Genomic DNA, 144,179 nt, shown 5'->3' on the forward strand with positions numbered 1-144,179 from the left:
TTGAAGTACATGTATACCACGAGTACAGTGGCGATTTGCATGACTGATAGTAGCCGCATTCTGCCTTCCCATCGAAGTTTTTCAGTTATTGTTGGAGATTACGCGGAGTCATACGGAGGGCGTGACTATTTTCTGACGTGGATGGATGGACGACTAGATGACACCCAAACCGACCATCAGATTCGCAACAACATTCAGGCCTTGATCCCGAATATGAGACGGACCAAAACTCAGGTAGGCCTCCATGAATGTACAGTCAGCAAGCGTGCTAGCCTTGCAAATGTGTGGGAAATCATATAGTGATAAAATAAGTCCGAGTGTCCCTTCTCAGATAAACGGCCAAGATTGAATTATCCTATGATGACAAGAAGCTAGAGATTGGATGATGCATCAGCCGCCTGACTTTGGTTTGAAGGTAGCAGATTCAATGTAGATTACTTAATATTGCATATTTGCATTGAATACGCATCTTTGAGCAATTAGTTTTGAGGTGAATCATTTTGTACTCGCTAATTTGGCACACGTGTGCGAGATCCAAGCCAATCATTAAGTTGATCATGGCAGGACCTGTATATAAGGCCTAACCCACTCCTCAGGTGGGCCACACTTGTATCAAGAAAATTTAGAAGCTCGACCGTCTGTATTAAAAGTACAGGTGTGGCCCACCTAAAAAGTGGACCATATGGGCTTAGGGGCAGGACAGGTGCAAAGCCCGGATCATGCACACATGTGCCACTTTGGCACGCGGGGGTGGGGGTGGGGGAGGCGGCGTATTTTGGATGGAAGGATATGTTCATTGAATGGACGTTGCATAAGATAAAAGCCACATATTCTGGACGCGGGTTTAGCTACTGGCAGAGTGAGTAGCGGCTACTGGAGTGACGTCACCAATTTCTGTAGGACCCAACATGATATATGTATTGTATCCACACCGTCCATACATTTGGAGGGATCATTTTAGGGCATGAGCTAAATAATGAGGCGGATCCAAAGGTGGAGTAGACCCCACCACAGACAACAGTGGGGAGAGCAACTACGTTGAGACCTTCCTAAGGTTTAGCATAATGTTTATTTGAGATCCAACATGTTCTTAAGTTAACACTGACACGAGGGAAAACACAAATATCAACTTGATTGAAAATTTTTGTGGCGCTTAGAAGTTTTTAATTGTGGGCGTCATTCTCCCCACTGTTTTCAAAGGTGGGACCCACTCCAGCAACCACGTTGAAACCTTCCTAAGGTCCAGCATAATGTTTATTTGAGATCCAACATGTTCTTAAGTTAAAACTAGCATGAGGGAAAACACAAATATCAACTTGATTGAAAATTTTTGTGGCCCTTAGAAGTTTTTAATGGTGGGCATCACTCTCCCCACTGATTTCAAAGGAGGGGTCTACTCTAGCTTTGGATCTAACTCATTCTTTGGCTCATGTCATGACATGAATTCTCCGAATGAATGTACGGTGTGAATACAAAATATACATCATGGTGGGGCCCATGGAACTCAGTGACATCACTTCACTCGCGAGTCTCGCTACTCAACGTGTCAGTAGCTAATCCGCGTCCACATATTCTTTGGACAAAGGGACGGTGATATGCCGGACAACCAATATAGTTTTTTTTTTTTTTTACACACACTCACGCTAGTGTAATTTCACCGTTATGATTACTTGAACCCTTGACCGGTTGTTGAAACTCCCAAGAGTCTACCACCCGAGCAAGAATAAGGATCCACCTAATTAGTTAGTTCACCGATATACTGGGACGGCATCGATGGTAGGAAAGGTGAATTTGAGCCCTGGAGACTATGTTATCAGGTAGTTTAACGGACCACCAAACTCAGGCCTTTTATATATTTTTTTTGGCTCAATGTCTAAAGGTTATTTTTATGAGTGAGCTTAACGACTGTCCAACCATCCTACCATGTGAAACTGATCAAGAGTGGACCCCACCAAACCTAGAAGGGGTGATTTGAGCATCAAATAACCGCAGACGGAGTTATGGGACTGACGCATGAGTAAGCGTAAGACTCGCAGCATTCCGTCCACGTGAGGTCCATGGTTTGGTTATCCATACCGTTGATTTGATAGGCCCACATGGATTGATGGTTTCCCTCAAATCTCCCGGAAAGGAAGATCCCAATCGTTCAACTAATTTTTATAAATAGACGGTTAACGGGAAAATATAGCAAATTGATAAGCCTGGGTCTTCGTCTATCGCCAGTGGATTGCTGGACCTTGAAAGAACAATCACACTGTCTTGGTAAACTCGCACACGTGTATCGGATCTGGCCTATTCATCTGGATTACCGTGGAAGGGCCATGCGCCCAATGCACACTGTTGGATGCCCCTAGATGCTGCCATTTAAATGCTGACCATTGGTTGTTGGACGCTTTCTTTCTAGCCATCTAACCTTAATTCTCGAAAGTCCTCTATCAGTGGTTCAGATTAGGCAACCAGTGTGGTTTCTGGAGTATGAGAGGATCAACGGATGAACGGACAGGATCTCTTAGATATTTGAGATATGTATGGAGGATGAGAGCCAGATAATTTACTTAACAGAGTTGCATTTTCCTCTCGAGTTCGTTTTACCTCTGTCGCGACTTAGAATCTAGTTTCTGTCGCCGCCTCTAGGGGCCACACGTTGAGAGATTCCTATGATTTGAACCGTCCATATTCTATTTACTACCATATCTAAAAAAACAAACTCATAAGCACGCTTCATAGATGATCAAAGCCTTTGATTTACAGAGTTAAACTTTAACCGTTCAAAAACCTTCCTTTCATGGTTCTGAATTCATCTACATATAGTAATATTTGCAGTCATAATTCTGATTCACTTTTTTTTTGTATCTTATATCACAAATTCCACAATATAGACGGTCCTGATCATCTAAATACTCAGTATGTGGACCCCGCGTGCCGCGACATACGTTGGATCTTCGTCGCAATGGAGGCAAAACGAACTCTTTTGTCGTGTACTCCACTCGGTGGACTTTTCATATTTACCGTGTAGAATGCGGCGGATATCTGCAAAGCCACACACGTCTGGAGCCTCACCCATCTACAAGCAAGCATGCCAATACGAGACACGTGTGCCATATCCGAGCTTTCCATCGGCTGGGCCACAGACCTTCACTCTTCTGGTAAAAAAAAAAAAATAACTTTTATGTATGGTTTAACAATAACATAAAATTCATGGGATCTTTACTTGATGCATTTCACAGAATGAAGACGAAGAGTTGTACAAATTAGAGAGTGTACCTTGCACCATTAAATTAGACGATAAAGAAGCTTGATGTTGAAGAGCCATCACTTTCAATGGTTTAGGTCTTCTCAACTTTGCAAAACGACTAATAATAACTAACTCTGATCTTCTCTCTCCTCAACTCTTTTTGATGCGTAAATGAAGATGGGAGATCAAATGCAAATGTTGAGTTAGAGAGAGGAACCAGGATCCTTGAATTTATAAATGATTTGGTTCCAACCCATCAAAGGAATCAAGTAATTACTTGACTCTTTATCTTCTCCAATTAACCAGAATATTCAATGTCATTACATAATTCTAAGAGATGGAATGAGAATAGTCACTCCTAAGAATATGAAAAGTCATTCTTGAAATGTGGAGAGACACCCCTTAAAAAATGAAAAGGTGTAGAATATGAAAAGTTATTTTTAATACAAAGGCTGTGGTCATAAGTGGGCCACTCTCTTTATTCATTCCAACATTCTCCCACTTGGCCTATATGACCATATCATGAGGACTTTTTCTTAGATTCAAATTTTATATATATATGATTTTATAAAAATTGACTTCTCTTGAATTTAGACATTTGAAAAGATACTTCCAATAACACTACACTAGAAAGGACATAATACCTTAATTAAATGAAACTACTAATATGAATCATGGCGGTCATACATCATTTAGCAACATACTCCCTTCCATGTATTATACTACTAGCAATTCACATCTGATCTGGTGCTAAATGAAAAGATTAACAGGCTAAGCATGAGGCTGATTAAACATAATGGTCTAACGTTTATATCTTACTTACATCCACCATAAATGTATATACGTAAGGATAAATAAGAATGCATGAAAATGTGATTTCATATAGATAGTGTCTATTACATTAAGTTAATGACCAAGGTACATCATATCCTAATTAGGCCCATTTCAATTACATGACCCTTATAGCTTTTTTGTTGTAATCCTTTGGTCATTGGATCTACAATCATCTGGTTTGTCCTTACATGTTTAATAGACACTAAATGATTTTGAACATTTTTTTTAACAAAATTATATTTAACTCCAATATGCTTTGCTCGACTAAAATGCTTATCATTTTTGGAGTAACAAACTGTTGCGGTATTATCGCAATAAATTCTCGGTGGCTTCGAAATGTTGTCGACAACCTAAAACCCTAAGATGAAGTTCCGCAACCAAATTGCTTGAGTAGTGGCCTCAAAGCACGCCACAAACTCCACTTCCATCGTAGAAGTAGAGACACAAGTCTGCTTAACACTTTTCCACGAAATAGCCCCGTTAGCAAGTAGAAAGACATAACCAGATGTGGACTTTCTACTATCAATGCATCTGGTATAATCAGATTCAGAATATCCAATCATTTCTAACTGATCGGATCTTTCATATGTGAGTATATAATCCTTAGTTCCCTATAAGTAGCTCATGACTTTCTTTGCAGCTTTCCAGTGATCTATTCTAGTGTCACTTTGATATCTGCCTAACATTCCAACAGCAAAGCTGATATCGGGCCGAGTGCATGTTTGTGCATACATTAGGCTCCCTACAGCAGAAGCATAAGGTATATCTTTCATCTGTGCTTGCTCTACATCGTTCTTTGGGCATTAGTCCTAACTGAATTTGTCTCCTTTAACAATAGGTGCATTACCAGCTCTACAGTTCTTTATACTGTATCTTTCGAGAATCCTATAAATGTAGACTCTCTTAGATAGTCCAAGCAGTCGATGTGATCTATCTCGATATATCTCAATGCTGATTACGAAAGTAGCCACACCCGTATCTTTCATTTCGAAATTCTTGGAGAGAAAATTTTTAGTTTCACGTAACATACTTAGATCATTACTAACAAGCAAAATATCATTCACATATAAGACCAGAAGGATAAACTTACTCCCACTGACCTTCAGATATATGGACCGATCTGCAGTGTTTTCTTCAAAACCGAAGGCAACTATTATGTGGTTAAACTTGAGAAACCACTGTCTAGAAACTTGTTTAAGTCCATATATGGATTTCTTTAATTTGCATATTAGTTGTTTATTACCTTAATCAATAAATCCCTCTGGCTGATTCATGTAGACTTCCTCATTTAGGTACCCATTTAAAAATGTCATTTTCACATCCATCTGATGTAACTCGAGATCATAATGAGCCACTAGTGCCAAAATGATCTGAGTGAATCCTTTTTAGATACTGGAGAGAAGGTTTCGTGATAATCGATACCTTCTCTTTTAGTGAATCCCTTGGCAACTAATCTGACTTTATATCGTTCAACCTTACCCTTTGAGTTACGTTTGGTTTTATATATACATTTACAACCAATTGCCTTAAAACCTGTGGGTAATTGAATGAGTTCCAAAAATTTGTTGTCGTTCATGGATTTCAACTCATCTTTCATTGCATCTAGCCACTTATCAGAATCTTTATCATTTATGGCTTGTGAAAATGTTAGTGGATCATTTGCGACTCCTATATCAAATTTAGATTCCTGGAGGTAAACAATATAATCATTTGGAATTGTTGATCTGCTTACTCTATGAGATCTTCTCCGTACTTCCGGTTGGGACATTTCATTTACCGGTTCTTCGACATTTTCTTCATGGAGTGGTCCATTCTCGAGCTGTTGTTCCTCATTGTTATGAACAATGTCCTGGGGAATAACAATATCGTTATAAGAAACGGGTAATGAAATTGATACCTGTTTTTCTTCTAATACCACATTGCGTGGTTTATCACTCCCACTATCATCATCATCTTCCAAGAATCTAGCAGTTGAGTTTCAACGATCCTAGTGCTATGGTTAGGACAGTAAAACCTGTAGCCTTTTGATCTCTTACAATATCCGATGAAAAAACAACTCACGATTTTGTTGAGGCGTACCCGGGTCATATATTGAGGAATTATTCCTTTCGATTTGAGGAAACTGGCAAATGGGCCTTCACTTTGACCCAAGTCAGTATATCTACCATAATACTCACCATCTCTATCTGACCTCATAACTTTAATGTTTCTGTCTAGTTGATTTGTCACTTCGGCTTAAAATTTTGTGAAAGCGTTTATGGCCTCTAACTTTTCTTTTAGTAAATAGACATAACTGTATCATGAATAGTCATCGATAAAGGTGATAAAATATTTATCTCCAGTAATAGAAGGTAGAAATTGTCCACAAATATCAGTATATATCAATTCAAGAAGTTCTTTACTACGTGTGGCACCTTTCTTGTTAATTTTAGGTTGCTTTCCTTTTATACAATCTATACAGATGTCGAAGTCCGTTAAGTCAAGAGTGGCCAGCACTCCTTCCCTCACTAACATCATAATTCTGTCTTTAGATATGTAACTCAAACGTCAGTGCCACAACAATGAGGAAGTATCATTAGGCGGGCCACGTTTCAATCCAATATTCACATGCAAAGTAAGGAAAGATTGCTCAAATATGAAATCTAAGTTTAATTGATAAAGACCACCATTCAAAAATTCAGTACCAACTAAAATATTATCCTTATATAACTAAGATGATTGTTTGCAAATGAAAGCTAAAGCCTTTATTATCCAATCTAGATAAAGAGATAAGATTTCTTGATATAGATGATACGAATAAAATATTTTTTAGGTCCAATTGAAAGCCAGTTTTCAAAATGAGTCTGTAGGTGCCGATTGCTCGTACTTCAAACTCCAACCGATTTATCATATAAACATTCTTCTCTCCATCACTTGGATTCCGGCTTGAAAGGAATCCCTGCATTGAATTTGAAACATGGACAGATATACCTGAGTCAATCCACCAACTATTTAAAGGAACATCGAGAAGATTGGTTTGAAAACATACGGAGGTTAAATTATTACCTCTTGATTCGAACCAATTCTTTCGCTTTTGACAATCTTTCTGGAGGTGTCCCTTCTTTTTACAGAAGAAACATCTTACTTTGTCAGGGTTGTTGTTATCCTTAGCTACATCAGGTGTGGGGTTATTCTTCTTCTTTGGTGGACCCCTCTTGCCCTTTTTAAAATTTTCCTCTTATTTCCTTTATTCTCCTGTAATAAGATGCAGTAGAGAACAGCACTGCAAAGAAGCGCGCAAGCAACTTCGATTCGCTTTCCATCGGATAAGCAAAGATTGATTTCAAGTATACCGCGATGAGAAAGCAATATAGGCCAGCCAGAAACGGAACAAATGTTGTTGCTACTTCTGAGTTCGTATGACTTCGCTCTCGTTGTGCGTGGACTTCCTAATCGAACTAAGATAGATCGGGCTGTAAGCTCAGAGAAAGTTTGCTCGGGGAAGGAATGTGATACAAAGTGAACGATATGTCCTCCCTCTTGTCTAAGTCGTGATTCCTCTTGCACACACATGTTTTGCAGTTCATTAGGATTTCATTTATGTTTATTGGTGTTATAATGAATCTTAAACTGTCCAAACTGCTGAGGAAGCGAACTTAGAATGAATTGTACGAGGAAAGGCTCGTTAACTTTCATATCTAAGACTTCAAGTTGCATCGCTATGTGTACCATTTCAAGAATGTGCTTTTGCACACCACTCAACCCATCGTACTTCATATTTGTTAGCTTCGCCATGAGTGTTCCAGCCAACGATTTGTCTGTCGATACAAAACGTTTTTCCACAGATGTAAGATATTCTTGTACCTTTGATCCACAGATATGTTTGGTGATCGACATTTTTTTGTACATAAGACTCAATCGGTTTGATCGCTCCCACTTTTCATATAAAATTTTAGCTTTAGGAGAACTTTCAGCTGTGGGTTGAGTTGGCTCATCAATGCGCAAGGCCAAGTCCAATCCATAGAGCCTAATGCAAATAAAATTTACTCATGTCAATCCAAGTGTAAGCATAGGAACATTATAAGGAATTGAAGTTGAGGTGAGACCTATTTGAAAAATATTAACATGCTCACTTATTACTTAAAATGCTTTGAGATTCACGCTAATTCATTAATTCAGAGTAATTCTAAAAAGAGTTTGTAGACTTACTCTGAAGAGGGACTCATTGCATCGTTATAATCCCCCATTTGGGTCGAGACTACAACTTGCTATTGGTCCACTCAAGGATGAGCAACATCACCCATAAGGCTAACTAATCAATCATGCTACAATGGAGATGGGTTTATACCTTTGGCTATTCTAACCCAAATCCAATCAGAATGATTTATTTCATTACCCTATACCGGTTTTGCAATTACTTAAAGATGATCGTACCTTTGGGCTACCGTTCCATGATATCCAAATAGCAAAACTGCGATTGCGATGCTATTATTCTTGAAATTATGATTTCAAAGATCAATAATTCCAATTGAATATCCATAAATCTTTCTAGTTGGATCACTTTGGTGACTACCAAACTATTTCAAGTTATGGATTTCTAATTAGAGTCAATAGCATCTACATAAGTGGCCTAAGAGAAACTTAAGTGATTGTTGGATTATAGTGCCATTAAAAGGCCCATTGTATCTGTTTTGGCCAAAAAAATAATGATTTGAGCAAACTACCATATGTTAGCTCGTGAGCCAAAAACATACATGATGGGCCTAATAAGATGACAATTATAATATGAATAAGGCTAAAAACATGATTCCATGTTATATAGATATATATAATGACTATCATATACATACATATGCATATCAAGAGTGCAAGATTAAGTCATTGAATGTGAGCCCATCGATTCTTTTTAACTGGTGAACCATCATATTTAAGCCATTCGAATATTTTGCGTTGTCGATTGGTGAATCCCAGATGGCATGATTCTACCAATAGACCGCACAATTGCATTAATCTTGAAAATTGGCTATCTATCATTATAGTTCAAGAAAATATGCACTTAATATGCAAGAAGGCAATCTTATGTTAAATGACAATCAAATCATCACATGAATAGCTAATAAAGATTGTTTGACAAATACATCAGTCTGAACCTAAGCTCTGATACCACATGTTAACTTTTATATATGGTTTAACAATAACATAAAATCCACAGGATCTTGACTTAATGCATTTGACAAAATGAAGACCAAGAGTTGTACAAATTAGAAAGTGTACCTTGCGCCGTTGAATTAGACGATGAAGAAGCTTGATGTTGATGAGCCATCGCTTTCAACGGTTTAGGTCTTCTCAACTTTGCACAACGACTAAGATCAACTAACTCTAATCTTCTCTCTCCTCAACTCTCTTTGATGCGTGAATGGAGTTGGAAGATCAACTGCAAATGTTGAGTTAGAGAGAGGGACCAGGAGCCTAGAATTTATACATGATTTGGTTTCAACCCATCAAAGAAATCAAGTAATTACTTAACTCTTTATCTTTTCCAATTGATCAGAATATTCAATGCCATTACATAATTCCAAGAGATGAAATGGAAAAAGTCACTCCTAAGAATGTGAAAAGTCATTCTTGGAATGTAGAGAGACACACCCTTAAAAATGAAAAGGCGTGGAATATGAAAAGTTATTTTTAATACAAAGGTTGTGGTCATAAGTGGGTCACTCTCTTTATACATTCCAACACCTTTTGCATCTCAGGTGGGCCAGTGTACCAGATATTGTGGCCCACTCGAGGAGTTAAACAGCCTAATTTTGGGTCTAGAAAATATAAACAGCGTGGCCCACTTGAGGGAAAGCCATGGACCACTTGCGTGTGGATGCGCAGAGCTACACACGCGTGTGGGCTGAGCAATCCTCATTACATAGAATGGAAGATTTTCTGAACTGAAATAGAGGCCGGTGGAATTTTCAAACACGGACTTTGGTAGGCTGAGAGGGTATATAATAATACACGCACGTTTTGACTAAGACACCTATAATAGAAATTATGATCCGTGTGAGAATCGTCCACGTGGATTTTTATTTGCGCTGTCCACGTGCGTTTTCTTCCTGATAAGTGGGCGCGGATTGGCTATGACAGGTTGAGTAGCGAGACTCGCTACTGAAGTGACGTCACCAAGTTCCTTGGCCCCACCATTATGTATGTTTTGCATCCACGCCTTTCATCCCTGAGAGATCATTTTAGGGCAACATCCAAAGAATGAGTTAAATCCAAAGCTCCAGTGGACCCCAGCACAGAAAACAGTGGAAACAGTGACACCCACAGTTAAAAACTTCCTAAGGCCACGGAAGTTTTAGATCAAGCTGATATTCGAGTTTTCCCTTCTTTCATGTCTTTTTTAACTTTTGAACAGGTTGGATTTCAAATAAACTTCATGGTGGGCCTTAGGATAGTTCAACGGTGGGAATCACTCTCCCCACTGTTTTCTGTGGTGGAGTCCACTACAGCTTTTTATCTGCCATATTCTTTGGATCATGCCCTAAAATGATATCTCAAAATGGATGGACAGTGTAGATACAACACATACATCATAGTGGGCCCACAGAACTTAGTGACGTCACTTCAGTAGCTCAACCTGTCAGTAGCTAATCCGCGTCCCTGATAAGTGGGGTCCATGTTGAGGCCATTGGTCCGTTGAGTCCCACGGGATCGTAATCTTCTACAACCCACGTTTTACTCAGCGCGCGGACAACACCCAAGCTCTGTAGGGCCCACCAAATTGTCTGTGTGACATCCAGTCCATCCATCAGTTGAAAAACCTTATATGTTCCCCATATAGATCTTCTTGATACAGACTCAGATGGACCACACCACTGGGAACAATGTAAGGTTGCGCCTGGCCCATCTGAGTTCTGGATCAGGCTTATTTTTTGTAATTTCCTTTCATCACGGTGAATCACACCTACAAACCAGTTTGATGAAATATACACACCATGGTGGCCCCACACATAACCTATGATTGTTACCTCATATCCATTTTTCGTTGTCGGGTGGCCCACCTGAGTTGTAGATCAATCTGATTTTTTATCCCCACAACTATCATCAACAGGCCCACCTGATGGACGGAGTGGATGTTGCAAACACAATATAGTGGTCCCCATCTTTATTATTATTATATGCCTGTATCCCTATCGATGGACCATGCCCGAAGACTATCTCATGTTACTGGGACATGATCACCTATCTAGGTCTTTCTTCCATTGAAGTTGGACCGTTGTATTTCTCTTTAAACGTTTTGTCTGTAGCCACAAATTGAAAGATAGCAATATTCTGATAGAGGAGATTTCCGGGACATGGTTCCTCCAAATGAAACACGGTCCCTACTGGTCAGGACTGAAAACAACCGTCTATAGGGCGATCTGAACGGTTGATAATATACGGGCAATGTAAAAAATGAATGGGCACACTCCCACGGGTCCAATCAAAGTTATTTTGATGGATGACGCAGGGAAGGACATGAGGCCATCTTTTTGGATAACTGTTCTGAATTCATGAAACTTGTCTACACTTCTCACCGATCAACTGCGGACTCACGAGGAAAAGAAAAGAAAAATAATTCTAAGGTATTTGAAATAATTTGATTGATGATGGATAATCCATATGTATCCTACTATCCTATTACACCATTAATAAATCTTTTAAAAAAAAAAAAATCATAATTACCAAAAATAGCAAAATTCTAAAATTAATAAAAATCTTAATTTTAATAAAACTCTGCTAAAGCTTAATTTCTAAAAATAAAAATTCAAAATAAACTTTCCCTAGAAAAATCCTAACATGATTATAAATTGTTTTTAAAAAGAAGAAAAATCTAAAACTTTAAAAATAAAAAAATATTAAAAAATTCAAAATTATTAAAAAAAGTAATTTTTTCCTAAAAAATCATTTTTGAACTGAAAGCACACATTTCATGACAAAACGGACAGATGCCTTTGATGGCCCGTTTTAATAAAGATGGATAGATAACTATACCCGGATCAAAAGTTATGGCCAATATTTTTCCTTCTTTTGATCCAACCATACTAGGAATGTACTCGTGCCACGTCCTACATTAATGGATGATGACCTACTGATTCGGTGTCCCACAAGAAGAATTGGACCCATCACGTGGGCAAGCAGTCATTTCTGGAATTGTAGTGAGCAATACCAAAACAGACCTCTTTCACCAACATCCCATGATTCAATGGCCCTGGGCGCATCGAAAGCAACAAAACAGACCATTTTGACCAATATCTCATGATTCAATGGCCCTTAGCACATCGAAAGCAACCGTCACATATTTTTTCCAATTGCTTCGGATATTCTATACCCGTTTGTCATTTTTGAGACACGTTTCCAAAAGAAAATCAAACGGCTACCCTTGCATTCTACTAAAAGAATATTATCTTATGTACTAGGTGGGCCCACAAGAATATATGATGAGGATCATTCAAATCATTGAAATGCATGATCATGATATTGGATTTTGTAGCCAAACTGTCGGCTGGTAACTTCCCTATTCTGCACCTACTTTGTAAATGTGGGGCCCATGGTTGTTTTATCTAAGCCGTTGATCTGATGACTCCATCATGGAGTGAACTACCCCAGAATATCTCCGCAGCTGGTCAACTCAAACCTTTCATCATTAGCTTGCTAATACATGGTTTAGGACCAAAGATTCAATGGCTAGGATCGTCCTGGGAGATTTGGGAGGGCATGATACATTCATGATCGGGCCCCGCTCACATGTAAAAACTCAGTTCATAACAGCCACGTTCCTATGTAAATCAATACATTTAAACAAGTGGGACCCATAACGTGAGAGCCCTGCCCACCATCTCTATATCTATGTCTGCCGTTTGGTTGCACCAAATTTCCTGATACATAGACTGATTAATCGTGAAATTATGATATATCATGAAATTTGGTGCAACCAAACGTGGCATAGAGCATATTTGGTGAGGCATGTTGTTTATAGTATGTTCTGCTCCATGTCAGTGTTAGCCACAAAAGTCCATTGCAACATTTTTATCATAATTATAGACAATTGTACCCAAACACTTAGTCTTAATTACTCTTTTAAGAGTGCTGAACTTTGGGTTTTAAAATTAATGTGGAGGGATTTCCAAAATGGAAAAGGGTATTTAGGTAATTTGAATGTTTGTACATATGACGTACTGAGACCTGCCTCCCTCATTGTTAATCAACTTTACATGAGCCTTCTTTAGTTTCCTAATTAAAATTATGTTTATCCATCCATAGGAGGCCAAAAATTGAAAGGTTAGGATCTTCTAATCTCCTCCCAATCTATGACTATCCATCAGATCAGATCAATTGGCAGGATCAAAGAATCATGGGCCTGCCGTGAAGCATTGTACACATCCACATAAGATCATTCCACTTAAAATGAATGTAGAACATCACAACCGTTCCGTTAGGGGCCTCCGAATCGACCACATTGTGGTGAGCCATCTGATCATGTTCATCATTGTGAGAATCTTTAGAAGCCACCAATTAGACGGCCAGGATCATCAATCGAGGCAATTTTTGAACATCCACGGGTCCATCATAAGACCACCAGATCATACATGTGGCACATGGTACATGATACAATCACCATGTTACATTGCTGCTGCTCATCCACAAGGCATATGATATGTATGTGGTGCCATTACACAACCGATATTGTTTTCAATTCTAGGCTCTGAGTGGTGATTTCAGCCCATGAATACACGTTGCACCCGACTTGACAGGGTGCCGACTCGACCCGACTTGGTACTTGTGACCGGGTCGGACTCAGTCGAGATTAGTCCAGGCCAGACCTGTACTCAGATCGGGTCAGGCATGCTAGACTCGATACCGAGTCAGTTCGAGTTCGGGTCAAAGCCTATTTCAAAACCGGATCGAGTCAGGTCAGCCCTAACTTGGTCCGACTTGACTTGATGCCCAGCTCTACTCACACCACAGTGGGATTTCACCACAATGGGTACTCGAACCCATGACCTCATGTTGAAACTTTTGTGAGTCTAGCTATAACAACTGCTGAGTTGGGGTCTCTGAGCCACCTGGATTGCTGTTTGCATCACCACTGCCTGAAGCTGGAGAACTTGGCTTGCCAGAATTCAAACCTGAACGATGATGCTCTTCTGGTTGTTGCATTCAGTGCATGGTACGTTATGTATGGGAAGTCTTCTTTCCTGGCCAGTCCTGCATCCAAAAGATACCATGGGGTTACTTCCCTACCTAATCAAAATGCATATGGCCCATAAGGGATGGGATTGAAGATTACACATTGCACAAACATGTAATCAGATCCAAGATGTTGTTATTATCGTGTCGTTTACTGCTTATACAAAAGTGATGTGCAATAAGTTCCAAAAGGGTCTTTTACCAGTTCTTCAAAAATCGAATCAAACCCATCAAGTCTGGCAAAATTCAACTCTAATACCTTTCTTATTCAGTTGGATTCGAACCACTTTAAAACTCAAAAACTATTCAGCTGGACGGTACTATGAACTGGTTCAAAACCATAATACATTATTCATGACATGGTGATGATGCCATGGTTAAACCCGTCTGTACCAATGGTTTAGCCGGTTTGGACCAAAGCAACAGCTTCACTGGCTCAGTTTTATACTTTTCTTTTTCCATCATGTTTCTAGGTAAGCAAATGAGGCAATCAACCATAAATAGAAGATGCATCCAGCTCGGCCATTATTTGGCAGCCACCCAAAATTTATACCACGAATAGAACATAAATCAAAGCCGTTAATCACCTGAATAAGAAGCTGTGTTATGTAATAGTTTGTTTGCTCTTTAAGCTCGTCGATTTTTGCCTGCCTTTCAGCATGAGGTATTTTGACTTCAGCATGGTAGATAATAAACCGCTACTGTCCCAAATCCAAAAACTGCAGCTAATAGTAAACAAAATCAAAGTGATAAAGATTGATCTTCCCGAATCATTCCAAGTCGGGGTTATAATCGCTAAATTGTCACCGATGTGGAAAGACTATAGAAAGAAGTTGCTGCATAAAACCAAAGACTACATACTGGAACAAATCCAGAAACACCTTAGGATTGAGGAAGAATCTCGTAACCGCGATAAAAAGAATGATAATGGGAATGCCTCATCCAAGGTACATGTAGTAGAGAACACTAATAACAAACATCCCGAGAAGGACGATTCCCTAAAACCCAATAGAGGGAAATTCAAGAAAAACACCCAAAAGAAGAACGGAAAGTTCAAAGGCCCATACCATGTCTGTGGAAAAATCGGGTACTATGCTCGAGTATCCCGCTATCGCAAATCTAAAAAAGAGGTAAGTGCAGTAGAAGAAGGCGATATCGTGGCTATGATCACTGAGGTGAATACCATCCAAGGCAATGTTCCAAGTTAGTGGTATGATACTGCCGCTACAGTATATGTGTGCTACGACAAATCAGCCTTCAAAACCTATGAGGAATTGACCGATGGTCAAGAAGTCTAAATGGGTAATGAAGTCCAATCGAAGGTCGTCGGCAAAGGAACTATCGAACTGATATTCACCTCTGGAAAGAAAGTGATTCTGACTAATGTACTGCACATCCCAAACATGAGACGAAACTTAGTTTATGGGGATCTTCTGGGAAAACTAGGCATAAGGGTGGTGTACGAGTCAGGTAAACTGATTCTATCTAAAAATGAGAATTTTGTCGGAAAGGGATATGCTTGTAACGGAATGGTTAAGTTTTCTCTGAATGAAAGTAGCACTTCTGCGTATATGGTTGAATCCGCTGGACTGTGGCATAATAGACTAGCCCATATAGGGTATAGTACTTTAAAGTTCATGGCTAAGAATGGTTTAATTTCATTCACAGACAATGAAACCGATAAATGTGAAGTGTACATACGATCCAAAATGACGAAGAAACCTTTTCCAAGTGTTGAAAGATCGTCTCAAGTATTGTATCTTGTGCATAGTGATATCTGTGAGTTAAACGACATTCTTACTCCTAAAGGTAAACAATACTTCATAACTTTTATAGATGATTGTTCTAGATATGTATATGTTTATCTGTTAAAGAGCAAAGAAAAAGCATTGAATATGTTTAAAATATATAAAGCAGAGGTAAAGAATCAACTAAATAAGAAAATAAAAATTCTCCGTAGCGCTAGAGGAGGAGAATACTTTTCAATAAATTCGATAACTTCTGTGAAGAACATGGACTGATACATCAATGTACAGTGCCATACACACATCAACAAAACGGAATAGCTGAAAGAAAGAATAGAACATTAGTAGAAATTGTCAACTCAATGCTGATAAGAGCAAAGTTGCCACTAAATCTACGGAGTAAGGCACTGCTTGCAGCATTCCATATACTAAACAGAATTCCGTCTAAAAAATATAAAATATCTCCATATGAAACATGGAGATGTAGAAAACCTAACCTAGGATATCTAAAAGTGTGTGAGTGTCTTGCATACTGCAGAACTCCTAATCTAAATAGAACTAAGTTAGGACCAAGAACTATTAAGTACACCTTTATAAGGTATATATAAAATAGTAAAGCTTATAGACTTCTAAATATAGAGTCTCATACAATAATAGAATCAAGAGAAGTTGAATTTTTTGAGAACTCACTATCTTTGGAGTCAAAGGATAATGAAATCCAAACTCCTGATAAAGAACCAAACAGTACAGCTCCACAAATAGTAGAAGCTCCTGTTGAACTTCATAGGAGTCAAAGGACAAGAATAAAGAAGTCTAAAAGATGACTACATAGACTCACAACATGTCATTTTCCATCTTGTAGAAGGAAATAGAGAAAATGTTATTAGAAAAATACATATAGTGATGACTATAGAAGATGATCCTAAAACATATAAAGAGATTGTATCCTCTATAGACTCAACTTTCTGGAAAGAAGCTATAAACAATGAAATGGAATCCATACTGTCAAATCAAACATGAGAACTGGTAAACCTACCTCCAGGTTCTAGACCCATAGGTTGTAAGTGGGTATTTAGGAAAAAATATCACACTGATGGGACTATCCAAACCTTTAAAGCTCGATTAGTAGTTAAGGGTTTTAAACAAAAAGAAGGGATGAATTATTTTGACACATACTCTCTTGTAGCTAGGATAACATCCATTATGATATTATTTGCGCTAGCTTCCATACATTATCTTCACATCCACCAAATGGATGTAACGACCGCATTCCTGAATGGTGACCTCAATGAGGAGGTATACATGGAACAACCTGAAGGTTTCATTATACCAAGAAATGAAAACAAAGTATGTAGATTAGTCAAATCTTTGTATAGATTAAAACAAGCACCAAAACAATGGCATGAGAAGTTTGATTCCAAAATACTATCTTATGGTTTCATGCATAATGTAACTGACAAATGCATATATTCAAAAGTAGATGATAGTTGTATCGTTATTATTTGTCTGTATATTGATAATATGTTAATAATAAGTAATAAAATGGAAGGTGTGACTGAAACAAAGAGGTTTCTATTTTCCGTATTGAAAATGAAAAATCTTGTACAAGTTGATACCATCCTAGGTATCAAAGTTAAAAAACATTGTGGGGGTTATGCTTTGTGTCAATCTCATTATATTGAGAAGATACTAAACAAGTTTAACCATCTAAATATAAAAGAAGCAAATACCTCATTTGATCCAAGTATCAAGCTCAAAGAAAATACTGAAAGAACAGTTACACAATTAGAATATGCGAGTGCGATAGGGAGTCTTATGTATGTTATGCAATGCATTAGACCTGATATTGCATATGCTGTGAGTAAACTTAGTAAGTTTACTAGTAACCCCAGTACTGAACACTGGAATGCAATCAGTAGAGTCATTGGTTACTTAAAAGCAACCAAAGACTTAGGACTATTTTATTCAGAGTTTCCTGCCGTATTGGAAGGATATACCGATACGAGCTGGATATCGAGTGCAGGAGACAACAAGTCTACTAAAAGGTGGATATTCACCCTAGGAGGTGCAGCTGTATCTTGAGGATCCAAGAAATAGACTTGCATAACGCACTCGACTATAGAGTTTGAATTCATAGCCCTGGCTACAACAGACAAAGAGGCTGAGTGGCTAAGGGATCTTCTATTAGAAATTCCTTTCTGTGTAAAGCCTATATCGGCTGTGTCACTACATTGTGATAGTGAAGCCACATTAGCTAGAGCCTATAGAGGCACTTATAATGGTAAGTCTAGACATATCAGTCTTCGACATGATTATATCAGACAATTGATTCGAGATGGAATCATTGCTATTTCCTATGTGAAATCAAGTAACAACCTGGCAGATCCTTTCACTAAACCTCTACCGAGAGAGGTAGTAAAGGCTACATCTAGAGGGATGGGGTTGAAACTCTTCAATCAAAGTTCCAATAGTGATGGTAACCTAACCTAAAGTCAGAAAATTTCTAATTTTGGGTTTAATGGGTAAGAATAAGTCACTGATACGTGAAAAGTTTTCAGCACTAAATTTTATAACCTCATCTATAATAGATAAGTGTTGAGCGTTACGATAGATGGTTGAGTCTTAGAACTCTTAATGAAATCCAGTCTAAAGGACAAGTGTCTTATAGTAATAGAGACACCGGAAGAATTTCACCTATATGAACATAGAGATGGTGCCGTTTTTCATGAGAGTTAGGAGTTTTCTCTCTAAATCGTTCACGAATTAGGATAAGCACATGGCCATTAAATGTGCTGAGCAAGATTGTGAGAACTCTAACAAACACATAGCGAATATGTGTGTGGTTTCTTCGACTCTGTTATCTAGGAATAATTGGTTCAACGTTGCGGCTACCAGTCATTTCGATAGAGTTTTGAAATACTTACACTAAAGAAAGATTAAAATCGAAAGATATTTTTCTGCATGCATATAAGCTGATTATTCTGGCAGAAATGTTTAATCAAGAAAATATATTTTTAAAAAATCAAGTGAGGGATTGTTGCAAAAAATATTAATTTTTAATAAAATATATTTTAATAATAAAATAATATATAATATATAAAAAGTTGTTTGGAAAAACACCGTTTTGTGGGCTTTTGGGAATAGTCCCACATTGAAAAAAGAGGAGAAGAAAAAATGGTTTATATGAGAATGGTAGAGTATTATAATATTTACCCATATGGTCCAAAGAAAAATGGACTTGCGTGCACGCGCTCGTGCTCGGGCACGGGCTCAGGCTCAATCTCAGTCTCGGTCTCGGGCACGGGCACAGTGCAAGGGCGTGGGCATGTGAGGCAGTATGGCTGTAGAAGCGCTAGTGGCGCACTTTGCACTTCTCATTCGCGACCTTGAGCGAGACGTGTGCGAGTCGCGGCGCGACTAAGTGGCTAAGACGGATGACTGGTTGACAGAGAGACTAGAGGACTGGGAGAGATATCCCTCAGTATATATAGAGGGACTGAAAAGAGCTGTTGCAGCAAAAACTGTAACAATTGTGCCATTAATGCAGAGACCAGCTGTAACTGCTGCATGGCTAGCCTAACAGTTAGAAAACGGCTAGCTGCTGTCTCACAACAATCAGCATGCAACAGATTAATGGTCATGCACAACAATAAAAAACGGCCATAAAACGGCTAGTTTTCCAACAGCCAGAAATGACTTAATGAAATTTATGTCTTTGGACCATAACCCCCTAGCCACCATAGCCTATAAAAGGAGGGTCTAGATGGGTTTCCAAACGATCTCTCAACCCACTCTAGCAGACCCATACGAATTGAGACAGTCATTACTCATCTCCTATACTCTAGTGATTCCAGCAAGACAACAAGGGTTGAACCTTTGCTTGAAGAATAGACTAACGATGTGATCTAGAACGGTTCAACTGAACCAGTAGTTGAAGAATTGACCAGTGCAGCGATCTTCTAAAATCACCTATTCTCCTCTTTTCTTTTTTGGAATTTTTTTTCTATATTGTAATTCTGCCAGATAGTGTGTACAAGAGTTCCATTTGGTGGGCCTTCGTGTTTGCTAAATGCAGACCCACACCAGGCTCGTCGTATCCTAGAAGTGATTTACCTGTAACCTATCAGCATACTCAATCCATTTGAGTACGGGCAAATAACGCTTTAAGAACAGCGTTTCAAACGTGCTTCATCCTATCCTTATTCAAGCTAATTTTATTTTTCGGTTTCCATATTATATAGAAATTATATTAATCTGTATAATTTTCAACATCGTCCTGGGAGATTTGGGAGGGCATGATACATTCATGATCGGCCCCGCTCAAATGTAAAAACTCAGTTCATAACAGACACGTTCCTATGTAAATCAATACATTTAAACAAGTGGGACCCATAACGTGAGAGCCCTACCCACCATCTCTATATCTATGTCTGCCGTTTGGTTGCACCAAATATCCTGATACATAGACTGATTAATCATGAAATTATGATATATCATGAAATTTGGTGCAACCAAACGTGGCATAGAGCATATTTGGCGAGGCATATTGTTTATAGTATGTTCTGCTCCATGTCAGTGCTAGCCACAAAAGTCCATTGCAACATTTTTATCATAATTATAGACAATTTTACCCAAACACTTGGTCTTAATTACTCTTTTAAGAGTGTTGAACTTTGGGTTTTAAAATTAATGTGGAGGGATTTCCAACATGGAAAAGGGTATTTAGGTAATTTGAATGTTTGTACATATGACGTACTGAGACCTGCCTCCCTCATTGTTAATCAACTTTACATGAGCCTTCTTTAGTTTCCTAATTAAAATTATGTTTATCCATCCATAGGAGGCCAAAAATTGAAAGGTTAGGATCTTCTAATCTCCTCCCAATCTATGACTATCCATCAGATCAGATCAATTGGCAGGATCAAAGAATCATGGGCCTGCCGTGAAGCATTGTACACATCCACATAAGATCATTCCACTTAAAATGAATGTAGAACATCACAACCGTTCCGTTAGGGGCCTCGACCACATTGTGGTGAGCCATCTGATCATGTTCATCATTGTGAGAATCTTTAGAAGCCACCAATTAGACGGCCAGGATCATCAATCGAGGCAATTTTTGAACATCCACGGGTCCATCATAAGACCACCAGATCATACATGTGGCACATGGTACATGATACAATCACCATGTTACATTGCTGCTGCTCATCCACAAGGCATATGATATGTATGTGGTGCCGTTACACAACCGATATTGTTTTCAATTCTAGGCTTTGAGTGGTGATTTCAGCCCGTGAATACACGTTGCACCCGACTTGACTGGGTGCCGACTCGACCCGACTTGGTACTTGTGACCGGGTCAGACTCAGTCGAGATTAGTCCAGGCCAGACCTGGACTCAGATCGGGTCAGGCATGCTAGACTCGATACCGAGTCAGTTCGAGTTCGGGTCAAAGCCTATTTCAAAACTGGATTGAGTCAGGTCAGCCCTAACTTGGTCCGACTTGACTCGATGCCCAGCTCTACTCACACCACAGTGGGATTTCACCACAATGGGTAATCGAACCCATGACCTCATGTTGAAACTTTTGTGAGTCTAGCTATAACAACTGCTGAGTTGGGGTCTCTGAGCCACCTGGATTGCTGTTTGCATCACCACTGCCTGAAGCTGGAGAACTTGGCTTGCCAGAATTCAAACCTGAACGATGATGCTCTTCTGGTTGTTGCACCCCATTCAGTGCATGGTACGTTATGTATGGGAAGTCTTCTTTCCTGGCCAGTCCTGCATCCAAAAGATACCATGGGGTTACTTCCCTACCTAATCAAAATGCATATGGCCCATAAGGGATGGGATTGAAGATTACACATTGCACAAACATGTAATCAGATCCAAGATGTTGTTATTATCGTGTCGTTTCCTGCTTATACAAAAGTGATGTGCAATAAGTTCCAAAAGGGTCTTTTACCAGTTCTTCAAAAATCGAATCAAACCCATCAAGTCTGGCAAAATTCAACTCTAATACCTTTCTTATTCAGTTGGATTCGAACCGCTTTAAAACTCAAAAACTATTCAGCTGGACGGTACTATGAACTGGTTCAAAAACATAATACATTATTCATGACATGGTGATGATGCCATGGTTAAACCCGTCTGTACCAATGGTTTAGCCAGTTTGGACCAAAGCAACGGCTTCACTGGCTCAGTTTTATACTTTTCTTTTTCCATCATGTTTCTAGGTAAGCAAATGAGGCAATCAACCATAAATAGAAGATGCATCCAGCTCGGCCATTATTTGGCAGCCACCCAAAATTTATACCACGAATAGAACATAAATCAAAGCCGTTAATCACCTGAATAAGAAGCTGTGTTATGTAATAGTTTGTTTGCTCTTTAAGCTCGTCGATTTTTGCCTGCCTTTCAGCATGCAACCTTTCAAGTGTTCTCTGGTCCTTGCAGTCACCTAAATGTGCCACTTCACATCTTACTACCAACTACCGGCTCTCTTCAGGCAATTTCTAGATTTCAAAAATACAGACCAGGTTTTTCAAATTTCTTTAATCAGCTGTGTATGCTCAGAATTAGAAGATGTTGAGAAATAAAAGTATTTTCAACAGAAAATTAAAAACTCATTTACCCAGTGTCAGTGACTAAATTTTCCCATATGTGAACATGAAGCAGTGAATTTCAAAAGCTATGAATTACATTGGTTTCTTCAACAGATGATACATAATGCATGGGCATTTTCATACTGGGCTCGAGTGGGGTGGCCTGTGGAATGCAGGGGCATAGTCGGGGTGGGTGGCCCGTGGAACCCATGGATTTGGGGCCCATGTGAGGCGGGCGGCTTATGAGGCGGAACCCATGGATTTGGGGCCTGGGCTATGAGATGAAGGGATTAATTCACCATGCTCTATCAGTTCGAGCTTTTAGAACAAGTGGTTAATTGTCCTGCATCAATATTGTCAGAAGCCAAGCACGTCTTCATCATGTATAACATCCCTTCATGGAACACACTTCCTGAAATTACTGGATCACATTCTCAATCATGCTCAGGCGTTCGTATGGCGCTGCATGATCTAGACATCACCCAATTGCCAATTCCCTTGCGGGTATCACGAAATAGCTGTGCTAAGGTGTAGTATGGGACCTGACTGTGTTGACATGTGAATCATGCAGGTCATCATGTATCAGTGGGTCCCCTGCTGTTATGAGCAGCCAGAATACTTGAGCCTGCCTTTCTTGCATTTAGGCCATGGTTTGCCTAGAAAGTGGCCCTCCATGACCATACATTGCATACCCGCCCTTCGGGACATTCATGAAATAGTTAGCCCAGGAGTCAATACCGTTTGGGACTATGTTGACATGCTGCCATGGCCACTTCCTAGAGTATGGGTAAATGAGGAAGGATTATGTCTAGTCGGCAGCTGATCATGGAACTTCTACCAATCCACCATTTCAAAGCCAACCCCAAATTGATGGGAGAAAGACTAAGATGATGGTGACGACTGGATGCTCACATTTTAAAAACAAATCACAAGAATCCTGAAATCACATTACAATGAAGAGATCTTCCAATTAAAATAAAACATTTAACAACTAATGTTGCAGAGTAAACAAGTTTGGGTGGACTATGTGTGTATCTTCAATGGAAAACAGAGAGAAATGTGCACACCCATATAAAATTGTTAGGATAACTAGAATTGTAGTACTAATCGATTATTTGTATAATAGTGACAATGTATGTTAGCAGTTCAGGCGTAAAAAGTTAATATATATCGTAAATAAACATAGTGCATAGCTTGGGTCCCACCTTGATAGACTATAACAGAAAACAATCACTTCAAACAGAGGATCATGGCCATCCTAACTACAGCCTGGAAATCTGACATGAAGAAAACGACAACTAAAATCCATATGGTTAAGATCACTAATCAATGTGATATTTTCTATGGTAACTGATGAAGAATGGGATAGACTTGGATGGTCCATATTGAGTATTGGACCATGCACATTTTTAAAAATGCCAGGGTGCACTTAAAGCTCAAGTACACTAGGCATAATTAGGCATTTTAATAATTATACATTCTTTTTTACCAATACTAGTTATTCTTTTCAAAAAAATAATAACGTATTAATCATTTTTTAAAAATAATTAATACATTCTATCATCATCATCATCTTTGCCTTATCCTAGCTATTTGGAGTTTTTTGCTTGACAAATCCTCCCATGATTGTTGGGCAAAATTACAATGACTGCATTCATATGTGTATATAAGATAAAGATAAAGAACATATAAGTGGGCTACTGGTTGTGTCTACACTGTGTTGCAAGTATCTATTGATACAAAATCAAAGTGCAAAAAAAAAAAATTGAAAATAAAATTCCAGAAAATTGGAAAGAAAAACCATATATCAGTTGTTTGGGGGGGTGGTGGGGGGTGGGTTGTGTCTTTTGATAACTCCACTCGAGTTGGTTCGCATCAAAACACGATTTTGGTGGAGAAATGGCGATTCGATACCAAAATCTGATTGAAACCCAATAGGGGAGAAGAATTTTTCGGATGCCAATTAAATTTATATTAAAGAAACAAAAAACAGAAACTATACAAAATAAACTACTCAACATAGCCAGCTTCTACACCTGCAGAAGCAAAGCCTCAATTTCTGGATGCGACTTGTCTGTGCCCCCCAAGCCACAGGAAGTTCCTGTGGTCTGAAGTTATGTCGGGTCCAAAGAGATGACCGTGACAAATCCACTCCGTCCATCAGTTTCAAAAGACCACAATAGTACAGTAGTCCAAAAATCAGGCCAGGGGGTACAGGCAAGTCGTGTCCTCAGTTTCTTCCTGATTACAACCCTTGAAAGAGGGTATCCTAGACACCCTTTCCAAAATGAGACCTTTCACTCTGTTGACCATCCATCCTTTACACTGATTCCAACTAGTGAAGGAAAAAAAAAAACTGTTGTCTTTTTCTTTCCAAATGGTCCACATTGATGTTAGAAAACCCAAACTTCAAAGTAGTGTCCTTTTTCTGTCAAAAGATTGACCTTTCCATGCAATAAGGAGCTCTTGTACTGACATTGGCATCACTCATGACACCCCAAACATCTCCAGCACTAACACCATCCTTAGCAAGCTTATCAGCTATAGAGCCAGCCTCCCCTCTTGCATGGTCTAACAAATTATTTAGTCTAGATGCAATAGTCCAGGCCTCATTGAACACAAAATTGAGATTGCACCAAGCTCCGAAATAAGGTCTAGATGCCCAGGAGATGACATTAGAAGAATTGCCCTCCATGATAGCTAAACTAATGTAGGGGCATTTTCACACCGGGCTCGAGTGGGGTTGCCTGTGAGATATGAGGGCATACTTGGGCTGGGCAGCCCGTGTGAGGCGGTACCCATGTGATGTGGGGCCCACGAGGGAGGTTTGGCCAAGGTCCTAACCTATGAAATGTGGGGCCCAGGCTATGAGATAATTGGATTAATTCGCCATGCTCAGATTAATGCAGCGGCATTTTCACACCAGGCTTGAGTGCGATTGCCTATGGGATGGGCGGCCCATGTGAGGTGGGCCCCACCCATGTGAGGCGGGTGGCTTGTGTGAGGCGGTACCCATATGATGTGGGGCCCACAAGGGGGGGTTCGGCTGAGGTCCTAAGTCCTAACCCATGAGATGTGGGGCCTGGGCTATGAGATAAATTGATTAATTCGCTATGCTCTATCAATTCGAGCTTTTAGAGCAAGTGGTTAATTGTCCTGCATCATAGACCTAAGTAACTCTTCACAAATATTCTCTACCATTCTAGAAGGGCCTTGGATCACAAGTTTCACCCGGTCCAACAGGGCCATAAAATCTCATGTAAATGGGACCCATATCATCTCTTAAGACCCACTTGTGCCCTGAAATTCCTTTCTTCTTCTTCTTCTTCTTCTTCTTTAAAAAAAAAAAAAACGAAGAAAAAATTATTTTTATGGATGTGCCAATACCTCTCAAGAATCATCTATTGGATACTATGTTGGATGTTTGTAAATATATTTAGTCTATAAAAGTTGAGCTTGCCATGTTACTGAATCTTGTATGGCATTTCACTTGTGTACTGACATTGTAAGTGAAACTCGAGAAATCGAACTTGACTAAGCCAACGTTTCTTGATCATATGTGTACGGAAGGACTGTATAAAGCATTTGTAAAGGGCAAAGATTTTGAAAATGTTCTTATTAATACTACAACCACCACCCTCACTAAACATTTCAACAAGAACTTGAAACAGAAACTGAAAAACTCAATTCCACCCATACATGATGCATCCAAGCCTCTTTGCAAATAAGAAAGAAACATAAAGAATTTAAAACCACTAAATTTTCCACTAGCATGATTATGAAGGCAATTTCCAACACCTAGAAGAAAATTTGTTTGCATAGCATTCTGTAAAATATATCGATGTAAAATAATAACAACCAAAAGTTACTAAATTGGTCATAAAGACTTCAACCATAGAAGGAAAGAAATGAGAATTCTGCTTAGATGTAGAGTTTGAGATACTTACATATCCTTGTTAAGCTTGTTGAATAGAGTAAAGATGACAGAGCAGGCAAGGCAAACGCAAACATAGGAAAAACTCGTACTACCCCTCATTTTCCAGTTCAAATTGAATGATCTTGTGATCATGATGGCATAAGCCACCACAGCAACCTAGAAAATAGACTGCAGTGAGCACTTGTTTCAAGCTGAAAACATTTCCTCTAGCAAAGAAGATTCTCGTGAGACTAATTAAGTATCAAGCCAAAGAAGTCATGACATAAAACAAAGATTTTTTCCATGAGGAATAGGATCCACTTCCTGAGACTTTGCACAATATACATGAGTTTTCAATTCTGATAACAGAGACCAATGATTTAGCGATTCAAACCATTAGTCCTCTAGGCTGCACCATGGATATAAATGCCCCAAAAATGTATTACATAGGACAGCCCAAACATTTTATGCATGACTTACAAATAGATGATTGAAGAGAGAAATGCAGGAACCCTCTACATTCAACTGAAAAAAGGCCCTTCCATACTTGGGTCCTTAAAAAAAAAACTAGAATCCTGAGTTGAGTACTCTAATAAGGGTAAGGGATCCTCTCACAAGGCCTGAAATCCAAATTTTCTGGGATTTTGAATTCTAGAGCTACCAGTCAATAAGAATTAGTAGTGAACCATGCTGATTGGGCAGCAAATTCTACTAGATATTATTAGGGAACTAATTTATCATGTATATAAGAATGAGCAATGACTAATCCTTGTTTACACATAACCTGAAATTTGGATTGTGAGGATCTACCCATTATCGATGCCCATAGCTGTGCTGAAGTAATAGACAAGGCCCAAGTTTGGTGGTTATGAAATTAGGATCTTTCAATCTAGGAGCAGTTTGGGGCATGGTCCATCCACAGTGGGATGTAACAGACCAATGGTCTGGATTTCTGAGCCATGGTCCCAACCGACCAATGGTTTGGATTTTTGAGCCATGGGCCCAACTTGTCAACACTGGAAAGACCAATACACTGTGCAACACTTCATGTCGAGGATCCTATCATTCCTCTTATCCAATATGCGTATGCCATGGTTTGACAGAGCTCTGTAGCCCTTGCAAGTCAAAATCTCTGACTCAAATCTTAAAAGATGTATTCCATATCAATTTCACAAAATGTCGTCATTTAGTAATGACCTGGAAGTTAACAAGGTTGTTTGGATGCCTGTAAGTTTTTAAGTTGTAAGAGACTTTCAGCTGTAAGTCAACAGGGAAGTGAATTCTCACCCTAGCCCCATAAAGTTTCCTGGCAGTTTTGCCTGCAAGTGACTTACATGTGAATTTCCTCCCCCAAACACCTACCTATAGGGTCCATTTGGATGGGAGTAAATGGAGGTAAGTGACATTTGAGGTGTGTTTGGATGGAAGTAAATGCATGAAAATGAAATGAAATGGGAGTGAATGGACCTGCACTTTAGAAGTAAATGGGGTGAAATGTCTTTTTGAGCTCCCTTGGAGAGACACAAGTAAACAAAGGTGTCGCTACACACATGCCCACCGTACACGTGGCACGCTGATGATACTCCAAAACAATCCAATTATCAGCTACATCATCAAAATCACAACAATATAATGTTCTAAATCATCCCAATGTTGGCCATCTAAATGGACAGTTAAAAAAAGTTGGCAATTTGCTTGTTGTGATCCTTTCATTTGTGGCCCACCTGAGGTGCGGAATTTCCTCTTTTTTGGTAAAATTATATATTTCAATGGGCTAATTATAGTCATTCTGTTAAATATCACATGTGTACACTTATTTAGGGTATTAAAGCTGATTTGGGATATCATATATGTTCTTGTGAATATATAGAAAAATTCCAATACATTCCAATTCATCCCATTTACTCCCATCCAAACACAACTGAGTAAGCCATTTACTCCTTAAGTTACCTCCAATTCCATTTCCCATTTACAAGCTCTCAAATGAGCTCCAAAGTGACTTACCTGTGAGTCACTTCCCACTTACAGAACTTACAAGCATCCAAACAATCCCTAAATTTTAGAAATTTGTTAACATGCTCGAATGTCATTCTCCAAAAAATACTACTTGAATCCTACTGTTTTTGGGGGATTATTATGATTTCATTCAGAACCCGCCGTTGGATTAAAAAAAAAAAAAGCAACAGTTAAGGTTGTGGGCTTAAGCTTAGCCAAGAAATCGATTTTTTTATTTTTATTTATTTATTTATACTTATTTTCTCTTTAGATATATATTGGGACCTTTTAAGTCCCAATTAAAATCCATCACTTGAGAGAGAGAACTTTTTGAGTTTTGGATTATTTTTCCCAAAAACACTACAGAAAATGAGAAGAATATCACCAGAACAAAGGCGAATCCACAAGAGCCCATTAATCATTCATCTTGCTCCTATACCCAATCAATGAGATTTGAAACGAACTTAAAATTTAAAATAAAAAATGCCCGAGACAAAACTATAAAAGATTCCTTACTCTCTTTCACCACCTTTGAGCCCTTCTCTTCATTCACACATGAATAGAAGAAGCTTCTTCCTCGTAAAGACATTGCAACTTTTTCTCGAAATCCTCATTGCATGCTCTGAAGGTCTTATTCCAGATGCGAGAAAGAATTCCACTGTCTTGCTTTGATACTTTTCTACTTCTGTTTTGATCGGCAGAAACCCTTGGATTTTCAGAAACAGCTGGCTGCTGATTCTCATCGCCATCCATTCCCTGCGAATTATACAGTGTAAGTTCCCATGAGAGGCAGTTGGTGAGAATAGCAAATGTGGGATCTCCTGTCCAAGTGCTGCAAGGGAGCGTATTAGGTGCGGCCCAGACCGTGGGGCCCACTTTATGTATGTATTGTACATCCACTCTGTCCATCCGTTTTTCCATATCATATCAGGTAATGAGAGAAAAGATGAAGCACATCCAAATCTCAGGAGCCACACTACAGGGAACAGTTGTGACTGACCGTTAACTTTCTTTGGGCCGCAAAATGAAAGTTTTGGATCGAGTTTATGTTTGCCTTTTCATAAATTGGCAATGGCAAATAACCGTTACAGTTGGCATTACAATGGGTAGGGGGTGTACACTAGCTCGCTTGACTCAGACTCCAAAAAGTTCGATTCAACTGGGTTCGAAGCTGAGTTCGAGCCGAGTTGAGCTGATGTTTTGAACTCGAAAATGAGTTCGAGCTGGCCCGCTCGACTCAACTCAGATCAAACCGGATCGAACAAGTTTAGTGACTCGGTTACTTTGGTATTGATGTTGAAGTGTTTGGTAAAATGACTTAACGAAGTGTGGCTGATGGCAAGGAAGGTATGTATATGAAACAAATACCCTTTTTCTTTTGTCTTCTTCTTATTTTTATGTTGCTTAGAAAGTGTTTGATAAGATATCCGTAAAACCATTGTTGTTGTTTTACATACAATGAGATTTTGAAGGTGCAGTCCATGTGTTTATAAAAATGTTGCACAGGCGAACTTGGCTCGAACTGGCCCAAGCTGCTAACCGAACCGAGCTGAGTTGGCCAATTAGGCTTGAGGATTGAGCCGAGCCGAGTTCAAGCTAGGGTCAGCTAGTGGCTAAGCCGAATCAAGCTAAGGCCAATTCAACTCAATGTACACCCCTAACAATGAGCCATATGAAGTTTTTAAAGGTAGGTGTTCAAATTACTACGGTTTCTTATGATGTAGTCCACCTGGGAGTTTGGAGGGGGCGGGGGGGTTGTCCAAAAGTCATTCTACCATTAAAAACTTTTCATGGCCCACAAAAGTTATGGATCAAGATGATATTTTTTGTGGTCTCTTCATATGGGTTTTCACGACCTTATCAACAAGTTGGATAGCAAATAAATGTGGACTCCATGAAGTTTTTAATGGTGGGGATTCAATCACGACAGTTTTGTGGTGTGGTCCACTTAAGATTGTGTATGCTTCATTTTTGGATTCATGCCCTAAAATAAACTTTGAAAATAATTGGATGTTGTGGATTTAAGGGACATACATCACCGTCAACTCCGCAACCAGGGATCTCACACACCTGGTTGATATTGAGTCTCACCTAACATGTTCCTTGTTTTTTAGCTCATGCTTTTATATGTGATGACAAAATAAATGGACAACATGAACATGCAACACATGCATCAAAAGAGGGCCCACGGTTAGGGTCACACCATGCTAGGTGAGGCCAAGGCTGCACCTGTTTGACTTCCATGCTGCAAAGGGGGATTCGGACATTGGCTTATTAAGCTGAAATAAACTGGATACGGGAGAGGAGAGGACTCTTCCTTGACCAGTTAGTCTGATTATTATTATTCTTTATTTGAAAAATGACTATTTTAGCGAAGGAAATTTGTTTATTTATTCATCGGTCCAAACCATCTATACTACACATAGATTGAGTTCCGATGAGTTTATTCATACTTCATGCAATTAGGAGCAAGCCATGGTATTAAAATAAAGCTAATGGAATGACCCTAACCCTTTTATGGGCCAATTTGTTACAACTGTCCATACAAGCCATAAATCACATGGCTATGATGATCAAATCAAAATGTAAATTTAGAACCATAAAAATAAATAAGTAAATAAATAAGCAGGGTCTATCTGATATGATGATTGGACCTATTTTGCTTCTGCTGTGAATTTTGATAGTCAGTTTTCATGCTATACATTATGAGTTTTGGATCACCAGATTAGCATGATTTTTGCACCATGGCTTATTCTTAGTCTTATGGGTGAATGAGGGTTTAGGGTTTAGGGTTTAAGAGTACTAATCCAATGGCCACTCTATGAATTATTTATATACAATCATCACTATAATTGGATAAATCTGACCATCCAGTAGTCAGTTTATAGGTTGAATAACGACTGCTGCAAAGGGCACTGATCCATATGGACGGTGTGGATATAACACATACATCATGGTGGGCCACAAAACTGTCCCATCAATGCACCTCTCCCATCCAAGTGGGTGGGCATTAGATGGATTACTATGATTTAAGTTTGTCCAATTAATTATAAGAAGTAATGATGCGAGTCTTGCACTATATTATATTTGAAGTCCACCATCCAAACACACCATAAGGATGGGTTTAAGACACAGACTGTCCATTATGTGGGGCCCACCATGATGTGGGTTATCCATCTCATAGGGCCACCATTGATGTTAACTGTCCATCATGTGAGTGTCAATGTCCATGGCCCACCATGTGGAGCCAACTTTTGATGTGGACGGTTTATGTCTTCTAAGTGGGGCTATCCATCATGTAGGGCTGCCTTTGACCTGGACTGTCCATCGTGCAGGGCATACTTTGATTTTGGTCGTCAATCATGCGGAGCTCACTGTCGGTCTCTCCAATCATGTGGGGCAAACGCATACACATCAGGCCCCACCTAATGTAATGAATGGACCATTACTAGACCTCATCTGGGTCAGCCCCATAACTACTTCGACCAACTTGTCTATGCCCCGAAATCGGTCTGCTTACTGAGTTACTTGTTACACTCTTATTGTACTGAGTAAATTCTGCTGAGCCCACTGAGGATGTACGTGGTTTATACATGCTGTTCAACCGTTTTTCCAACTCGTTGTTGAGATTAAAATTGAACCATGTCCAAAGCTCAAGTGAACCATAACACATGAAACAGCTGGAATAATGATTTCCACTGTTGAAGCCTTGCTATGCCTCATGGTGATGTTTATTTGTCATCCAACCTGTTTATAAGATCAAAAAAATATAGATGAAGGGAAAACACATATATAGCTTGATCTAAAACTTCTGTGGCCCTCAAGAAATTTTCAACGATAGAATTTTCAATTCACACTTTTTCCCATGGTGTGGTCCATTTGAGCTTTGGATATGCTTCAATTTTGGGCTCAAGACCTAAAATTATCTAATAAAATGGATGGAAGGAGCAGATAAAATATATAAATCACGGTGGACCTCACAGTTTACTCAGTATGCTTAGCGTACTGAGTTGAGCATAATGATTTACTCATTAAGCAATCCGCTTCCCTATGCCCGAGCTTGTTCCAATATTCATTTGTATTATATGGATTGGGCCGGCAATCTAAACCAACTAAACAGCCCAAGCATCTCGGTATGTGTTTGGCGGGCCTCTCTTGAGCTGGCAAAGCACATTATGGACAGCCCAAAGACCCGATGGACCAATACTTTTTTTCTTCTCTTAAAGGCTCTCATCCAATTTTCCAATTTGAAGCCCAGATTAAAATCAGGTCTAGTTGGGTTTGGGTTGAGTCCATTTTCTTCAACTTGATTGAAAATGGGTATGGGTCAGGTATTCAGATCCGGGTTCTAAAAGACGCACAACCGAACCTGATCTGACTCGGGTACGGATACCCTAGAGACCCGACCCAAACCCGAGCCTTCGATATCTATAATTTTAGGGTTAGGGTTCAAATCCGATCCTTGCTTTCACAGCGTTGCTTAGATCGGAAGATTGTGGCGCATGTTCACACGTATACACTCAGAAGACGTGTAGGTCATCCAGACCTCCAAATTGTTGGCTTCCTTTCACAATTCTCGAAAAACCAATAATCCCACCAAACTGATCTTCCACCTAACCAATCGGTGGACATTAATAGACGGTCAAGATGGGAAAAACTCAACGGTCTAGATTAGAGAAGAAAATTTTCCACTAATCAACGGTAAAGATCGTCCAATCAATCTGACACTTCAGATCCACGAACTAACCACAGAGGGACCCACTATTTTAAACCGTCTGATTCTAGTTACACGTATGCCACGTGTACAATCGCTTCGTACTTGAAATATCAGACCTTCCTAGGGCATCAAACACCGCCGCGTGATCTATATATACAAAACCCAACCCTCATCTCTCCTCACTCACCTCTCTTTCTAGGGTTTTCCCGGCCGCTACCAAAATCTTTTCATTTCAACGGAGTAAGATTTCTCTTATTTTTGCATTTCATCTACTATACAACGATGATCTGTAGTTTTAATTACTCCGAATATACAAATATGAGGCTTTTTTAAAGCCCTAATCTTCCCAAACACGAGATTAGGGTTACGCAGGCCTCTACATTTCTCATATCTTTAATCTTATTTTCTATCATCGATTTTGGACGGCTGTGATGACCAAATTCGTTTCTCGATGCTGATTTTTTTTTAAGACCATTAGAAGGACATACACGGTTCTTCTGTGTATATCTGGTATTAATTTTTGATGACATATTTGTGCGTGTCTGAGCCATTTGATTTTGAATTTGGAATAGAGAAGAGATAAAAGAGGGGTTGCTATGATTATAAAACATTCCTCGTTCTGAGAAGCTATTGCCATGGCATTGCGGACTCTTTTACACCCATAGAATATGAGCTCCCTCTCTTTTTTATTCTCTCTCTCGCTCTCTCTCTTTAATTTCTTTTTTTTTTCCTGGTATTTTCATGTTAGTTGTATGCTTGTATTGTATGCTGTTTGTCAGCCCGGTTCGTTTGGGGTTTCGACTGTATGGTAGGGCACACCTAATGAAGAGCTCGTATCGTGCACGGAAATGGTTAGCCGGATCGGGCTTCAACTTTTTCGGTTCGTAAAAGGCCGGTGCCTGGCTTGGGCTAGGTTTTACTATGGCTCTCAATGGGCCTGGCTAGCCCGTTGGGCTTTTCGGCTTGGCTGCTTTTTAGGTTGAAATGCTAGGCCTGAGGGCTGGACCCTAGCATTAAGGTTTAAGCCCGTTTGTTGATCAGGCTGGATCTTACACCCAAGTGCCTATCAACTTAGTTCGGTTTGGGCGAACGGCCAGCGTTGTGGGTTTGCTGTCAACAGACGAGAGGTTTGATTCCTCTCTACCATTACCCGATGCACATGGTTGCAAGTGATTTCTGCATCCGCAGGAAATAATATCTCAAACATCTTGACATCATTAAAAAAAAATCATTTAGTTGCCTGTGAATTTTATCAGCAGTAAATTAACTGCAGGTGTAAATTGTTTATCGGTGGTATGATTTTAGATAACTTGTAAATTGTTTAAGCCTCATAATTTTAGCTGTGAGGCTGAATTTCATTTGCAGTTAAATGAAATCAAAGCTGTAAAGCTGTTGAATTTCATTTGAACTTTCATTTACTATTAGCAGCTGTAAAGTAGTAGGTATTTTTCAGCATCAAACACAGTAATTCATTTATCATTAGTCCAATTTACAGGCATCCAAACGACCCCCATGATTTCAAGGTCATCAACCCAGTTCGTAAACAAAAGGGTGGCTAGGCTCGGTTTTGTGCTCATGCTGGAATCAGACATTGACCATGCACATGTGCCACCATCAAACTTAAGGAAGTGCATTGATGTCACCAAGTTCTGTAGGCCCCTATCAACACCGAAATGATATCTATGGTTTCCTTTCACTCAGTTGTTCAACCTTGTGAACAGGTTGGATGCAGATAAGCATCATGGTGGGCTGTATGTGAAAATACACATTTCCAAAAATTGAAATGTCTTACATGTCATGATTAGTATTAAATGGCTCAAGCCCAAGCCCGATTTAGAAATTGATTATTATAAAACATAAGCTCAAAGGCTTGCCCAAAAGCAGACGTGGGCCACCCATTGCCACCCATCTAGTATAAATTGCTTATAGTATTTAAAATCGTTCGTGTTGGATGGACGGCTTTAACAGTTGTGAGCTTGATTTATGATTATTTTAAATATGAGACATGCAAATGGGACAACTTAGCCCATGCAAATACATCTTGTTTCTTGGGTGTATACCAATTTACATCTTTGATTAGGATCAGTATACATTTCATAAATTCAGCATTCAAAAATTATAGGAAACATAAAAGCTAGGAATAATATTCCAAACCAACCAAAAAAGCCCCATTTTCTTTTGATGGGAGACTTAATCTCAGCCTCATTGCCAAACGCCTAATGTAAAAGCACCAAATAGGGTCCAGCAGGAACATCCAACTTTATAAAAGGTTGATGGCCGGACCTGAAGAGCCCATCTGACTTGGTGGTTGAATCATCTAGTGATAGCTGAGGTTAAAACCGATTAGACTCTCTATTCCATTGGCAATATTTGGTGTGGATTAGAATCATTCCAGTATTCAAAGTATGTTTTCCAAGATATGTTATTTTTCAAAATTTAGGCCGTAGTTTTTGGCATCGCTTTCCAAACTGTGTACCTCTTTTGATTTTGGACACTACTGATTTTGAGCTATCACCTTTTAGTGACTCTTGGGGCTCGTTTGGCATCTCTCATCTAACTTAATAAAGAGCTTTTCAAATAAAAACAAATCTTATAAAGCTTTTTTGGTTATAGCTCTTGCTTTATGATAAATTTGTTTGGTAAAATTATATTTTCAAAACTGAAAAAGGTTTTTATTAAAAATAAGTATCTCAATAAAGTGATTATAAAAGCAAATGGATATCACCATAGATGGACTATATCCCTTATGGCATAAGAATAGATAACTGCAGTCTTCATGTTTTAAGACATTTGGGTTGTTCATCATGTTGGAAAGTGGATGATGGATCCTCCATGCGTATGGATCTCACCGTTAAATGTGAAATGTCTATCATGTGGAGACCCCTTGGTGTGAAAAGTCCATTATGAGAGGCCACATCTTGATGCGGGCCATTTATCATTTGGGACCCACCTATAATATGAACCATGCATTATGTGGGCCCGCTGGCCATTTATCATGTGGTCTCATCTTCAATATCCACTATCCATCATGTGGGTTTGACCTTTAATGTGGACTATCCATCACGTGAGCCCTAACATAATGATATCATTACAATTGAGAAAATGTTGAGATATCTCATTGGTTAAGAAATTTCTCACTCACCAGTTTGAGATTATGGTTTAGAGATTATGATACTTTGTTGGAATAAAATTTGACTGATTCAACGGTCGCATTTTCACTCTCAAAAGAAGTATGCCCTCTATCTCTTCACCATTATGGGTATGATTGGGTCTCCGATTAAATGCCATTTGAGGCGATAGAACTATTTGTTATAATGGGCCATAATGGGCTTGGGCCGTATGGAATGACCTAAGTCTATACACGTTTTCTACATGTTTGAAACTATTATAAATAAGAGTCCCGGGGCTTCTATAAACCCAAGCATCTTGTAAGATCAACAAGATGTATCTGTCAACAAAAAAAATAATAATTTTACTTTATCTCAAACATATCTAATCTAGTGTGTTCATATTCTTTCCCATTCATTGGAGATTAAAATGATGTAATCAAAGTGATTAATGCAACTACCAAGTAAAAAATGTGGCTTGTCATTAGAGGTGGGCATTGATTTGGGCCGGATTGGGTCCAACTCGACTTATTCCGGAACTTTCAATGCATGACCCGAACATCCGGGATTGAGTTTGAGTCCGAGTCCTTGGACTCGATTCGATCCGTTGCACTGTTGGTTGGCCTGACCCGAACTCGATTCAATTCGTGACTCGATTCGATCCGTTGCATTGCTTGTCTGCCTCGTTCAGGCAAACCGCAAACCAAGTCAGATTGGGTTGAGTACGGTTCAGATAGAATTTTTTTATAATTTTTTATTTTTTATTTATTTAATTTTACATTGTGGTCCACTTATCTTTGGATCTGTCTTATTTTTTGGGTAAGGCTTTAAGACGAGCCCGCCAAATGGATGGGCGGTTTGGGTATAAGACATACCTCATGATGGGACCCACATAACGTACTGACGTCAATACACACGCATGGGTGACCTGGCAATCCCTTTTCTAACAAAAGTTGAAAGGGGTTACGGGTTACCCTCCCATTAAAACATTAATAATCATTTTTTTGGGCCCACCGAGGTGTGGTTCACAAATCTAGACCATCCATTATGTGTGTCCGACTTAAAGGAGGGGTTATACCAAGTTTAAGATGCTTCCAATTTTTATGTGGGCCCCACCAAGTGCTTTTATATGTTTCAGTAATGTCTTCACATGATTTTAGATGGTATGGCCCACCTAAGTTCTGTATACGGCCGATTTTTGGGATATCTCATAATTTAAAGGGGACTCATCAAATGAACGGTGTTGATGTTAGACATGAGTCACGGTGGGGTCCACACAGCTCGACGTCACGGGAAGTTCTCATGAGCTTGACTGCATTGAACCGACAAGCACGGTGCTCAACGCACCACGAGCCATGACCGCGTCCTCCCCCCGCCCGGACAGAAATCCGTCCGGGCAGGGCTCTGTGGGGCCCACCATGATGTAAATGTTTTATCCACGCCGTTTAACGATTTTTTCAGAAAATTTTAATATATGAATCAAAAAATGAGGCAGGTTTAAGGCTTGAGTGGACCACAAAGTCAGGATTGAACGTCCACCATTAAAAGCTTCTTGGGAGCCAGAGAAGTTTCCGATCAAGCTGATATTTGTGTTTTCACTTCATCTACGTCTACATGACCGTATGAATAGGTTTTATGGTAAAAAAAACATCACGTGAGCCCTTAGAAAGGTTTCAAAGGTGGGTGTCATATCAGTGCAGGTTCCTTTGGTGTGGTCTAGTTCAGCCTTGGACCTCCCTCATTTTTTGGTTCACGTATTAAAATTTTCTGAAAAAATCTTTGAACAGCGTGGATAAAAACTTACATCACGGTGGGCCCCACAGAGCCCTGCCCGGACGGATCAGGGGGTAGGACGCAATCCGCGTCCCTGCTTGAGAGGACTGAATGGTTACGCCCCCGCTACTAGCCAATGGCTGGTGGTCAGTGCTCTGTGGACACTACCATGAAATATTTATTTCATCCATGCCGTCCATCTATTTTTCTAAATTATTTTATGGTTTTAAACCAAAAATGAGGTATATCCCAATCTCAAGTGGACAACATTACAGGAAACAATGTTGAATGAATATTGTGCTGATCGAATCGGATCCAATGGATCGGATCAATCCGGATTAGCCAGTGACCCAAACTTGACGCGATGTACGGACGGATCTGAGTGGGCCTACTCGATCTGACCCAATTCTGTCCTTCTGTTCAGATCAGGTCGGTCCAATTTTGCCCAGCTCTACTTTTCATTCCCTAGCATAATGATTTGATGGTTAGGATGACTGGATGAAATGTAATTCTTGCAAAGCACATGCAATCAAAAGTTATCTACACATATTTTCGTGCAATCATAGTTAACTTTTTCACTGTTGTGGATCATATAGTTAAATGGTCTGATTAAATTTGGAACCCACGTGATGGATGGGCACAGATCAATGGATGTCGTCCATCTTGTTGGCCTTTTAATCTAATTTTTAAGAATTTCTTAAGAGACACATGGTACATGATGATGGACAATTAGATCAACAATTGGACTTCTTTCATTACTTAATTTAGGTTTTCTGAAATTTTAACCATTAATAAGATGGTTAGAAGCATCTTATCAAAGTTACCCTTGATTAGAGCAGTAAATCCGTGGTGGGGACCACATAATTAACTATTATTAAACACAATTTCCTATATTCAATCTTTGACCATTCATTTTCCCAGGCGTCAAAACTAATCTCTCTAAAACAAGCAATCAAAAGTAAGATGGTCTAGATTGATGATTGGACCCTTTTTCTTTTATCTGAACGGTTCATAACCATCAGTTGATTGGTTCCTATGCTTCGATGAAGGTGATTCTTGAAAAGAAGCTGTAATCAAGAGTGGACCACGTGATGGACGATACGGCTGTGAATAGGTTGGAAGTGTGTTTGACATTGCAACACATATCTGTTCCACTTAGAAGTAGGACAACCGCTAGCGATATTTTTGAATTGGGTAAAACTTCCTATTTACAAATCTGATTTTTGTGGGAAGAGATGTCCCAATGCATCCATTTTTTACAAGCCGCGGTCCATGATTGCAAGACCCATTGTATAGTGATCTTGACCATTGATATGATGGGCCTTATTGGAGATGCTGCCTGGGCCAAACACTTTTGAGGTAAGTTGATTCTAGTTATCCGATCTATCATCATTGTTGATGTTGAGATTTGGTCATCCATGCTAGACTGTGGTGCACTAGCAAAACCAAGTGGCAATGGGTTCCTTGGTTATAGTTAGCTGATGCCTAATTCATAATAAGCATACTCTGGGTGTAGTCGAATTAGGATAATAGCGTCTAACTTCTGCCATAAGTAAGACTCTTATTTATAATATTTGAAGACTTCTTTCGTGTATTATGGATACGTATCATACAAGGGATCTTCCCCTGGGTATATAATACTTATCTCGGCATGATTTTCGGTGAAGATCTCGGGAAAATAATCATTTCCGCATACAAATGAGACATCTCATGGTGGTCGACATCCGAGGAAGTTGTGGTCGATAGTCGAAGCTGACCTCTAAGTCAATTTGGACGGGGTCATGCAGATCAAGCTTAGTTGGTGATCGGGGTCGAATTTGATAATCAAGTTGGCGCCCATAAATGTACCTTGGTCGCAACAATGAAATGTTGACTAGGAGACCAAGGCAACCGCTCATGGCTATTGCCTAGATTAGTCATAGAGGTTGAGCTTGGCATGGTACCGATGCCCAGCTCTTTCTCGATCTCTCATATGAGCTATTTGCCTTCATTGCCTTCATCTATTTAAAATTGTTTGGTTGATTCCGCCAATCCAATTTTACCCATGACAACTATTAATACCGAATTCTGATTTTCTTGGACTGAGATGTTAGGTGAAAGGGTAAATGGATATCTTCTGCCATCCTTAGTGGACAATCAAGACAGATGATCACACATTTTTCTTAGAATTGATCTAAGGCCGTCCTTTTTCTTACCCGTTATATGGATGATTAGGATGATCCGGTCAGAAATTCTTGCAAAGTGTGGGTTATGAAAGGGAGGCTTATTGATAAACAGTCCATAAAAATGATTGGTCCTTTCCCTTAGTCAATATGGACTGTTTATTTTCTTGACATTTATATAACAGTTAGACCCGTTGAATGCGGTGAATGCTGAGGGGCTGAGCCCACATGAGGATGGATAATTTAAATTCACCATCAGAAGCATAAGGGTTTCCTTTCCCCATAGTTGGTCTTGGTTTACGAGGGTTGAAAGTCTGCCCGGGTTGGGTTGGCGCTCAACCCTAGCCCAACCCAAGGTTCCTATACCTCAACCTAACCCAACCTCAGGTTGGGAATTCTCAACCCAAGCCCAACCCAAGCGAGCTCCATTAGGTGGATACATGCTAATGTTTTCGTTATTATATTAGTTTATTATATTTTCAATATACATCTAATTTTTTGTATATATAATGTTATTAATTATGTATGAAGTTATTTATAGTAAAAAAATTATTTTTTCTAAACAAATAAGCTAAAATGTAGGACAACTATTACTTTAAAAGTCATGTTGTGTGACACTTAAGTCTTTTTGGGAGAGAAATCCTGTGTATCTTGTTTGATTGAGTCATCTGAAATGACATGACGTGAATCAATGAAACCCGACTGCACTGAAATTTCCTGTGCCTTCAATGTAGACAATCTGCACTCAATTATAATTTATAACTTATATATTGATCGAGTTTGGGTTAGGTCGGGCAACCCAATACCTTGACCCGAATGCAACTCAAGTTTTATCAGGTTGGTGTTTGTATAGTCCAAGTCCGAGACCGACCTGATACATCATGCCTAAGCCCAACCCAATAGTCATAGTTTTACTTTCCGTTGCATTTTCTTAGTTTACTCTCAATCCAAACATGTAAGGATTAGTAGTAATAATCCAATGGCCACTCTATGAATTGTTTATATACAATCATCACAGTGATTGGATAAATCTGACCACCCAGTAGTCAGTTTACAGGTTGAATGTGGACTGCTGCTAAGGCCACTGATCCATATGGTGCCAGTCCATCTGATGAGTGGACTGACCTGATTAACAGCCCTGTTCATGTGACATTGTGCCCACGGTTCAGTCTGTGAGAAATCTGAGCCATCTGTTGGGTGGGGCTAACTGCAAGCATGAGTCTAACCAAAAGATCAGGCTAGACTATGTATCAAGGCCGCTCACCTTATGAGTGGCCCACCTTGATTTTTTGGGGTAAAGAATATTCCTGTTAATCCCCATCTGATTATGGCTGGGTGAAAGTCACCTAAGCTTCTATGGCCATTCCACTTCTATGGATATTTGATACTCTGGCGGCATGACGCTTGATACACAGGCACTTACAAATTGTACGCATGGCATAGAGAAGATAAAATTAAAGAAATCTTACATATGGCATATATAAGTTTAAATTAAATAAATTATACACATGGCATATATAAGCTAAAATAAAATTGACTAAACTGTGGGACCCACTGTCAGGCACATTGGTTGAGATAGGGCTATTGGATATTTTCATTATTTAACCGTCCAAGAAATACCTACCAACTTGATAGATAATAAAATAATCTTTATTTTTGGTTTATGATAGATCAAAACTACATTCCATAGCTTTAATAGTTCAATTTAAATTTCTTCTACGCCAGTTTATGCAATTTATAAGTATTTACTAAGGTGCCTGTGTACCATCTATCACACTGCCAGATCATCGAAGAATGGATGGACGGCATACATCACAATGGGCCCTACATAGCCCTTCCCGGACATATTATAGTCCAGGAGGGGCAGGACACAATCAATCAGAAGTGGATTGCTTCCTGGACGCATTAAATCCTTAATGTGTCCATATAGGAGCTCTGTGGGGCCCACCGTTATGTATGGGTTTTATCCACGCCGTCCATCCATTTTCTCAGATCATTTTAACGTTGACTCTAACATTACTCTAAAATTTAGGCAGGTCCAATGCTCAAGTCAACCGCACCAGAGGAAGCAGCGGCAATAATGAAACTCATAGTTGAAACCTTCCTAATGGCCACCCATGATGTTTATTTGTCATCTAACCTATTCATAATGTCATTTAGACATGAATGAAGGGAAAAAACAAATATCAGATTGATCCAAAACTTCTGCCGTTCACAATAAGTTTTTAATGGTGAGAGTTCAATTCCCACCGTGTGGTCCACTTGAGCCTTGGATCCAACTCATTTTTGGGTTCATATTATAATATGATCTGTAAAAATGGATGGACAGCGTAGATAGAACCCATGCATCACAGTGGAATCCACAGAGCCCTGCCTAGACGGATTATGGTCCAGGCAAGGGCAGCATGCAATCCGCTTCCTTCTGAATCTGTCACCTCAGGATTAGTTGGATTTGGATTTGGATTTGGATTTTGTTTTGTCTATATATTGCATCTCAATCTCAAGATTGCCAGAATCCGTCATTGCCCATATGCAAATTAATCCTGAGCATTGATTTGTGTAGTTTAGTTCAAGCTATCGAAATTTTCGTTTCATAATGCTCCACGTTCAGCCACACAGCAATGGCCAAGATCATCCATTCAGCATACGTTGATTACTGTGGCCTATTTCATTCACTGGACCAATGTAAAATCATTCCGGTGTGGGAACGCCCATTTATCCTGGTGAACTACAGGTGATGATCGGGATGAATGGAACACACGCACACAGTGGTGGGCCCCATACATAAACCTATGGTTGGCATCCATTCCCCATCGTTCCCTGTGGTGTGTCCAACCTCAGTTGTCCATTAGGCTCATATTTCACCCTAAGGTCTAACATTGGAAGGGACAGCTGATGGACGGAATGGATGTCACATACATAGTGTCTCTTGACAGTTGGACTCAGCTGGGTACAACAGTCTTGTAGGGAAAGATGGTGCCAGTGTCAAAACACATTAGGGTGACAGGGTCAGTTTGGAAGTGTGTAATTGCTGCGTTTGGAAGTGTATTTCGATGTGAATGGATTCGAATTCAAATCAAATATTTAAAATGTGCTATTTTGTCTTTTAAAAAAAAATAAAATTCATGGCTAAATCATGTAATTCCATTTTACATGAATTTCACTTATCATGAATTGACAAGTGATGTCATACATTTTTCTCTCTCTCCGTCATTTTAAATATAAGATGCGAAACACATTCACATAAATTTTAGAAAATTTCGATTGCACACGTTGCAAGATACAGCTAAAAATTCTAATTCACATGGATTTTATGATAATTTTCGATGCATATCAAATAACACATAGGAAATGGAGAGATTTGATTGCAAGCGACAAAAATAAATGAAGGGATGAGATTCCATTCCATAAGTCAAGCTTGCATAAAAGTAGGACAAACGCACAGAAGAAAAGTATCATGCAAAAGGGAAACCGGACATACACCAGCGTCGCAAAGGAATCAGCTTTTTATGTTGATGTTGAAAGAAGAGGAAAATATCCCATGCAATGGAGGCAGCCGCTGAAATCCAGTCCCACAACCCATTCAGGTTGGGTACGCTTTTCACTGATCCAGACCATTCATATGGTGGGCCTCTCTATGGATTAGTGATGCCGCTACAAATTCCCACCATCAGACCATCCCAACCGTAGGATTGTATGCCTGAAAAATGCATGGGTCAAAATGTAATATAGCACATCCAGAGCGTGTCCCCAACAAATGAACGATATATATCAGTTAAAGGTGGGCCCCACCTGCAAGGAGTGATCTTGTCTAAACAAGAACTCCACAACTAGAGGCAGACCACTGTGTAATGGTGAATCACAAGATCTCTGGTCGTGGATGCAGGGACTTGGAACTCAGTGACTCGGAGTGGCTCATTCAGTCTCGAGCCGAGTCACAACTCAGCCCAGCTAGCCTAGTCCATGGTGACTCATGCAGGTGACGGTGGTGCGAACTAGATTAGGTCCGACTGAGTCAGAGTCAACTCGGACGAGCAACATGGGTCTTGTTGCAGCCTCAAAACCTCGCGTGGATGGCAAATGCCTCATGCATCTCCTCAATCTTAACCCTCCAATCGACAACAATGACCTGCAAATAAATGGCTAAGATTGTGATGCAGTGCGAGTTGCGGACACTTTCATGTCCACGATGGACAAAAGAAGGCCAAATGGGAGGCGGAAGTGATCAAGACCGTCAGAACCCTAAAACAGGCATACCTCACAAACCAGAATAAGTTATTCAACATACTATATATGATTTTGGGTAGGAGAAGCTACTTTAGCAACCCAACCCAACTACGCCGGGTTGCCCACGATCACAACTCTTGATCCTTTGAGCTTTAGGAAGTGCCCAACATGAAAAGAGCTTTAAAAATTAGGAAAATAACATGGTTAGGTCAAATTGGAAACTTATTATTTTTTTGCCAAAAACCATATTTTTATAGCAAGTCACATTTTTATGGAGTATGAATTGGAGTTTGATTCTAAAACTTCTTCATAGGTTTGAAATTACTATTTAAAGGCTTGTAATTTTGTTTTTATCATCAATTAATTTATTTTTGAATTTATTTCTACTTTCCTATTTTCCCACATGAATTCGAGGAATCTCCGAGGAGTCCAGAACAGCTTCGTGGATTCGGAGTAATTATCTCTTCTAGGAAAACGGTGATCGACCTCACCAAGTCCATCCCTACATCAGAAAGGAAACATAGCAATGACCCTCATTCAACCAACAAATGACCCAAAAGATCAGATGGCTAGGACATTACAATCAAGGATAATTTTGGGATAAGTTCCATCAGACCAATGGTCTAGAGCACTGCACCATAGCAACACACTAGTACAAACTAGAAGCCAAACATTCTGTACATATCCTCAATTAAAGTAGATGAGCAAAGTCATGGAAAAATAACAACAGAAATACATAGAACGAAATTCCTAAGCATAAATAACCGTTGATCGGCAACCCAAAATGGCCGACATCGGTCCTGATCGGCCCAAGATTGCCGGCCGTCGCTTCCCAATACCATACAAGGAAAAACACAAGAAAACAAAGAGAATTAAATAGAATTAAGTTCCTAAATTAACTGTTCTTCATGTGGATTGATAGTTCTCAATCTTTCTTCCATCACCCAAGTAGTTTTTTTGGATTTTCTTTAGGTCTTGTTGTAGTTTCTCGTCACTCAAAAAAAGCTTACAATAAAGGGATGGTGGAATTTACAAAAGCCGAGCCGTATAGATTGTCGCAGAGGCTAGTGTGGTCACAGGCTTTGTTGTTCTCAGCCCTTGGGCTGCTCCCACTGCTGCTGTTAGAGATTGATGTGAAGGTGGTCTTTTGTAGGACATCGGTCGGAGAGGATCGCAACCGTGGGCTTGCATCCCACCCTTCGGTCATTAGGTTAAGGGCCGATGCCGAGTACTTTTGGTCAGTTGGGGTGTTATTGGCATTGTTCAAAGCCTCTCCTAGAGGTCCCCCCATTGAGGTCTCCCAAGATATGGGTATCCAACTTGCCTGCCTCTGTGCTGCATCATTGAGGGTCCCACCTACTCCTAGGCCCATCTGAACTGGGTCAAACTCTCGTGACAGCTTCAACGGAGAGAGGGTGAGTTTTTCTTGTGTGGGTGAGGAAGTGGACGACGAGAAGTCTGAGGAAGTAACTGGTATTGAAATTGAGAGCTGAGTCCTATCTGATCGGACCTCATCTACTTCAGGCCACGTGATGGCTGAGTGGTCGGACCGGCTCTTTGGCCAGTCGTCTATGAAATGACGGAAAGGATGGGATTGTGGTTCGCGGTCATTGAGATCATGGGAAGTGTGGAAGTTTCCGCTCTCCACGTAGGAGCTTCTCTGCATGTTCAGAAGGGAATTGGAGGAAACGAGACCGGATTCCATTTTAGAGTATTCTTCTTCGAATGCAAGATGCTCTTTTGGAATGGTGAATTGTACCTCTTTTGATTTCAGTGGAATGGAAGATAGCATGGATAGAGTCTGCGAATCTTGTATTCTGTCATCAACATTCGATTTGTTCATTAAGATCCTGCAAAAGAATACAAATCATAAAAGAAGACGATAAAGGAGATGGAAAGCACTGATGTGGGCCACACATTTATCTGTAGGGAATCTAGGATGCAAGGACCACAAAATCTTGCCTTTTAACTTTGTTGCGTAAGCCCTTTCATAGTGCTAAAATAACAAGAGAGACTTGATCTTTTCAAAATGACTATTCTGCAACTAGGCCTTGTATAAATGATTTTTGATAAGCCAAACAGGAGGAATTATATGATCCGCTTGGTTAGCAAGAGCAGACCCCATGGTCTGCTGATCTAGACCCACTGAATTGATGGGCCCACTGTGATGGATGATGCTGAAAAATTTTCAATCCTTTGGTAGTGGCCTAGGAACTGAGAATGTGGGGACCTTGCCGCCATCGACCTCCGTGATGGCAGGATTCTCTGGGGCCCACCGTGATGTATGTGTTTTATCCACGCCATCCATCATTTTAGGCAATGAGCCCAAAATTGAAGCATATCCAAAGCTCAAGAGGACCACACCACAGGAAACAGTGGGGATTGAACGCCTATCGTTGAAAACTTCTTGGGGGCCACAGAAGTTTTGGATCAAGCTGATATTTGTGTTTTCCCTTCATTCAGGTCTGTGTGACCTCATCAACAGGTTGGATAACAGATAAACATCAATGTGGGCCCTAGGAAGGTTTCAACATTGAACCTCATTATCCCCATTCCTGTGGTGTGGTCCACTTGAGCTTTGGATATACTTCAATTCTGGGCTCATGGCCTAAAATGAGTTTGCAAAACAGATGGACAGTGTGGATAAAATACATACATCACAGGTGGGCCCCATGAAGTCCTGCCACTACAGAGATCGGTGTCACCACCCCGCATGCAAAAACTGATGTTTAAGAAGAAATGTAGCAAGGCCTACATATAATGGAGGAATGGGTAGGATGGTTCTAATTTGGGAGATCTATGTAGCATGTTCCATCACTGGTGGGGCCCTCTGGACAAACAGTCTGGATCAATGAGCAATGGGCCACTCTTGAACTAAGGATCATGGAATCCTCTCACATGGGTTTGGTGGGAAATCTAACAATCATAATTCAATCCTACTCAAGGAATCTCAACTACAAACAGTGGTCACTTTCAGATGAACAAAAGAAGAAACAATACCTACTACTTTTACAGAAAGAGAAAGCAATGAATTGAAAAGGCATCCACATTGTTCTAGATCAAGATAAATGTAATTGAAATTCAAATGAGAAACAAAAAGAAAACAAAAATGAACAGGGATTTTACTTGCAATGTGCCGAGGTGGCAGATGCAACACATCCCAACGGTTCATCAAGCAGGCCCAAATGGTGAAAGTTTCCTAGTGCAGAATCAGGCCAGTCCACTTATCAAGCAGGCAGCAAATGGAGGGTTGGTTATCCTTTTTAAGGCATCCTTTTTCATACATGAATGGCCTACCAGACAAGTTGAGTGGCCTTATTTTGGCTAGGATACATTTATCATAGGGTCCACCTGATAAATGGCCTAGATCTCGCACACAGAACAATTCCAGATGGGCTTCTACAGGTAACATTCCACCAATTGGATGTAGTGTACCTGCTCATCGGCGTCACGGATGGATCAGCACCAGTCTGCAAGCTCTTCGTCTGCTGGTGAGCAAGGGCGTCGCTGTTGGCTGGGCAGCTGATTGAAGCAGCTGAAGCTGCCGAGGAGGCAATTGCCATTGCCTTTGTGGCAGCAGCCATGCCAGAGGAGGCATGGCCAATCTGGCCTTCCACAGGCTTTCTTGAACGATGGCGGCCGCGGTTCATGTGCCGCTCACAGTACTTCTGATCGGCAACTGCATCTCTCGAGCACCGCCATTTCTTCCCATCAGTCCGACGACATCTACCTGGCTCTGGATCCGTGTTGCCGGTAAAACCCAGGTGGAAAGATCCCCAGCCCCCTACATAATAATATATTTTTAAAAAAAAAAAAAAAACAAATCTTTTGAACTAAAAATAACAAAAAGTTAAAAAAAAATCCACATGATCGCCACATCAAGTACAGTAGCTTCATTTGCTAGAATCACAGATTTACATGTATTGGGATCAAAATCAATACAATTTAGAAAAACCATGATTTCAAAATTGGTTTTTAAGCAGCATTTGTCTATAAAGGGAGAGAGATATTTCCTGTTGAATCCTACTTCAAGAACATGAAAAGATCAAAACCTTCTAACGAGGGAGAGGGAGATGCTTACATGTATTGGGTCTGAAAGATCCAGCTGAAAATCCAGAAAACCCAGATGGATTGAGGCTTTTCCTGATGGGGATGAGTAGATTAGATGGTATAGGAACATTTGCATTGAGGTATTTGTAGATCAAGGCCTGATGCTCTAACTCCATCCACTGAGATGGAGTGAATGGGCCTCTAACCCCTGCCAAAACCCCATGCATGCCTCCAGAAGCCAGACCTGAACACAGAATAACAGATTAGAAGATGAAAAAGAAGACAGACAAACCAGACTCAGAACTACATTTCAACTGTGACGAAAAGAGTCATAAAAATAATAACGAAGGGAAAGAAGAAACGCTGAAGGAGGCCTGGCAGCGAAACACGAGCCAATGACTTGTCTGGAAATTTTAAGGAAGCTTAGCAAGGTGAAAAAGATCATGACATTCTTTCTCTCTATCTCTCTCTGTTTTTTTTTTTGGGAATTTTTATTTTAACATACGCTACCCGCCGGGGGCGGGGGAACCAAAGGAAATTAATGTCTGCTCCCTACAGTTCTACTGTTCGAATCCCCTTTTCCTTGAAAAAATAAAAAAAAAAAAAAAAATTTCCTGTTAGGAGTGAGGATTCATCAACTGTTTTAAAGAAAAAAGGGTAAACACACAAACACACCCCTCAATCTCTAAGCATTGAAACCTGGGTAAGTTAAAGACTTAGAAAACATATAACTTTTCTTGACAAGACTCAAAACAAAGACCTGTTGTGCCTTGAAAAGACCTTGTCTCTCCTCCGACCAGTACAAGAATCCAAACCCAACAAAACAGCTCCATCTTTTCCTTAAAAAAGTCCAATCTTTCCACCCAGAAACCCACATTAGCGCAAAGCCATCTCCCAGATCAAATCTCCATCCACGCCCAAAAATAAATAAATAAGAAGACCATACACAACACCAAAATAAATAAATAAAATAATAGTTTTTCCACCCCAAAACCCCATATTACTAAAAACCCATCTTCCAAATCACAAATCCATCCAAACCCAAAAACATCAACAAAAATAAATAAATAAATAAATAACTCCAATTTTTCAACCAAAAAAACCCACATTACCAGAAACCCATATACCAATTCATAATTCCATGCATGTAAAAAAGAAAAAAAAAGAAAAAAGAAAAAAAACTCTCCCTCAAAAATAATAATCTTTCCAGCTCCATAACCCAAATTACCAAAAACCCATATTCCCAAATCACACATCCAAACAACCCCACCGATAAATAAATAAATAAATAATATAAATCTGAGTCTAATCCATGCACATAACATTCACATGCATTTCCCATCCAACTACCTGCATTCCTAGCATAAATAGATGAAGTGTTGTAACAACCCAAGCTCCCATTTTGATAACTCCTCTCCACTACTCCCTCACTGCTGACCAAACCACCATCTGATTTAGGTGATGAGAAGCTAAGCAGCAGCTGCTGCTGCCCTCCATCTGAAAACAGAGAATTAGATCTCAAAAGAGGGCCCTTTGATTGAACCAGCATTGGCTTAGACACCCCACCATCATCATTCCTTGCCATTTTCAATCCCATCCATTCATCCTCCACAACCCCAGACCTCCCTTGCTTGAGAAACCCAGACCCAAAGCCTCTCTGCCTAGCTTCAGCCTCTGAAACCAGGTGAGAAAGGCCACCTTCATTACCATCCAAGCCCAGTACCCCAAAGTCCATATTTTACAAGATTGCCACTGCCCAGTCCTATAAAAGCACCAGGCAGAGAAAAGGAGACATGGGTTTTGGTGGGGAAGGAGTAGGGAAGGGGAGGGCGTGCATTTTAAGGTGGGTGGGGGTGCGCAGGTTAAGAGAAAAGAGAGTAGAAACCAGAAACCAGACTGGTTTTCTGGTTGGGTCCAGAATGGAAATAATTGGAGAGGAGAGAGCAAGAAAAGGCGGTAAGTAGACAAAGTACTAAATACTACTAGTCCACGTAGATACACCTATGAAGGTTTTGGTAGCCACACGCGCGCCACTACACGACACACGTACCATCATGACACGTCCTTCATCTGACTATCAGACTACCCATATAGGTGCAACAAAAATACTGGATGAGATTCGTCACCTGTTTAAAAAACACACGACCTTTGTGGGGTCGACCATGCTGACCATGTGAGATCTATTCCGTCCATCACGTGAAAACCATTATTTGATATATGTAATTTAAAAATCATGCGGATCATGCCAATGAGGACCATGTTACGTTGCTACCATAACCACTGAAAGTTCACTCGGTGTGGCCCAGTTATAATTCGTTAACAGTGTTTTATTTTTATATGAAAGATACGATGGCTCGCACAAGGAGAGCGGCGAATGTAACATATGTCCTGTTAGGCTACTAATTTATTTCTATATATGGCACGTTGATGATATTACAGAGTAGTTGAAGTAGCAACTGTATTATGGGTTGTTTGGTTTTCCAGTTACAATCTTAAATTTGATATAAATAAGTAATGGTTATTTACTCTTTACAATATATAATAATTATTTATTCTTGTAACTGTATAGTGATATTATTTAAATTTGACTTCAACGATGATTAGATATATTGTTGGTTTTGCCTAAAAATCAAAGTTAAAGGGTTAGTTTTACAGTGTAAAAATATAATATTATAATTTTCTTTCCTAGTGCATTTGGCGCTTGAATTATAAGCCATAATTTTCATTTAGGGCCCATTTGTTTTCCTATTTACCATTGTAAATGGTGGTAAATAGGTAATTATAACCTATTTCCATTGTTTGGAAGAGAAGAAATATAGAGGGTAATTATACTTAGAATTTCAAATTTTACTTTTTGAAAAAAAAAAAAAAAAAAGGGTGGGAATGACTGAATGAAAATTTTGGATCTCACCATGATGGCTGTAATCAATCCACACCGTCTATCTATTTTATCAAATCATTTTACCACTTGTGCCAAAAAATTAGATAAATTATAAGCTCAATTAGACCACATCGCAGCAAACAAGGGGATATTGACATCTATCGTTGAAATGCGAAGCCTTATGTGGGTCCCACACTGATTTATATCCATGATCTAACCTGTTCATGTGATCACACAGACACAGATGAAGGGAAAACACAAATATCGCTGGATACAAAACTCCTATGGCCCATAAGAAGTTTTCAATGGTATGCGTTTAATCCCCGCGTTTCTTGTGTTGTGGTACACTTGCACTTTGGATTTGCCTCTATTTTCAATTTATGCCCTAAAACGAGTTGTTTTAACGAATGGACGACTTGGACCTAACACATATATCATGGCGGGCCTTGCAAAATTTTGAAAAATTTTCTTGGTATTAATGTCAAGTCAAATCAAAGTTTAGTGTGTATGGGCGGCTACGGTGTATTTCTTATAGAAAAAACGATTGTTTATTTACTTTTATTTTCAGTTGTAAATAAGAAAACAAACACTCCCTTTAAGTACAAACATGTGGAAGTGATAACATAACTCATTTACTTTGCATTCGATAGAAAATTGAAAAACCAAATAAGCTCTAAAATTACTTTAATAAAATAATCCGACAGTCTAAATTTGGTATGTGAAATAAGGATTAAAACATGTTGGTTAGTTACTCCACCGTGGACTTATGTGTAGACACCCTACCCTAGGCCGATAAGATGATTGAGATTGGACTAAATCCCAATCTAAATCCTTATTCATATCTAAATCCTAATCCAAACCTTGAGCTGTAGCTAAACTCTAATTCAAACCCTAATCCATCCCTAACCCTTATCCAAAACCAAATCATAATCCAAGCTAAACCCTAAGCCTTAGAAGCTTAAATCTTAAACCTAAACACAGCCAACCAGTCAAATAGACCCAGAAAGAAACCTAACCCTGAAAGTTAACCATAGGAAAAATCAGTCAATCTGTTTATTCAACTTTCCTAGTTAGCCTATCCAATTAACTCACATTGTCAAACTAGGTTCAAAGCCTATTTTAGTCCAAGCCCACTTTTAAAGCCTAATCAAAGTACAGAGGGACACAACAAAGCAACTACATTTGACCAAAGCCCCCCACATTTGTGGGAAAGCTCACCTACCAAAACGGGAGAGCTGGCAAGGTACAAGCGACTCCCAAGGTGCCGCTTGCCATGTGGATCGATCCATACTTTTGCAAGTTGTTCGTCTGAGTGGAGCTTGTTCTTTTGCAAGTCTCAAGCATGCGGTAAAGTTGAATTACTCTGATCTCCCTTCTTATATTAAAATTATGCCTTATACTATCCAAACCAAGCCATGAGATTGTTCCACATAAAAAATCTCAAATCAAAGTCATCCAAACCCTTTTAAACCTCAAACTTATCAAGAATTACAATGAAAACAAGCTAGGGGCCTATAAATACCCCAATTCCTTTCATATTTCGATCTATCCCAAAAAATCCAAGCCTTCTCATTCACTTCCCTTAAGCCTTAGCCTATCAATTCCATCCATCCACCAAGGAGGGGAAAGAGCCATAAGAAAGGGCCCAACCCAGGTCAAGCCTAGCCCAGTCTAATCCAAGAGCCATATGAGCCACCAAGATCTCGATCTAAGCCACTCAATTTAACTCTTGTGACACAACCATTCATTCGACCATTCAATCTCTAATGTGTTCCGTCGAAATCTCAACATAAGCACTTTGCAACACTTATTCACTTATCAACCCTCTAGCTCATCAATTCCATCATTTCTACATAACATTGCATCTTGCACCGTGTTAGTATAAAGGTATGTTCATTAGCTTGCCAACTTAGTTGGATCCTACCCATCAAAAATTTGTGCTAACTGGCTAATTGCTTTGGCAAGTAGTTAGAGCAGGCAATCCATCTTGAATCTAAGCCCGTCATAAGCTTTGCATTCAACACATTATTCCACACACCTTTGCATCATTTGTGTATGGGAATTGATCCCTAACCCTTAAGAATAGTCAGATCCTGTGAAGTAGAGATCGTACGACAGTACAGGTAGAGTGTGTGCTTAACACTTTCCCTCTCTGTAACTGTGGTCCCTTACCTTAAACCTCTTATCACGAACCACAAAATCATCTTAGGATTGAAAATCTTTGGATCCTCTTAATCCTAGCATTTCTATAGGGTCTAGTCACTGTAGAGATGAAGAAATTGTCTAGTGGAGACTCTGGTCAAACATAATACCATTTTTATCACGACATAGAAAGCCCTTGAAAAAGGCTCCCATGGAAGTAAGAGTCAATTCCACACCCCTAGATACAGCATCCGCAGAATGACGACTCTGTTAGGGACTTGCTAATCATATTAGTCGGCACCTAACTTGAAAAACAAGATCTCACAAGTTCTAGTTCTCAAACACTTTCATTTACATCAACATCCATATCAATTTCAAAAATCTCAAAATAAAATAAAAAATCCAAAACAGTTGCGCCTACCCAAGCCAAAATGTCCCAAATAGCTTTCTACCATAGGCCAATTAATATCAGATCCTGAATAGCCATGGCCAACCACGAAGAAGGCTTTCTCCCGTAGGCACGTCCGGCAGAACCAATGTTAGTTTTCTTCATTCAGGAGTTAGCCCGAAATACAAAGATCATGCAAGAAATGCTTCTTCAATGTGTACGAGACAGAAGCGTATGAAACCTCCAAGATAGACTGGCACAATAACAACAACTATCAACTTTTACACTTCTTTCAGCTTCCAATTTGGTGTAACCACAACTGTCAAGATTCATGCAGGACTTCCGATACCCTCATAATAGAGACCTTCAACTAAATCAACCCTCCACCTTAGGGCTTTTCTTCTAGTATCCTCCTACAAATGGGAGCCACTTCCAATCACATTGCGCATCTAGGATTCCCAATCAATTCCAACATCCTCATTCAAATGGGAATTCCAATCAATTCCAACATCCTCATGCAACTAGGGTTTCAGTGCAATCTCCTTTCTCAGTCACAGTTCAACAAACTTTATATAACGGGAGTAATCATTGGGTCCAATCTCCTCCAAGTCTGAGTCATAGGGGCACCAATGAGGCTAATTATCATGAGAGTGAGCAATTCAAGCATGGCAAGGGGCAGAATCCCTCTCATTCGGTCCATCTAAAATCAAACAAATCTGAGAGAAAATGCAAGAGATGAAGAGGAAGTTGCGGAAGCAGCATGGGGTGGATCTCCCATCCACCAAGTTTAAGGATCTATGTCCCTTCCCTAATGCGAGGGTATCTTAAGACTTTGAGGTATCAAAATTCAAAAGATATGACAATATCCGGTGCCATATAGCCCACCTAAGAACATTTTATGGTGAACTCGACACTATGACAAGCAATGGCGGAGCATTGATTTGTCTATTTCAGAAGTCCCTGAAAGGCGGCGCGTTAGATTGGTACATATGACTACCGTCAAATCAAAAATTGGAAACAACTTTCTCAAGCATTCATTGATCGTTTCACATATACTCTTAACTCAGCACCCAAAAGAATGGATCTCGCTGCCTTAAGGCAAGGGAATGATGAGTCACTATCATCTTACGTTGGACGGTGGCAGACCATGTGTCACAACCCAAACACGGAGATCGGACTCACAAGAACCCCGATCGCCGAATCTGGTATTGATAGCCTCCGTAGTACCCCATTCTCGGCTCTCAGTGCCTATACGCCAGATTCCGATCATGGGATCCTACAAGGAGAATTTTTTCAGTGTACATTTATCTCGTAATAAGCATAACTACAAGTATACCCAAATCATAAAGGTAACATCATCATCACATATCCACTAATATAAACAGTTGAATACAGTGCTGAAAGGGAAATACATATGTCAAAAATCAAAGCTCCATAAGTCCACTGCACGCTCCAAGTTCATTGCTGCTGCAACCTAACGCCACCTGCACGCATCTATCGTGCATAAGCTTATCGAAAGCTTAGTGGGTGGTGAAAGTGTGTGCACAAGGTAAGTGCTAAGTAAGCAATATCAGAGTAATCAGAGTAAGCGAAAATACTGACAGGCCCATAAATCATACAATATCAGAATAATGCGAAAACATGCTAATAGGCCCATAAATACCATTAGCCTTATCTAAATGATGCGTTGCAACAATATAATAAAAACAATATCATGTACTGATAAAGTAATGTAGATCAGTTATGCAATGCGAAGACAGTAAGCCAAATATCAGATGCCGATGATGCAATGCAATATGCGATGCGAATGAAATGACTAAGCTGGAGTGAAGTCGGGATGATAACACATAGTATCGCAGGCTATGGGGTCCATATAAGGGGCTTCTATCCAAACCAGTCTCATACCTAAATTTGGATAGCCAGACTCAATGTAGTAGACTCCTGATCTCAGGTTAGTCGCGCGCCCAACCGAAATCCTTGCTATAACGAAGATACACAACAATTAGTTGCGCACCACCAGCCCGAGTGGATAGTGAATGAATGAATGAATGAGCATACAACTCCTACTCAATAAATCCACATATCAGTATGATTCCTCTCTGAAAAGTCACCGGGGTCTATTACACTCCAAACCAGATTGCCGCCCCATAGCGCGCAACAAGGTGAGTGGAAGAGACCTCACTATCCGCCTGCCAATATCGGGCCCAGCTCGTCGATAGCGAACCCATTTCTCCAGCTGGTCAGACTCAGCCTAGCATTGCCCCCTCCATCGGGCAGGTAAGGCCGTACCCCCTTCCAACCGACCACGACACAGTGGGAGACGTGGCCTAACGGTATGCGGCCCTCATGCGCTCATGCATCCACTCGGTCTAGACGTTGGAGCAACCTCTGGAACCAAGAGGATTTAGGGACTTTCACCCAGGGATATCTATAACACCCTATGTAGAACAAATTTTCGGTGTCCCATCTGACCATCCACGAAATACCTGTGGAGGCTACGACCCTGATGTCGCTAGGGCGTACAGTAATCACACACACAATGCAAGATGCATGCGTCATACAAATTAGTCATGCATCAATCATGCGCATACCGTGTACTCATGTAAGATAATCTACGCCTATCAGGGAGTCTCATAACAACATGCCCAATGACATATGCGATGGTCAATCACTTCTCATAACAAACATGCAGATGATGCGTATGTGCATGTATTATGACGTTATGTTGTCACATACTCATAATCGGTATCACTAACTGGCATCAACAATAGTCCTCGACAATGTGGACATTTAACCAACATTGCCCCCAAGGAATGACCACATAGAGCCAAACATATAATGGGCCCACGGCCTCACACGAAGTCCTAATATACAACATGATGGGCCTTGCTCAAGGGTTTAATACACATTACGATGGGCCTTTCACATGGGCCTAACATAGATCACAATGGCTCCATTGCCTGGCCCTCAAATGCATCACAATGGGTCTCATCACATAGGCCTCGACAATCAGAATCGGCTTAACTCAGCACCCAAAAGAATGGATCTTGCTGCCTTAAGGCAAGGGAATGATGAGTCACTATCATCTTACGTTGGACGGTGGCAGGTCATGGCTGTCAGAATGAAGAAACCAATCGATGATGATGAGCAAATCTTCATAATTGTCAACTGAGCAAACTCGAGTATCTCTGGATATCTTGTCTTGTATCCGTATGTGAATTTTACCCAACTCATCCGTGCCGAAAAACAAGTCAAAGCTGAAATAAGGGCTGAGATGATTTCTCCTTGGTGGCCTCATCAGGCCTCCTCAATATAACTAATAATGGAAGGAAGGCCTATCAAATACAAGAATGAAGACGGAAGTGTTCCTATCCCCCATCCAATAGAAGAAGACAATCTCATCACCTCTACCTAAGGCACACCATTCGTTCCTTAGCAGGGACAACCGCAACAACAACAACAACAACAACCAAGATGGAATGCGCGATACCCCAATTAATGTTGGAAAATGGGTATGACCAGGTAGCCCAGATGGTTCACACCAACAGACCAAACTTATAGCGAAATGCTAACCACGATAATCTAGGAGCAATTTCTTACCCTATTACCACTGATGCCCCCAAACCCTTTTCCACCAACTTATAATGAAAATGAGTATTGCCCGTACCATTAGGTCAGATGCCATACAATTTATCGCTGTTTCACCTTAAAACATATGGTCCAAAACTTTATTGATAAGAAAGAATTTCAATCAAGGCCTCTAACACGGCTGTGAACAACATACATAATCCCTTACCATAACATTAAGAGAGTCTTAGTCCATTGGACACCTATACCATCAACATCATCCGAGAAGAGTCTCCTCTCCATCCAGTCCAATTTCTCGATACCATCGGAGTTCGAGCCCCTCATCCTGGAAGTGGCACCTCCAGCCAGTTTAATCTTAGCACCCCTCAATCTATAAGGAGAACACCCAACCAGTTCAATTCATGCTCTCCTAGATGTTTAAGGGGCATCTCAGTTAGTCCAAATTTCAAAACCTTAAGTATGTAAGGCGCATCCCCCACTAGTCCAGTCTTCAAACCCTTAAACTATCAGGGGTATGCAACTCAACCAAAAAGATCCAGAAAACTCGAAATACCATATATTTCAAAATTTTAAAAAATCCAGATATTTCAAAATTTCAAAAAATCCAAATATCTCAAAATTTAAAAACCAGAAAATTTTTTAAAGCAAAAAAAGTTTAGAATTACTTTTCAAAAATCCTAAACAATAAAGTGCCAAGTTTGTCTGTTAAAGCATTTGAGTATAAAGTCAACTCGTCTGATTTTGATCTAGAGTTAGACTTTGAACTCAAGGGTTTGGATGAAACTGATAATATAAAAGATGATGAGCCGATTCTCGAACCAAAGGATTTCATTAAAAAGTTTAAAGCAAAAGCCGGTGGCATCCGAAAGATTTTTAAAATTATAAATCTAAGATCTCCTAAAACACTTATGGATTTGTGCATTAAGAACCCTTGACCCTGGAAAATAAGTAGAGAATAATCAAATTCTTGAAGCTATGGTTGCCAAATTTTACATCTCATGAAGACTTGTCCAAACTCGAGGAAGAGCCAGTTAGATGTTGTCTACTAACGAAGCTTGAAATCAAGTCCGTTAAGTAGAAGCTGCCAAGAATGGAGCTACATTCCATGCTAGAGTATGTGGCTTGGACATGAATGAATATAACATTTGAAGAGATCCTATAGCTCAGTTATTATCAACCAACGATGGAGATAAATTATTGTTAGCATGTCAGAAAGTACTTCAAGTATCAGGAGCACACACCGAATCCATGTGTGTACTTCGAAACTCTACAACTTGACAAAGCCATATCCATTCTGTACGTGGGATATCGACATCAACGGGAAAGTTAGTCTGACAACATATAACGGTCATGAGTATGCACTTAGGATGATTGACTACTTCATAAATTGGGAGGAGATAACATCCTATAGTGATTGAGGGATACCACATGTTGCCCTTTGTGAATCTAAAGATGGACGAGTTCCTTGAGAAAATGAGAAGACATTGGGTTGCTTCTGTATGCATAACTACGGATGAAAAACTTTACATGCTAATTGGTGAAATGGAAACTGCCCTACAAGTTCAAGTCAAAATCTCGTTAACACGAGTGTTGATGGGGAGTGAAGTCAAGGAAAGGAAAGCTATATCGAGTTTGCAACCAGCATTGCCACATCTATCAAACTTAAAGGGCAAGTTCAAAGCTCACATGAAATGACTCAAGAATCAGAGAAGTTCTTCTAGGAGGCGCCCTCCGACTCACCAAAATGAAGGGCGAGGATCTTCTAGAGCAATCAACGACGATAACATGAAGATACTTTACCGGCAAGCTTATCTAACCCTATCAAAATTTACGATAGTGAAGCTGATATCAACTAACAAAAGCTATTCATCCTAAAAATCACCTCCTCTTGTGCCCCAAATAAATGCTCCAACGAAATGAGTCCATAAAAAAGAGAAAAAAGAGAGAAGAAGAGAAAAAAGGATGAATAAGAACACATAATGAAAAAAGAAGCAATAAGAAAAGAAAAAAGAAAATAAAAAAAGGGAGAAAATTTGACTCCAAAAGAAGCACAATTCAAACCCCCCTTACGATGATCTCAGCTCGAGTTAACAACTTTTTCATCGTAATTCGAGACAAGGTTGAAGAGGTTGCCCATAGGTTGTAATGATGGAAAGCCAACCTCCTCGTCGCGGTAGAAATTAAAGAAAAATCAAAAGAAGAAAAGCGTTTTTAAGCAAAATATGTTAAAATTTGGAAAGGGCACTCCAAGTAAAAATAGCAGGCATGTAGCGGAGTCAGTGAAAATTCGAAAGGGCACCAAGGATAAAAACAACAAAGCTACTAAGTGACAGACAAGACCAAACACCTAGAATGTGGTGAAAACCCGAAAGGATGTCATGGGCAAGCCAGACACAACAAAAACCCAGAAAGGCATTGTGGGTAAAAGTGATAAGAGAAAAGAAAAAGAAAAAAAGAAATAGGTAGGTGAAGTGTCCAAACAACAAGAACATACAATTGATGTAAATATGACAAGCATGAGTAAATGATTCTTATAAGCTTTGCACAAAACCTAGGAGCAAGATTCCATTACATACAACCTTAAGAGGATCGAGACCCTTGGTAAATAATTAGAAAATTGGGCATGACATCTGGCTGAGTCAAGCGTTCTGATTCCTACAAGCACATTGAGTCTGAACCATGCTCACATAAACAGATGAGCACTTGACACAAATTTTCATTTCCCTCCATCTCATGCAAAAGACAAAAAAAAAAAAAAAAAAAAAAAAGCTTTTCCCTTATCCATGCATAAATAAAGAAGAAATAAATTCATAACAACGCTTCCAAAACAAACATCCTCCAATCCTTCAGTCAACTCGCAGGGGCCTCCTACGAGCTCACTTCTCCTGATCACACCCCTAAAAAGATAAGTATCTCACCCCTTGCTCAAATACTCCAATCCTCTTACTAAGGTGATCTTCGTCTCCTTATAGCTATCAAAGCTCCTTTACATCATCTTGGTCATCCAAAGTAATATCCGACCGTTAGCACTATCCATCACCAAAGGGCATGATCTCCACTGTTAATGACGCAGGGATGAACGTGATGAGGATAACTACTCTGAATCCACGAAGCTTCTCTGGACTCCTCACAGAGATTTCTCAAATCCACGAGAAAAGAAAGCAAAAAATAGAAATAAATTCTAATAAATTTGAAATTGATTAATTGATGAATAAAAATGAGTTCACAACCCTTGGAAAGAAATTAGAATCAAACTACAACTCAAACTCTTAGAATCATGACTTACTATAAATAGTAAACTTACTATTTATAGACGGTCGTGATGTCTACTAGTGCGCAAGGTTTTCGGCCAAAAATAGTAAGTGTCCTATTTGGCTTCACCAAACCGTTCTCCTAATTATTCTAAGCTCTTATCCATCCAAGCACGGACGACCTGGATTTAAAACACATATATCATGGTGGTCCCCACCGTCCAAACCACTGGACGGTGTGGATGCACAGCACATGCATCACGTGTGAGATTTCCACACGAATAAACGACTGGATTAAAACATACCAGCGGTGGGTTCCACAAAACTTGGTGACGTCACTACAGGGCCCACCTGTCAGTAACTAATCTGGTGGGTCCCACATGATCTGGACGATCAGGATCATAGCACGTGGGACCCATGGGAGGTGTGGATAACACTTATACACCATAATGCATCCAACGGTACCGTCTAGAGATGGACGGTGTGTATAAGATGCACACATCACTGAGTGGTCCACACCAAGTCCTGACAAGTGGACGGAGTGGATAAACAGTACATGCACAAGGTGGGTCCCACCCCACACGTGTCACACGTGTGGGGTGGGTCCACGTCCCAAACAGATGGGCGGGATACATAAAACATATACATATATATATATATATATATCGGTGGGGTCCACCGTTTCAAATGGATGGACAAATAAGATGCAAGGCTCTTACATGAAGGTGGGTCCCATCCCACACGTGTAGCACGTGTGGGTGGGTCCCACATGTGCCAGATGTGAGGATGGCTGCATATATATAACATATACCTCGTAATGAAGTCCACGCAACTCGCTGCATCAATACAGCGGCCTCAACTGCTGGCCGTCCAGCAGATGGATGGCTCAGATGGATCACGTGCATGGGTGGGTCCACACGTGTCATCAATGGTGGGTCCCACATGCATAACACGGATGGCATGGGTAAATACATCAAGGTGCAGTCCACATGAGTGGACGGCCTGGATTATAACACATACCTCACGGTCAGACCCTCAGGGATGCTGACGTCAGCAGCAGCTGCTGCTGCAGTAGCAAAACAGATGCACGACGCTGGTGAAATCCACATCACAGTGGGCTCCACCGTGAATGGACGGTATGGATGCATGGGCCATGGAGGGTCTCACCGTCTAAGTTACTGGCCGTGTGGACACACCACACTCATCAAAGTGGGCCCAACGTGATGGATGGTGTGGATATATCATAAGCATCAAGTGGCCATTCATCAAAAAGGAAAAAAATAGAGAAAGGGAGGAAGAGAGACCGAAAGAGAGACAGGGATGAATGGAGGATGGGCCCCGCCACTATGGGCCCCTCTGTACAATACATACATCAAGATGGGTCCCACCATGTGGGCCCTAAATCCATAAATCAACTCAAAAAAAAAATGTACCCACCTATAATCTTCTCCTCCTTCTTCCGCCAAAGCATGATAGAGTCCCAAAGAGACAATTTCAACGGTTGAGATGAGTTTAGGATGGTGGGATCGGGTGATAGGAAGTGGGCCACACAAAGCCTCTCATGGAGTTAGGAAATGCCTTGGACGTTGGCTTCTCTTGGGAGTTGCTTGAGTGATAAGAGAATGAGAGAGAGAGAGAGAGATGATGGGAGAGGAGTGATGGTGGAGTGACATGAGTGGTAAGGTGCTTGTTGACTTTAGGGTACTTGTGTAAGAGAGAGGTAAGGGTAGGGTATGGGTTAGTTGTACTTGACTTGAGGTGATAGATTGATGTGACATTTAATATGATTGGTGGGACATTCTCTTGGGATTAGCAACACGCGACGTTTTTCTCGAACTGAACGCAAGCCCACATCTCATGGCTTGGGTATCGCCTCAGCGTAGAGACCCGGCATCGGAACCGCGGCGATGATGCGGTCGTAAGGGTACAGGTCTCGGGTCGAGCCGACTCTGAAAAATGGGATACAACTCAGGGCTGTGCGCAACTGCCGATTATAGATCATGAGTCGCCGGAATTCGACCGAGAGGACCGCGTAAGCCTTCGGAATAGTACGGTCTACGATACGGGCCTCACACCATGGCTGTCAGAATGAAGAAACCAATCGATGACGATGAGCAAATCTTTGTAATTGTCAACTCAACAAACTTGAGTATCTCTGGATATCTTGTCTTGTATCCGTATGTGAATTTTACCCAACTCATCCGTGCCGAAAAACAAGTCAAAGCCGAAATAAGGGCTGGGATGATTTCTCCTTGGTGGCCTCATCAGGCCTCCCCGATATAACCGATAGTGGAAGGAAGTTCTATCAAATACGAGAATAAAGACGGAAGTGTTCCTGTCCCCCATCCAATGGAAGAAGACAATCTCATCACCTCTACCTAAGGCACACCATTCGTTACTTAACAGGGACAACCGCAACAACAACAACAACAACAACCAAGATGGAACCCGCAATACCCCAATCAATGTTGGAAAATGGGTATGACTAGGTAGCCCAGATGGTTCACACTAATAGACCAAACTTATAGTGAAATGCTAACCACGTTAATCTTGGAGCAATTTTTTACCCTATTACCACTGATGCCCCCAAACCCTTTTCCACCAACTTATAATGAAAATGAGTATTGCGCGTATCATTAGGTCAGATGTCATATAATATATCGCTATTTCTGTAACATCTCGAAAAAATTCGTATAAGGACCCGAGTACCACCTCAAGCAGAAATCACCCAGGACCAAAACCTTTAGAAATTAGGTTAATGTTAGCAAGTGCTAAACTAGAGTGCTTATGAAATTAGCACTAATCACTTTAAATATGATCTGCAAGACCTAAAACGTGCAGTATCATCGACGCTACATTACCTTAAAATCTAGAATCCATCCCTAAACCCGGTTGCTCTCGGGAGCATCCTGAAACTTCGTATCGGACCTGGACCGCACGTCGAAAGTCCGATTACCCTGAAACTATACGGATATGACTGCATTACTGGACTTGACAACTCTCTGGGAAATCAAGTCTTAATTGTGTCTAGAAATACACAACTTGAGCTCGGAACAAAGTGTGTGAGAAACGTGAAAATATTTAGAAATAAAATTCGAATTTAAGTAATCTGAGTCGTGTCGCTTGCGGGCCAAATATAAGGATTCAGACCGTCAGAATCTGACCCAAATACACCCTCGGATCAGGAGAAATGTCCCACACATGTCGGTGTACTTGTGGTCCTGATCGAGTGCCGGTGACCGTTAAACTGAAACTGGTCCGCCACGGCTGATCCGTAAGTCCGATCGAAACGAAAACTTAGCCTGACCTAGATCTATGGTTAGGGAGATTAAGTCCAACCGCATGTAGAAAAGGGGCCACCAGAAGTGCTCCGTTGGACCGGAACAGTCTGTATTTGTATATAACCTAAGGATACCTTGGCCCTGGGGCCATTTCCATCAAACACGGGCCTATATAAGGACCTTAAAACCTCACTCTCTCACCTCATACGAATTTGAGAAACCCTAGGAGAGAGAGAAGAGAAAAGAGAAAGGAAAAGAGAGAAAGTGAGAGTAAGACCAAACACCCGGAATGTGGTGAAAACCCGAAAGGGCGTCATGGGCAAGCCAGACACAACAAAAACCCAGAAAGGCGTTGTGGGTAAAAGTGATAAGAGAAAAGAAAAAGAAAAAAAGAAAAAGGCACGTGAGGTGTCAGAGCAACAAGAACATGCAATTGATGTAAATATGACAAGCATGAGTAAATAATTCTTATAAGCTCTGCACAAATCCTATGAGCAAGATTCCATTGCATACTACCTTAAGAGGATCGAGACCCTTGGTAAATAATTAGAAAATTGGGCATGACATCTGGCTGAGTCAAGTGTTCTGATTCCTACAAGCACACTGAGTCTGAACCATGCTCACATAGACAGATGAGCACTTGGCACAAATTTTCATTTCCCTCCATCTCATGCAAAAGATAAAAAAAAATGTTTTCCCTTATCCATGCATAAATAAAGAAGAAATAAATTCATAACAAGGCTTCCAAAACAAATATCCTCCAATCCTTCAGTCAACTCGCAGGGGCCTCCTACGAGCTCACTTCTCCTGATCACACCTCTAAAAAGATAAGTATCTCCCCCCTTGCTCAAATACTCCAATTCTCTTACTAAGGTGATCTCCGTCTCCTTATAGCTATCAGAGCCCCTTTACATCATCTTGGTCATCCAAAGTAATATCCGACCGTTAGCACTATCCATCACCAAAGGGCATGATCTCCACTGTTAATGACGCAGGGATGAACGTGATGAGGATAACTACTCTGAATCCACGAAGCTTCTCTGGACTCCTCACAGAGATTTCTCAAATCCACGAGAAAAGAAAGCAAAAAATAGAAATAAATTCTAATAAATTTGAAATTGATTAATTGATGAATAAAAATGAGTTCACAACCCTTGGAAAGAAATTAGAATCAAACTACAACTCAAACTCTTAGAATCCGCGACTTACTATAAATAGTAAACTTACTATTTATAGACGGTCGTGATGTCTACTAGTGCGCAAGGTTTTCGGCCAAAAATAGTAAGTGTCCTATTTGGCTTCACCAAACCGTTCTCCTAATTATTCTAAGCTCTTATCACGTTGGGCGCAACTCCTAAAGCCCGACGGATGAAGAGTTATAATTAAACTAAAACTTACTATTTATAGTAAAAATGAAATTAAAATGGGGAAACGATCATCGATCTAGGGGTTTTTCATAATTTCGGGCTACGCAACCCGGCATAGAGGGGTTGGTTGGCTTCAGTAGCTCGTTCTACCCCAAAATCATATATTTTACGTCAGATAACTCATTCCGGATTGCAAGATATGCCCGATTTAAGGTTCGATGGTCTGGATCACTTCTGTCATCGACTGGGCCTTTTCTGATCCATCTTGGCCATGTAACTGTCCGCGACCCGCTCTACATCAGTCTTCTCCACTTCAAAAGAACTCCTCCTCGAGTTCTCGTCATGCTCTGGTTCATGATACTCGGTTAGGTCCATGACATTGAAAGTCCGTAAGATTGCCATGTCATCTGGGAGATCAACAATATAAGCATTGTCATTGATCTTTCAGATGATTAGTACCGGTCCATTCTTCTTATTTTTCAACTTGTTGTACATCCCGGTTGAAAATCTCTCTTTGTGCAAATGGACCATAACGCGGTCGCCTACCTCGAACACTTTTTATCACCGATGCTTGTCCGCTTGTTCCTTGTACTTCTCGTTCGAGGCATGTAGCTTGGTCTGCACTTCTGTATGGATGCCCATGATCTTGTCTGCCATATGTTCTGCTGCAATGCTCGTGCCTGGGTGCTTGGGCAGAGGGACCAAGTCAAGTGTGTGGCGAGGCACTCGTCCGTAAATAATCTGGAACGGTGATCTCCCTGTCGAGCGGTTCACCATATTGTTGAATGCAAACTCTGCTTGAGACAAGGCCAAATCCCACTGCTTCAATTTTTCTCCTGAAATACAGCAAAGGAGGTTTCCCAATGTGCGATTCACAACTTCGGTCTGCCCATCAGTCTGTGGGTGATAAGCACTACTGAATTGAAGTCGTGTATCGAATCAATTCCATAAAGTCCGCCAAAAGTGGCTAATGAACTTCGTGTCACGATCGGAAGTAATGGTCTTGGGGACCCCGTGTAGCCGAACGACCTCCCTGAAAAATAAATTCGCCACGTGTGTTGCATCGAGGGTCTTCTTGCATGGGATAAAGTGCGCCATCTTTGAGAAACGATCTACCACCACGAACACCGAATCCATGCCGCGTTGTGTTCGTGGGAGACCAAGCACGAAGTCCATTGATAAATCCTCTCAAGGACCGTTAGGCACATGTAACGGGGTGTAGAGGCCCGTATTCTGAGATTGCCCCTTGGAGGTCTGACAAACATGACAACGTTGTACGGCTTTTCCCACATCGCGTACTAACTGCGGCCAGTAATACCGCTCTTCCACAAGAGCTCGCGTCTTGTCTCGCCCCAGGTGTCCACCAAGGCCACCTCCATGTAGCTCCTGAATAATCTGCTCCCTCAGAGAACTTTGGGGGATGCACAATCGATTCCCTTTGAAGAGAAAATCGTCCTGTATATGAAGGTCATTGGGGTGACCTTCTTGACACTTCATCCAAGAATCTTTGAAGTCAGCTCCTTGAGACAGTCGAAGCCGACTACCTCGTTGCTCATTGTAACTAGTAGTGATGCACGAAGGCTAAGTGCATCAGCCACCTTGTTCTGCTGCCCTGACTTATGCTTAAGAACGAACGTGAATTCCTGTAAAAACGCAACCCATCTAGCATGCACATGATTCACGTTAGTCTGACTATTAATAAACTTTAATGCTTGATGGTTAGTGTACAAAACAAACTCTCTTTGAATCAGATAATGCCGCCAATGTCGCAGCGCCTGAACAACTGCGTACAACTCAAGCTCATAAGTCGACTACTTCTTTCGGGCTTCGCTGAGCTTCTCGCTGTAGAAGGCTACCGGCCTGCCTTCCTGTGATAATACTTCTCCAATTCCGACGTATGAAGCGTCACACTTAACCTCAAACAATTTATCGAAATTAGGAAGCACCAAGACCGGTGTTGTAGACAAACGATGCTTGATCTCATGAAAGCTCTTATCAGCTTTATCGGTCCACTAGAATGGTCCTTTTTTCATGCAATCTGTTATAGGCGCGACTATGGTGCTAAAATCTCGCACAAATCGACGATAGAAAGTCGCCAACCCGTAAAAACTCCTTACCTCATGAATGTTTGTCGGGATTGGCCATTCTCTAATAGCTCACACATTTTCATCGTCCACACGAATGCCTGTGGACGTTACAACAAATCCTAGAAACAATAGGCTGTCAGTTAAAAAACTACACTTCTTCAAATTGAGGTACAACTTATTAAGTTGTAGGACTTGTAGCACCTGCCTGAGATGTTTCTTGTGCTCCGCCTCATCCTTGCTATATATCAATATGTCATCAAAATATACTACCACAAATCGACGAGTGAACGGTTTTAGAACTTGATTCATCAAATGCATAAAAGTACTTGGTGCGTTCGATAGGCCGAAGGGCATGACCAGCCACTCATACAACCCTTCTTTGGTCTTGAATGCCGTTTTCCACTTATCACCGGGTCGAATACGAATCTGATGGTACCCGCTCCTTAGATCTAGTTTAGAGAACACCTTGGCCCCTTCTAACATATCGAGCATGTCGTCCAACCGTGGTATTGGGAACCAATATTTGATGGTAATTTTGTTGATTGCTCGGCTGTCGACACACATGCGCCAGCTTCCATCTTTTTTTGGCGTTAATAATGTTGGTACGGCACATGGGCTCATGCTCTCTCGCAAGAGACCCTAACGGATCAATTCCTCCACTTGCCCCTGAAGTATCTCACACTCCTTCGGACTCATCCGATAATGAGGGCGATTGGGCAGGCTAGCCACAGGGACGAGGTCTATGTGATGTTGGATGTCCCTAATGGGGGGCAATCCATCACGTAAATCCTCAGGCCAGACTTCTTTAAATTTGTTTAGCAACAGTCTTAAACTTGGAAGGATGTTTGAGGGTTCCTCTTCCTCGCCCTTCACCACTACAGTGTATACCTCGCCGGTTTCCTTGGATTCTTTCATAAAATCCCAAATGGTCAAGAGGAACTCCCCTCTACTTTAGAGGCTTCAGGGTGGTTCTCTGGTGCCATAGGGGCAAAGATTATTTTCGACTATCCTTGACGAGTACGTAAATATTATCTCGTCCCCGATGGGTCGCATCACGGTCCGACTGCCAGGGTCGACCGGGTAACATATGACAAGCTTCCATATCGACCACGTCACAAAGTTTTTGATCTTTATAATTTTTGCCAATTGAAAACGAGATAGTACATTGTTCAGTTACCTTGGTCTCATTCACCTTTTTTATCCAGCCAATTGAGTACGGGGAAGGATGTTTCATTGTTGGTAGCCACAACTTGTCCACCATCACTCTTGAGACGATGTTCTCGCTACTACCACTGTCTATGATCACATCACAGACATTTCCATTGACGGTGCACCGAGTACGAAATATATTGTGTCGTTATGGATGTAATTCCTTTCGTGGGGCATATAGCAATTGCCTCATAACTAGAAATTCGCCATGATCCTCGCCCGTCATTTCATCGTCACCTGCTATTTCTTCAGTGATTTATTCATGTTCATCAAAGCGATGGTCTTCTTCTGCGGCCTCATCTTCAGTGCCCCCTTCGTTTATAGTTAAGTGTGCTGCGGGATGTTGAGGACAAGTGTTTGATAAGTGGCCTGGTTGGCCACAGCGGTAACAATTGTTTGACCTTCGCCGAGCATAAGGATTTAGAATCCTACTCGGACTCGCTGTTGTAGGTGCTGCACGTTGAGGCCTGGATGAGCCGCTCCCCGTATCACAGTTTACGGTTGTAGGAAGTTGAGGTACTGGGTCTTTTCCTCGTGGCAGCACTGGATCCTGCGTGAGACCCGTCATGAGGGGTCGAGTTGAAGGATATGGACGAGCAGGAGCTCTTGCAAGTTGTGTTTCTGCCTTACCCGCCAATTGAACTGCTTCATCTACAATCCCGACTGGGTACATCTGAACTCGGTCCTGAATTGTGGTCGCAACCCACCTATAAATCGTGCCACCTTCTGTGACTCAGATTCTAATAGATCGTTTCGTGTAGCCAGCCGTTGGAATTCTTCAGTGTAATCTGTGACTGTTCAATTTTCTTGCCTGTAATTTTGATATTACTGGAATAATATCTGCTCATAATCACTGGGGAGAAATCGAGATCGAAGAAGACGTCTCATCCGTGGCCATGATGAGATGGGCGCCTTGTTCTGGCGAGCTCGTGAGAGTTGTAATTGTTCCCACCATGCAGAAGCACCAGATTTTAATTTAAAAGCTACCAATTTTACCCTTTTATGATCTGGCACGTCCATGTAATCAAAATATCTTTCTACTTCGGCTAGCCAATCGAGAAAATCTTCTATACGTAATAAACCGTTAAAATTAGGAAGTTCAGCCTTACCTCGATAGTCTCTTTCAGCACGATCTAGATGATCACCTCCATGGATTGGTCGTCGGGCAAAACCCTCATTAAGGTCATCGTCGCTAGAACTTGAATCGTCTGGTGTAGCCCTACGGTTTGCCACTGGTAGTGCTCTATGAAAATCGGGGTTGTGTCGTACAGCAACCATGGGTGGTGGAGCACCGCCTAGGGCTCGGGACGGAAGTACCGCATCCGCAAAACGGTCGAGAGTTGCCTGCAGCCCTTGTATGGTCAACTGACTCTCCCGATGAAAAGCTTTCATTCTTTCCGAAAGATAACGAATCCCTGGATCACCGTCCACAAGATTTTGATTCATAACTTCGTTGTTTGTGATCAGCCCAAGGGGAATCCTCGCTTTATACCAATTGACGCAGGGATGAACGTGATGAGGATAACTACTCCGAATCCACGGAGCTTCTCTGGACTCCTCACAGAGACTTCTCGAATCCATGAGGAAAGAAAGCAGAAAATAGAAATAAATTCTAATAAATTCGAAATTGATTAATTGATGAATAAAAATGAGTTCACAACCCTTTAAATAGGGGTACCAAGCAATGGGAAAGAAATTAGAATCAAACTACAACTCAAACTCTTAGAATCCGCGACTTACTATAAATAGTAAACTTACTATTTATAGACGGTCGTGATGTCTACTAGTGCGCAAGGTTTTCGGCCAAAAATAGTAAGTGTCCTATTTGGCTTCACCAAACTGTTCTCCTAATTATTTTAAGCTCTTTTCACGTTGGGCACAACTCCTAAAGCCCGACGGATGAAGAGTTATAATCAAACTAAAACTTACTATTTATAGTAAAAACGAAATTAAAACGGGAAAACGACCATCGATCCAGGAGTTTTTCACAATTCTGGGCTGCGTAACCCAGCGTAGCAGGGTTGGTTGGCTTCAGTAGCTCGTTCTACCCCAAAATCATATATTTTACGTCAGATAACTCATTCCGGATTGCAAGATACGCTCGATTTAAGGTTCGATGGTCTGGATCACTTCTGTCGTTGACCGGGCCTTTTCTGATCCATCTTGGCCATGTAACTATCCGCGACCCGCTCTACATCAGTTAAACATCGAATCAAGACCAACCATATGGTTGGATCTCTCATCTTGGCCATCAATAGGCCAATCTGACTTATCAAAGGTGTCATCCACACCATCCAAAAAATAGGACAACCCCTCCATGTTAACATCATCTTCATTATCAACCTGACCATCATCTACACATAATGGACTAATAGCTTCACCAATAGCTTCCCTCTCAAAATCACCTCCACCATCCAATCCTTAATCAATGGCCCCACCATTAATCTTTGAAAATCCAACATTAATGGGGCCTTTCAAGGTAGCCCCAACAACATCCCCCAAGTCACCATTAAAACTCTCATACAATTCACGACCAAACCCATCATTAAAACTATCCATAAAGGGATTATCACTTCCATTGAAAAAAGTAAGGAAGCTCCTGATATGTGTGGCTCATTGAATCCAACTACCACCCTCTCCAAATCACCATATCTAGTGGCTTTAGAAGGAATAAAACAAGAAGAAAACAAATAAGAAGAAAAGACACGGTAAAAGAAGAAGACATGATTCGAATCGAATGTTCAAACAGAGGAGCGTACACAAAGAACAAAAGGAATGTCTAATATACCGAACCGAAATAGGATGAAGCGGCTCTTGAGAAGAGTGATGAGTGGCCCCTTAGGGGCCTTCGCTAATACTTAGAACCTGCCCCTGCTTGGTCGTGATTGGCCCATGGGACCTGTGATAGGTGAGATCTATTGGTCCAGTTTGCAAACAACCCCCTAAGAGCTGCCAGTATCTCCGATGGCCTTCAACTTTGGCCAAAATTTGATCCATACCAACTAGAACCATCCCCAGACATTAGATGATGAAAAATAAAGCTTAAAATGGGGCCGTTGAGCATAAAAATGGCCAACCATTAATAAATAGTACAATCCATGAGCTGGTCTGTCAAAAGCTTGATTCGAATCATCCAAAACCTCCCTGAAGTATCAGATCATGAATAACAAGGCTCCTAACAGGTACACCAAGTAGTAAAAGTCTAACCAATGGACAAAGAGAGGATTATGGAGGAGAGAGAAAATTTTAAAAAATAACCAAAAAGAATTTTTGAAGTATATGTTGGTGCACAAAAAAATGTACGAAGTTTCCATCATGCATCGATGAAAGCTACAAATGATAAAGAAGGGATTTTAAGAGATAAGAAGATATCAGAGATAAAGAAAGAAAAAGAATAGAAGAGAAAGGAAACTATAGAAGGAGCAAATAAAGAATGTGAAGAAAATGAAAAAAAGAGGGGTTTACGCGAACCTGCGCAAACCCCCTCATTCCATGGTGTTGTGCCGACCCACAGAAGGTGTACCAATTGTGCGAGTCCGCACAAACCCTCTCATTGGTTGCACGCTCCTGCTCAATGTTAGTTCGGTCAGAATGAGTTGAATGGTTGAGATTTGATGGAAGGTGGGCCCCATGGCACAAGGATCGAGGGTTCTCACGTGTGGAGGCTTATAAATACCTCACTCCCTCTCTCATTTGTACACATTGAAGATTCTGAAAAAGATCATAGCTCCAGAGAAGAAGAGAAGTCTGAAGGTATTAAGAGGAGAAGGGAGGAAGAAGAGAGAAGAGGCTTTGTGTAGGGCCACGCAATAGCATGGTGTTGCGCAGACTCGTGCAACAGCATGGTGTTGTGTGGATCCATGCAACACCCTGTTGTTGCACGGGGGTGAATACTCAAGAGTTGAAATGCTGCTGAAATGGTTGGACGAAATGCAATCTTCAATCTTCCTTTTGTATAGGAACATGTGTTTAAGAAAGAAAAATCAGATGATCATATCCGCACACTATTCCTCTCAATGAGATGACCAAATCACAAGCTGAAATACTGCCAGATTTGATATCCAGATTCGATATTCAAACTCTTTCAGTTCTTGTATTCTAGATGATTTATCTTAGAATCAAAGGAAATTAAAGGATGTAAATGAACTCGATATGAATAAATATGATGATTGTTCTCTTTCTATTTTCTTTCTATTATGATTAAATAAGATAATTCCTCAAACCAAATGCTTCTGTTTCTTGTTGAAACAGTATCTCAATAAAAGCCAACATCAATCACAACTATTGATTCGCAATTCAATGGACCGGATCTTTTTTTTAAAAATTGGCATTTATCACGACCATCGATTAGCAATCTGATGGACCGGATCATCTCTTAAAAATCACAAAAATATCTCAATAAAAACTGGCATTAATTACTATGGTCGATTGGCGATCTGATGAACCATTTCATCTTTCAATGTGTGTGTGTGTGTGTGTGTGTGTGTGTGTGTGTGTGTGTGTGTAAATCGGCATCAATTGTGACTAACGAGCTCTGATGGACCAGATCATCTTTCTAAAAATCATAAAAATATTTTAATAAAAACAGACATCAATCGCGATCTTTAATTTGCGATTTGATGGACCAAATCATCTTTCAAAAAAATCACAAAAAAGATCTCGATAAAAGCCATCATCGATTCATGATCTGATGGGGCCAGACTAATCTTGAAAATTTCAAAGAGAATATACCTAGCGGAATCCTAACAATAGTGAAAAGATGGACAGTTGAAACTGATTTAGACCCCTCTACAAATATTCTCTGCGGAGTCCTAAATAGTCTCTAAGGAATCATGTTGCATTATTGAGACGATGGAACCATTCGACCATAATCAGAATCTTGATCAAGGTTGCTATAAAATGAATCCCTAGCAATTCTAAACCTAATCTCAGCCACCCAACCATGAAATTACAAATCTAGTCTCTTGCATGTTTTCAATAAAAAACCAACTTGTGAAACCTATGGAGATTCCCAGTGGAGGCAATTAAACAAGTTGGACTCATTTATAAGAGCATCTGTAATAAAAACTCCCACGGAGTATCACTCTTCAAGATGGGGCAATCTTTTGCAAAAAACTTGAAAAATAGAGCGCCAAATCTCTGAGGCACTAAGAGATCTTTTATATGTTAGAGTGGGGGCCAGTGCAAAATTGAATAAGGTTTGATGATGCTTGGCATTCCCAAAACTGTCAAAATCGCATGCACAAAGAGTACGAATATTTTGAACTCAAAGGGTCAAAACGGTTGTACCAAATGCTAATGCTAAGATAGATGCTAGGTGAAGACCTAAGTCAGAAGAAATCATCTGAAATGGTAAAAAATATGAATTGTAACCTAAGTATCAAAACTAGCAAATTGTACGAAGAATGTTACATGCACATAAGTAGTCCAAGATATTTGTGTACCTTAATCGGGTCCAAGTCAGTGTAATGAGTTCCCGTAAGAACGCAAAAAGTGCATACCAGCTAACTAATTTGACGATCAAACAAAAAAGGTACTCCTTAGGTGATCCGGGAAGCAACATACATTCTCTCTCTAGACAATATTCTAGTAAGGCCACAAAATGCATAGGAGCTCTACTATACTGCGTTCTTCTGATGTTAGTACAGATCAAAAGTGAAAGGGTTGCGATTGGTTACCCATAATGTCGTAGAAAGTGCAAGGACAATCACAATGTTCTCCTTAAACCTCCATGATATGTGTAAGTCATCTACTTTTGAATAATCAACTGACAAACATACAAAGGCAGACAATGAATCCAGACCACATGCAAATATGACTAAGGAAGGTGGGGTGTCCACTCACATTTGCATTTGATTGTACGCAACCTCAGCCAAAGAGGAGCATCTATAGACACCCCACCCTAAGCCAATAAGATGATTGAGATTGGACTAAACCCTAATCCAAACCCTAATTCACACCTAAACCCTGATCCATAACAAACTCTAATCCAAGCCAAATTCTAAGCCCTAGAAGCTTGAATCCTAACCCTAAACCTCGTCAGAAACCTAACCTTGAAACTTAACCTTAGGAAAAACCAATCAACCAACTAAGTTAATCCACTGAGTCAACTCACCTAGTCAGCTTACCCAGTTAACTTACCTTGTTAAACTAGGTTTAAAGCCCATTTTAGTCCAAGTCCACTTTTAAAGCCCAATCAGAGTACTGAGGGAGACAACAAAATAGCCACGTTTTGTCAAAGCTCTCTAGATGTGTGGGAGAGCTCACCTACAAAAACTGGAGAGCTGACAAGGTACGAGCGACCCCTAGGGTGCCGCTTGCCACTTGTCATAAGATTTGCATTCAATACATCATTCCACACACCTTTGTATCATTTGTGTACGAGAATTGATCCATAACCCTCAAGAATAGTTAGATCTTGTGAAGTAAAGGCAGTATGACAGTACAACTAGAGTGGGTACTTAGCAGTTTCCCTTTTTATAATCGTGGTCCCTTACCTTGAATCTCTGATCACATACCACAAAATCATATTAGAATTAAGAATCTTTGGATCCTCGTTATCCTAACATTTTTGTAGGGTCTAGCTGACTGTAGAGATGAAGAAATTGGTTAGTGATGACTTTGGTCAAACCTAATATCCTTTTTATTACAATATAAAAAGCCCCTTGAAAAGGCTCCCACTGAAGCACGAGTCAATTCTGCACCCCAGGATCTAACGTCCACACTATGCTTGTGGCTCCATCTAAGGCTTGGTATTTCATTTTTGTTAACAAAGTATACATTTCACTGGACTTATTACAATCATTGTGTCAAACATCACGTATATACAATAATTAGTGATATTAAAGGGCCCATTTGGATACCACCCAATAAGTAACTTTTTAACTTATGTTAAGTTAATAAGGTACTTTTTATACTTAAGCTATTTTGGCTAGCAAACTTAAATAAGTAACTTATAATGCAAAGTAACTTATTTTTATTTTTAAAAAATTAAATTAAAATTTACTTTTTAACTTACGAAAAATTACCAATTTTGAGGTTATTGTGAGCAGCGCGTATACACCGTAGCTTGACAAATGGATGTGCCATGTTGGGAGATACATCCCTCATTTTAGGAAGTGGGCCTAAATATGAGGTAAATCCAAGACTCAAGTGAATGACACAACTTGCAACAATGGTATTGATCACTCATTGTTGAAATTGTGCCCATTGCTGTGTGGCCCACCACGATACTTATGAGAAATCTATTACATCCACTAGTCTTTTCAGCTTATTTTAATTATCTTATCCAAATATGATGAAGATTCAAAACTAAGGTGAGTCATACAACTTGAAAAAAATATTATTAAACCCTACATTAGAAAAAAAGAGTTCTAAAAATTAAAGCATTCTATCCTAATATTTTTTAGAAATCCACATGTCTACCATGCATTTTCATTGGCAAATTTTAAGCTATAAGCCTAAACATGAGTCAGATCCAACACTCAAGTAGGGCACAATATTTAACACAATGGCATTGAGCCTCCACTGCTCGGGAGGCAGGCCTACAATTATTTATTTATTGAAATATTCACTTGTCCACCTATTTCTTGATCTAGGTAGGAATGACCTTAAGACCAGTTGGATGACATATAATCATAGTAGGCCTTAAAAAGATTTCAATGGTGGTAGTTCAATCTCCATTGTTTCCTTCGATGTGGTCCATGTAAACTTTGGATCTGTGATGTAGAGCGGGTCGCGGACAGTTTCATGGGCAAGATGGATTAGAAAAGGCCCGGTCGACGACAGAAGTGATCCGGACCGTCAGACCTTAGATCGGGCGTATCTCGCAATCTGGAATGAGTTACCTGACCTAAAATATATGATTTTGGAGTAGAACAAACTACTTTAGCCAACCAACCCTGCTACACGGGGTTGCGCAGCCCGGAATTGTGAAAAACCCCTGAATCGACGGTCGTTTCCTGCTTAAATTTCGTTTTTACTACAAATAGTAAGTTTTAGTTTGATTATAACTCTTCATCCATCGGGCTTTAGGAGTTGTGTCCAACGTGAAAAGAGCTTAGAATAATTAGGGGAACGGTTTGGTGAAGCCAAATAGGACACTTACTATTTTTGGCCGAAAACCTTGCGCACTAGTAGACATTACGACCGTCTATAAATAGTAAGTTTACTATTTATAGTAAGTCGCGGATTCTAGGAGTTTTAGTTGTAGTTTGATTCTGATTTCTTTCCCATTGCTTGGTACCCCTATTTAAAGGGTTGTGAACTCGTTTTTGGTCATCAATTAATCAATTTCGAATTTCTTAGAATTTATTTCTATTTTCTGCTTTCTTTCCTCGTGGATTCGAGAAGTCTCTGTGAGGAGTCCAGAGAAGCTTCGTGGATTCGGAGTAGTTATCCTCATCACGTTCATCCCTGTGTCAATCTGCCTCATTTTTTAGCCCAACTTCTAACATGATATAATAAAATCGATGGACAGGTGAATTTCTAAGAAACATCATGGTGGGCCCTAGGCTTGTGGAGTTGGGTTCAACCAGCAATCCACCCCTAGGGTAACCGCGTGTTCCATCAAGTGGTAAAGGTGGATCCACTTTGATGTATGTTTATATCCATTCTGTCCATTCAATTTGTCAACTCATTTTAAGGCATGATCTGAAAATTGAAGCAGATAAAAATCTGAGGTGGACCACAACATAGGAAACATGATGATTGAATACCTAACATTAAAAACTTCTTGGGGCCACAAAGGTATTGGATCAAGCTGGGATTTGTGTTTTCCCTTCATCCCGGTCTATGTCACTCTATTAACAGGTTAGATGGAAAATAAACATTACAGTGGGCCCTAGGAAGTTTTTAATGATGGGTGTTCAATTACCACTGTTTCCTATGGTGTGGTTCATTTGACATTTGGATCTACCCATTTCTGGGCCAATATATCAGAATGAGCTGGCAAAATGGATGGACTGAGTGGATATATAACACACATTAAGGTGAGCCCCATTGTCATGGCATTATTAGATTGGGTGTTTGAATAACCCCACATGCTTTATGGACCAGGTGTTTCAAACATATATAATCATTTGCTCCTTAAGTACAAATCAAGATAAGCTACTTCAAGCATAAGTAACGTATTATCAAAACACGTATTAAAATTAATTTAGTAATTAAATTCAAACTCCTCTAAATACACTATTAATTTAAGTGCATGGCTATCGAATCTGAAGAGCAAGACATAATGGAGTATTTTGAATCAGGCTATTCTAAATCCAAGGTGCTTGGCGATGTCATATTTTATCTTCTCTTCATTATGCTAAGTTATAACGGATTAACAGGTTTATTGAAATATATGATGGCCCACATAAAACCGTGCGGCCAGAATCCTACTCTCATTGTTCCAAATGGTGTGTTTGGCTGTAGATCTATCTGATTTTTTTTTATTTTTTATTTTCTTATTATTATTATTTTTTAATCTCAAGATCCGAGAGACCTAGATTAGATAATAGCTACTGCTCTTGAATCATGGTGAGATTTATATTGGACGATAGGATGCCGTTAGAAATATTATATATACAAAACATGTCTGAGACTTTTTTACCCAACATCCAATTGTATCTCGTGAGACATGGTTTGAGGGACAGGCTAGGGTTCTGAGGGGCCACCGTGATGTATGACTTTTATCTACACCGTCCATCTATTTTATTATATTATTTTAGGTCATGAGCAACAAAAAATTGAGATATAGCTAATGTTCAAATGGAACACATCAAGGGAAGCAACCATGCTAATGACACCCACCTTTGAAACCTTCTTAAAGCTCACCGTGACGTTTATTTGCCATCTAACCTTTTCATAAGAATGTTACATGTACAAGGGAAAAAACAAACATCAGCTTCATCCAAAACTTCCATGGCTCTTAAGAAGTTTTCGATGGTAGACGTTTAATTAACCATGTATGATGATGCACTTGAGCTTTGAATCTGCCTCATTTTTTTAGTTCATATACCTTAAAATGATATAGCAAAAATGAATGGACGGCAAATCCATACATTACGGTATCCCCTCAAAGCACCAGCCTGTCCTGAGCTGGGGTAGTACCCAAACCGCGTCCTATCACGCCACGCGAGGCCATGGGGCGGAGGAAGCTCGGTCGCAGGCCAGTGGGTCCATCATCAAATACTCGAGGACTTTCATGTACAACCTGATGGGCCCACATATTTAGGTGTCCTACGTACTGCAAGAAACAGGTGTTGTAGACATCACGGTGGGCCCGGCAAATGTTACAAGTAGTGTGAATGTATAATGATCTCTCGGCCATTTGGACGGTCTAGAACTCTTTGTGCAGACCTCATTTAAAACATGGTGTTAAACTATCACCACGGTGTTGTCTGTCTGTTTTACAGGCTTGAAAGTTAGAGAGGGAGGTGTTTTTGACGCGCATGCAGGGTAAAAGTTCGCAAGAATACATCCGGATGTATTACTTTAGGATACATCGGGACCACACCATTGGATCTGGGATCTTGTTTAAATGATCCAATGATCTAAACCGTTTATATGATGGGCCTTTTCTTGGATTGAGGATATCCTAAAACTAACTCTTCCACTGAACTACTTCTAACCCTTTTGTCAAGGATTCTTACTCATGCCTCGGTGGCTAATATTTTTGTGTTTTCTGTACAACCCAATGGGACTTTATAAACGGTTTGGATGGCATATAGATATCAAGGTGAATTTCAATCCCCACTTTTTCCTTGGCCTACTTGAGTTTTACATCCACCTCATTTTTGGGCTCATGTCACAAGAGGAGCTAGCAACATGGATGAATGGAGTGGATTTCTTACAAACATCAACGGTGGGCCCCATCTATCTTCCCACGGTAGGAACGGAAACGGATTGGCTACTCCCCCGCCACCAGCCAATGGCTAGTGGTCGGTGCTATGTGAGCCCCACCATGATGTATGTGTTTCATCCATGCCGTTCATCTATTTTTCTAAATCATTTTAGTATCAGGCAAAAAATGAGGTATATCCTAATCTAAAGTGGACCACATTACAGGAAACAGTGTTGAATGAACGTCGACCATTAAAAACTTTTTCGGGGCCATAAAAGTTTTGGATTAAGATGATATTTGTTTCTTCCCTTCATCTGGGTCTGTATGACCTAATCAACATATTGGATGTTAAATAAACAGTACAGTGGGCCTTATGAGGATTTTAATGGTGGATGTTCAATCACTATTGTTTTACTGTGGTGTGGTCCACCTGAGACTTATATCCCGCTCAATTTTTTGGGTCAAACCTAAAATGATCTGTTAAAATGGATGAACGGCATGGATGAAATACATAGATCATTGTGGGGCCCACAGAGCACAGACCACCAGCCACCGGACTGGTGGCCAGGGTAGTAGCCAATCCGTTTCCGGTCGGAACTTCCTACGTTTGGGTGTCGTAGGCAATCTGCGTCCATCTGCATGTGCCAATGCATCACGTGGGTCAGATCCGCGAGTACATCAGGTGGACCACGCATTGTATGTCCCAATTTAAGGTTAGTACAGTAATCAGGTGGTCCTAAAGTCTACGACAATTTGTGAGTCATTAATCAACTCCTTCAGCCCTCCATTTTATGATGTGTGGCCAGCTATGATAAACGGTTCGGATCATGCATACGTTGCACATGTAGAATCGAGTGGGATTACTTATTCAAACAGCGCAATTAACGGGGGATTTCTCATTTTCTCTCAGTTTCCTGTGTATTTATTTATTAAAAATTTACCGCCATTGTTTCAAGTCCAACAAGCTGGACCAAAATTTATAGTACATCAGCCAATAACTTCCATTCTATTACGTACATGTGAAATCTAACCTTTTCAATAAGTTTTCCTGCAATTTAAATGATCTCTTGCAAAAATCAGTGACACCCACTCATCGTGTGGACCACACTTGTAAGTGTATTTGTTATTTGATCAATGGCTAAGATTTGTTTCCTATTCTATAGCACACTGATGAGCGTATATGGCTGTGTTTTGTCCAAAGATATCCTGACTGTCCAAAGATATCCTTACTGTGCAAATACCTTATTGGGCAGGTTAGATGTCGCAGTCATGTGAAAGGTTACGAGGTTCCTTTGGTGTGGTCCACTTGAGCTGTGGTCCTGCCTCAATTTTAGCATGATGCCTTTAAATGATCTGATAAAATCTGTGAACGGCGTGGATAAAATACTTACATTACGGTGGACCCCACAGAGCCCTGCCCGGACGGATTAGGTAGGACGCAATCCCCGTCCAGGGGCATACACTGTAACTGGGAGCGGATTGGCTACTCCCTCTGCCACCAGCCAATGGCTGGTGGTCGGTGCTATGTGGGCCCACAATGATGTATTTGTTTCATCCATACCGTTCACCTATTTTTTTTTCAGATCATTTCATGATATTAGTAAAAATTTAGGTATATCCCAATCTCAAATGTGCCACATTACAGGAAACAATGTTGAATGAGCGTCGACCATTAAAAGCCTTTTAGGGGCCATAAAAGTTTTTGATCAAGCTAATTTTTGTTTTTTCCTTTCATCTGGGCCTGTATGACCTAATCAACAGATTATATGTCAAATAAACAGTACAGTGGGCCTTAGGAGGATTTTAATGGTGGATGTCCAATTACTATTGTTTTCATGTGGTGTGTTCCACCTGAAATTCATATCCCTCTCATTTTTGGGATCTAGCAGTAAAATGATCGTTAAAAATATGGATGAACGGAATGGATGAAACACATACATCATTATGGGGCCCACAGAGCACCGACCACCAGCCACGGCGCCGGTGGCAGAGGGAGTAGCGAATCCGTTTCCCTCAAAAAGCTATCCTACCGTTCAAGAAAGACTTTTTCCATTCAACCGCCTATCCTTTTGGCTATGTACCGAAAACCTTTTGACTTTAAACTATTTCTCGAAACCCACCTACCTATTGCGGCAGCCACTTACGCTACAGTATTTAACTACTGAAATGTCATTTTTACCCTTAGCTGACCATATATATTACCGTTTGACCCCTCTCACTGTTTTACTTTTGCCATCGATGATCGTGCCTTTACTTTTTATCCCATTTCGATGGACGCGGTTTAGCTAGCGACCCCAAACAGCCGCCACCTAACTAGTGTCAAAGTTATCCAGGCGTCATCAAGATGTATCTGTTTTATCTATACCGTCCACCCATTTTTTTTGTCTCACAAAAATGAGACAGATCCAAATATCAGTGGACCACACTATAGTAAAACAATGTTAACAAAATTTCCACCATTAAAAAATTCCTAAGGTCCGTTGTAATGTTTATTTGCTATCTAAATTATTCAAAAAGTTTTCAATGGCAACCGTTCAATCCCCATTATTTCTTGTGGCATGGTCCACCTAAGATTTGCTTTATTTTTAGACCTATGCCATAAAATGATACCAAAAAACAGATGGACATGTGAATTTCCTTCCATCTATTTTAAGGGTAACACCATCTAAGGAGTTACCCTTATCGTGGGGTCCACCTTGATGATATGTTGTATATTGATACCCTTGATCCATTTTTCCATCCCATTTTAGTATGGGATCTCAAAAAATATGCAGAAGATGTGGATCATACCACATGAAACAATGCTGGTTGAACATCTACCATTAAAAACTTTCCAGGGCCCACTGCAAGCTTATCCGTATAGTTTATTTGCCATCTTACCCGTTGATAAAGTCAAAAAGACTTGGATGAACAGAAAATATAAATATCAGCTCAATCCAAAACTTTTGTGGCATACATAAAGCTTTAAATTTTCATTCACTACTTTTTCCAGGGGTTAAGGTTCACCTAAGATTTGAATCTGGTTAATGTTTGGTATAGTGTCCTAAAATAATATGAGAAAATAGATGAATCTATGACATATTTAGAATCCTCTATGAGCACACATAAAATACTTAATATCTCATTATAGGTTGATCTGCACACACATGCATCTCGTAGAATGTTGATATCTCCGAATGTAACATGCTTAGTCATTGTGTTAAAGACACACAACAAGCTTGCCTAGTAGAACTCATATGAGTATACCCTATAGTGGAACTTAGCGTAAAATGTGGGTGTTAGCATGATGGAATGGTTAGAATTGTAGATCCTAGCACTCGGGATTCACTTGTGATATATAGAGGGATTATAAGCCATTGTGGATTGACTCATGTGACTCAGGTTGCCCCACTTACGATTCAAATGAATGTCGCAAATGCATGAGATTGTACCTTGAGCTATTGATCACTTTGTGTTTGGGATTAAATGGAATCGATTATAGACCTACTAACGTGTCATTTAATGGACTTGTGCCTAGTTGGCTTGTGTGGGGAGAAACCCTTTATTTGAAATCATATGTTATTCGGGGATGGTAAAAGTCTACTGGCCGAATTTGGATGGGCCGCTAATTGTGAGGGATTTATATAAATGGATTGCCTGCGAATCATACTAATAAAGGTTGGATTAATTATTCGTTCATGATACATAGGCATTATTGAGTACCTGATTGACTGTTTAAAGGATCAGTATACTGTTCGAACGACCCTTGAGCTAGGTCAACTATTTGAACATCTAATCTCTTATTTTCGGGTATGAATTGATTATTTGAAAGATCAATTCCATTACATTTGAAATGGGTGACTGTTTGAAAGGCCCAGTCATCAGTCTAGCTAGATGTGCATCCCTAAAGTGAAGAACATGTGAATGCTTTTATGCATATAAAAAAAAATTACATTACGATTATTTCATGTGGTGCATTTTTCATTTTAAAACTATACTTGATTAATATGTTATAATGTAACCCCGAGTTTTCCGGGGCCATATAGGAACTCGGCCTCCAAATTTCCACGTGTTGCTTACATTCTAATTATGGTGATTTGTACATAAATCAGTTTAAATAAACAATAAAAAAATTGGCTGGAACATAAACCACAACCACAACTAATCTACTGAAATAAATACAACTAAGAAATACAAGTCTATAGGAATATCAAACGGATCACACAAGGCGTCGTCTGACAGAATTTATATAAGAAATGTCCAAAAGAAATGGTGCGCTAGATCCCTACTCAACAACCCATAAACAATTCGCACAGTCTACAGTGATCCATCCATAAGCTGGAAGTAGGAAGCTCCTCTTTCTCATCCTTACTCACACCGCTCGGCTCGTCGAGCTCCCCCTCACCTGCATCTAGTAAATGGTCTGGTTAGTGTTTTGAAACACCGTCCCAAAGTGGGAGTGAGTAGCTAACTCAGTGGTTACTATTAGCATTAAGTTACAACAAGCATCAATTATATGATGAATTTAATGAAAGGCATACATTCACAGATCTCTAACTAGTCTTGTTAATGTATATGCATGTATTATGATATGATGCATGACCTCGCAACAACACTCCCCCAAGCGACTTCATCTTACTGTCGCACATGTCCAACACTCCCTCATTGCGACCTCAACTGCCGAGTCGCTAAATACTAGCCAATGCGATGCATGAATAACGTTAGTCAAGTATTTAATTAATTTTGTTCATTTAGCAGATTGAAAAAAAACTGGTACACCCCACGTGTCATTGCCCTCAACTGGTTGCGAGGCCAAGGCCTGCGAGGTCAGGATCCCGCGATCCTTGATCCCATCGGGTTCTCCATCCCTGATTTTAAGCACATGGGGAGTGCTGATAAGAGGGATCGCTCGCGGTCACTACGGGGAGGCTCGTTACCCAGCGTAGGCCGACAGTTCAGACATAGTGTCCCATTCCACCATGCCTGGCTCTCGAGTCAGTGGATCGGTTTCAAATGGTTATCAATAGGCTTCGGTGGTTGAAGGGTGTTCCAAGTTCTATCCAGGTGTGAGCAGACATGGTTAACAAACATGGTTGGTTAGTAAGTAAACTAGACCGTGCTAATTCAGGCGAGTACGTGACGGACGACATCGAGTACAAGCGACCCATGTAGTCCAACTACTGTCGCCCATTCGCATCCGCCCAAACCTGCTAGTTTAGCCGCAGGACGGTCCTACTAATGGGACCACCTCCTCCCACCTCAGCTCCTTAACCAACTTAAGAGTTTGATGACATTCAGTAATATTCCAACAATTTAGGATTCATAGTTTACACAAGTGAAGTCATGCTCTCATACATTAAACATAAAATTCAGATTTTTCTACAATGAATCTACTAACAAAAATTCGAAATTAATATGCATGTGTGTTGAGATGGGTTACTGAAAAGATCAAGAGTTATACATCATTCATAGTACAAACATACAACAATTATTAATGCTAGCACAAACATACAACAAGGATTTATGCAAGCACCAACATACAACAAGGATTTATACAAACACCAACATACAACAAGGATTTTATGCAATCATACATGCCACAAGGAAGGTTATACTAAAATCATATATGGGATAAACATGCCACATGAAAATTAAACCTAATCATGTTGAAGAACAAATAAACAACATTTAATCATTTCATGGAATTTAGGGGGACCTATCATGTAGGGTCTTGGCTAGGTTCTCTCTATAGGTTACTCAAGCACATCATCCTAACACTCATAATCATTAAACTCATAGTAAAATTGGTGCTAGGCCACCTAAGGATAATAGTCCGCACCTTGTGACGAACCGCTCGATTCATGGCGCCCGTAGGGTTATGGTGTTAGGAAATCATCGTTGAAATGCTTAAATAAGCATACAAGCTTGTAAGAATTTGAAGAAATTAATCACAAGACCTAAACCTACAACATAACTCAATACTTACCTTCAATCGTCGCCGAATCGACACCAATGAAGGACAATGTTTCTATAGAGGAGATGAGAGGATGAAGGTGCACAAACCCTCATGCTTACAAGCTCTCCCTCTCTCTTTCTCCTCTTTTCTCCTCTTTCTCTTCTCCCTTTCTCCCTTTCTTTCTTCTAGGGTAAATTCGTATGGGGAGAGGGGTGCCTAAATGAAACCCTTATATAGTGCCAGATTTGGTGTAAATGACCCCAAGGATTAGGTTTTTACTATACTAGCCCTATGAGGGTCTTTCTAACCTCCAGGGCCTACTATGGGACGTATATATTGATATACACCGTAGGATAGTTAGCCTTAATAGTGATCTATGTATGGATCTGATCGGCCCATCATTTAGATGCGCCGATCGACAGATTTGATTAGAAGTATGTTCAACAGTCACTGATAGTTGATCGAGGCCACGACTATACAGATATGAGCAGGAAAATATCTTTACTCCACGTGTGAAGTTTGGTCGTAAATCGACGGTCCGAAATCCTCAACTTTGCATAAGAGTGGATGACCCAATTCACTTAAGTTTCAGCTTCTTCCTTTAGGGTATTTGCACTTCTCATGCACTCATCCTTTGACTCAAGTTGAGCGGTTCTGGATCGTACCCAGGTCCGACTTCCGCGATGGACGTCAAGCCCAGTAAGACGGACATTATTCTATAGTTTTGGATCTGATGGCCCGCCAACGAGCGGTCTAGAGCTTGTTCGGAAAATCGGGGCATTTATGGAATGAATTAGGTATTGAGATTTCTTGTGGACAATGATTAGGGTTTGGATTAACTATGTTCATAGTATGACCTATTTATAGCTAGTGAAAGTGGAGATTTGGTCATAATTACTCTAAATCATCAGTTTTTGGCTAAAAGAGTAACAGGGTTGATTTGGTCTATTAGTCAAGATCCGGGCCTTATCTGATTGGGCTTCGGTTAGATATTTAATTTAGTTATAATTGTCTTGATTAGTTAGTGATGGATCGGTTAGATTTGGGCCCTATATGAGTAAATCATGATGTTAAACTTGATGTTCAAGTGATCGGGCGGATTCTTTGGCTTCCTACGGTTGATTAATCGGACTTGTGCGGTTCTTTGCTGGTTCCACCCGTGTATAAACTAACATTGAGTGCTAATGGTCAGTAAGTGATAATATAAGTTAATTACATAAAAAAAAATTAAGAATTTTTAGAAATCTAAAATAGTAAAAATCCAGGACGTTACAGTAATCTTGGAGGGATTTCTCACTAAGTTGGCTACTTACATCTTTATGTGCAATTGCACCTATCGTACATGTGTTGTGGGTTTAGATTGGATCGAGTAAGACTTGAGGGTGACCTTGTTAGAGGTAGATGTAGACCTCACCAATGTGGAGTCATCGTTGGTATGGAGAGGTTGTGGGGGCTCGTGTCTTTGCATTTCTTAGTCTTTTCTTGATATTTGCATGTTTCATTAATTGGGATATTTGTTGTTTGTGGTAGTCCCTATGGGCACCTTTTGGAATTGTATACCTTTATTTGGGGTGTTTGCCCTACCAACTTATCCTAATAGCTTAATTACTGTTTGTTATCTTTGGCTATACGCTATAGGGTGCTTGCTACTCTAATTTATTTATTTTTAAAAGAAGGTTGGTGAGACCACGTGAACTCGTGGGAGATATACCTCACATGTGACACCCCTAGGTGACACTCGAGTTCACACAACGAGAGCAGTGTACTTGAGTGGTGAAAATCAGACTGTTGCTGGTGTTGGTGCTGATGCACTTGACCCTTGTTGCACCTGATCCTTTTTAAGTTCTAACACCCCAAGATGCAAAACCTGACCCTCCATACTCAGAGACGCATCTTCGGAGTGTTATAGGATATGATGTAGAGTGGACTGTAGATCTATTCTTGGCATAAGTGGACCAAAAGAAGCCCAAACAGAAGAGGGCCTAGCCCATCAGATCCGGGCCTAGTTCTATGTAGGGCATGATGTTACTGGGCCTCTGACGCGTCTAGATCGAAGAAATTCATTCTAAATCCAGAGAAATTGTCATTTGAATTACGAATTGTAAATTGACAATAACTTTTGATTAAGGTATCGTTACGGGACACATAACCTATGAATTTTGATTGAACAGGCCATTTGGGGCTAACCAACCCCCATAAGCGGGTTGCGTCACTCTGCTTCGCAAGAAAATGACTCATTCCTTTTCAAAATTGTTATTTTTTGAAAAACTTACTATTTTAATAAGTTTTGGGTTGAACATATATATTTAATTTTAGAGTTTTAGTATGTGATGTCTTTTCAGGTTTTTCTTCTTATCATGCCAGGAATCATCTAACAAAGTTAAAATAGAACTTTCTATTTTTAGTAAATTTTATTATTTTGGGTAAGTCTTGGTTTAGCCAAATTTTATTATTTAAAGTATTTTAATTTCATTTTAGAGACAACAATAAAGTATTTTTGTATTTTTCTTTAATCCTTATGAATTCAAAAGTCATTACATCTTTTAGATTCAAAGTTTTGCACACTTGAGATAGATGGAGATTTCTCTCATTATCTCTTTACACTCTTCCTTGCATTAGGACCATATTGTTCTAATAAACTTAACAAACCAACCCTTTAATATCCATAAAAAATAAAGAAAAATGCAAAAACACCAAACTAGCACACACCAATCAGTGAATGAGTAGTGTGTAGATTCTTCATATTTGGTTGAGAATAAATGGTGGCAAACCGACTTGGGGATGGCAAACAGGAGGTGGTGAGGCTGCTGTTGAAAAACCATTGGTTATGGGTACCAATGCGGATGGAGCATGTATGAAAAATCATGTAGATCAAGCAATCCTAATGAATGGCTATAAAATGGATGGTTAAAACGATATAGTATCCGATGCTAATTCAATTTGATACTCATGACCAGCCTTTGAATCAATATCATCTTTGAATGTTTCAAGCCATTTATATAATGGGCCTCGACATGTTTGATATACTTCAAATGAAATCTCTTAAATTGGATATTTCAAAGATTTGAAATTTGTCTTATTTGATTTTAAAAATGGACAGCCGTCATAACTTTTATATAATTAAAAGGTTGAAATATATAATCTAAAAAATCTTTAGGTCATTCCCTATCTAAGAAGATCTCTGCGGTGCAAATGGTTTGGGTCGTTTGGGAAAAAGAAAAAAAGGGAAAAAAAAAAAAAAAAACAATTCTAATAGATAATTAAAGTCCCTTGTAATACATCCGGATGTATTCGAGCAAACTCCCGGATTCAAATGTTTAAAGCTTAACAGTTTCTCACTGTCTCCCTCACATGGTAACATCTGGAACGGCTCTAATCATCCGACCATCTCAATATGTGGGCCCCACCACGACAACACATTGTGTTGATGGTGAGTCTCATGATCACAGGCAAAACGAAATCCACCACGTCCACCGCATTCACATCGGAACTTATGATCGGCCCACTCATCGTGAGGGCCGCACTTGTACCAAACAAATGAACCGTTACAACAAACTGGCCAACGGTCCACATTCAAAGTAGGTGTCTAGCCCTTCAAATGAGCCCGCCCACCATACCTGTTTTGGGCCAGGACATGTCACACACGTCATTCATGTGAGATGTAAGCCCCTTAAGATGTGATTCTCGTGGGCCCCGTTGGCGTTTTTCAAGCTTCACTAACATGAAAATGTGGAAGGGCCCGCATGTCTCCGACATTGTGCATTTCATCAATTTGATTTTCTTGAATTTTAAAATAATTCTTTTAAGTGTACTTGAGTTTGTCTGGTCAAACTGGGAATTTGATTCACTTAGGAAAAGGGATTGACAATTCCAACTCCTTTGGGAAAGGGTCACTGCCCATTTCTTATATGAGAAATGATCGGATACGATTGCTGCGTCCAGAGGTGCAGCTGGTGTGGGTTGGGTTGGTGAAGGGTCAACCGTAACCCGACTCAAGCCGAACCAAATTCGAACCGGAGCGACTGACCTTGTACTCAATAGATGCAGATTCCTAGGAAGCTGGGTTGAGACCCCACCATGATTTCCAATAGAATTCACTATTTCCATTCATTTTATTTTTAAAATTTTTTATATTACAATATAAGACAAAATAATAAGGCATGTTCAAATATCAAGTGAGCTATGGAATAGGAAATATGGGATTGAACCCATTATTGAAACATTCATGGGGTTATAGAAGTTGTGATGGGCCACTATTTTTTTGGTTTTCTGTTCATCTCAATGGGAATTGCCTAATTAATGTCGGATGGAACATAAACATCAAGGTTGACCCTGAAAAGGTGTTAACGGTGGTCATTTTCCTCCCACCTTTTCTTGTGCGTCCACTTAAGTTTTAGATCCACCTCATTTTTGGGCTCATGTTCTAACATGATATGGCAATTAGGATGGATAGAGTGGATTTCTTACAAACATTATGGTGAGCCCCACTTAACTCCTAATGGTAGGAATTTCTTGCGGCCGGGGTCATGGGCAATCCATGTACATACTCAACCCAAGTTAATTTACAACTTGAGATTTGGAGGTGCATGAACCTGGCCGAATTTCTCTATGCTCAACCCTAAACTGATCCAACTGAATCTGACCTGACTCAACTTGACCCAAACCCAACCTAATTTCAAATCAGGTTTGAGTTTTCCAACCCTAACCCAATTTATGGACACTGGCAACCCAACCCAATCCAAACTCAGGTTCAGTCAATTGGGTTCGAGTTGACCCGAACCCAAGTTGCAGCCCTAAGTATATCTTATGCCAACTTTTGTCACATATGTAGAATATTCCAATTGCATAAAAGGTGTGTGCCACAACATGAAGATCACCTGATATGAAAAATAAATTGATCCACACATTGAGTGGGCCACAGCAATACATTAAGTCACACCATCAGCTGTCCATTGATATCGACTTTCTTTTCATCTAGGTGTGTAGATCAACCTAAGTGATCATCATGGTATGGCCCACCAATTATACGAATAGAATGTTTTACACATGTGACTCGTTGGCATGAGTGTAGGGGGGTGTGTGTGTGTGAGTAAAAAAAGAAAAAAAAAAAAAAAAGAAAAGAAATTGCCACACCATCACTTATGAAATAAACATATTCAAATGAGTTTCCTGCACAGCAAGAGCAATTGTGCGGTGGGGCCCTATTGGTCTAATTTTTTTTCTCTTTTATGGACGTAGGCCTATTATATATAAGGTTTTTTTTTTTTTCAAAAAATCTTCCTATAAAAATTCCCAGGAGATGCTTTTGGTAGGGGGAATTACCAAAATGCCTTTGTCTATTATTTCTTTAAAAGTGGTTAACCGAGAATTTTGGGGGCCATTGGTATATGTATAACATCCAACCCATCCAAGATATGCAACCCATCATGGTGATCACAAGAACAAAAAATCTGGCCAATCGAATCATCAGATGGGCCACACTTGAATTTAAATGTTTGTTAGTGGTGTATATTATTTTCTTTATAGTTTGGCCTACTTTAGGATTGAATCTGCCATATTTTCACTAGTTAGATAATCCTAGAGACGTGCATCTGGTAGACAGCTTTGACGTTAGACAATACCTCCTGGGTCCCACAATTCTGGATTCCCCACTTTTAAAGGAGAACTTAAATAAGGACATTTATGCAATTTCCCTCCTTAGAAATCACCATAATGGGGGCAGTTTAGATGAAAGTAAATAAAGGTAAATGGGTGAAATTATGGGAAGTTATTTACTAAAACCCGCCTACTTTTTAATTTATTTTTAAAAGTACCCTGCTTTCAATGTATTTAAAGGAGGCCGCCTGCCTTTTCCTGGCCATTATTGTATTACTGTTTGCCATTTATGACCATGTAATACACATACTGTATGAGGAGCATATTTTTTAAAAACCAAATTGCCCCCACCTAAATATGTGGGAAAATGGGCAATTTCTCTCTCTCTCTCTCTCTCTCTCTCTCTCTCTCTCTCTCTCTCTCTCATCATCTCAGTGATGTTGCATCCTCCCAGTGAAGCTGTTGCCTTCGAACCAAGCTCTCATCTTAGCTCTCTCGTGATCTCTCATCCTAGCTCGTTTTTTTATCTTTCTCGCGATCTCTCATCTTAGCTCTCTCTTTATTTAATGATCTATTTCCTTAAAGCTCGAAAACCTGATTAGAGATCCTACTTGGGATCTCTCATCTGAACTCTCTCAATCTATTTCCTCAGAGATTGATAACTCAATTAGAGCTTCAAACAGTCTATTATTGACAGATTGTAAGGCACTTATCTTTGACCGTACTGTTTCGTAGGCTTACGCGGTCCTCTCGATCGAATTCTAGCGACCTGCGACGCATAAATAGCATTTGCGTGGTACCCTAAGTCGCATCCCGTATACCAGAGTTGGCTCGACCTGAACTTGTACCTTAGTGACCGTGCCGTCGCCGTGGTTCCAACGCCGCGTCTCACGCACCGATGCGATACCCAGGCCATGAGTTGTGGGCCAGCGTGTATTTCGAAAAAATGCTACACGTTGCGAATTAAGAGAAAATCTCTACAACCCATCACATCAATCAATCACCTCAAGTTAAGTACACATCCCATCACTCCCCTTACAACACCCATTCCTCTCCCATTCCCAAAGTCAACTCTCTCTCTCTCTCTCTCTCTCTCATTTCTCTCTTCACTCCCAAGCAACCAAGAAACCAACGTCTAAGCCATTCCAAAGAGCTAGGTGTCCCCCCCATCTCACCATCTAACCATCCTAACTTCATCATCCTCCATAAAAAAAAGAGCTTAGGGGAATAACATTCTAAGGAGCTAAAGAAGAAGGCCAATTGGTGGATGATCGTAGCGTAGGACCTTGATTTGTATGTAGGGCCCACTTGTGGTGGGACCCATCTTGATGTTTGTGTCGTAACAAATAGGAGCCCATAGTGGCGGGGTCCCTCTAATGTGCCGATCTCTCTCTTTATCTCTCTTTCTCTCTCTCTCTCTTTTATGACAGAATGCAGCCCACTTAATCTAGACCATCCATGTGTTGGGCCCAATCCCACTGCCATGGGTGAAGTAAGAACACAAATATCAGTTGATCCAAAGCTTGGGTGGGCCACACTCTCGTGGACCACATCTCGCTACACATGTGGGCCCACACCGTCCATCTATGGTTTGAGGCAGATCCAAATATCTGGTGGTGCACACCGTCCAAACCCTGGACGTGTGACCCACACCAGCTATGTAGCTGATGTATTGATGTCAGCAAGGTGGTCTGACCATAGGCGTGATCCAGACTGTCCGTCCATTTTTTCCTCTCTGGTGGGCCACACGTGTGGACCCCACCATGAGATATGCATTATATCCTAACCATCCAGTCCATCTCTCTCTAGACGGTGGGGCACGCTGCATTGTATGTGCCTTGCATCTAGTTCGTTCATCCAGGATGCTGGATGCTAGGCTGATTTTTTTTTAAAATAATAATAATAATATAATATTATGTGTCTGTGTGTTGTATATGTGGTGGGCCCCATGCCGGACCCACCTACTGGACGAATTGGCTGGAGTACCCACACCAGCTATATAGCTGATGTTTTGATGTCACCAAGTTCCGTGGGACCCACCTGTGTGTGGATTTCATCCACACCGTCCGTCCATTTGAATGGGACCTACCTGATGTGTGGATGGAATCCACGCCGTCCATCCATTTGAATGGAGCCCATTGTGATATATGTGTGCATCCTCACCGTCCAAACAGTTGGGATGGTGGGACCAGTATATGTGTTACATTAACCATCCATCCAGCAGCAATATAGTTGTTGGATTGACCGCCTATCAGGTGGACCACATTGCATAATCAGTGAGGGATTAACGTCTGCCACTGGAATTTGTTTGGATTGTAGAAGTTCTGATTTATATGAAATTTGTTTTCCTCCTAATTTAGGTCTTTGTGACCTTATGAATAAATTTAGATGGAAATAAATGCTATGGTGGGCCCTGGCCCTTAGTGAATGTAAACGGTGAAAATCATTATCTCCACTACTACTTATGGTATGGTCCAAATGATCTGTTGATATGATTCATTTTTTAAAAATGCTCTAAATGATCTTTAAAATAGATGAATGGTGTAGATGGTGCGACCCATTAATGCGGCCCACCTTGATGTAATTATGACCCATCCATGAGGCCCACCTTGATGTATTTGTAGCCCATCCATGAGGCCCACCTTGATGTACTTGTGGCCCATTCGTAAGGCCTAATCTAATGTATTTATGGCCCATTCGTTGAGGTCCAATGTGACTTAGGCCCACCTTGATGCAATTGCGGCCGATTTGATGAGGCCCAATACGATGTATATGAGGCCCATGAGTGAGGCCCGATATAATGTATATGTGGCCCTTGAGTAAGGCCCATTGTGATGTATATTAGGCCCTTGTGTGAGGCCATGGGCCCACTATACGTGTGGCTCTATGTGGGTCACTCCTTGGGAGCGATATTGTTAAATGTCCACATTGATGGGCAATGATGGTTAAATGTCCACATTGTGACCTTCTTTTAGGCCTTGATAGACTCATTCTCATCATTCTCTTAGTGAGTTAACCCAAATTATTGGGTCTCATTGATGTTGCATGGTTCATCCTCGCCATAGACTCTGTGCTACCAGAATTGATATATCCACAGCCGAGGGTCGATCTTCATATTATGGTTTAGATTGGTTGTTCATTTATGGACCCCACCTTGCATATAAGCCAATTATCGAGGCCGATTGTCGATGCCGGTTATTGACACCGATTACGAGTATGCTTAGCATATCATCATGATACATGCTCTTACGCATCATCTGTATGCTTGATATGAGATGTGGTTGACCATTGCATATGTCATTGGGTAGGTTATTATGAGACTCCCTGATAGGCGGAGATTGTCTCACATGAGCGCACGGTATGTGTAGGATTGATGCATGACTAGATTGTGTAACTCATACATCTTGCATTGTGTGTTGTGATTACTATACACCCTAGTGACATAAGGGCCGTAGCCTCCACAGGCATATCGTGAATGACAGGATTGGACACTGAAAATACTATTATTAGCATCGGGGCGTCATAAATGTCCTTGGGTGAAAATCCTTACACCTAATGGTACCGGAAGATGCTCCAACGTCAAGACCGAGTGGATACATGAGCGTACAAGGGCTGAATACTAGGAGGTCGCGTCTCTGTAACACCCTGTGTTTTCAGACATGAGTATATGACCCGTTTCTCAAAAACCCGAGTGTTAACCCTAAAGGATGGTCAAATTCGAGTATACATTTTTTAAAAAAATTCATTCAGAGTAAGTAGATGAGTGTAGAGTGGATAAATCAACATAAAGAAAAATTTTATTTACATTTGAAATATACAAGGAGCTGCCCATAATAACTTATACAAACCAATGCCCCCACTCTTACAATTACAAAATGAAATAATATTACATGTGAAATAAAGTAAATTACAACAATCTTGGGATGTGAAATCCTATAGCAACCCTTAGCAATTACAACTATGCATCCTTGTCAATTATAGCCTGCTCCTCATCAATATAAATATGAATGTCACCTGGGCCACCTGTGCTACCTGTATGATTATATAATTGATAGATGAGTGGCTAACTTAGTGTGAATTTCCCTCAAGATTACACATTGCCGCATTAGGTAGGCATAGTTATAAAATAAAGCATACAAAGGAATACATGATGCAGGTCTTATTAGATGCATGGATGCGTGAATGCAATCATCGCCCCGAGGTGCACATCCGTGTGGAAGTTGGGCTCGTCACCCATGCAATCATCGAACCTGGAAAAATTATCCAGTTGGAAAAATACGTACATCACGTACGATAGCAATAGATGCTGGTTTGTGGCATATATGGATGATTAGCCAATCCGTTATTAGTTCAATTACAACCATCCAATTTAAATAAGCTCAAAGGTAACTATGGGGGCTTGTCACCAGTGTAGGCCGACGGCTTAGGCATAAGTCTCATACCACCATCTCCGGCTTATGAGACTACCATCTTAAGATGTTTAATGGAAGCCCGTCAACTAGTAGCCAATCATATTACAGTATATGGGGCTTACCATCGCATGGTTGCACAGTATAAAACATCGAATCCATATGGGAAAAATAGCAAAACAAAGCCACATAGGGCCAATATCAAAACAAGCCACATAAGACAAATATCAAAATAAGTCATATAGGATGAGTATCAAACCATGCGATAAAAGACTATCCTTGAAAACTACTTAGACACAACAACCCTAGATGGTAGGCCCACATCAATGATCCATCTAGACCACCACTCAATAACCACTAGATCGAATGTCCATTGCAATCACCGTTAATTAAGTTATATCCCTAGTATGGGTGTACATTTATAAGTGGGGGTTTCCCACTAATGTAGTTTAAATCTCAGAATGAATCCACAAGTAATCCAATAGCATGAATTAAATATACAGGATAAATATTAAGCATGTGATGTAGCAACTCAATTCCAACAATTAACACATGTGGTTATAGAATAGAGATATCATTTATAAATTAAAATAAAACTATAACTTAAGCTAATTGGAAAATGGAAAGCTCGAGGGAAAGAATCATCACCTGATGTATAAAATCACCTACTAGTGTTGTTAAGTGCTTGCGCCCTTAGAATTGAATTCTATCACAAATCATGAGCTTATATCATTAGATTCAAGTTCCATGCACTACCTAGGTTTAAGATCATAGCCTAGGGTTTGAACTACTTATTTTAGGGTTTTGATATAGAAATATGGTTTTCATCTTAGGGTTTAGTCCTAAATTTAGATTCTAGGATTTTAGTGCTAATCGATACATTTGACCATGACGCTAATAATGTTAATAATCTCATGGTGATCATTAACATTAAGGATATAATTAATATTAGTCGATGTGACCTTAATAATCATTGTGATTAAAATAAGTAGTATGCTCTACTATCCATGATAATATTTAAGGATGAAGAATAAGACACTTATACTAAATAGTTATAATAACAATGTTGAGGCCCAGTCCCTACGTTTCTTGACCCCAACAACCAGGTGGGGCTCATTGGGTTCTACCCAAAGCTATGAGGTCTAGGCCCAAATCATTGGCCCAGCGGTCCAAGGCCCAAATGGGACTGGTCTGGTCCATTCATGTGTCCCAAATGGGGCTGCCCATCTATGCAGCGTGTGGCTCGTTTTTCACCTTGTACCAAGGCCTGTGTCAGGGCTGATTTCAGATTGGATTTATGGGCGTTTTCAACTTGATATTAACCTTGCCAACAGCCTGGTTTCAGCCTAGTTTGGAGGCCCAGCTGAAGGCCATTTTCAGCTTGAATCATCACTCTCTTTGGAGGCCATTTTCAGTCTAAACAAAGGCCTTGCTGAGGGATGGTTTCAACTTAGTTTGGGACTCAAGGAGATGGAGGCAAGGGATTACCTGACTCGGCCGGGCCTGACTTAAGCTTGGGATGGATGCACGCACCTACTCCCCCTCTCTCTTTCTCTCTCCCTCTCTCTTTCTTCATTTTTCGCTTCTTTAAGGCCTTTGGAACGTCCAGAGGTGGCTAGACTCTCCTCAGGCGTGGCCCAACACGAGTTGTTTCATCAACTCGACTTGGTAGTGGCTGGTTCACACGGTTCATGGCCATGGACAAGTAGGAGCCGAGTCGTCACGACAGTTGCACCACACCACACCTTGACTCCCTTCTTTCTTCTTCTTTTCCTTCAGACCAGAGCTCGAATGGTCTCACGTTGATGATTGAAGGCCCACTAATGAACGCAGGAGTTTGTTTCAAACGGAGAAGACAATCATACATCAATGGTAGATCTTTCTACGTGGGGTTTTCTTCGTTTTGGCTTGTGTTGGGCACTTCGGTTTGGTCCATAGGAGCTTAGGGAAGCTCTAAACTGAAGCTCCAGTGGAGTTTTCTCAATTTATTGGAAGGAGGAAATCACGGCCAATTTTTCAGCAAAATTGACCTTGGTTTTGCTTTTACTAAGGTGGAAACGGGTTTGGACGGCTGAGATGCCATCAAATGGACACTCCAGATTGCGCCAAACGTCCCTCACGCGGATCACCCGGTTGTTGCATAGAACACAGTTTTCATTTTTGGAAACGTGTGCTAGTAGGGTCTGTTTGTGACTGCGATTGTGTGCACGCGCATGTACTTCAACACGCGAGATGAGCTGGGTTTTGGTGGGACTCAAGCCCTGGACATGATGGACGGTCTGGATCGACCAGGTGGATGATGGTGATGGGCCACGGATGTCCCAAACGAACGCCCGTCCGTCGATTGGCGAGAACAGAGAGAGAGAGAGAGAGAGAGAGAGAGAGAAACTCTTCGTTTTTGGGGAAGCGCAGGTCAGAGACATCTGACTGGCCTAACACTTTTGGTGCATGGCGGGTGTGCCCCAGTCGTGCACATGCATGATGTTAAGTGGGGTCCACCATGATGTTTATGATAAATCTACACCATCCATTCTATTTTGTAGGCCCTTCCATAGTCTTTTACCAAAGGTGGGGTAGATCTAAGGTCTAGGTGGGCTATACGAGTTGATTTCTAGCTTTAGCGGTGGCTTTCCATTAATCTAGCGGTCGGATCATCCCGAGATTGAACGTCAACGGTCAAAAGATCTGTTGACACCCCAGCTAAGATAGTATCTTAAGAAATCTAAGACAATTCGAGAATATAATTATATCCTAAACCAAACTCTAATCCCAACTTAAACCTTAATCTGAACCGTAAACCAAAAATCAACCTAACCCTAACCCAAACCCTAGCTTCAACCTTAAACCCAGCCTAACCCTAGCTTAAACCCTAATCTAAACCTTAAATCATCACCCAAGCCAAAAGCCAACTTTCATATGGAATTACCGCTATAGTTCACTCTATTTATCATCTTACCAAGTCAAAAGTTAACTTTCATATGGAATTACCCATATAGTTCAGCATATTTACCATCCTACCAAGTCAAAAGTCAACTTCATATGGATTTACCCCTGTAGGTCATCCTATTTACCATTTTTACCAACCACCAAGAACTAATAAGAGTATGCCATGTGGCATTCCTCTCCCCTCAATAAATCCCAAGCTGCCATGTCAGCATTTACCCCTCTCAAACTCAACAATAACCATATTACCATTGGAGAAGGCTATATAAATAGCCCTCTCCTCTTTACATTTCACACACACTTTCCATTCTTAAAATCTAAGTGAGAGAGAGAGAGAGAGTGAGTGAGGGTGACAGAGAGCTCCCAAGCCTCCAAGATTAGATTTTTCTATCCATCTCTTAGTCTCCTCCTAACTTTCTCAATCCCAAGTCTAGCCCAGATTGATCATGGTATAACCCATTTCTTAGCATACTCAAGTTCAAGCCAAAGATCCTTTTACTTTATGCAAGCATTCATCATGACATCTATTCCCTTCTCAACCCCCCTCCTTTAGATATCTAGTGAACGTATGCTCTGTGACTTGCCGTACATCAGATCCTCTCACATCAGAAATTCTTAGTGATCTAGTCCACTTCTCTTTACCTTTTTGCATAAGCATCATCACATCCGCCTTCTAAACATATTGTTGGATGTATGCTCTGTGGCTTGCCGAAATCTCGGATCTTGCTGTATCAGAAATTCACGTGTCTAGTCCTATTTCGACTACATCATTCAACTCTTGAAATTTCCTTACCACACTAAGTAGAGACCGTACATTTGTACGAACAGAGAGGGTGCCTAACACCTTCCATCTTTGTAACCGAGGTTCCTTACTCGGAATCCTATATCGTAGACTAGGAGTTAATCTAAGGTAGGAGAATCTGCGGATTTCTCCAACCTTACGTATTCCACGGGTTCTACCCGACTGCGGGATTCTGAGATTAACTGGCTAGTGGCGACTCCAACTTCCAGCTAATCACAAATCAACCTAATCACCCCCACTACCAAAACAAGCATACAAATCAGCGTGGGCACCAATTTCCAGCTTTCACAAGATCCTAATGGGTCATTTGTAAGGCTCTCATGTATCACTAACCAATACTAATATTTTATACAAATTTCATTACTTATAGTCATGATGACTAAAATCTCCTACATATATAAATATAATTTTAATATTAATGTACCACTATATACGTACTATTGATCACCTATTTAATAATACATAATTCATAATATTACATTGTAAATAAACGTACGTATAAATGAATTGAAATATCATGTTTAATTAAAATTGTATTTGGATTCGGTAATATTGTTAAATAATATACAATTCTATTAAATTATCTAATAATCTTTTGTATACATATTCATAAAAGATATTTAATGCTACATTAATATTTATAGTTCAATTATACATTGTAAAATTATCACTCTTTATATCTATCTAATACAATATTATTTTCATAATATTTCATATACGTTAAATATATACATATCACCCTATTACAATACATTTTCAGATAAATTATTAAAATACATCTAAAATTTTGACCTATGTTTTTATATCACTAAATATCATGTCATAATGCTTTTAATAATATTATTTATTATTATTACTTTTTCACACGCATGAAATTTTAATTCAACTCTGTAGGTTAGGACTTTCCATCTCATGACTTTATATCATTAAATATTTAATTATTATTATTATTACTTATACATTGCCATTTATTTATTCATCTATATTTATTTATTTATTTATTATATCTATATGTAGGATATGGGGCCACTCGTTGTGCGTTATTTAGTTATCTACCTTATCATTAGGGTCACCTTGGATTAAAGTGAATTACACCACATGAACGTCAAATTTCCAAATCACGGTTTACTGAGCACTCAACAATCCAATGATTGGGTTGACAACAACCCTTGGGATTCTAAGGAATGTTTAGGTGTGATCTAGGGGTTGGATGTGAAGCCAGATGATCCATCTTGGAAATCAAAGGATAGATAGCTTGATGTATGGATTGAGACTATTTTCGACGGCTAGATTTAAGCTAGGATAAACGTGAATGCTCACTTATGTTAGACTTGTATTGATGTTAAATTAGATTACATGGTAACACCCCAGTACTGAAAAGTACGGGATTTTACAGTCTCCTACTATGTCGTGGTTGGTTAGAAGGGGATGTGGCCTTACCCGCCTGATGGTAGGGGGCAATTAGTAGGCTGAGTGTGACTAGCTCGTAAATAGGTTTGCTATCGACGTGCCAGATAGGTATTGACAAGCTATTGGCTAAGCAGATAGTGAGATTTCTTACGCTCACTTGGTCTGCGCGCTTGGGAAAGAGACAGTGTCATTTAGAGTGTACTAAACCCCGGTGATTATCCAGCATGAGAACTGTATTGATATTTGATGCTCTAGTGATGAGCTGTACTGATATGTGGATTCGGATGAGGACTAGTATACTTGAGTTGCATCTCGCATCGCATGGCCTTTGTATGACCGACGTCATTCACTTCTTGCATCATCTGGTCTTGATGTGGCCAATAGTATTCATGCATTGCATCGCATAGCCTTGGTATGGTTGATAGTATTCATGGACTTACCAGTATTTTCGCATTACTCTGATATTGCATACTTGCATTTCTACTGTGTGCACACACTTTCACCACCCTCTAACCTTTCTATAAGCCTATGCACGATTGATGCATGCAGGTGACGCTAGACCATACCCGAGTAGGAGCAGGAGCATGACACAGAACTTATGGAGCTTTTGATTGTCGATATTGTATTTCTCTTTATACGCATTGTACCTTAAAGCTTTTGATCATGATGAACTTTGTGATGGTGTCTTCGTTAATGTTCGTGGCTTATGCTTATTACGAATTAAATTCATGATAAAAATCCTCCTTATAGGATCTCAGGATTGGAACCTGATATATGGGTGCCGGGAGCCGAGAAGAGGGTATTACGGAGGTTGTCAGCGCCAGATTCGGCGATTAGAAATTTTGTGAGCACGGTTTCCGAGTTGAGGGCATGACACAAATGTCTTAAATTTGTAATATCAACAGTCTATCGATGATCGGTTCGATGTCATCGAGCAGGCTTTGTAATAGTCCACGCCCACACTGTATAATATTATCCGCTCTGGGCATAGCCCGCATGGTTTTGTTCTCAGGGTTCTCCCCCAAAAGGCCTCATACAGTATAGGGTGACAACTCTACATATAACTATCACAACTTCTGACAACTCTTCCGATGTGGGATAAGGTTTCACCTATCACTGGGTACACAGTAGCCTGCCAACCACTGGTAGCTCGCCCAGACCCTCAGGTCCTGCTCACATTAGCGCCCGCCCACATGTGACCACAGTGACGGGGCGTCACAGGCTTTGATGCTATTGAAGTCAGCTTGATGCCATCAAGTATTTTCTAAATCTCCTTTGTTGGTTGTTGGACATATTAGTGTCATTTTTCGATAACATCAAAGTTAGGTCGAACAATCGAAGATTTTTAGAAAATTCATGTTTTGTTACTGGACGATTTTGACAGTTTTTCAATATCATTAAAGGGCGTTCGATGACATCAAATGGTTTTACGTAGAATTTTGCGGATCGCCGGATTTGCGAAATTTGCTTCCTATTTCGTTTGGGACTCTTTTTAAAGTTATGTATATATGGGTGTAAACGGGATTGGGAGGTATTCCATGGGTTTCCAAATCATCTTAGGGTTTCAAAAGGGTGTAACAATGGTGAGATTCAAGGTTGTTCGAATCAAGTAAGCTTTCACTCTTTGTAATTTCTGCTTTTAAAGTAATCATCTGTCAATTTGTGCCGTGGTTTTTTCTTGAAAGGGTTTTCCATGTTAAAATTCCTATGTTCTTTGTGTTTGCTTGGTGCTATTGGATTGATATCCTAGATTCATCTCTATGTGCTTCTACGGTTCTCTCAACACAGTCGACATCCCTCATACTTTTCTCTCATTCTCTTCCTCTCACCTCAAAAGATAAAAACCCTAACTCATGTGACTATAATGGTGTGAAGCGTGAATATATTTATAGTGTCGGTTTACACCTGCAGGGCTCATGTGCTTTTGAGTATTGGCAACATCTGTCGCTTTTGAGATTTGTAATTTTTTATTATAATTACAAGGGCCCTTTGAACTTTTTCATTTCTTTACATTGTAATGTGTTAGGTCAATGATTCGAAGCACGCATTGACAAAATGAAGGTGGGACCTTTATAAATAAAAAATAAAAATTGGAGATTATAGTACCTTAATCCCATTTCGAATTTGGGAATTTTGGTACCCTAATTCCATTTTGAGTTTAGATATTTTGGTACCTTAATCTCAAATCGAATTTGGTGGTTTTGAAATTTGAGTTTTTTAAAATTTGGGATTTTGGTACCCTAATCCCATTATAAATTGTGAGTTCTGAAATTGAGGATTTTGGTGCCCTAATCCCATTACAAATTTGGGGGTTTTGACATTGGAGATTTTGGTACCTTAATCTCGTTACAAATTTGGAATTTTTGGGATTGTAATACCCTAATTTGGAGATTGTGATACCCTAATATACTTTTTTCTAACTAATATATGGTCTATGTTTCCTGCTTTAAATGTGTAACTGATATCTAGTTATAAAATTAGAGACTTTAATGTTTGTGATACCTTAATTTGGGGACTATAATACTCTAATTTGCTTCTTGTAACTGATATATGGTCTGATGCTCCCTGCTTTAAATATATATATATAACTGATATTCCTGATTCAAAATTTTCTCATTTTTTTTTTTTTTTTTGCGGAAGTAAATATTTCAATGGGGCTTATTACAATCATTCTATTAAATATCATACATATACACGAAGTTAAGAATATTAAGGCTGATTTTGAATATCACATATATTCTTATGAATATATTAAAAAATTCAAATGCATTACAATTCCTCTGGTTTAATCCCATCCAAATAGAATACCTGGATTTCAAATGCATTTCATTTTCTCCCTTCCAAACACAACTGCACAAACCATTTACTCCCAATTCATTTACATTTAATTCCATTAATTTATATTTACCTCCATTTATAAGCTCCTAATTGAGCCCTTAACAAAATTTTGGTTCAAGCACTATTTGGTAAAATTGAAAGTACTGCATGAGACTTTTGCGGTAAAAATCCCTATATTTTATATAAGAGTGCTTAAATCACACTAAGGTAGACAGCTAAGTCACCATAATTATAGCATTCATTCCAGTTTGTCGTATGTCCACAGCATCCAATCCGTTAAAATGGTTGGCCCACCATGATCGCCTTGCAAAAAAATCACCCTAATTCTGCTAATCAGATGGGCTATGTACTTTGATCAGATAAGTGACCGTCCATTATTTTCTATGATGTGCTCCACATGATGAGCAGAGCTTTTACCTCGATGCCTCGAGGACAGGTCCAGAATTTGGACGGTTTGATGAGGGACCCACATGACACTTAGGCTTTAAGATGCCATTGGAACTTTAACTTTGAGATCCAAGGGTATCTGAACAAACCATTCCACAGGCTATTTTTGGATGGTTAGGATATTAATTATGATCAGTGTCTTCTAGCTTGACGGCCCATCCCTATGTAACTAGAAGCACTGGTTGGTTTTTCAGACATTACATTTTCCAACTTGAAGCACGGTATGGGTTTTCAAACTTCACATTTCCCAAAAAATAAATGTGCCATTTATAATGTTATAGAAAGGTCCATTTAATGAGTGGACCGGACAGAATTCCAGGCCTGAAAGAGTCACCGTAGGCTCTACCTGGTCAATGACATAAATCTCATTCTAACATGTCACATGTGCAAATTAATAGCATTCCTGTCATCCAAATTGCCATGAAGGCATGTATTAGTGGGCCACTATGATATTTGTGTTATATCCACCATCCATCCTTTTCATTAACTCATTTTCAGCATGAGCTAAAATATAAGACTGATCTAAAACTCAAGTGGGCCATGACATACAGAAAAAATAAATAAATAAAGAAATTAACACTCATAATTGAAATATTTTTTCAAGGGTGGCCCTGGAAGTGTTGGATTAATATATTATTTGTGTTATCCTTTCATCTCCGTGAAAATCACATTACGGATGAATTAAATTATAAATATCATTCCCTATAAATGGAAAGAGAGTCTCTTGTAAATTACACTTTAAGTAACAATAAAAGTAGAAAGAGAAAAGTGAGAGTTGATATTTATCTATTTAGCTTATCCTTGGGTGATTTAAGTCATATATCGTAATCCGAAGCCATCTATACTGTAGAATCATATGGGTGATTAGACCTACCTGCTCCAGCAGTGGTTGCGCGGACCGCTAGATCTAGACCTTCATCTTCAGCTTTGTGAAGGTCTCATACTGTGTAAACCGTCATATCTTAAGGGCTCACTTTTCAGCACAGACTTTCAATATAAATATCATGCCTTAGCATTTCCATTCCCACCGCGTCGTTTGGTGTGGCCCACTAAAATTTTGGATTTACCTTGTATTTTGACCATGATCTAAAATGACGTGGCAGAACATATAGATGAAATGAATATAACATGGACACTTGATGATGATGGCCCCATAGAACCAAGGGCTACGAGAAATGTTTTAAAATTCATAGTACATGCCAGACGCGTCCGTAGCGGTGAGTGGGCTGCACAGCTTTAAGCTATAGAGAGATCCTTTATGGAGTCTACTAAAAAGGTAGAGCCTCATGATCGTTTGATGGAAAAGACATGCATGGCCCACCATGGATTTGTGTAAATTCCAACGTTGAAGATGCGCATTTTAGCCATTTTAACGTGCACCCAATACTGGGCGCATTGATTGCATGCTGTTTACCCACATGGTGCTACAGGTTAAGTGTCATCGACCGTGCATTTATTGAGAAGGAGGATGATACGGCGGAGATGGAAGAACTGGGTTATGGTAGAGCGATCTCTATTAAGATAGATTTACAAGTGACCTATTTATTCATCAATCTGAACTGTCCAATTCGTGGGCCCCATTATGGATGGAGGATGTCTCCAAAATTATCATTATCAATTAACCATAGACGTCACTTATCTTTCCTTTCCAGCACTCTACTTTGACCATTTAACAGTTTTTTTTTTTATTTGTTCCACAGTTGAATTTAAGGCCAGTGTTTAGCTGGTTAAGATCTTCTGATCTACGCGTATCTTGAAACAATTTCCTTCCATGGTGGGTCCTACTAGATTGAAATCCAGATTGAAAGATAACTGTGTCACATGTAATATAGCAACATGGTTCTATCGCATTTTGGAATCTGGTTCGTCTGCAACACGGTAGTACGTGAGACCGGAATCGCTTCCAAGCTTTGCAAGCAGCGCAGGAAACATCCAAGCTCTGTGGGGTCAGAAGGTTTGTTTGGACCGTATACAAAACTATCAGCATTTTCAAAAGGTCATTATTATTAAAATGTAAGGGCATCGTACACATGACTTTAAGAGATTGAAACGTAGAATGATAAGTGGTCGTGATTTGTGTGGCACTTCATTAAATCAATATACTTAACAGGTTTATAAAAGACAAATCTGAACATGATACACTCGGTAATGTTATCTCTTACAATTCTTTTGAAATGGGAGACCGTTTCATAGACTTTCGAAATCCTCAAGGTGAATATGAAGATCTTGAATATTCTAAGATCCGATCAATATCTGAGTAGATTGGTAGCAATATGGACCCAAATTAGGAGCAAATCAGAATCAAGAGAATGGGAGATTCGGATCCAGTGGATACGATCCCACCAGTTCTACAATCGGAAAGGAGTGAGATCGTAGAAGAAATAACGCTTATCAGGTTAGTTAGATGCAACAATGACCCGATCGATTTCAGATCTGGGAACGAAGGATGGAGATGCGTGGCTTTGATCGAGCTACTTATGGATTCAACAATGTCCTGAAGATCCAATAAGAGACTAACCATCTACGTAAAAGTGGATATCTAAAAACCTACGATTTTAGATTTATACAGAGATCTCCCTATTTGGAATGCAAGCCGTAGATGCGAATGATCTTGAATTGACAACCTAGTGAAGGTTTTGCCGCCTCGACAACCTATAAAAGGATCATGCAATAAAGAGCTCGAGGCCTACACCAAACGTAATTTATCTGCTTTTTACATTTATCCTATCATATAGCTTAGCATTGTATAGTCTTAACATAAATCAATACTTATCAACGTCATCACTATAGTACCATAAGTTTAAATTAAAGTTTCAGTACAACCTTACATTATTGGATCCTGATCAACTGAGTTCTTACTCGAGCTATTTTATTTTTTTTATCACATCCTGCTGACCATTCACTTGAATTATCTGCTTATAGATGTGATAGTTATTCATCTTTTTCATCATCTCTAGTTGATTTTTTACTGTTGTTTGTAATGAGCTATATCTACATGTTAATACAAATGACATTATTTTAGCCTTTCTAATATATTTATTCATCTTCATTATTTTGAGAAATACATTAATTTATAAGTAGTGAAAGAAAAGTCTTTAACGCAAAGTAAAAAGAATCCATCAGGAATGAATCACCCCTACCCTTTCACAAATCGCTTGATTGCGGACTACAACTAGTGGTTGATTTGACAGTTGGATTTCCAAATCTAGTCTTAGCTATTTTCATTCAAGCATTGAGTTAAGTATAATTCTGGCATGTCCACACATTCTAATCGCATACGTAAAGTAAATACATGCCCTCGATCACACCACCTACTTTTGACTCAATTATCTTGAATATAAAAAAAATACTTTGGCTTGAAAAAATATTCTCATTCCATGAAATTAGTGGCCCACACATTTACAAAATTTTATTTTCTAGGTCTGCATAACCTTACCAACAGGTTAGATGGTAATTAAATATTATAGTCGACATTGGGAGCTTTTGAATGGTGAGTGTTTAATCACGATTGTTTCCCTGAGATTGTTTAAGGGCATGAACCCAAGGAGGTAGATTGAAGGCTCAAGTGGACCACACCATAGGAAGTAGTAAAGATTGAATTCCTACCTTTGAAATCTTCCTAAAGCCTACGGTGATGTTTATTTGTCATCCAACATGTTCATATGGTCACATTGACCTATATGAAGGGAAAATAAATATCAGCTTGATCCAAAACTTCTAAGTCTCCCAGGAAGTTTTCAACGGCATGCTTTCAATCCTCATTGCTCCATGTGGTGTGGTCCACTTGAGCCTTCAATTAATCTACTTCATTTTTTGGCTCATGGCTTAAATTTTTTTGTCGAAATGGATATACATCATAGATAAAATATATACATCACGGTGGGCCTCACATATACCATAATAAGACCGTAGTCTCTAGTTACCCAGTCCGGCTCTAGCTACCCAATGGATTGCCCAACCCCGGACACAGATATTCTCGTGCCCGAGGCTACGTGGGGCCTACAGAGTATATGACAAATCCACTTCTTACGTCTATTTTGCAAGTCGACAATAAAACAGTAATCTAAACATCATGCAGATCTAAAACTCATGTGAGCCATACCAAAAGAAATAATGAGGATTGAACACCTGGGGTGACAGTATTTTTATATCAGTTTTTGTGCCTACACTTTATCTGAGTGGTAGTAACCCTATGAACGGTCCGGATGGCTTATAAACATCTTGGCCAGCTCCAAGCAAGTTTCAATGATGTGCCTTTCCTTCCCACGGTTTCTTCTAGCATAGACACTTGAGTTTCTTTTAGAATGGATTACTTGAGTTTTACATCCGCCTTATTTTTAAAATCCTGTTTTATCTTATTATGGTCCTTTAAAATAGAGTGGATTTGTCACGGCCATATCTGTATACCCCCACCGCAGATTCGATGGATCCGGCGTCTCGTTCGAAGCAAAAGGGGATTGCTCGTGACTCCATGTCACGGAGTCATTGGACGTTGTTGTATAAGCTCCATCATGATGTATATGCATTATCAATACCGTTCATTTGTTTTTTTGTTTTTTTTTTATCAAGATTATTTTAGATTATGCGCTCAAAAGTAAGGTAGATCCAAATCACACGTGGACCATACAACACGAAACAATGGTGATTGACGCCTACCATTGAAAACTTCGTCGAGGTACACAACACTTTTGGATGAAGCTGATAGTTGTGTTTCCCTTTATCCCAGTATGTATGAACTAATCAACAGTTTTGATGACAAATAAACATTAGAGTGAGCCCTAGGGAGTTTTTAATGGCTAACGTTCAATCATCATTATTTCCCCATGACGTGGTCCACCTCATTTTTTGGATCACGCCCAAAAATACTTACCCAAGATGGATGGAGGGCATGGATAAAATACATACATCATTGTAGATTTCGAGGAACACCATCCAATAGCCATGTGTCAATAGGCAATCCACGTTCGGTTTGTCATGCCACACGCCACCAATATTTATTTTTTTGGTTGAAAATATTTTGTTTCGTGAGCTGCTCTATCATAATGTATGTGTTAGATCCAAACCGTCCATTCATTTGGTGAGATCATTTTAGGGCATTAGCCCAAAAATGAGTTAAATCCACATTCAAGTGTACCACACCATATAAAGAAATGGAATTAGATGTCTATCATTTAGAACATTTTAGGGGCCATAGAAGTTATAGATCAGGTTGATATTTGTGTTTTCACTTCATTCACGTTTGTGTGACCTTGTGAACGGCATGGATGACAAATAAACATCATTGTGGGCTTAGAAATGCTTTAAAAAAAGAATAAAATTTCACATTCACGTCGAATGAAGATTAACGGGAAGAAATAAGAGATTTGAGAAGGATTTGGCCTCGGCATAATTAGGGATTTTTTTCCCTCGATCATAGGAAGAGAGAACACTCACAAAGAGAATCATATAACATCTTGAATTTCTGAAATCTTGTCATTTTTAAAAGTTGGTAGGGATATTTTAATTAAAATTCATCCAAAATTTTAAAGGAAAACGAGATATCACATTCATGTAAGTCATAAATCAAGTTAACAGTGGCTGAAATTTTAAAAATAAAAAAAATTAACTGAATTTTCAATTAAGAACTAAATGTCTTTTTGTTACTAAATAGTTTGAATTACCAAAATCATAAAAACAATAATTTTCAATAATATATTATAAAATTAAGTTTTGCCAAATGCACCTTTGAGTGGACCACAACATTAGGAAAACAACAATGATTAAACACGCTCACGCACACCGGCAATAACTTCTTATGGCCTACTGTAATGTTTATTTTCCATCCAACCTATTAATTAGGTCACACAGATCTGAATAAAGGGATAATATAAATATCATCAAACTTTTGTAGAAGTTTTTATTTGTGGGCTTTCAATTAATTTTTGTTTCTTGTGGTGTAGTCCAACTAAGACCTGGGTCTACCTTATTTTTGAGCTCATGTGTTAAAATGAGCTGGCAAAATAGATGGACGGCATGGATAAAACATACACATCATAGTGGGGCCACAAAGCACCAACCAGTAGCGACTCGGTACTGCCAGGTCAGTATGCAATCCATGTCCAAGAAAACACGCTTAGCTTAGTGGATGATCCCAACCATTCGATTTCCCAATTCAAATTTGGTCCACTGACATTTGGTGGCCCCAAATTGCACGGTTGGTATGCTGAGATTTTTCAGGCCATGCTACAACTTTTAACGCCATTGTTTGAATGGTCGAAATTGTATGCCGTGTATGGTATGTGAGTCACCACATCTTTAGGTGTAAAGCACACTGTAACCTAATCTGCTCGCGAGCAAGGTGGAACTCATTCACCCCACCTTTTTGATAGATGCACCCTTTTTCTCCCGTGTGTGGTACCAAAAGGACAAAAAGGTGAAGCAAAAGTTGAAAACAAAGGGTGTATGTATTAAAAAAATGGTGGTGAAAATATCAATTTCAAAACATCTCGACCGGCATCTTAGAATCCGTACGTTGGTGATAGAGAATGCTTAATCCCATGCATGATTATTATATCGCCTATAGATGCCAGCAAGTGTATTATCTTAGATCCAAGCCGTTCATTAAATGGGCCCAATCATGTAATTCTAACCCAAAAAAGAAATCAAGTTAGTCACTCATCAGACAGGCAACAGTTTACAAACTAAATGGATCTCTTTGATGTATGATGTTTTGTGAAATAGTAAGGTGGATAGAGATAGATCGAACGGTGAATGCAACGGAAAGTCAGATATACAGTGATAAATGGAACCACGTGTTGGATCCAATGCGATGTACGGTAAAGTAAATAATGCAAAGGTCGAATCTGTACTGATTGATTGTCGAGAACAGTGTCAAGGGCCGGATCTGCTTAGATTCGTAATTAATGGGCCACTTGGCTATGCCAAATTTACAGCCGTTCGTAGAAAACCGTGGCATGGTAAATCTCATATGATGCTGGCAATCCATGGCATGCTGTAAAGGCTAGCTGGTGGTGGACATGACAATGGACGGACGTGGATTGTTTACTGAGTAACTTAGTATACTATACCATGGTATATGTGTTAATTTTATCTTAGCCGTCCATCCTCTTTGGCTCATTTTAAGGCATGAACTCAAAATTAAAGTATATCCAAAGCTCAAGTGGAACAGGCCACAGGATGCAATTGGAATTAAACGCCTACTGTTGAAAGCTTCCTGGCTGCCATGTACGTGTGACCTTATAAACAGGCTGGATGATATATAAATAACACTGAACTGTAAGAAAATTTCAAGGGATATCATTATCCCTACTATTTCCTATGGTGTGGCCCACTTGGGCTTTGGATATGCTTCAATTCTAGGCTCACGCATGCCCTAAAATGAGCTTGAAAAATGGATGGACAGCATGGATGATGACACATATCATGGTGGGCCCACAAAGTTTACTTGTATTTAGTTACCCAGTACACAATCAAACAATGTCTGTCATGGAATGACATGGTGTTGTTGACTAGTTGTCCCAATGTTCTCTCTAAAATCATATTATAATCATATAAGGGATAGATTTTTGGACATGCAGGGGAATAGCTTTTAGTTGGTGACACACTTATATATGTGTGTGTGTGCGCGCGTAAGTATGTGTGTGCGCGCGCGCCCAGATCCCTAGCTCAACTAGCAGACTGAGTGGAGATACCTCGTTTCAACACTTGAGATCTAGATATCGGTTTCTAGTGGGGGTGGCTAACATGGAGTGTGTGTACTGACATGGGTGTGTACTAACAAGCTAACCCAAAAATAATAATAATAATAAATTAAATTGATCCTCAAGTATAAAGAGAATGACAAATCATGCACATGCACATATATGGTCATAATGACTACTAATTACTAATTGAATCTTAACTTTAACGATTTTTTATTGGATTCAACTAAAGCTATATATGTTAGAATAGATATTTTATCTTTAGTTAGTCAAGTTCATTTATACACATTAACCTAGAAAAATAAGGAAGGAGAACCTAGGAAAGCAAGGATAATTTGTTTCTAGTTTATGAGCATCAACAAATATTGCATTTATTACGAAATAGGTACAACATGTCCAATTAATTAGTAATGTTATCAATGCTCAATATCACTTTATTCATTACATGGTAGAAGATAACTAGATATAATTGTTAAAGATTTATATCGACGACAGTGTAGTGGATATGGTGACGAAGTCTATTGCAAGTAAGAAGTTTGTGTGGTGCAAAGCTTCTTGTGTTTATTGGTATATAGTAATTGATAACATTTGGACAATTGTTATTAATAATGTTTTTACGCTATCAAAGAAACTAGCATTCAAATGGGAGAATGTTACACAACTACTAACATCTCATTATAGGAGACGCCTCTTCCCCCCTTGAGCCCATTCATACATGTGTACATACGGTTGTTAAGCCTACTTCTTTTAGTCTTTGCCTTGTAGTGTGGTCTATATAAGTGGTACACAAATACACCCATATCCATAGCTCAAGTGGTAGACTGAGTGAAAGATACCTCGTTTCAACTCTGAGGTCTTGGTATCAATTCCCTAGAGGAGGTGGCTAACAGTGAAGTGTGAATTGACCGTGCTTGTACTAACAAGCTAACATTTGAAAAAAAAAAAAGTTGTAAACAGATGGAGAAGCATCATTATCTTATGTAAATTCTAAGTGAGTTTTTTGTACAGAGAAATGGTTGGAGAGATGTAGTCATGTACTTCTATTTGTCTAGTTTTAGTGAAAAAAAAATGTTTTGTGTTGCTGTCACATAATGTAGTTATACATATTATCCAACCATGTTACTGTATATGGCAGAATATAGACAAATTTTATTGCAGAAGATTCACATCGATAACAATATGGTAAATACATCGACAAAACCTATTTTAAAAGAGGTATATGACTTCTTTTGAATTTGTTGTTACCTAGTGTATTGGTGACGTTTAGCAGCTATCATATATTAGTAAGGTTGTCAACAGTCCAGGCCTGGGGTTGGCCTTAACCCGGATTTTGAACTATTTTGAGCAAGGCCTAGCGATAGAGTGATAAAAACATCCTCTATCATAGGGCAAAATGTTTCCTAATAGGAAACATCAACCTCCTTTCTATCCTATATTGCTGGGTATGTACGCATGTAAAGTTATTCTGTGTATCTTATTTTCTCTTGAATTTCTTACTTGCTCTCTTTAGTTGTAGTTTACATAAGAGGAACTATAGGCAGAGAGACGTATTCGATTGTATCATTTTTTAGGATATTTTTTAATGGAAAATTTTTATATAAAGTGAGTATAGGAGGGAGAGGTAAGTCTTCATTTCTATTTCTCTTGTTTTAATAAAGAAGAAAATTACGTGTTATTGTTCATGGAGCCTACATATAATGATCTAGTTGACAGTAATGTCAAGACGTAGTTGGCCTTGACGCATGCAAGTTTTTTCCATAACATCTAAAGGATTGTCATTAGATCGGGACGTAGTTGGCATTGATGCATGGACGCGATTTCGTCCTACCTCCAACCGCCTCCAGTTGGGAACGGGTAGCAGCTTTGAGTGGCCACCGTGATGCATGGGTCTTATCATATCGTCTTTCTTTTTTTCTTTTTCTTTTTTCTTCTTCTCATATTCCCAGTATAATTCTAAAAATGAGGCAGATCTAGGGCTCAAGTGGACCACACCATAGTAAGCAGCAATGATAATGATTCTCACTGTTGAAACTTTTCTAGGGTCCACCGTTATGTTTATTTTCCATCCAACTCATTCATAAAGTTACATAGACCTAGATGAAGAGAAAACACAAATATCAGATCTACCCAAAACTTCTGTGGCCTCTAATAAGTTTTCAACAGTAAGAGTTTAATCCTCTTTGTGTAGTCCACTTGAGCCTTGGATCTGCCTCATTTTTTGGATTATACCTTAAAATGATACAAAAAAATGGATGGACGGTGTGGATAATACTCATACATCACAGTGGCTACTCAAATCTGCTACCCGTTCCTAGCCGGAGACGGGCGGGGGTTGGAGTAGGACGCAATCCTCCCTATGGTGAAAAGGCTTTCCAAGAGCTGACCTATTAGGATAGTTTACTACCATTATATAAATGGTGCGAGAATCCAATGGGAGTCAAAATTGCAATTATCAAATTGATCCTAACCATTCAAAAGGATGGTTGAAAATTGATAGGTGGTCCAATTTGAACGGATGAAAATCGGATGGTGAAGATCAGACGTTAGTGCTCGTGTAAGCTGAATCTACTGTGGGTGAGTGTACTAGTATTTTAAAATTGGTGAGGAACTATCACCGTAGTGCAGAGCATGGGAGCGTTAGTGATTAGGCACATCATGCACTAGCCGTAGTGGTGCAAGTGTCCATGCTGGGACTTTTTTGTCTTTTTAAAATTTTTTGTTAGCTTGTTAGTACACCCCATGCTGGGACGTCTATTGTACATTTGGTACGTCCAATCCGAACCTCCCAGATAATGGGGCCCACTGTAGATAGATTAAAACTCAAAATCCACAGTAACGGCTAAAATGATCAAATTCAACGAACGGATGTACATAAATCGTTGGTCAGGATGCTCTAACCCACCGTACGCTGGGCTCCGACTTGCCTGCCCACCCAATCACCATAAGTTCATGTGGTTGGAAGCTACGTGGAACCAACATAGATGTCCATAACAAATCCGCTCCGTCCATCAGTTTCAGAAGACCACGATATGACAGAAATCCAAAAAACAGGTAGATCCAATAATTAGGCCAGTCACACCAACACTAAAAAGTTAGAACGGAATGTGCACTGTTTAAGCCTTCTTGGAGCTGACCATGATGTTTATATGCCATCCAAACCGTTCATAGGGTTATTACCCCTCAGATAAACGATAAACTATAAACTGTAGGTACAAATATCATTCCGATACAAAACTAGGCCCTCCACAAAGTTTCCAATGGTTGGCATTCAATCCCCGCCGTTTTGTCTAGTGTGGCCCACCTAAGTTTTGCATCTGCCTGATTTTTGGATATCTGGAGGCGGTTTGGCTAGTGACGCTTGGTAGGTGCTCCACGGGCCTACCATGATATATGTTCTATCCACACCGTCAATCCATTTTTATACATAATTTTAATACTCCACCTCATAAATTAGTCAGATCAAAATCTCAGGTAGAATGCACCTTAGGAAAATAGTAGTGACTAGCCTACTGTAATGTTTATTTGACATCACACACGTAGATTTTAACCAGCTCGAACCCTTAACCAGAAACTTCGGAGGCGTGTTGAAACTTCTGAGTCTACCACCAGAGCAACAGTAAGGACCCATGTTTTGCTTGCTTCTGTTAAGACATGAGCCTAAAAAATAAAGTAGATCTAAAGCAGAAGTAAGGCACATGACAAAAAAAACAATGGCGATTGAACGCACGTGAAATATTTTTGTACTTTCAGTTCACCACAGTGGGAATGACCTTATGAACGGTTTTACGGCATCTAACGTCACGGGGTGGACGAGGGAGGTTACAACAATGGGTATTTTTCTCTCCATTTTTTTTCCTGGTGTGTGCCCCACTTGAGTTTTGGATATGCCTCTTTCTTAGGCTCACGTCCTAAAATGGATGGAAGGGATGGATTTCTCACAAACATCACGGTGGCCCCCACCTAGCTTCTAACCGCAAGTTTGCAAGCAATCTGCATCCCGAGTACCCTGCTTTCCCAAAGGTGGATTGTCTGGTGATCCTATCACCACGGACGTCTGTATTGGCCCCACATGGTGGGATTTGATAGACATGAACTAATTGTGGCAGTTAGACGGGAAGTTCCTGTGGGTGGAAGCTGTATAGGGCTCATAGATATGTGGGTGAAAGTTCCAATTTGTCCATTTGTTTCACAATAGGATAGGAGTCCAAAAATCAGGTAGTTCCAAAACTCATCTGAGCCATAAATAGGAAAAGTAAAAATGAAAATGTACATGATCGAAACCTTTGTAGAGTCGACCACAATGTTTATATGCCATCCAGTGGACACCCCACCCTGGGCCGATGAGCTTATTGAATTAGATCGATTCAACCCAACCAAGCTCGGTAGCTAAGCTCATACCTGACCCTAAACCCTAATATAACCTTAAACCTGATCACTCAACCTAATCCAACCTGGTCAAACGTAGTCCAACCCGATCGAACTGAACCCAATCCAACTCAGTTCAACCCAGTTAATCCTAGTCGATGTCCAGCCAAAATCTGGTCTTGCCTTGAAGTTGACTCGTCAAGTCAACTCACCCAGTCAACCTATCTAGTTAATTCACTCAGTCAACCAATTGAGTCAAACGAAACCTAAAACTGAACCCGAAATAAGCTCAATCCCAAAGCTTAGAGGAAAACTGGAGCTACAACAATATGGCATTAAGGGGGACACTGTAGACAATATCTGGCCTAGTAATTGTGAGGTACTTTAAGCTTCCGATTAGGCTTTTGAATAGGTAGAGTCGACGTTTCTTCCTTCTCTATTTTTTGTGAGCTTCAGGCCTGTTGTAACAGGTGTATTTACAGCTTTACAGTCGACCATCTGAAACTTCTCAAGAAGTTCCTTTGTGTACTTCTTCTTAGATATGTAAATGTCGTCAACTTGTTGCTTCACTTCAATGCCCAAGAAAAAAGACATCAATCCACCATCAGTCATCTCGAATTCTTTAAACATAGCCTACTTGAATTCTTCAAACATCGCTTGGCTGTTCCTAGTGAACAGCAGATCATCAACATATAAACAAGCAATAAGCATATCACCACGGGTATTCTTTTTTGTGTAGACGGCATGCTCGTACAGATATTTGACAAAACCATTCTCTTGAAGATAACCATCGATCCGTGCATTCCAAGCACGGGGAGCTTGCTTCAACCCATATAGGGCTTTCTTCAGCCGATACACCTTGTGTTCCTAACCTTACATGACAAAGCCTTCAGGCTGATCAACGTATACTTCTTTTTCAAGTACCCCATTTAGAAATGCAAATTTCACATCCAGTTGGTAGATCATCCAACTGTAATGAGCTGCAAGAGATAATCATTCTTACAGTGTCAAGGCGAGCAACTGGGGTGAAAACCTCTTCATAGTCTACCTCATATTTCTGTTTGTAGCCTTTTGCTATGAGCCTTGCCTTATATCGTTCGATCTTACCATCGACATTTCGCTTGATTTTGTACACCCATTTGAGACCAATGGTCTTCTGGCTTTTTGGGAGTGAGGTCAACCCCCATGTTCGATTCTTCTTGATGGCATGCATCTCTTCTTCCATAGCCTTTCTCCAACATTCTTCATTCACAGCCTCCTCGAATGTGAGAGGCTCGTGGTCCACATACAGGCAGAGTAAATTTACTTCCTCAATTTCTGCATAGATGTCGTTGAGGCTTCTCATTTTAATAGGAGCCAAGGGTGAATGAGAATCGGATGAAGATGTGCTAGATGAATTCTGATTTGATGAAGTACTTCTAGAAGAGATTGAGCGTATTCCTGGACTTCTGCGATCCGAAGGGGGTGATGTGGGTGTCTGCTCTTGCTTCTCATGTCGCTTTTCTTCGTATTCTTCGACCTCGACTTGCTTTTCTTTGGCTAAGTTTTCCTCGTTCCATTTCCATGCTTCTTCCTCACAAAATACCACATCTCTACTCACTACCAGCTTATTAGTTAATGGGTTGTAGAGCTTGTATGCCTTTGACTCTTCGCTGTAGCCGATGAAGATGCACTTCTCGCCACGATCATCAAGCTTTTTTCTTCTTGCTTCTGGAACTTGAGCGTAGGTGACACACCCATAGATCTTAAGGTGTGCCACGCTCGGCTTGTATCCACTCCATGCTTCTTGCAGTATCTGGAATCTGACACTCTTAGTCAGACACCTATTGAGCAGATAGGCAGTACATGCAATTGCCTCTGCCCAGAAATTCTTTGGCAGACTTTTCTCCTTCAGCATGGTCCTCATCATATCAAGGATGGTGCAGTTCTTCCGTTCTGCAATTCCATTTTGTTGTGGCGTGTACGCTGCAGTATGTTGTTGCTTAATGCCATGTTCCCTGCAATATTCTCGAAAAACATTTGAGGTGTACTCCCCACCTCTGTCAGATCAAAGGGTTTTAATTTTAAGACTACTTTCTTTTTCAACAAGGGCCTTAAAATTTTTAAAAATAATAAAAGCAACAGACTTCTCTTTGATTACATATACCTATAATTTTCTACTGAAATCGTCAATAAAGGTAATAAAGTGTTTATTACCTCCAAGAGAGATTGGATCTAATGGTCCACAGATATCAGTGTGAACCAACTGCAACGGTTCTCTTGCTCTTTGGGATACTCCACTCGGAAAGGAGTTCCTTTGTTGTTTCCCAAGTGTGCACGCCTCACACACATGTTCTGGAGCTTCAATAGTAGGCAAGTTATGCACCATGCTTGATGAGGACAGAAGTTTCAGGCCACTGAAATTTAGATGGCCAAAGCGAAGATGCCACATCCAGGAATCATTCTTTGCTTTTCTATAAAAATACTTCTCAAGCATTGTGTTTATATGGAGAGGAAACATACGATTCTTTGCCATATGGACTTTTACAATCAAACGTCCATGCATATCTCTAATGGAAAGAGAAGACTCCAGAGAAGTTCCGTGAATTCAAAATAGTTATCCCCCTGAGGAAGACGATGCTCGACCTCACGTCCTTCCCTGCATCATCTAGCCTAATCCATCCAGATGCCTAGCCTCCTAAGTAACCTAGACTCCGATCCTAACTACTCAACCAATCCTTACGATATAACCGTTCATCCAACTATCCAACCTTCAATCAGCTTCATCCATCCTAGCATTGGCATTGTGCAATCATTTATCCATCAACACTAATCGACTTGAGCGTAAACTATATGGCTTGCCGATATAGTCAAATCCTGGCCATCAGAAAATCTGGTCGATTAATTTATACTTTGGCAAGTGGGAGAGTCGAGGCAGATTTATCTAGCCTAGGCTACAACTTGTCATAGGTGTTGCATTCAACACCACATCACACACACAACATTGCATGCATAACTTTGTTATATTACTTTGCATATATAGCACTCAACACCCAACCTGTTCAAACATATGATTTGTGGCTCGCCGAGCTAATCGAATCTTGCCCATAAAAAACTTAGATTGGTTGGTTAGCTTTGGCAAGTGGGAGAGTCAGGGCGGATTTATCCACCCTAGGTTACAAGTTGTCATAGACGATGCATCTAACACGGCATTACACACACTTTAAATCATTAGTATGTGAGAACAATCCCTAATCTTCAACAGTTAATGGGATCTTATGAATTAGAGACCATACATTTATATGGGCAGAATGAGTGTTTAATACCTTCCCTCTTTGTATGGTCTCTTACCTGAAATCTTCTGTCGCAGGTTAATGAGTCATTTTAGGGCAATGAACATTTAGATTCTCCACCCTAACATTTTTTCAGGGTTTAGCCAATTGTAGAATTGGAGTAATCAGCTAGTGACGACTCCAGTAAAATATAACACCCTTCTTATATCAACGAAAAACATCATTACGTGAGTGTGATCCGCCGCCCTGCAATCCAACATCCACACATCCAAATCGTTCATAAGGATATACTACCAGGATATATTGTAGGAACAAAGCCATCCTAATCCAAAACTTATGTGACCCCATAAATTTCCCAACGGTGGGTGTTTGATCCACATTATTTGGTATGGTCTAGGGAACCTAAGTTGTAGATCTGCCTAATTTTGGACTCATGTCATACATATAGTGAGCTTGAGAAACCAATAGACATGGTGGATTTCTCAATTGTGGGCCCCATATAGCTTCTAAACATAAGAAGTTGTAGCATGTGCACATGCACTGTGTCCTAATTTAATTGGGCCATGTGCTAACCTCAGAGATGGGTCCCACGCAAGTTGTTAGGTTGAGTATGTATTAGGCCCATCTTAGACAGCAACATATAACCCAATCAACTCTCACCATGTCAGGTCACCATAGATATCCATGATGGCAATGTCCATGGTGACAAAGGTCACTATGCAATCTGCATCCATCTCCTCCCATAGCAATAGCAATGTTCCGTTGGATATAGGTGTTGAAAATAATAGACAAAAATTGAAAACAGAAATTACAATAAATAGAAAATTAAAATGAAGTAAGAAGAACTTAACGTTGTAAGTCCAGATGTGACTGAGTCAATCAGCTTGAAACCAAATTTCCCTCATTGGATCGCATCTCAAGTGCAACAGGAATCACGGGAAACTGGCCTCCATGATACAACGACTATGACCCAATTCCAATATTGCACTCATCATACACGGGCTCAAACAAGTATGTAGAACTTAAATCGAAGTGAGTTGACTTGGCAGAGAACTCAGTTGCAGAAAAGCCAGACTCTTTAAAGAAGCAGAGGGAGAAATTGAATTTTTGCAAATTAAAATTAGATTAGGAGTAAATCTATTTAAAGACATCAATTAGGTATTTAAAGCACCATTTTAAATGAATTGAGTTTATTGGGTTTAAACCCAACTGCTGGGGGCCACCTGAATAGACGCGTCTTTGGAAAGAAAAGGCACAAGACCAAAATTGCAAGTATACTCTCAGAGTGAGACAAAATATGCAAGTGTACTCTCAGTTCACATATAGACCTGGACTCACCCAGCTTGACGCGGCGCATGCACGTGTGATCAAAGGCATTGCTAGCCAAACAGCCCTATATAAAAGTCCCTTCTTATAAATATGAAATTTTCATTGCCCATTACGATATGGGACAAAGATAGTCACTTAAGACAAATTGCCTTTTAGCAAACCAAAAGAAACAATGAAAAATTTTGAAACACATTTTTTATTTAAAATTCATTTTAAATACAACATGTTCCACCATTGATATTCATGCCATATAACCAACGAAAAGAGTGCACTCAACCCCAATTCAAGTGACCAAACTCGAAAGTGGGCTCAACTGGAAATTCTCAACCCACCTAAAGTATAGTTGGGCTTAGGTGGAGGTCAACACAACTCCAACTGATCAGAACTGATCGTATATGTAGAATACTACATATATAATCATGTAGTATTATATGTGGAAAACACTAGCGCGGTGATGGATTTTGAATTGGGCCAGGCCTTGCATTATGCTTACATTACAGTTAAGTATTAAACATCTCAAGTTGAGCTTGAGCTTGGTAGCTTAGGTTAGGTCTCAAGTAAGGTTAGGCTTTGCTTGACTTCTTTTGAGGTCAAGTTAAGCTTGGTATATATTAAGATTTTATCTCAATTGAAATTGGTTAAAATAATATAATATAAATGTTAAATTAGAGTCCATTCACATACACATTTCTACAATTATTCAAAAATATTTAAATTTTATTTTTCTTGCAAAACTTAGTTTGTAAAGGTGAAACTTCCTAAATCTCTTTAGTTCCACATTACTTGTAGAAACTATAAGGGTTTATAAGCATTGAATTCTTAGTAATCTTACTCAGAACTGATCGTATATGTAGAATACTACATATATAATCATGTACTATTATATGTGGAAAACAATAGCGCGGTGATGGATTTTGAATTGGGCCAGGCCTTGCATTATGCTTACATTACAGTTAAGTATTAAACATCTCAAGTTGAGCTTGAGCTTGGTAGCTTAGGTTAGGTCTCAAGTAAAGTTAGGCTTTGCTTGACTTCTTTTGAGCTCAAGTTAAACTTGGTATCTATTAAGATTTTATCTCAACTGAAATTGGTTAAAATAATATAATATAAATGTTAAATGAGAGTCCATTCACATACACATTTCTACATTTATTCAAAAATATTTAAATTTTATTTTTCCTCCAAAACTTAGTTTGTAAAAGTGAAACTTCCTAAATCTCTTTAGTTCCACATTACTTGTAGAAACTATAAGGGTTTATAAGCATTGAATTCTTTAGTAATCTTACTCAAAGTTTTTAGAGAGAAGTAGGCTAGCTCACATATTCTAGTACAATATGCACAATGTAGGCAATGATGCTGTAGAAGTGCTAGTAGCGCACTTTACACTTTGCCCATGCACATCCAGTTGGACGATTTGAATTGAATTGCATCTCTTCATAACAGACATAATCGTTTAAACTATTACAAAAATAATTGTTTACAAGTAGCCTTTTTGGAAATTCACACGGCCCTTTATTCTCTATAAAACTCAGTGAAAATTGAGAATTAAACATATTCTCATTGTTGTTTTGAGAGATCATAATCTTTGATTTTCTATAATTTCCTCTCTACAAGCACTTGAAGTAGGTTATCCGTTCATAATAACAGCCCATCACAATTGAAAATTTACATGGTAGAGTTCATATCATATAATTTCTTCATGATTGCTGCACAAAGAACCATCAAAGCTTGTCATATCTTGAAAGCGATTTGCTAGCAATTCGACAATGATATTATAATTAACGTAGAGAGGGGGTGAATAATACTTCAAGGAAAACGTATCAGATATGTGCTTTAGACCCTGGTTTGAAGTTTGTTTCATTTCGATTTTCATTACCTGTTGTCTATATTATTCAGAAATCTTAAAGAATTATTTGATGGAAACCAAAACTAGTATTACTTTTATTACGTTGATGAACCAGGATCTAGTCAAACTAGACCTATTCAATTGCAAAAATTTCACCCATTGGCAAGATAAACTCAAGTTCTTAATGAAACTTTTCTGTGTTAGACCCAAACATATCTACAACTCCTACACTAACTGAAGAAGATACACGAGAGAGTTGCCAAAAAAAAAAAGTGAAAAAAAGAGAAAGACAAGTTGATCAGCGGTGGACAGATTCTCAATGCCCTATTCGACCATTTATAATATTTATATACGAACAGATCTTCGGCTAAGGACATTTGGAATGTTATTAAATCAAATACAAGGACGATGAAAAATGTACTAAGAGAGAAATTCATCATCGCAGGGTACTTCGATTTTGTTATGGTAGACACCAACCCTATCTTATCACACATGCATGAATTACACGTACCAGCCAATAAAATTAAGGCTTTAAAGAGGGTCATAGCTGAATCTTTCTAAATTGGCACCACTATCACCAAACTGCCTCCAATGTAAAAAGACTACAAGAATAAGATATTACATAAGCCAGAAGACTTTAGATCGGAATAAATCTAGAAACACATTCGAATTAAAGAAGTCTCGTTTAGACAAGAAAGATGACACCACCACCAATTATGCATCAAAAGTTAATGTAGTTCAAAGGCCATCTCAAAACAAGAGTAATCCTAATTAATATGAACAATTCTTTAAAGCCAAATAAGGATAAAAAAATGTGCAAGAAGTCCCCGATGAAAATGGCTTGATTTAACAATGGATCTAATTTGTCACAATGTCGCTAAACTTTGAAAATTTGTGAATTGTGGGGGTTTTTTAAGCGGGCTGATTGTAGATTGTGTATCATGCATATGGAAGTTGTATTAGATGATGAGAAGAAAGTATCTGATTGGTCAATTAGCATATGGGTCTTTGCTCATGCCTTAGCGGTACACTTACAAGAGTTTCAACATGGGGTCGTGGGTTAAGGGGAGAGAGAGAGAGAGAGAGAGAGAGAGAGAGAGAGGAATGCTCACCTACGCACCTTCTTACGGGAGCACCCATGCGCACCTTTTCACGTGTCATGGGCACAGAATCTGAACGGTCCATGTGATTCAGTACCCTTTGAAACTCTATAGGCCTAATTTTCAGCTTAATCCAAAACTTTAGTAAGCCATAGCAAAGAGAAATGCAAATAAATGAAGGAAAATGTTTCCTTTTGCCATGGCATACTAGAGTTTTGTATCGGGCTAAAAATTGGGCCTGTAGAGTTTCAAGGGGTTCCACATCACGTTGACCGTTTAGATTCCATGCTCATGACACATGTGCAAAGGTGCACACATGTACTCAATATGCACAGTTGAGCATATATATATATATATAGAGAGAGAGAAGCATGCTCACCTACGCACGTGCGTACCTTTGCACACGTGTCATAGGTGTCAAATCCGAATGGTCCATAGGATGCGGAATCCCATGAAACCTTATAGGGTGAATTTTCACCTTGATCTAAGATTCCGGTGGGCTATAGCAAAGAGAAATTCAAATCAAGGGAAGAAACTGTTTGCATTTTTATGGCTCACCAGAGTTTTGGTTCAAAGTAAAAATTGTTACTGAGGGTTTCATGAGGTTCTACTTCATATGGACCGTTCAGATTTTTGAGACTCATCAGATATGATGAGTTCTCAAAAAAGTTCGTAGGTAATTTGTGTGAAAAGTCAGCATTCCGAGATATATATATATATATATATATGGCGAGGGGGGGACAGTGGGATGGTACTATGGGTACCTAGTGGGAACTACCCATAAGGTCGAGCTATGTGGGCCCTACTGTGTAACACCATGCATTTGATGGGTCCCTTATAGCTTATGGGATATCACAAAAATCAGCCGTATATAGAACTAAAGTGTGCCATACCATCTGAAACAATGTGAAGAGATGCTTAAAACATATAAAAGCACTTAGTGGGGCTCACATGAGTTTTGATGCAGCTGAAACTTAGTCTAACCCTCATCCAAGTGGGATACACACAATGGATGGAATGAATTTGTGAACCACATCTCAGCGGGCCCAATAAATGATCATGAATGTTTTAATGGGGCGGGGGGAATGGTACTATGGGTACCTCATGGGAACTTCCCATAAGGTCAAGCTATGTGGGGCCCACCATGATGTGTCTTAGACATCAACACCATGCATTTGATGGGTCTCTTATTGCTTATGGGATATCACAAAAATTATTCGTATATGTAACTAAGGTGTGCCGTACCATCGGAAACAATGTGAAGAGATGCTTAAAACATATAAAAGCACTTGGTGGGGCTCATATGAGTTTTCGATGTGGTTGAAACTTGGTCTAACGCTCGTCCAAGTGGGTCACACACAATGGATGGAATGAATTTGTGAACCACGTCTCAGCGGGCCCAATAAATGATCATGAATGTTTTAATGGAGGGTAACCCCTCTCCATCGTTGTATGTGGTGTGGCCTTCTGAAGTCATGAATTGTCTTGATATTTAAGCCCATGGCCCACCATAGTACAATGCATCTCGCTGATGAGGTAGATGTTAGACATACGTCAAGGTGGGGCCTACACTGCTCGAGCTTTCCCTATATATATATATATATATATATATAAACTTTTTTCCTTAAAAGAAACTTTCACCCGACTCACACCACATGTGTACTCCCTCCAACTTATAACATCTAGGTTGGAACATGGAGAGTCTAGTGTCCCTAGGTCCAATGACCTCTTGTCACGCGCCGTTCTGAATCAAATATTTGTCTTTTCGCTTCTTTTGGCTAACGTGGCTTTATCAATAAGTTGGACGGCAGAAAAACGTTACAGAAGGCCTTAAAACGTTTTCAATGGTGGGCGTTTGATCATCACTTTTTGAGTGATAAGCATTGCAATTGATCAAATATTATTCACTGAATAAGTAAAACTCAAGATAAGTAGTTCATGTAAAGGTACTTGCCTTCCAAACCGACAGTGAATGCACTCAAGTGCGCGGGACTAGTTCATTGAAACTTCCCTCACTCGCATGCAATGCGCAATCCTTTCATACGTGCGAATCACTCAACCAACCATCAATTAATCATATGCTAGAAATGAAATCTACAGCGAAGCACGCCTCCTGAACGGCATGGATCACCAACACGTTTTCCAAGTCCCTCATATGAGATGCTCGTGCGGAAAAGCGCACACGCGCGAATGCTACCACTTGCCAAAAGGATGATCGAACATACACGCGACAGTGACGTGTCGGCGTTAGCGGTCGCTCCTCGTGGCCCCGCCACGTGCTTCCAAACCCACTTCGAATTTTGAAGATTGTAAACCACTAGTGGTTTTGTTCGAGGAGAGTTCGTTTCGCCTCTGTCGCGACTCACTTTCGAGCGTGTTCCGCCATTCAATGGGACCCACTTGATGAGTGTCCCGAAGATTTCAACCGTCCATATTCTCTTCACCTTAGTAAGTAATATATTTTTCTGATGATCAAGCTTCAATTATGATTCTATACATTGATATTTAGAGTTGAATGGGTGCCGTTGAAAACTTTCTTTTCATTCTAAATTCATCTACAGAGAATGATAATATCAGTCACATGTTCAACATAATTTTCGGAAGAATACTCTTGGAATTTGAAATATGGACGATTCAGATCATCAGAACAGTTAGCACGTGGGCCCTTGTGGGTGGAGATGCTGGATACTGGATCGCAAGAGAGGCAAAACGGAATCGTTGTCCTCTTTCCCCGGTAAGACAGGACCGCTAGGTGGGCCCCACCTATTAGGGAAAAGCTGTTCGCCTCCCTCTTGCCGACATAATGATGGGGTCCACATATTAACTGCCCGCGCGTCACGTGGGCCATGGTGGAGTGACACGTGTAATGTAAACGTATAATCAATCATGACTATCCAACTATCCAACTTTTTATCCTTACGAATCAGATATGCTAAAGTGACTCGCTAGATGCCTTGCACGTGGAAAGGGAGCACGCGTGTATAATCTAGAGCCGTTCATCAGAACATCTACGCAAGATAAAGCCGTGATTAAAAAATCAGGACTGTACCATAATCAGGTGGACCTCGGGTACATGTTGAATCAGGACCATTGGTCAAATTCTCTTGGTCGATTATGTGGTTTTTACAAGTATGGTACATCTGATGATCGTATTGGTACATCGTCACCGAGAAAGTGATGAACAGGATTGTCCAACGAGTATTGATTTTAAACAGGGGTCCATCACCATTAGGACCCACCAGATGAACTTCCAAGCGCACCTTCCTCCTTTCCACGTGTACAGTGGGAAGTAAGTTTCGCATACCAATACTAGATTGTAAAATCTCTTGTGCTTGCATGTGATGATAGGGTCTGGCAAACCATCAACACCAATCACGAGGAATGTGATGCAGGACAAAGGGAAAGTGAAAGTTCTTGGACGGCTGGGATGACATGATATAAACTACTTTAACGGTTTTTTAGATTTAGGAGTTAAATTTGAATTTTAAGGGCCGCATGATGCATTTGTGATCATTGTACTTTCCTATATAATTAGGATAAAAACCTTAAATCAATCAAGGAAGTGAGGTTCATTCACGTGGAAAAGGATCTATGCGGTCGAGCTCATGGAAACTTCCCATGAGGTCGACTTGTGTGGGCCCCACCGTGATGTGTGTTGACCATCTACCCCATCAGTCAGATGCAACATTCCATTGTAGGCCTGGGGCTTAAAAATCAAGTCAATCCATGAATTTTTTGGGCCACACCACATACAAAAGTTGAGAGGGGTTAGCCTCCGTTAAAATATTCATAATCATTTGTTGGGCCGACCGAGATGTGGTTCACATATCCAACCCATCCATTATGTGTGCTCCACTTGTATGGGGTCAAACCAAGTTTAAGATGCATCCAAATTTCAAGTGGGCCCCACCAAGTACTTTTATATGTTTAAGGCATGTCTTCACATGATTTTAGATGGTATGGACCACCTTAGTTCCCGTATACGACTGATTTTTGGGATATCCCATAATTTAAAGGGGACCCATCAAATGCACGGTGTTGATGGTCGATACGCATCACAGGGGCCCACACAGCTCGACTTCATGGGAAGTTCCCATGAGCTCGACAGCAAAGAACCTTTTATATATATATAGAGAGAGAGAGAGAGCCTTTACACCACACGCTTTATATGGGCATTGGATGCCATTATCTCAGTTTTGAAACAGTGTATCTACAGTTGAGCTGTTGAGTTGGACCATGTTAAAATTCTATTATTTCAGTTGTTTTGTGGATAAATCAAGCACGGAAATTAGCACTCAAATTCAACTGATGTTAGGAGACAAATAATCTATAATTATTATACATTTTTTAAAATTAATTGGAAATTTTGACTAAATTAAAAGGTGCTTAAGACAATTTATCACTTTAGTAAAGATTTTTACCATTTAAGAGTATTTTAGGATTTAAAGAGCTCAATTGCACTTAAAACCTTTGTTTAAATAATGCAATTTAATTTTTGTCAGCTTAAATATTGTTTACTAATTTAAGTAAACTTCATTATTTTGAAAATATTATGAATTTATGTCGTTCTATGAAAGAAGATAAGGATCTCTTCATCCTCCTCTTACACCACACACCTGCTACACTAGCATAAAAGCCTACCGTCTTAGCTAGCCTTGCATTTTGTAGACTTCACATAGAACATGAGTGAGTATCTATTCAATTCCCAAAATGCTAATACATACAAATTCCAAGGGAACGTGAAGGATATTTGACAGCAACAAAAGTTCACTCTTGGTCAAGCATGTTTGGGTCTAGATTTTGTTGGATTTTACTGAAAGCTCAAGTTTGGATGAGTTAAATAAAAATAACTTACAGACTCTCCGTTTTTTTAAACCATTGAAGAGGCCTTGTTCCTCTAAATGTTTTGGAGTTACTTATTCGTATCATAGTACACACCTTTTTTCTTGGCTACCAAACAAATGTGCCACATTGGCAGATCTCCCAAAAATGGTACCGTTCATATTAAAAGAACTTGACAGATTTAGAGCATGTTTTTTTGAAGTAAGTATATGTAATTATACGGTAAAAGAATCATAATTACATTCATTCTCTATTTGGAAAGACAGAAATTACTCTAGCAAAACTCAACCTTGTTTCATCATTGAAGCTCTGTGAGCTCCACCATGATGCGTGAGTTATATCCACGCCATCCATTCATTTTTTTTTAAGATTAATTTAATGCATAAGCGTAAAATTAGGGTAAATCTAAAGCTCAAGTGGACCGCACCAAAGAAAATGATAGGTTCAATGGTGGCCTCATTGTTCTCACTACTTCCTATGATGTGGTTCATATAAGCTTTAGATATGCCTCATTTTTAGGCTCAATGATATGAAAAATGAAAGGACCGTGAGAATATAATGCATACATCATTATGGAGCCCACATAGTCTGTCTCATTTTCTACATCAAGATCTATCAAAAAGTGTAGATGTCAACATCATACATTAATTGCTAATAACATTTACCACTGCAATTAATAAACGCTACATAAAAAAATACTAAGTACTATTTTTTTTACCCATGCACCCTAGTACACACCCTCGTATCCACACACACCATAATGGGTCAAGCCCATGACTACAGTGTTGAAATTCTTGTGAATTTGCTCATTGCCCCACCTATGTTTTCTTTGGTGGGCCAATCTATAGGTTCGTGGGTTGCTTTTTCCCTGGTAATGTAGCTTTTCCGCAGAACTTCCCATCTTAAATTGGAAAATGTCTAGTGATTGAATGCTAGGATCATTCAAGTGATGATAATTTTCAATATGGTAGATCTAGTGCAGCGCCATTCAGATCGATGATTGGAATCACTATAATAACTCAGATGCCATCCATTCAAATGGTTCACTGAACTGTTTGAATACCACCAAATAAGTTACTTTTTCCACTTACAGCAGTAGATAAGTTACTTATTTGGATAAGTAAGTTTGGTTTATGATTAGTTATAAGTAACTTTTTAATTTAAAAGTACTTAATCACTTCAGTTAATTTTTTGAGTTTTCTACTTTTCATAAGTTGTTGAAGAGAGGCATCGATAGAGATTAAATAAAGGAGAAGCTGATAAGTATGTTGCTTATCAAATATACTTATCTTCTTAGAAATAGAAACTAAGATAAGCTACTTGTGGCATAAGTAGCTTATCAACTTAAGATCCAAACTCCCCTAAATGTCTCGGGGACTTGATGATCTATCCCCATTTCGAGTCAAGTAACAACTCCTTCAAGTTGAGCGTAAAGGGGCCTAACCCAGCCAATTGACTCATGGTGTCAAACCAAATCAGGTCCAACCAAATTCGGGTCAACTCGGAAGAGTCGCATGAAACTCATCCTACTCTTAGGTTATCTTTAGAACCATGGATTTCATCCCAAACATGGAAAAAGAAAAAATATTTTGCTTTGAGGCACCTATTTATGGTATTTGGTTAGGGGAAAAAAAAAAAAAAGAGTGATAGGTTTAACTAAGCAATCATCCTACTTTTTTATAATTGGATTTTATTGTATAATAGATTAGGTGTGTATTGTCAGAGAAACATGAGATTTTCACTTGCATTTTAAACAAGATTTCAAAATTGAAACCCATGTTTTAATACTTCTCATGAAAATCATTGTTAGATTATTATTGTTTTATCCTTTCTTTTATATAAATCAATCTAGGGGGCATTTGGATCCTAAGTTACTAAAGATAAGCTACTTATGCCTCAAGTACCCTATCTTGATTTATACTTATTAAGATGAAGTAGAATAAATACCTTTAAGTAAAAGAGTTGGTTATAATTGATCTTACGTCAAACTTACTCATCTCAACTAAGTTACCTATTTATTGTTTTTTTAAAAAAAAAATTTATTATTATTTTTTTTTTTAAAAAAAAGTATCTTATTTGTGGCATCCAAACGGACCCCTAGTGTGTCCAAACATGCCCTTAGGATGCCATCAACATGATCTTACAGTGTTTGTATAAGCTTCTAATTCAACATGAAATTCAATAATTAAATGGAGATGTAATAGAAGACTAACAAATGAAATTTGTAATCATTACAAATTTATAATAATATTGCAGCAGAAATCTCTTATCTAAATATAAGAATAAAAAATCAATGTATTTTTTTATTGATTTGATATTTCAGTAATATAAAAATATCATTATCATACTTTTATCATGTTTATCCAAACTAAAAAGTTCTCGGTTAAATTAGTTGTTGACCAAGAGGTATTGTAATTTCTAATCATTGAACTTTTATAATTCATTACAATCATAATCGGTTATCTAGACAAGCCCTTAATTAGCTAATTGATCATTAAATTACTACATAAGTAGTCATAAAGATTAGACCCAATGGAGATTCAGGATCTATGGATTGGACTGTCACACTGTACCAGTGCAACCAAGAACACTACAAATTGAGGCGCTTTAAAAGCCCTATATATTTTTTTAAGCCATTTACTGTATAACAGATAGTACTGACAATGTCCCACACATATCTAAAAGATTTAGCTGTCGAAGCTATTTGCCAACTTAGCATCAAGATCCAATATAGCATCGCCCACATCAAACTTCCATAATGGATGTTCTGTCATACTCATTCCCTTGAAAATAACACTTCTCCCTTGCAAGAATTGGCATTTTTTGCAATATACATCAAGCAGAGGCAACCAAGCCATCTCATGATAATTTTTTAATTATTTTTTTATTTTAAGCCTTGTGGATTTCGTTGAAGAAAAAAGGGGGGGAATATGTAGCTCATGGGAAAATTAAGGTTTTCCAAAATTGGAAAAGGAAAAGTTGTTTTTTCTTAATGTTTTTCAATAAGATTTTCTTAAAAGTATTTCCTCCGTTGTCAAATTTATAAATTGACAAAAGGAACTTTTGTGATTGAAAATTTACTTAAAAAGAAAAAGTAGCACATTTATAGCATGGGTGATGGATGGAGCTTGTGTCATATGTGGGAAATTGGCATGTGCGAGGAGATTGAAGGTGCACAATGACACTTCTGGGGCACCAGCAGATGGTTGGTGGCACATATAGTGAACATGTGAGTACTTGATAAGAAAGATGGATTATTTCCTTTACTTTTTGTAAAAATTTGAAACTTACTTTTCTTGAATATTAGTTAGGAAATGAAAAAGAAGCATTTTACGGAAAATGGAAAGGAGAAATGTTGTTTTCGAAAATTTACAAAAATAAACAACGAAAACATTGCTTCTAAATTAATTTCTCAATTTACATTTCATTGTGTTGGAATAAATTAGGATAATATTCCTAGATTAACATCTTTCCTTTTTATTGAGGTGTATATTTCCACACACTTCCTTTAAATAATCAACAAAATAAATAAGTTATAGTTTTTATAATGTAGTTTCTTGTAGTTTAACATAATATTAGAGTAGTGCTAATTCCAACAACTTCTATTTATCTTCATCGTTGCCCATAATCACCGCAACTACCATCACCCATATTCTCTCACTATACATTAAAAAATAAATAGCAGTTTATTGTCGGTACATGCGTCCACCCTATCATAATTCTTTTCAAGATCACTGCCATGCCACCATTTTTTCAGCCGACCCACTTTGGCCATGGTCCATCTTCATTGGTGTTCGCCTTTTAGATTGAATTTGTTATTACGTTAGGCTTTTAGAATAAACCTTGTTATTATGTCAGCTTCATAGCCTTAAATTCCAACCACCAGAAGAGTCATTCAATCATTTGTCAATCATTATAAGTGTTAATGATTCACGTATACAAAATTATCAAAATTACTTGCTTGTTGTTCATCAACATTATCGCCACTCCCTGTTAAAACCAATCAGGGAGAGTTTACATGTGATCTGTATGGATCCACATGATGCGTTTGAAGATCTGCAAATATGTACGGAAAAATTTCTCGATAATTGTAGCTAGATAGAGCGTATCAGATGGTGTCGTGTATTGCTTAAGCGACCGATGAAGAAGCAATCATCTAAAAGCGGTTATAGGACAGGTGGTAAAAGGAGAAACGGAAAAGTTCAAAGTAATGGCGAACGGTTACGGTAACCATCAGAACGTGGAAAAGATACAAATGGTTAGATCAAAGATATAAATAGGAAATGAATGTAGCAGGAAAATGCGTCTTATACCAACTCAAACAAACCAAATCTATCTTTCAATTACCTGTCAAATTACATTCCATAGTGTAATCATCTACTTTCCCTATCAAGCAAGTTACATTTTTTAGTGTAATTTTTTACTTTTCAAGCCTACTGTTTTACATTCAATAGTGTAATCCGTAGCGTTAATAAAGTACCTAATAAATTTAGCTGTAATTTGAGTTTACGCTCGCACAATGGATTCAGTTCATTAATCGGAAAGGTGTTCCATAGCTACCCATAGACCTATAGCAAGTGGTAGACTGAGTGAAAGATACCTTGTTTCAACACTAAGGTCTTGATATCGATTCCGTTATGGGGGTGGCTAACAGTGAAGTGTGAACTGACAGTGGGTGTACTAACAAGCTAACATAAAAATATATATATTAAAAAAATAAAAACAGTAAAAAAATAAAAATAAAAAAAGGTGTTCCGTATCTGATATTCATGACTGACTATAAGAATATCTTTTCTTATTTCATTTTATCTGTATTGAAAAGTCTTTTCGTATGGAAGGCAAAGGTATAACCCATCATCTAAGGATGAACCCCACCCTTTAAATATCGCTTGATCCAATTTACACATTAGGCGAGTGGTTGAATAAGTGATCTATCTCCCCAAATCCCAATCATACACTACGTGTCTACCTATCTCAATGCTTAGGGTCATTGTTGTTCTGTTTGAATTAAAGCCACAATTTCAATTCTAGGACGCCCGCGCACCCATTGTCGAAGATGACAACACACTTGCCTCATGCTACTCATCGTTTCCTCCCTACGTCATTATCGAATTTGTCTTTTTCTTTTAAATAAGCGTTCACTATATCTTTCAAAGTCAAATTACTCATTTAAGAGTATCCTAAATTTGTGGGGATAAACTAGAATAAATTAATTTTTTTATATTAGGATATCTCATTTTTTTTTCCTTTTTATCTAAGGAATACATCTTTATAAATTTCTACCATCTATACAAATCTTTTATCTCTTTTATATATTCTTATTATTTTCATTGAAATAATTCAGTCATAATTCCACAAAGTAGCTTTTAATATTTTAACATATCAAATCCAAACAACCCAATCAAAATATTGATACTTGTATATTCCCCATTTCACTCAAACTATCCAAACAATGGGATACGATATAGACTGAGCATAGCCCTAGAATTACATCGACGGGGAAGGGCAAGTCCCTTTCAATCGACTTGGATTCAAGCTATCATAGGATGATGGGCCATGGGTTTCAAGTGGGATTCAACCTTCAAAGCCACTGTTGTGATACGCTGTAACATGGATGGTTCATGTACAGAAAATCCTCCAGTTTGGAAGATCATGTGTATAGAATAATAGGACACTTTTGGATTCAATGTAAACGGTTGCTTTAATGGGCCACCTTCTGAAGGGTAAGGATCTCCCCATCTGGGATTTTTTTCAGTGTATGCGGCATCCACGATTGGAGTTTATCATATCAACGGTTTGGATCACTCAAAATGGACCGCACTTGTTCAAACTGGAACCATGTACAGCACTATACAAACATTCAGACGGAGCACTGAACAATTCCTCGCGGTCGAGGAATGCAAGTGCACTTGAAAGAACATTCGCCTCATACATTGGAAAAGATCCGAGCCGCTCATCAGTCATCCCACTGGATATATGGTCTCTAAAATTAATCTGACACGATCACCAAGCTAGTTACAAAATAAATGCATAGCACAGCTAACGAAAGTTATTGAATGGTCTAACTTCCATCTGAAATGTGGCTCACCACATGATCAGATTGACCAAAACTAAAAAGACTTCGTACCATCACAGTAAGATTCTCTTAACGAACGGTTCAGATCTCTTACACATGCTTCTCACATCCACATATGAAGCATAAGCAATTGCTAGCCCTGTCTCTCCCTTTCTCTCAAAGAGCAAAACACAATAATTAGAGAAGGGCATCAGGTCACGTGACATGGGGCATGCTGACTCAAAAGATCACGTGGGCTGTGAGAGAATGATACGGGTTAGTGGAATGAGGCTATGATTACAGGTTCGTTTTCAGCCATTGATCACGGAGTTTGAGGTGGGGAACAGTGCTAGTTTCCCATACAATTACATATAATAGCTATATACATATCTGTGCCTAGGGACTTGGATGGGATGTATATAGTATTGTTTAAATAGCACTAAAATACAACTTGTTTGTTAGGGCTGTTTATGTCACAAATGTCTTGTATTGGGATGATGGGTGGGGTTCATTTGGATTGCAGCTCCTCAATCATTATAATATGGGAGAAAAAAAGGGCCTGAGAGCATAAAAACAAAACCCCATTTTCATAGGCTTTCTTTAGAGCATGTACAGGCACATCGCCCAAGCTAGCTACTAAACCGGTCGGGTTCGGCCCGCGGGTCAAGTGGCCCCACCTGCTTCATAGGTAGTTTCAGCTAGAAGTATACATGAGTCGAACCGGGTCCAGCTCGGCACAGTGGCCACTTGCCGACCCCAACTCAAACTTGACTCAGCTCGGTCCTCGATTTGACTGGCCAACTCGGCTCAGTACAGTCAACAGATCAGGCCAGTTCGAACTGAGTTTGCCTGTGCAGCATTTTCATAAACATATGGCCTGTACCTTCAAAATCTCACTCAATGTAAAATAGCAACAGTGGTTTTTAGAGGTATTTCATCAAACACCTTATAAGCAACATAAAAATCAAGAAAAAAATGGTATTTGTTTCATATACGTACCTTCCTTGCCAGCCACACTTCGTTGAGTCATTTCATCAAACACTTAGTGAGCAACATCAATATCAAAGTAACCGAGTCACCGAACTGGTTCAATCCGAGTTCCATTGGAGTTGGGTTCAATCCAATCTGAGTCGAGTCGAGCTCGGGCAAGCTCCAACTTGGTTCGAAATTTTTTCAAGCTCAAAAAATCAGCTCAACTCGGCTCAAACTGAATTTCGAACCGAGTCAAATCGAGCTTTTTCGAATCGAGTCGAGCGAGCTAACCCAGCTAACTCGGTTCGTGTACAGCCCCAGTTTGGGCCAAGCAAAGTCCATAGTAAGTAGGTCTCTGATTTAAAAATATAGCTCGTTTAAGTAAACTATGAAGTATGAAATGTGCAACTCATGTAGAGAGAGTAGAGAGAGAAATTGAAGGTTAGGTTTAAGGTACATGCAGTTGAATGATACAAATAGATATGGAAAGAGAGAAAAGAGTCAGTAGTGGACAATCTATACTTTTTTCTGATTTTGTGTTCCCCCCATTTTTTAAGATCTGCCTAGTTTTTGGAGTGGTCCACTTATTTTTTATATCTGCCTATTTTTTGTGATTACGTTCTACCATGAGCCAACCTGATACACATATAGTGGGTGTTATACAATCATCCAGGTGGGGCTATGGAGCTTTTGTTGCATGGGCTCCTAATACAATATTGTCTGTACGGACTACATGCAAAGACTGGAAAGGGAGCGTTTGAGCGATTACAAATCAAAAATTTTACTACTGAAGTCCGATCCATTTTGTTAGACAAAGATCACATTCTTAAGTTCTTAAGGGCTTATTTTTTTCAACGTAATTAATTGTATTTTTCTTAAATTTAACAACTATATATAATGGTAAATGTCAATGGCAATTAATGTATAATGTTGCCATCTACACTTTTTGGTAGATCTTGACTTAGAAAACAAGGCAAACTATGTGGGCCCCACCATGAAGTATTCAATATATCTACACTATCTACACTATCCATACATTTTTTTTTCATATGATTTTATAGTATGAGGCAAAAAAAAGAGGTATATCCCAAGCTTAAGTGGATCACATCATAGGAAGTAGTGGGAATAATGGCATGCCACCATTGAACCATCTGTTTTCTTTAGTGTAGCCCACTTGAACTTTGGATTTGTCCCATTTTTAAGCTCATGTGCTAAAATGATCTCAAAAAATGGATGGACAGCATGGATATAACTCAAATATTATAGTGGGGCCATAGAGTTTGGATGACGAAATAAAGTTGAGTTTTGCTAGAATAATTTCTCTTTACAAACCTAGAATGAATGTGATTATAATGCTTTTACCATACAATTACATTTACTTACATTGAAACAAAGACAACTTCATCTTTATTTAAAAGGTATTTTTCATGCCTTTAGAATATTTAAATAATAGTGGTGGTAAAATTCTCCCCCATAGATACCCAAGTTGAGCTGCCTAAGTAGCTTCTTGATGGACGGCTGAAATAAATAAATAGGGAATAAGTTGGAATACACATAATGTGTGTTTTTATTTCCTAGTTGGGTATTATTAATGCACCTTTAGCCCATATTTTACTCTTAAGCCCAAGTGTGCTCGTGCTGGGTTAGGTCAGGTCAGGCAAGCCCAATAAGAGTTTATTTGGATTGGGCTTGAGCTTGATGAATTTTTACTGGGTCAGGTCAAACCACATTGTAACAGGTTACAGGTTAAGCTTGAGCCATAAATCTTTGCCCGTTTCGCAAATGGGTTGGACTTGCGCTAACCTGAACCTAACCCATTGCTATCCTTACTAGTTACTATGTGGTGAACAAGAGTCAATGGACCAGTGTGATTGTTCACCTCCACATCCATAAATGAAGGCGACTCATAGGCATATATCTAGATGGCTGAAAATAACAGAAGGGCTGTCAATCACCGGACGGCTAGAGTGCTTCACATATGCCACATATGTATGCATATCATCTAAGTTGTGGTCTACTATTATAGATGGAGGATATTGTTAAAATCTAAATAATCAAGAAATCATAACCATTCAATGGATTTCTAAATTGGATCGTTAAAAGTTAGTGCATGAGTGGTACGAATTCCTATGGCAATATCATTCAGTACCCATAGGCCAAATTCCAGAGGAAAATTTTCACAAGTACATAGCTTGGATGATCCACCCATCTAAAAATTGTGATCTAAAGTGAAGAAAACTGGTTAATTGCTAATATTAATTGTCCAAAAAATCATCCCTTAAAATGTTATTTTCTAAGCATAAGCTATCCATGCATCACCCTCCCACATGTACTGTCCAGAGATATCTCTACCATGTTACGGTCCTACCATCTTCACCGTATCATCTCCCCTAATATACTATGTGTATGTAATTGGATTGATGAAATGTGTTGGTCATCCATCCGAATTCAATGGACAAAATCAGATGGTTATGATTGTCGAATCAGATCTAGTTTTGGGCAATGCTTAATCCACAATGGTGCTGAAGATTTGGCCGGTCTGGATTGCCATGTGTATGATCCATAAATCTAGTTAATGGGTCACCAAAATTTTATTACTATTGTACTACCATTGGAGCCTGGCCCACAAAACAAATTCCAATGGCACATGATACATCACTTTCTTGGTCAAAGGAAATATGATATGCCTTCACATGAACTTTGGCATTCGGTGGAATACGTCTGCCACGTACTTCAATAGCACACGTGGCAACCTTTATCGGTTGGATCTGGATCATTTTCAATGACCCATATGAGTTATATGATGATTCTGATCATGATGAAAAATACCCAAATTGAAATATTTGAACCCTTCAGTTATTAAAAAATTAAGTTAACGGTCCATATTCAAAGGAAGATATCCAAATGAGAAAAAAATTGAAATACTCTAATCCATGAGCACTTATTTTCGTTATCACGCATCCAAGGTGTCTCACATCATTTTAACGGTGTGGATCATTAAAAGATGACCTCAGATCCAATGGTTAAAGTAATTCCAATGTATTCTGTTGTAATACATCCGGATGTATTGTAGCAAACCTCTTCAAGTGGTATGATGTCTGTCCTTGTATTGTCCTAGTCATTAGGTGCATTAAGATGGGTGCTAACGTCTGTATTTTTTAAGCTAATCTTGTAAATTTCTAGGAGCCGTCGGCACGTTGTGTCCCCCCTCCATCTAAGGTTTTCATCATTTCTCAAAACCAACCCAATCTCCCAGGTATCATATGCTTACCTTTGGTGTTTTTTTCATTTTTTATACAAGACTGTGGTGATGGTTACCACCATTGTTTAAATGGTGGTGAACTTGACCACCTTACGCATGGTCAAATGTAGATCAATCGAAACCGTTGGAATTGTAGGGACCATTTGTAAATGGAGGTAGCCCGAAAATTATGTTGATCGAACGATTCTTACTATCTCATTGGTGGCTATCAATTCAAGGGATCTGATCCCTGTAACTTTTACAGCATGCCCATTAAAGTGGGTCCCTTGATTGCATATGTCATAGTAAATGGTGGGGAACTAGCAGTGCAACGTTGTTACCTTATTTATTTATTTATTTATTAATTTTTAGTTGTCACATTGAAAAGGGAGTTGAGCTAATAACTCCATTCAAATGTAAAGTAACTGTCATTGGCTTTTCTTAATAATCTAATTCATTTATATAAAATGCATGGCTAAAATTAAAACATTCATTGTCCAAATTCAACCACTGGTGGTTATGATCTTCAGATCAATGTGAAGTTCGAACCATGCTCCATTTAAAATGTGGCCAACAGTTGTAATGGTCTGGATTGAAGTGAATGTGTTCCATGATCATGGTAAATGAGAGATGATATTTTAAAAGATGGTGGTGAACTATCAGCGTATCTGGTCTAGCTCTAGTTCAGCACACTATCATTTTTCTTAAAGCGTAAGATTGGGTTGTTTTCTTGTGTGAATTTTATAATTTGCAGCATGTGGAGACCATAGTATCCATGCATGTTTGTTGGATTACACTTCAATGATAGTTTGCCACCATTTTAAAAGTAGCTGTGACTCTTCAACTGTACTCATGGAATAGTTATATGACAATCCAAACAATCCAATTGCTGACCCAATTGTGGATGGATCGTATCTTGAAATTACACTGAGTAGATGACAGTAACCATCTGATTTTGCCCCTGGAATACGGACCACTCATCATATTGATTTTAATCATCCAATGGATAGCCATGAATTGGATGGACAGGATAACTTGATCACTGTGATTTTACAGATACTCTCGATCTATAATGTATCTCACAGTCAGTTTGGATGAATAGATAAGCCACCATTTCGAAATGCTGGTGAACTGCCTTAGAAGTGTGGCCCATGTTTGCTACTCTTTAAGCTTTTCATCTATTTTATTTTATTTTTCTTTTTTATTGTGGGGAAGGTGCGATGGGCCATTGGACCTTTGACCAAGCCACCAAAGCATGAGGTTCCACCCCAAGATCACTATTATTTTAAAGAGGAATTATCTTACTGTAATCACTTATATTAAACTTTTAGTGTAATCAATTATAAACAACCCGGCCTGAACAGTTGGCGCATGTGGACCACCATCTTCGAGACGGTGGGCCCCACATTCGATCTCTTTCAGTTGGTGGCCCGCCACGTGCGGCGACCATGCGACACGATATCAAAGTCGCTTACCTTGCTCGCGCTAAAGATTCGATGTGATTAATATAGTTGATTGTTTCTCTTTTTTTTTTAAATGCTTCTCATTTTCCACGTGACGTAGCTTCGCATGGAGTGACATGGCTTTTTACATGATTCATTGATGATCCTCTTGCCCATGTGGCAATTTCCTAAGTTTTTTTTAAATAAAAATCCATGTCACCTTGGGGTCATGCAATGCCACATGAGATGCTGTTCTAGACATAGCATTAATAGGTGTTTGTTTACGTTTGTATTATTTCAATACACTAATGCACAGTCAATTGTCATTAGTTGGAGTTTGTGCTCTAGTACTCATGACATCAACAATCTAAAGATGATTTCTCATTTGATAATAACAGAGCCCAAAATCCTAAAAAGGAGAGAGAGAGAGAGAGAGAGAGAGAGAGAGAGAGAGAGAGAACAAATGAAGAGGAATTATTGGGAATTGATGCATTAGTAGGTGATTAGTGTCCATGGTTTGGTGATGAGGACCGTTAATTTGAGGGACCCACCGGGGAAGGAGAATGCTCCAAATATCTTCCAAATAGGATGCTCCTAGCCATGCATTCAAACTTTGGGCTTTTTAGTGTCTAGGTGTAAATAATATTTTGCCAGTGATTTAAAGGTTACAAACTTCCAATTGAGAAATTTTATGGTGGGGGCCATCGGATGGACAAACTATATTAATGAATAATGGGCCCAACCTATATAAGATCTATGCATCAAATCCACTAATTATTGGTTGTACATGAATGACTTCAGAAATTTTTGTACGTACCTTTTATTTTCGATATGGCTATAATAATGCACTCCTTCTGAAAAGTGTGTACTTTCATGGACCCTTGGTGAATGAATCAGGCTAGCCTCTAAACTTTCAGATCAAAATATCATTTTCTCTTATTTTTGGTACTAAAATGAGGCTGTAGAGCTAGAAGAATCCAAATGCGGGGGACCCATCTTGCTAGAGCACCCCTTTTAGAGTGGGACCACCTCTGAATGGCAAATGATTCAGGTTACACATAGATGAGATGATCTTATCCATCTATAACACATTGTGCAAATGGGTCAGTTCGGGTAGGGTCAAAAGTAGCCCAAACCCAACCCATTTAAGAATCAGGTCAGAATCTTGGACCCAGCCACAACTCACTAAGGTCTTGGTTAGGTCTGGTTGGGTCCAAGTCAAAAATGAACTATGCATTTATTTAATGGTTTAGGTATAAGTATAGGAGGGCCCAAGCCAACACATTTATTACATGCGGCGAGTTTGAGTTGGATTTAGGTGAGATACAGAATTCAAAATTAGGTTTTCACATAAATAATATTCAAAATCATTTAATTAATAATAGCTATCAATTTTAATAGTAAAGAATAAAATGACCAACTAAAACTTTAATAAGTATTATAATGACATGATTAAAATAGGCAATTTAGTATTATATTTAATATATTCCCCATCCGCAATGAACCCACAATTGTCACAAGCCTTCACAAGTGATTGTTAACTGCATCTTTTATATATATATATATATATATATATATATATATATATATATATATATATATATATATATATATATATATATATATATATACTGCATCTTATATAAAGGTGGCGTACCATTATCCTAATGCAACTTAAAAGAAAGGAAAATAAATAAATAAATAACCACATGCTTAATTAATTACTTTTTCTTTATTTGGATTGGATTCATATCTAACTTGAACTCATTTAAAAGTTGGGTCCAGGTTGAGTTAAGTTGATTTTAAGAGGATCCAAACCTGATTAGCAATGTCTCAAGCTAAGCTCGGCCCTAACCTGGTTTGTTTAGGTTTTCATGGGTATTTTTGTAGTATATCAAACAAAAATATAGGAAAATGGTTTAATAACAGCTCATTGTGAAGACTCATCATTCTTTCTCTTAGACCGTGACACAGTTGAGCGATGCAATATTTCCTCGTTTGGACCATTTGATTTCTCCTGTGTCAGGGAGACTCATTTTCGGACATTCTCTCAACCTTAGTCTTGGCAAGGCTAGCTATACTCTACCATTAAGTTATTTCCACAGCTCCAATATCTATTCCCAGATAGCAGTAGTCTTTTTTAGAATCTTTTTTGGACCAGGTTAGGCCGAATGAAGCCACCATGTCCGGATGGAATGGCTCAGCCCAGTCACCTTCCTTAAACATAATAACATCCCTTTCTCAATCTCTTTTGGTATTTGGAGTTTGCAATTAATCGTCGTGATTCTCACCGTTGATCAACGCCTTCACCCTAGATCTTACTCACACATACGGAAATGTCCTTGGGCTAGGGCCGGGGCCAGGCATAATAATCTCCAACAAGCCTCAGGCCTCCTTGGCTTGGCCTACTCTAACCTAAGTTCTACCTTGGGGCTGGGCTTGGATAAACTTCAGCTTATAACAAGCTCGGCCCATTAACAACACTGCATGATGGACTAGATTTTAGAGAGTGCATGTTCTCATTTTGGAACGGCCTGGTTATAAGGTTGAGACTCGTGCATGTGTGCCATAGCTCACATCTTCAAGTATGCTCCTATTTTTCACTTTTCACTGTAAGGATCTACAAAGATGGTTAAAAGACTCGCTGACTCGTCCCAACTCGCTTAGGACTGAGTTGGGGATGAGTTACCACCGAGTCTGGTTGACTCGGACGAGTCTTAGAACCATGTGTACAAGTACAAGAGGTACCACAGACAAAACAAATTAAAAACATCCATTACATGTCCAGAATTTAAATCTTGAAAATGGACACCTTTGTCTTTATTGCAGAATCAACGGTCTTGACCATCCATAAGAGAATAAGGATCTCATCCTTAATCAGGATTTTCAATCCAGTGGGCCACACACTACACTTCCTTTCCTTTCAAGAACTATCTCATCAAATGATCTTAACCATCCAATCAGTGGCTTGGAAAGATCCAAGCTGCTTATCAGATGGGCTCCACCTTGTGAGTTCCCTGACTGCCCGTTAATTCAGCAGGTGGGCCAGAAAACTTGTCTTTTTTTCTAACTTGCTATTTCCTTCACACATCCTGTACTCCGGTAATGAATGGACGGCCGTGATTTCTCGGATGGGCATGTAGAGGGTAGGACCCACTTGATGAACGACTTGATCTTGACTTGCTGCCTACGAATTGGCATGTGCAATTAGCAAAACTCTGACTACAAAATGCCAAGATGCACAGACCATTGATGGACTACCGAGATGGTCCTGATCACATATCCGTTTGCCACGTGTAAATTAGAGATTTTTGGATGCGTCACAAGCGATGATGAGCCCGATCCAACTAAAGGTTAATGGAGCCCAAGCCCAGCTCGTTACATAATTTGTACACGTAAGGTAGATTAATGGTATCAGAGCCCCTCGGAAATTGGATCAGGTTCGGGTCTGCCATTTTGGACCCGGTTAAAAACCAGTTCTAGTCAGGTCAGGTCTAGGTCCACCAGTTGGATCCTATTAATTATTCTAGCAAAAGGAACCATGATTGCCAAGCCACAACGCCTTGCAAGTGTCAATTGGCACACGTGTGTGATCTAATCCATCCATTCAAGTGGCCCAACCTGAAGCTCAGCCGAAAATAAGGTGCACATACCCGATGGGTACCTGTAACCCAATCGGATCCGGGTCTGGGTCCTCAAAAACACCTGATCCTGACAGGAGACTCGAAAAGACCGACACCATTTATCTGATGGCCAGGCCAGGGGGCTCAGGCCCAGATCAAAAGGCCACCCTCCAAGTCCTAAACCACCTTTCAAATTTGGGCTGGGATGGGCTCAGGCCCAGCCCCAAATGTCCGTACAACTTCACCCATAGTAGGCTAGAATTGGACTGCCCAACCCAATCGCAACCCATAGATGGGCCGTCCATGATGGAAGGTCCCAATTATGCAACCACATTGTTGTTTACGTTTTAAATCGGTGAGCAATTGGGTCTGTCGATTACCATCGATTGACAAACCACTCAATGCCATCGCTAGGTACT

The 144,179-nt window shown here is 39.6% G+C and overlaps 1 protein-coding gene, 2 long non-coding RNA genes and 2 other non-coding genes across 5 annotated transcripts; 3 read left to right on the forward strand and 2 right to left on the reverse strand.

Moving 5' to 3' along the window:
* Positions 1–21,078: 21,078 nt before the first annotated feature.
* LOC131229235 (uncharacterized) lies at positions 21,079–29,323 on the reverse strand. Its single transcript, XR_009163223.1, has 4 exons — positions 29,053–29,323; positions 26,573–26,718; positions 22,371–22,480; positions 21,079–21,801 (listed from the first exon to the last, which is right to left on the reverse strand). It is a non-coding gene; the product is annotated as an uncharacterized LOC131229235 (long non-coding RNA).
* Positions 29,324–33,451: 4,128 nt separating this feature from the next.
* On the forward strand, positions 33,452–34,343 carry LOC131229621 (uncharacterized). The gene is made up of 2 exons (XR_009163490.1): positions 33,452–33,493; positions 34,033–34,343. It is a non-coding gene; the product is annotated as an uncharacterized LOC131229621 (long non-coding RNA).
* Positions 33,677–33,804, forward strand: LOC131230149 (small nucleolar RNA snoR126). The gene has a single exon (XR_009163872.1). It is a non-coding gene; the product is annotated as a small nucleolar RNA snoR126 (small nucleolar RNA).
* LOC131230146 (small nucleolar RNA snoR8a) lies at positions 33,841–33,930 on the forward strand. Its single transcript, XR_009163869.1, has one exon. It is a non-coding gene; the product is annotated as a small nucleolar RNA snoR8a (small nucleolar RNA).
* A 10,839-nt stretch (positions 34,344–45,182) lies between the features above and the next one.
* On the reverse strand, positions 45,183–50,501 carry LOC131228964 (growth-regulating factor 6-like). The gene is made up of 4 exons (XM_058224805.1): positions 49,923–50,501; positions 48,604–48,816; positions 47,958–48,306; positions 45,183–46,372 (listed from the first exon to the last, which is right to left on the reverse strand). The coding sequence occupies exons 1-4, from the start codon at positions 50,305–50,307 to the stop codon at positions 45,529–45,531; spliced, it is 1,791 nt and encodes a 596-aa protein (XP_058080788.1). The 5' UTR covers positions 50,308–50,501; the 3' UTR covers positions 45,183–45,528.
* Between the last annotated feature and the right edge of the window lie 93,678 nt (positions 50,502–144,179).

This window comes from Magnolia sinica, chromosome 16 (genome assembly GCF_029962835.1).
Source record: "Magnolia sinica isolate HGM2019 chromosome 16, MsV1, whole genome shotgun sequence".
Taxonomy (NCBI): Eukaryota; Viridiplantae; Streptophyta; class Magnoliopsida; order Magnoliales; family Magnoliaceae; genus Magnolia; species Magnolia sinica.

What these genes read in the sequence shown, in the direction of transcription:
- LOC131228964 (XM_058224805.1), bottom strand. Translation starts at nt 50,307, where the DNA reads ATGGACTTTGGGGTACTGGGCTTGGATGGTAATGAAGGTGGCCTTTCT. An exon ending in TATTTATGCTAGGAATGCAG is followed by an intron (nt 48,817 to 49,922) that starts GTAGTTGGATGG and finishes TTCTGTGTTCAG; the next exon opens with GTCTGGCTTCTGGAGGCATG. An exon ending in ATCTTTCAGACCCAATACAT is followed by an intron (nt 48,307 to 48,603) that starts GTAAGCATCTCC and finishes ATTATTATGTAG; the next exon opens with GGGGCTGGGGATCTTTCCAC.